The sequence below is a fragment of the Gorilla gorilla genome, chromosome X (genome assembly GCF_029281585.2).
Source record: "Gorilla gorilla gorilla isolate KB3781 chromosome X, NHGRI_mGorGor1-v2.1_pri, whole genome shotgun sequence".
Classification (NCBI taxonomy): Eukaryota; Metazoa; Chordata; class Mammalia; order Primates; family Hominidae; genus Gorilla; species Gorilla gorilla.
In genome coordinates, this window is record NC_073247.2 from 152,381,592 (window position 1) to 152,525,770 (window position 144,179).

Below are 144,179 nucleotides of genomic sequence, written 5' to 3' on the forward strand. Positions count from 1 at the left end.
TTTAGTTTTGTTTGCTCTTCACTGCAAGAGATAAGAGCCTCTTTGTAAGCTACTACCAAGGCCTTGTTGTTATCACACTTAGCCATTAACTGCTTGTTAGAGGCCCACAATCTCCCATTATCTCTCTTTAGCGCATATGTATAGCTTATCAGTAACCAGCCAACTCTTCTGTTTTTTTAGGCATTATTATACCCATATCTTGCAAATGCCTAAATCATCACACCTGCAACAGCATTTCCCTCCACTAGGACATTTTCCAGGTCAGCACTGGGGAAACCTGTAGCAATTGAGCCACCACCTTGTGCCCGTGTTCCATCTACTATGCAGGATGGTGTCCTCTTCCCTCATGGGCAGTGAGCGAGCCAGTCTAACATCCCCATTTTACTGCCTTTTTTCCACCCTCGTGCCACTCTTGGTACCGTTTGTGCTATTTCAGGTACCCAAGAAGCAGATGCCAAAATGGGATTAGACATGCAAGAGGGTTATTAGGGAAAATATCTATAAAGGAAAATGTGAAGGTTGCCAGAGAAGTGGGCAGAGCTGAAAGATCATGATGCAGGTTGACCGTTGTGAAGGAGCAAGAGAAGAAAGTTGAGTGGAAGAATCTGAGACTCAGTGCAAAGGATCCTTGAACCAAAGCCAGGTGTCAGAGGAGTCCTGCCTCTCCCAGGAATGACTTGCATTACTACCCCTGTCACAGTAGGTAGCTAGTCAGACATGAGCAGGGCAGGAGAGGGCTTCCCTATACCAGGAATGTCAGGTGAACATCAGGTGATGGTCAGGCAGTTGTTAAGCTGACTCTCTAAAATAATTATTGGTCGCAGCTGGCACCAGGGCAAGGCGGTCTCCCAATAGATAGAAAACGCCTGAAGCTGGTGATCAGCAGCTTCCCAATAAGATCTCAGGATTTGGGCAGTTGGGCTCAAGCATGTGCACTAAGAGGCAAAATGGCAAAGTTTATCTGGCATAAGACGTTCTTCTAAGAACATTCAACTGGTAAGGGAAGAATGCCTCAAGTGGGCATGTGTACACCTCCAGTAAACACACTGCTCATGCGGCCCCTCCCAAGTGCTGGCAGGCCACTGTGCATGCGGACAGCCCATTCCAAGGGAAGAATCAGGGGAGAAGATATGCAGACCCTGGAAGAATCCCAATGAATAAAACCCCAAGTCAAAGGTCAAGCCATGCACTTGATCTCTCAAGTCACCTGCTTGGCCCTCTTTCAAGTGTACTTCCTTTCACTGCTACTCCAAAGCTTTTTATTAAACTTTCACTCCTGCTGTAAAACTTGTCTCTGCCTTATGCCCCTTGGTCGAATTATTTCTTCTGAGGAGGCAAGAATTGAGGTTGCTGCAGATCCATATGGATTCATTGCTGGTAACATCCCTGCCTCATTCAGTTACTGTCTAGGAGCAGCTAATGAAAAGTGTGGCTTCAGTGCAAATACAGTGATAGATTTCAGAGCCCAGCCCAGCAGCTGTGTGAGTGAAATATATTCTCCGTAGTTTGAATGCTGAGAGGCACAGAAAAAAAGAGGAGATTTCATGGCTACCACAAGTATTCTTTATTTTCTTTTCTTTAATAGCTTTTCCAACTTCTCATTTTCACTTAATCTCTTCTTTTCCATACTGATCTTCCTTTTTTATTTTATTACCAGCATTTATACAAAATATGATTGAGCTAATAATTGTTGAGGAGTAAAAACAAGTACAAAAAGGCGAGATAAAAGTAGGGAAATATAAAAATATTAACAGTGGAATTTTGAGGGAATAAGATGTGCCAATTGTCTAAAAAGGATGTTGAAAATAGAATTTTACGCTCAACATCCCTAGTCACTAGAGAAATGTGAAACAAAACGAGAATGAGATACCATCTCACACCAGTCAGAGTGGCTATGACTGAAAAGTCAAAAACTAACAGATGCTGGTGAGGGTGTGGAAAAAAGGGAGCTTATACATTGCTGATGGGAATGTAAATTAATTCAGCCATTGTGGAAAGCAGTTTGGCGATTTCTCAAGGAACATAAAACACAACTACCATTCGACCCAACAATCCTATATACCCAAAGGAATATAAAATCCTATATACCCAAAGGAATACAAATTGTTCTACCATAAGGACACATGAATGTGTATGTTCATTGCAGCAATATTCACCATAGCAAAGACATGGAATCAACCTAAATGCACATCAACAGTAGACTGGATAAAGAAAATGTGGTGCATATACACCATGAAATACTATGCAGTCATAAAAGAGAACAAAATCATGTCCTTTTCAGCAACATGGATGAAGCTGGAGGCCATTATCCTAAGCAAACTAATGCAAGAACAGAAAATCAAATACCACACATTGTCACTTATAAGTGGGAGCTAAAAGTTGAATGCACATGGACACAAAGAAGGGAACAGTAGGCACTTACCAGAGCCTACTTGAGGGTGGAGGGTGAGAAGAGAGTGAGGCTCTAAGTATAATAAGTATAATAATTATAGTACCTATCAGGTACTATATGTATTACCTGGGTGATGAAATAATCTGTAGCCCAAACCCCTGTGACATGCAATTTACCTTTATAACAATTCTGCACATGTACCTCTGAAAAGCAAATGAAAGTTAGAAAAATAAAAATTGAATTTTAAAATTGGGGCTGCGCATGGTGGCTCATGCCTATAATCCCTGCATTTTGGGAGGCTGAGGCAAGAGAATTGCTTTAGGCCAAGAGTTCGAGACCAGCCTGGGCAGCAATACCTCATCTCTACAAAAAATAAAAATTAAAAATAAATAAATTCGATTTTCCACTTTCCTAAAAATTTATTAAGTGTATAAATAAGTTCTTAACTTATGCTAGAAACAATATAAATTTTTTATTTCCTATGGAGTATGACAAGGGCCATCTACTTCAGTAAACGTCTATTATCTCTTTGTCTCTTGGGCCTTTTATCCATGCCTTTGAATGATTTTCTGTGTATGTGTTCGATTGTCAAAGATATAACCTATGCATGCCCTAATTAATGTGTCTTAAAAGTGCACTTTGCTATTGAAATGTTTTCGCTTTAGATTTTCTGAAACAAGTATCCTGAAATATTAGAACTTTCAGAAGCAGGTTTATATGATCATACTTGTTGTACTCTTATTACTATTACATGCAGAATATTTTTTAATCACAGGCATGTCTCCAATATAGGGATATTTCACTGGGGATGAATGTTTTCCCTAATATTCTCTAATGTTTGTTCAAGGATACACTTAAGTGGGCTTGAATCATGTTTTTTATATCAGATTGAGGCAGTTGGCATGGGTGGAAGAGGTACCATCTGTGTTCTAACAGCAGGAAGAGCACCACATCAATGTGTATGTCTATCGGAAATGCTTTGTCTAAGAAAACAGTTTGTTCAGCGAACTCTGCTTTAGATGCTCGGAATTTCCCTGCAAAATGAAGCAAGCAACCAAATAAGCTGTCTCTGAGCATAACCTGATGAAAACTGCTTCATTTCTGTGGCTGTGGCCTTGATGTTAATCTTTATTACCTCTACCTCTAACTGCATTAAGTCCCATTTAGCTTTCTTGTAACCGGGGATCTGACAAATTGAACTGGTAGATTTCCTACCTGAGAAAAAGAACATTTCTAGTAGCTTTTTAATTTCTGTGGGCACAGTTTCGTCCTCCTAGCTAACTTCTCCCACTACTAATAATAGTATTTTAACATTTCGATACAGCTAATTGAGATCTTTTCTCAAACTGTTCCAGACAACTAGACATATTAACATATATGAATATAAGAATAAACTGTAACCGAGAACTATCATGTCTTAATTGTGTGACTATTTTATTGGAAAGCTATAAAACCATTTGCATGAGTCTCTTGTGAGTTGTGGTTAGAGGGAGAGAAAGGCAGAAATGGACCTTTAAACCATAATAGTCAGGTCTCAGATTTCTTTCTTTCTTTTTTTTTTTTTTTTTTTTTTGAGACAAAGTTATACTCTGTCGCCCAGGCTGGAGTGCAGTGGCCCAGTCTCAGCTCACCATAACCTCTGCCTCCTTGCTTCAAGCGATTCTCCTGCCTCAGCCTCCCAAGTAGCTGGGATTACAGGTGCCTGCCACCACACCTGGCAAATTTTTGTATTTTTAGTAGAGATGGGGTTTCACCATGTTTGTCCAGGCTGGTCTCAAACTCCCAACCTCAGGTGATCCGTCATCAAATTTCTGTGTTGATAAGTAAGAAAGGCATGTCTCTGATAATACCAAAGAGTGGATCATCCAACAGCTGTTTCTCTTTGATGTGAAAATGTATAATAGAAAATTTTACTTTTTCCTAACCTACTGACTTTCTTAATTCTCTTCGACTTATGTAATGAAAAGTAATTTTTTGACTTAGCTTATTTGTATTCAAAGAGCCAGAGATGAGAAGAGAGAGGGCACTTCAGAAGCATATTGGTTGCTTGGGAAGAATTTGGCTTGTACTAAACATTATTAAAGATGCTCAAGAAATTGGGTAAGCCAAATATGAAAACCATGAGAGATTACCTTAACTCAACTCTTTAATTGAGCAGTGAATCTTCAGAGGGATAGTCTATTTATTTTTAGATAATTACTTTGGAAACTTTATGCTTGTGTTGATATTTATATGTACTAATGAGATACACAAATAATTGCAGCTTTGACTAAATTGGATCAATGTAGATTTAGTTAACCCAGATATCTAAATAACCAAGCTAGGTAATCCAGAGACAAACATTCTAGTTATCTCTTCTCAGCAGCAAGATTCCTTTGATTTTTGTTTTCCATCTTATTTTGCCTACATTTGCTTATGACAAAGTAATCCTAAAATGGCTACCTGAAAATACGCTTACATGGCAATATACTCTCTCTCTCTCTCTTTTTTTTTTCCCCCTTTTTGAGACGGAGTCTCCCTCTGTCACCCAAGCTGGAATGCAATGGCGTGATCTCAGCTCACTGCAACCTCCACCTCCTGGGTTCCAGTGATTCTCCTGCCTCAGCTTCTCAAGTAGCTGAGATTACAGACATGCACCACCACACCTGGCTCCTTTTTTTGTACTTTTAGTAGAGACAGGGTTTCACCATGTTGGCCAGGCTGGTCTCAAACTCCTGACCTCAGGTGATCTGTCCACCTCGGCCTCCCAAAATGCTGGGATTACAGGTGTGAGCCACCACGCCCAGCCTATACTCCTTTTTTTAACTTAATTTTAGTAGAACAAATAAGTTTGTACTTCTTCAGACATTGATGCAGCCAACAGACACATGAAAAAATGCTCATCATCACTGGCCATCAGAGAAACGCAAATCAAAACCACAATGAGATACCATCTCACACCAGTTAGAATGGCGATCATTAAAAAGTCAGGAAACAACAGGTGCTGGAGAGGATGTGGAGAAATAGGAACACTTTTACGCTGTTGGTGGGACTGTAAACTACTTCAACCAATGTGCAAGACAGTGTGGCGATTCCTCAAGGATCTAGAACTAGAAATACCATTTGACCCAGCCATCCCATTACTGGGTATATACCCAAAGGATTATAAATCATTCTGCTATAAAGACACATGCACACGTATATTTATTGTGGCACTATTCACAATAGCAAAGACTTGGAACCAATAGAGATGTCCACCAATGATACATTGCATTAAGAAAATGTGGCACATATACACCATGGAATACTATGCAGCCATAAAAAAGGATGAGTTCATGTCCTTCGTAGGGACATGAATAAAGCTGGAAACCATCACTCTGAGCTAACTATCGCAAGGACAGAAAACCAAACACTGCATGTTCTCATTCATAGGTGAGAATTGAACAGTGAGAACACTTGGACACAGGGTGGGGAACATCACACACCAGGGCCTGTTGGGGGTCGGGGGAGGAGGGAGGGATAGCATTATGAGAAATACCTAATGTAAATGACGAGTTAATGGGTGCAGCACACCAACATGGCACATGTATACATATGTAACAAACTTGCACGTTGTGCACATGTACCTTAGAACTTAAGGTATAATAACAAAAAAATAAGTTTGTACTTCTTCAAACTGGTCATGATGTTATATATATGAATAAGAAGTATAAGAAACTTATGTGGGTCTTGTTCACAGTCTACCTTTTCTGCTAATAATATGATGATACTTTGTGGCTCACTCTGTCTCATATAATTTCAACGTGATAGTACCTTTTGAAACAAATTGAGCTTCACCACCAGCTTGATATGTGCAAACAGCGTGATCTATATGCAACAACAACAACAACAACTATAAATCATGCTGCTATAAAGACACATGCACACGTATGTTTATTGCGGCATTATTCACAATAGCAAAGACTTGGAACCAACCCAAATGTCCAACAATAATAGACTGGATTAAGAAAATGTGGCACATATACACCATGGAATACTATGCAGCCATAAAAAATGATGAGTTCATGTCCTTTGTAGGGACATGGATGAAATTGGAAACCATCATTCTCAGTAAACTATCGCAAGAACAAAAAACCAAACACTGCATATTCTCACTCATAGGTGGGAATTGAACAATGAGATCACATGGACACAGGAAGGGGAATATCACACTCTGGGGAATGTTGTGGGGTTGGGGAAGGGGGGAGGGATAGCATTGGGAGATATACCTAATGCTAGATGACAAGTTAGTGGGTGCAGTGCACCAGAATGGCACATGTATACATATGTAACTAACCTGCACAATGTGCACATGTACCCTAAAACTTAAAGTATAATAAAAAAAAAATGTAAAAAAAAAAATAAAAATAAAAAATAAAAAAAAAAAAAAAACAACAACAACAAAAACCTGATATTGTCACAGGCTGAGCTGATGAGGATAGGAGTCTAGGGCAAAAGAGAGGTAGTTGTCCTTCTCTGCTCTGTACTGCTAAGACTTCAACTGGAGTATGTTTCTTTTATGGCACTGTATTTCAGGTGGGATGTTGGGGTGATGGCCAGCAACTTAAACAGTGGCTTTCAAATTTTTGACCAAATACATTTGGCATCACAACCAAATATTTGTATTGGTGTGTGTGTAATTGAAAAGTTTTACAAAGCATATATTACATGCGATGCACCAAAATGTTTTCTATTCTCAGTTATATTAAGTTCTGATTTATTTTTGAAAAATTGATATCATGGTGCAACTCAGGAGTAAATCCCCACATTTTGAAAAACACTGATCTGAAACACTTATTTTACTATAATAATTTAGTGATTGTTATCATCATTATCAGCATTATTTGACAATAAATGAGACCTTAGTTGAGGTGTAGTTGGTTACTTAATGGATAATGTATGCTGTTTAGTATATACAGTCATTCGACGGGGATACGCTTGTGAGAAATGCATGAAGTGATTTCATTGTTATGTTAACATCATAATGTACTTATACAAACTTAGGTGGTATAGCCTACTACACACCTAGGCTATATGGTGTAGCCTATTGTTCCTAGGCTACACACCTGTATAGTGTGTGACTGTACTGAATACTGGAGGCAGTTGTAACATGATGATACATATTTGTGTATCTAAACATAAAAAAGGTACTGTAGGCTGGGTGATGTGGCTCATGCCTGTAATCCCAGTACTTTGGGAGGCCGAGGTGGGCAGATCACTTGAGGCCAGGGGTTGGAGACCAGACTGGCCAACCTAGTCAAACCCCATTTCTACTAAAAATACAAAAATTAGCCAGGCATGGTGGCGGGTGCCTGTAATCCCAGCTACTCGGGAGGCTGAGGCAGGAGAATCACTTGAATCCAGGAGGCAGAGTTTGCAGTGAACTGAGATGGCGCCACTGCACTCCAGCCTGGACAACAAAGTGAGGCTCCGTCTCAAAAAAAAAAAAAAAAAAAAAAAAAAGAAAGAAAGAAAGAAAGAAAAAGAAAAAGGTACTGTAAAAATATGTTATTATAATCTTATGGAATCACTGTTCTATATGTAGTCTGCCATTGACTGAAATGTCATTATATGATACATGACTGTACCTACATGTTGCTAAAAAACAATCATTCCATGTTTCAGGGAAATGCGGTGGCTGGCTATATATACAATTAAAATTACTTAAGGAAGGGGTTGTCTATGTGCAATCACTGCTAAAAATGAAGTCCCCATGATGATTTTATTTTAACTTTGTCTATCAGTAACATTTGTTAGTCCTACTGTTATTAGAAAATCAGATATACTGAAAGAAGATATATCACTTTAAATAAATATAGAAAGGAAACTAGATTGCACAGCCTTGTCTAAGCCAATACAAATTAAATTCCTGCTGAATGCCTGGCTCTCTTATTCCATCTGCCCTTGTCTCTAGTCAAAACACTTCTTTCCTGCCTCGTAGAATCTGAATTCTAATGACATTTGCAATCTATTTGGTTAAAAGACTAGTGGCCATACTTTTTTGATCAAATATACATTTATTGCCTCAATTTGTGTGGTACTGTAATGAAAAGGCATTATAGGACAATCGTAAATTAAATTTCATCAATCCATATTCCCAATATCCCATTTGATGTATCTTTTAGGTATAGCATATGCTATATCTTCATCCCTCTCAGTTGTAATTTCTGAGATAATATTTCCATTTTTCATTGTACCTGGAATAAAACAATAAAAAAGTTATAGTTGGCATAAATTAAAGTGCAAGAGGTGACATAAATATATTATTCATTCCTTAAATCTGTTAATTTGGGTTGGCTGTCATTAGCCCCACCCTTCGCCTTCCCTCTCATTCTGTGTCTTCATTGGTAAAGGATGAGCTAGCTTAGCCTACTAGAGCTGAAAAAAACCCTGAGGTGCATGACATCAAACAGAAAGAGAGAATGGCATGATAAAAATAACATGGGCTATACAAAGCAAATATACTAAAATGTTTAATTTCAGGATCTAGGTGATGGGTGTGTTGGTGTACAATTCTTTTAATTTTTCTGTATATTTAAAAATTGTCATTAAAAATGTTAGAAAAGGCTGGGTGTGATGGCTTACACCTGTAATCCTAGCACTTTGGGAGGCTGAGGCAGTCGGATCACTTGAGGTCAGGAGTTTGAAACCAGCCTGGCTAACATGGTGAAACCCCGTCTCTATTAAAAATACAAAAAATTAGCTGGGTGTGGTGGCGGGCACCTGTAATCCCAGCTACTCAGGAGTCTGAGGCAGGAGAATCGCTTGAACCTGGGAGGCGGAGGTTGCAGTGAGCCAAGATTGCGCCACTGCACTCCAGCCTGGGCAACAGAGCAAGACTCCATCTCAAAAAATAATGTTAGAAAAAATGTGGTTCAGGTAAGATTAGGACTGAGAATTAACTATGAAATGGCAATGTGGAGGTAATTGGAAATATTGGTAAGGAAAGTTTTGGTGGAGTTGTGAGAATACAAGCCTGGTTGGAATGTATTCAAGAGAAAAGAAGAGGAAAGGACCTGGAAACCGTGAGTTTTAGCAGCTGTTTTGAGGAGCTTTACTGTAAAGGGACAAGAAATTTACTGGGAATGGAGCAATAGCTGGAGAGAGCTGAGGGAGGAAGATGGGAGAAATGACAGCATGCTTTTATGCTAAAGGCAATGAACTAGTAGAGAGGTAAAAACATAATGATTCATGAAAGGAAAAGAATAATAGGAGGGATATCCTTGAGTTGGTGTTGGTGGACAAAATGTTGTGCATAGGTGGAGGGGTTGGCCTAAACATGTACAGTTCATCTATAACAACAGGAGGGAAGGCAGAGAATATGTACAGATGCAAGTCAAATGGAGTGATGGGAGTTTATGGAAGTTCCCTTTTGATTACTGTTGTGGGAAGTCAGGGACCCTGAATGGAGGGACCAGCTGGAGCTGCAGTGGAGGAACATAAATTGTGAAGATTTCATGGACATTTATCAGTTCCCAAATAATACTTTTATAATTTCTTATGCCTGTCTTTACTTTAATCTCTTAATCCTGTTATCTTCATAAGCTGAGGATATACATCACCTCAGGACCACTGTGATAATTGTGTTAATTGTACAAATTGATTGTACAACATGTGTGTTTGAACAATATGAAATCAGTGCACCTTGAAAAAGAACAGAATAATAGTGATTTTTAGGGAACAAGGGAAGACAACCATAAGGTCTGACTGCCTGTGGGGTCGGGCAAAAAGAGCCATATTTTTCTTCTCACAGAGAGCCTATAAATGGGTGTGCAAGTAGGGAAGATATTGTTAAATTCCTTTCTAGCAAGGAATATTACTACTAATACCCTGGGAAAGGAATGCATTCCTGGGGGGTGGTCTATAAACAGCCGCTCTGGGAATGTCTGTCTTGTGCAGTTGAGACAAGGACTGAGATACGCCCTGCAGTATCCTCAGGCTTACTAGGGTGGAGAAAAACGTTGCCCTGGTAAATTTGTGGTCAGACCAGTTCTCTGCTCTCAAACCCTCTTTTCTTTTGTTTAAGATGTTTATCAAGACAATACGTGCACCGCTGAACATAGACCCTCATCAGTGTTCTGCTTTTGCTCTTTGCCCTGTGATCTTTGTTAGACCCTTATTAGTAGTTCTGCTTTTTGCCCTTTGAAGCATGTGATCTTTGTACCTACTTCCTGTTCTTACACCCCCTCCCCTTTTGAAACCCTTAATAAAAATTTGCTGGTCTGAGACTTAGGTGGGCATCACAGTCCTACCAATATGTGATGTCACCCCCGGCGGCCCAGCTGTAAAATTCCCCTCTTTATACTGTCTCTCTTTATTTCTCAGCCGACCGACACTTATGGAAAATAGAAAGAACCTATGTTGAAATATTGGGGGTGGGTTCCCCCAGTAGATTACTTGTATTTTCTCAGTGAAAGAAGAAACAAGATCATCATCTCAGAGTGAGGCTGTGGGAAACTATGTTAAGGATTTGAGAAGAGAGGAAAATATATGAGATATTCTTCTAGGAAAATGGGAGTGTACATGGACTCAGGAAATTAAATAGTATAGATATATGTTTTTAAAGAAAAACATCCTAAGAGTTGAATTGCTGGGTAAAAAACTGTATACAGATTCCCTTCTTTTGATAGCTATTGACAAGTTACTGCTACAAAAATTATTTCTTTATATTGATAGATGTTGACAAATTACCTCTATAAAAATTATACTTATGGCCAGGCACGGTGGCTCACTCCTGTAATCCCAGCACTTTGGGAGGCCAAGGCGGGTGGATCACTTGAGGTCAGGAGCTCAAGATCAGCCTGGCAAACAAAATGAAACCCCGTCTCTACTAAAAATACAAAAACTAGCCAGACATGGTGACAGGTTCTTGTAATCCCAGCTACTTGGGAGTCTGAGGCAGGAGAGTCGCTTGAACCTGGAAAGCAGAGGTTGCAGTGAGCCGAGATTGTGCCACTGCACTCCAGCCTAGGTGACAGAGTGAGACTTTGTCTCAAAAAATATATAAAAAGATAAAAATTATACTCCTACAAATAATATACGAACTTACATTTCCCCATTACTGTTAGAGCACAGTATATTATCAAACATACTGACCTTTTTCAATATGATAGCTGAGAATCAGTGCTTCAGTTTACCTTTAGTTTGTGTATGTCTTATTATGCCTGAGATAAGCATCTTTTCATATGATTAAGAGTCAGAGGTTATAGATGAAAATTGGATTTTCTAGGGAACCACTTCTCAATCTGATGAGGTAAAGTATTCTATTTTCTGCCTCCATGACTAGACCTACACTGGTACCCAGAGCCCAGGATCACAGAAACTTTGGAGTCAAAAGTTCTTAGAAGAGGATTAAGAAGAGTTTTTAGATTTTGTCTAGGATCTCAAGAAACAAGTTAGTGTTAGAATAAGGACCACAATCCACAACTTCTGACATGTGGCCAGGATTCAAGCTCTGTGCTCGATGCTTGGGGAGGACAAAGATTTTGAAGCAGGCAAGTGATGAAACATTCATACCTGAACTTTAGAAAGATGAATAAACCCACGTGTTTTACAGTGAGCGAGAATGGATTAGGAGCAGTGGCTTGCTCATAGCAGGCATTTAGTAAACATATAAAAGAAAAAGAATAAGGGTCCAATCTAGGAAGAGAGAAACCTTGCAAGACACAGTTGTGTCCCACTGGCCCAAAGAACTCTGAATCAAGTAGCCTTATAGGGTTCCAGGAGAGAAAGCCAAGACAGAAGAAAAAAATGACAGAAGTGCTGCTCACAGTACTGCTGCATATGATTGCACAATTTGCATTGCACAAAGGTACCTGGTGGGTAAGAGCAGGCAGTAAGGCCTGGAATTAAGTCTGTATTGTGTTTGCTATGCCATGAGCCCACAGAGCTATGTAAGCCCACAGAGGGTTCTCATTCCTAATACGTCCCACAAGAAAGAGTGCTTTACTGATCTGTTAATCCAGAGAGGTGTCTTTTTCCAATCTATCTGTCGAGAGGCAGCACCTCTCTCTAATTTGCATAAATGTGCTCTATGTATGCTAGTGGTGGCCACACAGGTCCCTCTTGGAGTCATGTAGCACAATGCCCATGGCAATGGCTATGGTTCCCCACCCATCCTCCAGGTCTTCCACCTTCTGTACTGCTCCAGGAATTGTATAAAATGGCTGGATGCAGGGATCCCAGTTAGAAGGCTGTTGAGGGAAATCAAAGAGTAGACAAAGGATAGAGATAGATTTAGGAAGATAAGGAAATAATTTGGTATTATACAAGGATCCTATAATGTAGTTTTCAAATAGCAAAAATGCTAAATGCTAATAAACATAATGTAATGCATTCCAATGTTCATTAGAATAGTTTTGCTGCACTTGCAAAATTATGAGGGAATATTCATATTGAATGTTTATCATCAGTAATATGGAACATTAGCAATTGATTCAATTTGATTTCTGGTCTGCTCCTGTTATAGTATACATTGGGAAACATCTTCCTGGGTTGAGGACCCATCCCAAAAAAAAAAAAGAGGAAAAAATAGAAAGAAAATAAAAATTCTTATATTTTTGTTTTAATTATTTATATATTTTTGAGATAGAGTCTTGCTCTGTCGCCCCGGCTGGAGTGCAGTGGTGCGATCTCGGCTCACTGCAACCTCCACCTCCCGGGTTCATGGGATTCTCCTGCCTCAGCCTCCCAAGTAGCTGGGATTACAGGCGCCCACCACCACACCCAGCTAATTTTTGTATTTTTAGTAGAGACCCGGTTTCACCATGTTGGCCAGGCTGGTCTTGACCTCCATCTGCCTTGGCCTCTCAAAGTGCTGGGGTTCCAGGCGTGAGCCACTGCACCTGGCCCCAGAATAGAGTCTAGGAGCAGATCCTTTATACATGGAAATTCAGTATGTGATAAAGATTCCATTTAAAATAAGTGATGAAAGAATTCAGTAAATAGCAATTGGAGAATCAACATTATTTGGAAAACTTAATTAAAATCCTAACAGCATGCTACAGTGAATTCCAGATGAAGTAAAGATCTTAAAAAAAAAAAAAAACTTCATAATCGTGGGAAAGAATAAATATTCTGTCTATGTGCCAGGAGAAGTGCAGAACGAAGCGGGGAAAAGCCCCTTATAAAACCACCAGATCTCGTGAGAACTCAGTCACTATCATGAGAACAGCAGCACAGGGGTAATCGCCCCCATGATTCAATTACCTTCCACAGGATCCCTCCCACAACACGTGGGGATTATAGGAACTACAATTCAAGATGAGATTTTGGTTGGGACAGAGCCTAACCATATCATTCCACCCCTGATCCCTCCCAAATCTCATGTTCTTACATTTCAAAACACAATCATGCCTTCTCAACAGCCCCCCAAAGTCTTAACTTATTCCAGCATTAACGCAAAAATGCAAGTCCAAAGTCTCATCTAAGACAAGACAAGCCCCTTCTGCCTGTGAGCCTGTGAAATGAAAAGAAGGTTAGTTACTTTCTAGATAGAATGGGGGTACAGGAATTGGGTAAATACACCCATGCTAAATGGGAGAAATTGGCCAAAACAAAGAGGCTACAGGCCCCATGCAAGTCTGAAATCCAATAGGGCAGTCATTAAACCTTAAAGTTCCAAAATGACCTCCCTTGACTTCACGTCTCACATCCAGGTCATGCTGATGCAAGAGGTGGGCTCCCACTACCTTGGGGAGCTCCATGCCTGTGGCTTTGCAGGGTACAGCCCTACTTCTGGTACCAATTTACTATGTTAATTCATTTTCATGCTGCTTATAAAGACATATATGAGACTGGGTAATTTATAAAGGAAAGAGGTTTAATTAACTGACACTTCAGCATGGCTAGGGAGGCCTTAGGAAGCTTACAATAAGGGCAGAAGGGGAAGCAAACATGTCCTTCTTTACATGACAGCAGCAAGGAGAAATGCTGAGCAAAAGGGGGAAAAGCCCCATACAAAACCATCAGATCTCATGAGAACTCACTCACTATCATAAGAACAACATGGGGGGTAACTGCCCCCATGATTTAATTACCTTCCACTGGGTCCCTCCCATGACATGTGAGGATTATGAGAACTACAATTCAAGATGCGATTTGGGTGGGGACACAGACAAACCATATCAGTATGGGAGGGTGCAGAGCGAGCAGAAAGTCCTAGGCTCACCAGAACCAGGGAGGTGATTGAGAAACTGCCTCCTGACAGCCTCTTCCTAGATAGGGAAATGGGCAAGACATGGCTTTGTGACAACTCCTCACAAGACTTCCTATTTTGCTGTGCTTTTGAGAAGATCGAAGGGTATTCCACCAAGACTTCCATCAGACTGCGGTTGAGCCTCGCTTAGGTGGCCTATGTGGAGATATATAACATTGCCAGAGTTTCCTGACACCCTTTATCAGATTAAGGAAGTTTCTTGCTATACCTAATTTTCTTTGCTTTCTTTCTTTCTTCCTTTCTTTCTTTCTTTTTTTTTTTTTTTTTTTTTTTTTTTTTTGAGACGGAGTTTTGCTCCTGTTGTTGTTGCCCAGGCTGGAGTGCTGTGGCACGATCTTGGCTCACTGCAACCTCTGCTTCCGGGGTTCAAGCAATTCTCCTGCCTCAGCCTCCTCAGTAGCTGAGATTACAGGAGTACACAACCATGCCCAGCTAATTTTTTGTATTTTTAGTAGAGACGGGCTTTCATCATGTTGGCCAGGCTGGTCTCGAACTCCTGACCTCAGGTGATCCACCCGCCTTGGCCTCCTAAAGTGCAGGGATTACAGGCGTTAGCCACCATGCCCAGCCTGCTATACCTAATTTTTTAAGAGTTTTAACATGAATAAATATTGAATTTTATCAAATATCACTTTTTTCTTCTATTGACAGGAACATTTTTTTCTCATTGAAATTGCTGCTCTGTCTGAAATGCTCTCCTTCCTCCTCAACTTTTCTAAAATCCATTCATCTTTCAATATTCAACTTGGATTTTGCCTCTAGCCTGGAAGCCTTCTCAGATTTTTATTCCCCTCTTAGGTACCTCTTATCTGTCTCCTCCACAATCTTCACTATACCTCTATCAGAATATTTACTACACTGTATTATTTAATTTGTTTTATTTCTCTGTCTTGTCCAGTTAACTTTGAGCTCTTCAAAGCCAGGGGCTGTGTCTTATTCTTTTCTATATCCCTAATACAAGGATTGTCTTATAAGAATCATGCAACTAATGTTTGTACAATATATTTACTGCTCATTCGTTCAACAAATAGTTATTAATCATCCTGTGTTCTAGGATTTGTGAGTGAACATGACAAAAGAGGGGATGAATAAGCCTGTAGGTGGCAGTATTAGTGACAGCCACTGAGTAGAACTGGAGAAGGAAGAGGCTGACATGAAGATGACCGCCCTAAGTCTTTTAATTTCTTCTGTTCAGCATATTCCTGTTGGGGAATGAGGGGTAGGATTTGGACAGGTAGAGCTAGTATGTGGGAGCATGGAGCCAGAATTCCAACCCAAACCTGAGCCCCAAATCCATGTTCTTTATGACTTGATTCCTCTCTTGCCCTTAGGAATGATTGCACAGTTCTGGCTCTGAAATGCCATAAAGCAGACATCTCAATGAAGGTGAAAGACACTCATCCAGATGCATACATACTAAGCAAATCATCAACCACAGGTAATAACACATAACTGCCAATTTACCTTTTGTGAAGGCTGGCACTTTTCTAAGGAATGATTTTTTTAGAGATTACTTTCCTTTAGGTTACTTACCAGTTAATTGTGTGCCCCTGAGAATGTTATTTTAGTTTTGAAATGAAAGTTATTTCATTTTATTATTTTTACTTTTTTGAGATGGAGTCTCGCTCTGTCCCCCAGGCTGGAGTGCAATGGCGCCATCTCGGCTCACTGCAACCTCCACCTCCCAGGTTCAAGTGATTTTTCTGCCTCAGCCTCCCAAGTAGCTGGGACTACAGGTGCCCGCCACCATGCACGGCTAATTTTTGTATTTTTAGTAGAGATGAGGTTTCACTATGTTGGCCAGGCTGGTCTCGAACTCCTGACCTCAGGTGATCCACTTACCTCTGCCTCCCACAGTGCTAGGATTACAGGTGTGAGCCACCACGCCTGGCTGAAATGAAAGTTATTTTAAATTTGAGATGTCCATTAAAGGAAAACTTTAAAGGAACTGGAATTTGATGAAAGTTACCTCATAAAGTAATTGAAAGGACTAAAGATGAGAGAATGCACATGAAATAACTTAGCATAGTGACTGACACTAGGTAGGAACTGCAGAGATGTTTGCTTTAGTCAATTGTGCGCATTTTATTTGAGGTCCCCCTCCTGTGCGACTACACTCCGTTGCATGTCTTGTTTGATACATTATACCTAAGTATTTCATATATGAAGATGAAAGGAAGCAAGAATTAGTGGAAAGAATATGGTTTTGGAATGAAAACAGATCTCGGTTTGACTGCTGATTCTGTCATTTCTTGTGTGTCCTATGCAGGTCACTTACTTTCGCTTAGCTTCAGTTTCCCAATATGAAAAAATAGGGTGAGTAGGAATTACCTTGCATGGTTGTGATGAAGATTAAATGAGATAATGTCTATAAATTGTGATGTTTGACACATTATAGCATTATTAATATGGCACTGACATAGCAACCTTAGTTGTTATGTGCTTCGATTCTTTTTCAAATAATAAGGGGCTTCCCTTGTGTTCCTCAGTGGGCTGGAATTTAGTGTGTGGAATATATGGTCCGTGGACAAAGCTAACTGGTAAATATAGAGATCAAATCCTTGATGGATTATCTTTCATTGCCTCAAGAGCTGGCCAACCCAGATGTATTTTTGTCCTTCAAAAAACAGTAGTGAAGGGTGCAGTAGTGTTCAAGAAACATGAATTCTCCTTCAAAAAGCAATAAGATTTCTCTGTATTAATTTAGAACATTTTTACTTTTTTTTTTTTTTTTTTTGAGACAGAGTCTCACTCTGTCACCCAGGCTGGAGTGCAATGGTGCATGGTCTCGGCTCACTGCAATCTCCACCTCCCGGATTCAAGCGATTCTCCCACCTCAGCCTCCCGAGTAGCTGGGACTACAGACGCGTACCACTACACCCAGCTAATTTTTGTGTTTTTAGTAGAAACAGGGTTTCACTATGTTGGCCAGGCTGGTCTCAAACTCCTGACCTTGTGATTCGCCCGCCTTGGCCTCCCAAAGTGCTGGGATTACAGGCCATTTTTACTTTTCAAAACTGTTCATTGTATAAGTAAAAAATAGTAATTTGCAAGTGGGCACCTAAATTTGGTGTTCAAATGATGTGATTCAGACCAATCTTGCTGAAAACAATTAAAAATGCTAGACTATAGTTAACAGCAATATATAGTTTCAAATAGCTATGGGGATATTGGACATTCCCAACAGAAAGAAATGATAAATGTGTGAGATGATGCATATGCTAATTACCCTGATCTGATCACTATACGTTATATGTATTTAAGGACTATTATGTATCCCATGAATATGTACAATTATTATTTGTCAATTTAACAAAATTAAAAAGAAAAAAATATTTGCAATGTGCTTTTTTTTTTTTTTTTTTTTTGAGACAGAGTCTTGCTCTGTCACCCAGGCCGGAGTGCAGTGGCACAATCATAGCTCAGTGCAGTCTCGACCTCTCAGGCTCAAGCAGTTCTCCCACCTCAGCCTCCTTAGTGGCTGGGACTAGGTGCCACCTCACCTGGCTAATTTTTAAAATTTTTTTAGAGTCAGAGTTTTGCTATGTGACCCAGGATGGTCTTGAACTCCTGTGTTCCAGTGATCCTCCTACTTCGGGCTCCTAATGTGCTGGAATTACAGGCATGAGTGATTACGCCTGGCCTACCTTTTTGAAAGTATGGAAAAGTTGACTAGATAGTAAGGAGCTACAAGGCAAAATATCTAAGTGAAAGTGAGAACTTGAAAAGAAAAGGAAACACAAACTATCCTTGCACTGAGAATAGTTGTCAAACTCAGCTCCAGTTTTCATGGCCTTACAAAGCTTCAGTTTCAACTGAATTTGAGCTTCAGTTTTCATGGCCTTACAAAGTGATGGGGACAGAAGTCAAGCAAATCTCAACAATGTTTAAAGGATTGAAATAATGTAAAGTTTTTTTTTCTGATTACAATTCAATTAATCCAGAAACCAATAACAAAAGTGGAAACATTCTATGAATTTGGAAATTAAGAATTACATTTCTAGGCTGGGTGCGGCAGCTCACACCTGTAATCCCAGCACTTTGGGAGGCCGAGGCAGGCGGATCACGAGGTCAGGAGTTCAAGACCAGCCTGGTCAAGATGGTGAAACCCTGTCTCTACTACAAATACAAAAATTAGCCGGTCGCGGTGGCAGGCGCCTGTAATCCCAGCTACTTGGGCGGCTGAGGCAGGAGAATCACTTGAACCCGGGTGGCAGAAGTTGCAGTGAGCCAAGATCGTGCCACTGCACTCCTGCCTGGGCGATAGAGTGAGACTCCATTTAAAAAAAAAAAAAAAAGGAGCCTAAATGGATACAGACAGTTTATTACTAACACAGACGGCATAAACAAGAATATCATGGCGTCAGCTCCCCACATCCTTAGTTCCACAGGATTTCAGTGAACCAGAGGCTTCAGATGACAGATGGCATGAGCAGTGGGTTACTCTGTCATGGAAGAACTATTCCTATACTATGTCAAAGTGGTTCTATAGCCTGAAGTTGCACCATAAGAGAAGCAGCAAGATAGAAAATCCCATGCCTCAGCAGAATAAGGAAGGTGGATGAGAACTGTCTTTTGGCAGCCTCCCACAAGATAGGGAGACCGAAAGAAACAGTCCTCACAAGACCACTTATCATATCCCAGGGAGAATTACAGGCCACTTCGCCAAGATTTAGGTCAGCTTCCAGTTGAGCCTTGCCTATATAGCCTATGGAAAGATGCAAAAGATTATCAGGACATCTCAGCAGTGGCATTCCCCTACAATCAAGAACAAATACTGAAAATTAAGGGAAATACCTTTGAACTCTATTTATACACAATAATACAAAAATGTTTTATTTTATTTATGACAATAACATTATAGTAATATTTAATAGGTCATTTGTCAAATTCGGTATTATTAGAAATCCTTCAGATGCGGTAAATTAGCACTTTACCACTAGATGGCACATGACAAATACAGTTGTCCTGTGTATCTGTGGAGGATTGGTTCCAGAACCTCCCACGGTTACCGAAGTGTGCATATGTTCAAGTCTGATATAAAATGGCGTAGTGTCTGCCTATGTCCTACGGATTTCCTTCTGTATAATTTCAATGATCTCTAGATTACGTATTAGAGCTAAGATAATGTAAATGCCATGTAAATGGTTGTTACGTAGGCATAACTTGCTGATATCCCAGGTTCAGTTCAATATCCACACCATTGCAATAAAGCAAATATCACAGTAAAGCAAGTCACACAAATGTTTTGACTTCCCAGTGCATACAAAAGGTATGTTTACACTGTACCGTAGTCTATTAAATGTGCAATACTACTATGCCTAAAAAAAAGTACATACCGTAACTTAAAAAATACTTTATTGATAAAAATGCTAACAATCATCTGAGCCTTTAGCGAGACATAATCATTTTGCTGGTGGAAGGTGGGTCTTGCCTGATGTTGATTGCTGATGACTGATCAGGGTGGTGGTTACTGGAGGGTGATGTGGCTGTGGCAATATCTTAAAATAAGAACAACGAGGCCAGGTGCAGTGGCTTACATCTAAAATCCCAGCACTTTGGGAGGCCAAGGTGGGCAGATCGTTTGAGTTCAGGTGTTTGAGACCAGCCCGAGCAACGTGGTAAAACCCCATCTCTACAAAAAATACAAAAAGAATTAGCCAGGCGTGGTGGCACGCGCCTGTAGTCCCAACTACTCAGGAGGCTGAGGTTGGTGGATCTCTTGAGCCTAGGAGGTGGATGTTGCAGTGAGTGGAGATCATGCCACTGCACTCCAGGCTGGGTGACAGACGGAGACCCTTTCTCTGAAAATAAACAACAACAACAACAAAAAAAAAAACAATGAAGTTTGCCACATTTATTGGCTCCTCCTTTCACAAGAGATTTCTTTGTACAATGTGATGTTATTTGATCGATTTTACCCACAGCAAAACTTTTTTCATGGCTCATGCCTATAATCCAGCACTTTGGGAGGCCAAGGTAGGCGGATCATGAGGTCAGGAGTTCAAGACCAGCCTGGCCAATATGGTGAAACCCTGTCTCTACTGAAAATACAAAACTTAGCCGGGTGCAGTGGCGAGTGCCTGTAATCCCAGCTACTCAGGATGCTGAGGCAGGAGAATTGCTTGAATCCGGGAGGCGGAGGTTTCAGTGAGCCAAGATTGCGCCACTGCACTCCAGCCTGGGTGACAGAGCAAGATTCCATCTCGAAAAAAACAAACAAACAAACCAAAAAAACTTCTTTCAAAATTTGAGTCAATCCTCTGAAACCATGCTGCTGCTATATCAACTAAGTTTATGGAATATTTTAAATCCTTTGTAATAATGTCAATAATATTCACAGCATCTTCTCCAGGAGAAGATACTATCTCAAGAAACCACTTTCTTTACTCATCTGTAAGAAGCAACTCCTCATCCATTCAAGATTTATAATGAGATTGCAACAATTCAGTTACATCTTCAGGCTCTACTTCTAATTCTAGTTCTCTTGTTATTTCCACCACGTCTACAGGTAACTCCTCTACTGATGTATTGAGCCTCTCAAAGTTATTCATGAGGACTGGAATCAAGTTCTTCCAAATCCGTGTCAATATGTTGATATTCTCCTCCCATGAATCACATGAATCACAAATGTTCTCTTTTTTTTTTTTTTTTTTTTTTTTTTTGTGACTGAGTCTTGCTCTATCGCCCAGGCTGGAGTGCAGTGGCACGATCTTGGCTCACTGCAACCTCCGCCTTCCGGGTTCAAGCGATCCTTGTGCTTCAGGCTCCCAAGTAGCTGGGATTACAGGCGTGCACCACCATGCCCAGCTAATTTTTGTATTTTTTAATAGAAATGGGGTTTCACCATGTTGGCGGGGCTGGTCTCAAACTCCTGATCTCAATTGATCTGCCCGCCTCGGCCTCCCAAAGTGTTGGGATTACAGGCGTGAGCCACCGTGCCCAGCCACAAATGTTCTTAATAGCATGAATCACAAATGTTGATAATGGCTTCTAGAATGGTGATTTATTTCCAGAAGGTTTTCAATTGACTTTGCTCAGATCCATCGAAGGATAACTATCTATGGCATCTATAAACTTATGAAATTTATTTCTTAAATTATGAGACTTGAAAGTCAAAGTTACTTCTTGATCCATGGGCTGCAAAATGGATATTGTGTTAGCAGGCATGAACACAACATTCATCTCCTTGGACACCTTCATCAGAGCTCTTGGGTGGATAGGTGCATTGTCATTGAGCAGCAATATTTTGAAAAGAATCTTATTTTTTCTGAGCAGTGTGTTTCAATAGTCGGCTTAAAATATTCAGTAAACCATGCTGTAAATAGACGTGATGTCATCCAGGCTTTGTTTTTCCATTGACAGAGCACAGGCAGAGTGGATGTGGCATAATTCTTCAGAGCCTTAGGGTTATCAGAATGGTAAATGAGCATTGGCTTCAACTTAAAGTCACCAGCTGCATTAATCCCTAACAAGAGATCCAGTCTGTCATTTCAAGATTTGAAGCCAGGTATTGATTTATTCTCTCTATCTATTAAAGTCCCAGATGACATCTTCTTTTAATAGAAGGTTGTTACATCTACACTGAAAATCTGTTCTTCAGTGTAGCTACTTTCATCAATGATCTTAGCTAGATCTTCTGGATAACTTGCTACAGCTTCTCCATCAGCACTTGCTGCTTCACCTTGCACTTTTATGCTATAGAGACTGCTGCTTTCCTTAAACTTGTGAACCAACCTTTGCTACCTTCAAATTTTCCTTCTACAGCTTCCTCACCTCAGGAGACGAAGGCTAGGGCCTTCACAGAATTGAAGACAATTAGGGCCTTGCTCTGGATTAGGATTTGGCTTAAAGGAATATTGTGGCTAGTTTGATCTATCTGGACCACTCAAACTTTGCCTATATCAACAATACGGCTGTTTTGCTTTCTTATCTTTCGTGTATTGACTGGAGTAGCACTTTTAATTTCCTTCAAGAGTGTTTCCTTTGTATTCACTATTTGGCTGTTTGGTGCCAGAGCCCTTGCTCTCAGCCTGTCTCGGCTTTTCACATGCCCTTTTCACTAATCTTATTCATTTTTAGCTTTAGATTTAGAGTGAGAGATGTGGGAGGACTCTTTCACTCGAACATTTAAAGGTCATTGTTGGATTATTAATTGGCCTAATTTCATTATTGTTTTGTCTCAGGGAATAGGAAATCTAGAAGAGAGGGAGAGAGATGGGAAAACAGCAGGGTGGTAGAGCAGTCAGAACACACACAACATTGATCAATTAAGTTCCCCCCTTTATTTGTTTCTTTGAGATGGAGTCTCACTCTGTTGCCCAGGCTGGAGTGCAGTGGCACGATCTCAGCTCACTGCAACCTCTGCCTTCCGGGTTCAAGCAATTCTCCTGCCTCAGCCTTCTGAGTAGCTGAGATTATAGGCACGCACCACCATGCCCAGCTATTTTTTTTTTGTTTTTTTTTTGTATTTTAGTAGAGACGGGATTTCACCATGTTGGCCAGGCTGGTCTCGAACTCCTGACCCCATGATCTGTCCACCTTGGCCTCCCAAAGTGCTGGGTCCTGACCTCATGATCCGCCCGCCTCAGCCTCCCAAAGTGCTGGGATTACAGGTGTGAGCCACCGCACCTGGCCTAAGTTCCCCTTTTATATGGGCACAGTTTATGGCGCCCCCAAATAATTACAATAGTAACATCGAAGATCACTAATCACAGATCATCATAACAGATATAATGATAATGAAAAAGTTTGAAATATAGCAAGAATTACCAAAATGTGACAGAGACACCAAGTGAGCACATGTTGGAAAAATGGCACCAATAGCCTTGCTAGATGCAGAGTTGCCACAAACATTAAATTTGTAAAAAATGCAAGATTTACAAAGTGCAATAAAGTGATGTGTAACAAAATGAGGTATGTCTATATGGTATTATTTAGGGAATAATGACACAGAAAAAAAGTCTATACATGTCCAGTGCAGATGGATTTTTAAAAAATATTTTCAATTTTGAATTCACAGATGAAGAACTTGTGGATATGGGAGACCAGTTGTGTTCATCCTCCATCTGGTCAGTATGGAAAGAAGTTCTTTCTCTAACTTAGGAATTACAAACCTGATTATCATTAATTTCAAAATGTATATGAATTTTAACTTTAAATACAATTATTGTGCAATAATTCTTTTTCTGAAAGTATTTTCCTCTTTATTTTCTAAATTTACCTTTCAATAATTTTTTTCTTTTTCTTTCTTTTTTCTTTTTCTTTTTTGAGGTGAGGTCTCACTCTGTCACCCAGGCTGGAGTGCAGTGGCACGATCTCAGCTCACTGCAACCTCTGCCTCTCATGTTCAAGCGACTCTCCCACTTCAGCCTCCTCAATAGCTGGGATTACAGGCACGTGCCTGCCACCATGCCCAGCTAATTTTGTTGTTCTTTTGTTTTTGAGACAGAGTCTCGCTCTGTCGCCCAGTCTGGAGTGCAGTGGCTCGATCTTGGCTCACTGCAACCTCCGCCTCCTGGGTGCAAGCAATTCTCCTGTCTCAGCCTCCCAAGTAGCTGGGACTACAGGCGCACACCGCCACACCCAGCTAATTTTTGTATTTTTTAGTAGAGATGAGGTGTCACCATATCAGTCAGGCTGGTCTCGAACTCCTGACCTCAGGTCATGCACCTGCCTCAGCCTCCCAAAGTGCTGGAATTATCGGCGTAAGCCATCGTGCCTGGCCCTAATTTTTGTATTTTTAGTAGAGATGGAGTTTTACCATGTTGGCCAGACTGGTCTTGAACTCCTAACCTCAGGTGATCCGTCTGCCTCTGCCTCCCAAAGTGCTGGGATTACAGACATAAGCCACCGTGCCGGGCCATTAATTTTTTTTTTCATTTAAAATACTTCAAGCCTACAGAAAAGCTCAAAAAATAACACAGTGAACACCTGTGTATACTTGACCTAGATTTACCAATGATTAACCTATTGCTACATTGCATTTGGTAGTTGTATCTTTTTAATCTTCATTAATCTAGGATAGTTTCCCTGCCCTCCCACTTTTTAAAAATAGTTTGATGGTTCAGGCCAGCTGTCTTCTAGATTGTTCCACAATCTGGATTTAATGATTGATTCTTCAGATAAAATATTTTTGGCTAGTACTTAAATAGATGACGTGTAGCTTCCCATTTCATCACATCAAAAGGCACATTTCAGTTTGTGCTATTATTGGTGACATGAAGTTTAATCAGTTAAGGCAGGGGTATTCCAAATCACTGCATTGAAAATGCACATTTTTGTCTTTTATATTTAATTAGTAGCCTATGGGCAATACTTAAAAGTCCTGTGAATGTTCTCTTCCCCAGTGTTTTGCCTAATGGTTTTGGTATGCATTGACGATTCTTGCCTAAACCTGTTATTATACCGATGGTTTCTTTTCTTTTCTTCTTTTTTTTTTTTTTTTTTTTTTTTTTTGGAGACGGAGTCTCTCTCTGTCACCCAGGCTGGAGTGTAGTGGCGCGATCTCAGCTCACTGCAACCTCTGCCTCCAGAGTTCAAGCAATTCTCCTGCCTCAGCCTCCCGAGTAGCTGGGATTACAGGCACCTGCCACCATGACTAGCTAATTTTTGTATTTTTAGTAGAGACGAAGTTTCACCATGTTGGCCAGGCTGGTCTCGAACTCCTGACCTCAGGAGATCCACCTGTGTCGGCCTCCCAAAGTGCTGGGATTACAGGCAAAGTGCTGGGATTACAGGCATGAGCCACCGTGCCCGGCCTATACTGAAGGTTTCTAAATGGTCAGTTACAAATTCTGTCATTCCTTACAAATATATCTCCTTTTAGAAAAAAAGCAGTTTCTTTTCTTTTCTGTTATTCTTTTAGAACAAAGCAGTTACCCTCTCCATTACCACTTTTTTACTATCACTGTGGACTCACGGATTTTTTTATTCTATGTTTTATAGTCAACGACCATTATTATTCCTTTTGATGATCAAATTGTGCCAGAGTTAGCCAGTGAGAGCCCTTTCAAGCCATCTCCTGTGTCTTTTTGATGTGTTCTCATCATTCTTCAAGTGCTTTTTGGCTTATAATACAAGATACTTCAAGTTCACTTGTATTTTTCCTGCCCCATGTATAGCGTCAGCTATTTTTCCAGTAAACCTTGGTTTCTTTTAGTAGACATCAGTATTTAGAAACTAATACCTGGGCATTAGATGTACTCATTGCTGCTGGTGTGTCATATTAATTGCTACTGGAGTGTCATTGCCTCCTTTCTGTGGACAGACCTAGTAAGATTTGTCTTAGGAAATCATGAGTTCATACTAAAAATTCCGATTCAAATCCGTCACCAAAGGTTTCTTTAGGATTCTCTTCACTTTCTCAGATTCATATTTGTATCTCCTTTCTCCTATAGTGAGAACTCTGGTTCCAAAAATACCCCAAAAAATGCATTTACTCGTTTGTTCTAACCGTGCAAAATATACACACGTAGTGTGTGTGTGTGTGTGTGTGTATGTATGTATGTGTCATAGTTTTAGAATTTACTTCTCCAATAACATTACCAATAATACAGATTATATTTAAGTTTTCTGGTCGGAACCAAATGATGACGTTTGTTAAAAATACAGATTTCTGGGCTTGTCCCTAGCCTGCCAAAACAGAATACTTGGGAATAGGTCCCTTTAGTTCTCATTTTAAAAAATTAACACTCCAGGTGATTTAGAAGAACTCTGATGTTTGTGATTCAATGATGTGATGAGGAGCTTGAGCTTTAAGTAAGAAAGGTTGGTATCCTCGTTCTGTTACTTAGTCTTTTCAGGTTCTTCACCTGGTACTTAGAAAAGTGCCTGACCTATAATAAATACATAATAAAGGTACCGATCTTTTTTTATTATAAGGTACTGAACTGGATTGCCACATATTTCCTATCTGGCAGAAATTAAATTAGTTTTAAAAGCAGTTTATGTAATGATGTAATGTTGTAAAGTTGTTCTGAAGTGAATACATTTGTGAAAATAGAAGTAAAAATTTTCTAAAAGCTACACTGTAAAGATAAGTGTGCATGATCAGCTGAGATATACGAATATATGTTTGTATATTTTAACGTTATATATGCGTTTCTTTACTTCTTCCACCCATTGGGAGTCCAGTATTTTGGGGCAGATTATGTAACAACTCTAATGATAACGTTACCCAAAACTGATGAAAAAAAGAATAACTTCGACAAAATACTTCTATTTTGCAGCCTGTGCATATTATTACCTTATGAACTTTTAAAGGGAGGATGGACTATTTTTTATTCACTTTTATAATCCCTGTCCCCAGCACCATATTTTGACTGTGGTGTTACAGGAATACCTCATTTTGTTGCACGACACGTATTTGTGGAGTGAATGAATCGTTCTTTCTCTCTTTTTTATTGTAGGAAAAATATGTAACAAAAAATTTCCACTTGATTTTAACTGTACAGTTTGGTAGCATTGAGCACATTCATATTAGAACAGGGTTCTACTGACAGCATTGTACCAAGTGAGGGAACCAAAAAATTTTCTGCTTTTCATTGTGGAATGTCATTTGAATCAGAAATCTTCTGGGGACTTTGTTATTTGAATTTCTAACTTTCCTTATTACTTGCCTGGGAGAAAACACATATTGAACAACAAAATGGTAATGTTCATCCTCAGAGACTAGACCTTGTCAATGTTCTCTGATGCCTAGTAGGACCACTGCAGGAAAAAAAAAAGTTAATGAGACTGTTGCTAGGAGACGGGAGAGCCAAAAGCTCATAGTCTTGCAGGGGTTCCTCTGGAAATCAAGGCAACTTCAGTGTGTTTTGGATTAGAGGTTTAGCTATTAAAATCTGCCCTTTGAAGAGCATGCACATTTTAGCATACAATGTTTAGTATGATTTCATGTTTTTGGAGAATTTTTGAGGATAATCTCAAGGCATTTCATTTCTTTCCATAGGGATAATCCCTTTTTTTTTTCAGAGTACATCTCATTTCCAAGTGGCTGTTGCGCTGCTGTTTGCCCCCACTCCTTCAGTGCGACAGACAGCCTCAGAGCTGGTGGGGAGACAGCATGCCACTGGTAAGTAGCTGAGAAATATTTTGTAAAATAGATATCCAGACTAAGATTTTTAAAGCAAGCGACATGTTTTGATGGAATAGAATAATGCAAAATTGTGTAGGAATCTCTGATTCTAATCAGCAGCATTGGGAAATGGATTAATTAAATTCTAAATATTCCCTGGTCATTTTTCTAGTTTAAAGCTTGTTTCTTAAATGATGGAGTTGCTAGGAGGCAATATAGAAACTTTCCCCTTGTGATTCTTGTAAAATATTTCCTAAAATAAGATTTAATGAAGATGTTACTAAATTGGAGAATTGCTTTCAGAATTGTACCTCAGCTTTATGATATTTGTATTTGACGTGATGAAATGGGTTATGATTCAAGATGTTCTCAAACCTGGTTTATTTTCTCAGTGCTGGGAAAGCATAAGAAAAACATTACTTTGCAATGCAGAAAAGGATACGATGCCTCATTTTTTTAAATTAAGAAAGTCGTGTGACGGGATGTCTGTACTAGAGAGAAAATGAGGAAGAGGGCAGTTTGTAATAATGTTCAGATTGATTGCTTCATGTGAGATATGAAAGTGTATTCAATGAGAAACATTAAAATTTGACTTTAGGATGAAAAAATCATGAAAAAGTAATAATGAATATTACGATCGTGCTTTCATTGGAAAAAATTAATTTGTATTTTTGGACAGCGATTTATACAGTAAAGACAAGAGTGTTCTCGGTGCTTCTTTTTTTGAAAAGGGATGTGAGATGGATAGCAGAGATTCTTATCAACGAAGCTTTAATGTTTGTTTCTGAAACATTCCTGAAAACAGAGCTTTTGTAGCTCTGTTTCTGCAAGAAAAACGAAAAAAAAAAGTGAAGTGGTGGTTTATTCCTTTGAAATTCAAACTGGCCCTTGAACGTGAGGAAAAGAAAAATGATAGATAAATAGATTTCGTTTTTGAGTTAGATGACAAAGCAGCAGCAATCAAGGAGGAAAAATAAGAATGAAAAAGCTTAAAAGAAAGTCCTCAAGATGGGCCATTTTCCCAAGTTGAACATGTCTGCTGGTAGCATGTTTTGCAGATGGAAAGGGAGAGAACATACTGGAGGCAAAGGGAGGGGGTGTTGAACAGAGCACTGCGGCAAAGAGAGTGACTGACGCATCCAGGGACATGTGACCATTCTCTGGTGTAGCGAAGAAAATTTGCCAGGACTCCATCTTGTATAAGACATTCTATACATACTGACATGCAAATAATGCTATAATCTTTCTGTAGTACATAATGAGCTCGTTTTGCGTGATCCTCCACTGGTGTATATTGGTATTTTGTCTTTGCTTCTACGCCTTCCTCTCTGTGCTTCCAGTGCTTTTATACACTTACTAAAATATTAAAAATGATGTCTTCCCCTTTATTATAAAAATATCATAGTCATCGTAGTAAATTTTGAATAATTTAAAGATGACTATAAAAATTACCCATAATCCCGTAACTTAGAGATAATTACTATTAATCTTATTACTGTCAGTCTCTTTTCTCTGAATATATGCAAATAAATGCATAGAAATATATATTTTATACAAAATGAAGATCACATGTACATACAATTTTTAGCCTGTTTGATCCATTAAATATATATTGGGAGCAATTCCCCATATTTTAAAATATTCCACAAGAATGTGATGTTTTGTGGATGTATAATTTTCTGTCATATAGATGTCCCACTAAATGTCCGATTATTGAATGTTTATATGTGCATTATTTTTGCTGTTATAAATAACTGAAGGAATATCTTTCCATATAAATATCTGTGTGCTTTTCTGGTTTTTTCTCCCTAGGAAAAATTCGTAGACATGGAATTCCTGGATCAATTGGTATGAAACAGTTTAAGGTTTCTTCCCCCCAACACCTATCACCTAATTTATTTATTATATGTGGTATAAACATTATTTTCCAGCCATTGTTTTCCTATTAATTTTTACCATTTATGGTGGTGATTTTTTGATATTTTACAGTTTTACATGTTAGATTTCCATATCTGACCATTTTAAGTGTTGTGATTTTTTTCTTTCCTTTGATTAGTGTATTCACCTGTATTTTTTTCTAGTTATTTAATTGCTTCATTTTTTACAATTAACTCTTTAATCCACCTAGAATTCATTTTGATACATGGTATACAGTAGGATTTAATTTTTTTTCCCCCTAATAGGTCACCGATTGTTTCAGCATCACTTATTGAATAATCCAACGCAACAACTGTTCTTCCATTAGATAGGGTGTAGCTTTCCACAGGTCGGCCATTTTCTCTTTACCCAAGATGGTTACATTTTGCAATGGTACTCCTACCTTCCTGCAGCTTCTGACAGCATACTAGAGCACCATGTTTGTGCTTGTGCGTTTCAAAAATCCTAGGCACATGCAGATTAGGGCAGTATTTTAAACAGGATTTTTTTTTTTCATTTTAAATATGTTAAGTTTGTCACATTCTTGTTGCAAATTAAAATTAAGGAATCCAAATATATGAAACCACGGTTTCAGGTGTGCTATTCCTCTTAGGCACACCTGATATCCCAATTGTGTGTTAAAAAAAAAAAAAAATACCCCCGGGGTTAAAGTTCCTCCTTCAACCTCTTTTTTTTTTTTTTTTTTTACTCTTCAGATACTCAAAGAGTTAAAGTTGGCTCGACTCAGTTCTTTGAACTTTCTAGAATGATGTAAGAGGGAAATACAAGAAATGTATGAGGAGTAGAAGTAAATAATGTTTGCCAGCCTGTTGCTGGCCGTAGTCTCATGTAGGGATTTAAAGAAGCTAGGGTGAGTCCTAACCCATGCCACCACTGCCACTACCTCTTCTAGATAGGGACACACCCCAGTGAGCCACCTCTTTTCACTGCAGGTGTAAGCCTCAAGACATAAGGCAAGGAGTTTTTTAGTAGGAGATGGGTTAAATATTGCCCAGAGAAATCTGACAATTAAAATCACTTGCTACCTATTACCAACCCTCTCCCGGGCCCCCAACGAAGCTTTCTCTCTCTATTGACTTCTGCACCGGCCCTCTGGGGGGGGGGGGGGGAAAGGGCGGGGGGAGGATGGCGCGTGAGTGGGAGGCTGCCTTGCCTGCGGTTATTGCAAGGGGCTCCTTTGGCTCACAGCCTCAGTCCCAGTAGTTTCCTGACTTGCCGCATTAGACTGTGTTTTGTTTATGAGGAGGTTGGTTTCCCTGGCAATGGCAGCTCGCCAGTGCATGCGCATTTGCTCCACTGCAGTAGCAGAATGCGGCTGTGGGGCCAGGGGAGGGGTCCTGAGGGCCGCAGTGGCTGGAGTTATTTGGCAGACATGACGTCAGTTTTTCTGAGCTAAACTGCCATCGTTACTGTATAAGGAGCATTTTTTTTTTTTTTTAAATAAAGCTTGGAAGGCTTTTAGCCACTCCTTTTCTTTCCTCCCAAATTAACTGCTCTCTATATGCTCAGCAGTGACCACGAAGGCTTTCTAAGGTTTGAGGCCACCGATGCTCTCAGGGCCCCGAGGGGAATCATAATAGTATGAGAACAGGAAACAGACTGCCTGGTTTCAGACCTCGGCTGCTTGCTAGTTGCATGACTGTGGGACGGGTTACTTAAATCTCTTAGTTTCCTCAGATGTAAAATGGGGATGCTAACAGCATGTTTAGAACAGTGTCTGGCACATAGTAACCATTATGTAAGTGTTGTCTATTATTATTTGTAGATACTAAGGGGGACTTGCCTGGAAGCAGACTTGCGTCCGCAGTATACAAACTCACCCTTTAATGCACACACTGACCAGATAACACACACATTTACCCCCACAGCACCTAGACTCTTCTCACAGTACACACACTTGCCTTCCAGTACACAGACATATCCAAAGGCACACCGACAAGCACCACAGCAAAAAGATGTTCCCCAGAACACATGGACACCCCAATCCCCATATCATTAGACTCTCCCAGAGGCACAGACTCACCTAAGGCACACTGATGCACCCCGCATGACACAGACTTGCCCCCCCACAAGGACTCTACTATGACACACAGACAATCCCAACATCACACACTGTTCCCACATCACACGAACCCATTTTGGGAAACACACAGTATACAGACTTACCCCATAGAACACGGCTTCCCCGACAAGCACACATACTCTCAAGGCCAGTAGACTCACCCCACAGCACACAGACTTTCTCCAGAGTGTACAGCTTCTTCCCACAGCAAACAGACTCTCCCCAGGGCACACAGACACCCCTGACATCACATACTCTCACCACAGACCATAGACTCGTCCTAGAGCACAGGGACTCTCGCCAATGAAACAGACTTTCCCGAGAATAGACTCATGAGACAGCTTGAAGACCCGCATCATGACACAAAGACTCTCCCACAACAGACAGACTCACCCCATTGTGTACAGACAAGCACCATAGGCCACAGACCATCACCTCAGGACACAGACTTGCCCAGCACTACACAGACACTCTGCAGAGCACGTAGAGTCACCCCGCAAAGCACAGACTAAACCCATACTACAGAGACTCTCCCTATAGCTTTCAGACAAGTTTACCCCACCACAGAGACATGCAACGGTACATCTTATAACATATATCACTTCTTGATGCACACGATTGTGCCACAGCACACAAACTTGTCCTCCAGTGCACAAATTCATGTCACAAAAGACACACTCCCCACACAATACAAATACTTGCTCCAGCCGGGCGCGGTGGCTCACGCCTGTTATCCCAGCACTTTGGGAGGCCTAGGCAGGCGGATCACCTGACGTTGGGAGTTCGAGACCAGTCTCACCAACATGGAGAAACCCCGTCTCCACTAAAAATACAAAATTAGCTGGGCACGGTGGCGCATGCCTGTAATCTCAGCTACTCCGGAGGCTGAGGCAGGAGAATCACTTGAACCCAAGAGGCAGAGGTTGCAGTGAGCCAAGATTGTGCCACTGCACTCCAGCCTGGGCAACAAGGGGGAAACTTTGCCTCAAAAAAAAAAAAAACAACCCAGCAACAAAGACAAACAAAAAAAACAATTACTTGCTCCAGAGTTCACTCATTTGCCCTAAAATATCTAGACCTTACCCCAGAGTTACCACACAATGCATGCTGTGTCCCTGCATCACCAAAATACAACTCAAACTCCTCAGACACACTCTGATAAATAGACATACCTGACAATGTATAGCTTGGCATCATAGCAGGAAAAACTGGCTCTACAACAGATTTATTCTACAACAGACACACTCAGGCTGTAGAGACACCTAATCTTTCTTTAAGGTATTCAGACCCACCCTTTTGGGCACAGTCACAGATGTGATCCAGGATACCCTCACCCATCCCACAATACTGATGCAACCCACAGCGTACAAACACATCCCACAGCATAACACTCTAAGCCCACAGTGCTCAGAAATGTCAGGCACACATTTGCCATACAGATTTATTTCGCACACAAAAAACACAGCCAGGTGGGTGGCTCATGCCTGTAATCCCAGCACTTTGGGAGTCCGAGGCGGGCCGATCACAAGGTCAGGAGTTCAAGACCAGCCTGTCCAACATGGTGAAACCCCGTCTCTACTAAAAATACAAAAAAATTAGCCGGGCATGGTGGCACATGCTTGTAGTCCCAGCTACTCGGGAGGCTGAGGCAGGAGAATCACTTGAACCCGGGAGGTGGAGGTTGCAGTGAGCCAAGATCATGCCATTGCACTCCACCTTGGGCAACAGAGTGAGACTTCGTCTAAAAAAAAAAAAAGAAGAAACAAACAAACAAGAAAACAACAACAAAAAACACTTCTTATAGTGCCTATATAATGCAAACATGTATCCCAAAATATATGAAACTATTTGCTTTGTCACTCTTAGGTTTACCCCAAAGCACATAGACCATTTTCACTGCTCAAGCTGCTGCCTACAAAACAGGAGATGCCAAGCCATGCACAGAAATTCACCAAAATGCACAGATTCACCCATCAATATACATACTTGCCTCACAACTCACACAAACACCACCGAGCACTGAGACTCACCCTAAATGTACAGACAAGCCCTTCAGGGCACAGACTTACTCTGTAACATACTAAATCACATCCCCCATACTTAGATGTGCCTTATGATTCACAGTGATGCATGTAAACACATAGATTGCTTCCACAATGCACAGAATTGCATCATAACACAGACTTACTCTACAGTGCAAAACCGACAGTGCACATAAACATTTCCCAGTCGGGTAGACACACAACACACATATTACTCCTACAATGTAAAGATTTCCATCATGGTGGACAGACGTGCTTTTCCATGCTGTTGAGCTACAACTCTGGCCTACAACAACAGAAATACAGCTTGTGTAATAGTTACCAGCAAGGCCTCTAGACCCATACTAACTGGGTTTGAATCAAGGTCCCGTCCCTTGCTGATTGTATCACCTTGGGTAAGTATATTTCTTTGTTCTTTAGTTTGTGCAACTGTAAAACAAAGATAAGAGTAGTGCCTACTTCAAAGAGTTGTTGTGAGTAATAAATACGTTAAGATTTGTTAAGTGCTTAGTACAGTGCCTGGTACATAGTGACTATTAGAATTGTTAATTTATATTACAACCATCACTATCATTACTACCAAAACAAAAAAGGCCTACCCCAGATATCTAGAATCATCTGACAACAAGAAGACTCACCATATAATATATAGATTAGCCCTAGAACGTCTAGAAACACTCGACAGCACACAGACACCCCGCCATAGTACCCACATACCCTACAGACCAGAACCCTAACCAGATATCACTCACAACACACAGAATTGCATCACTAGTAACAAATTTGTGCACAGGCTTGCTCTATAACACATCCCACAATACCCAGCCTGGAAGCTAGGCTGTGTGTTGTACCCAGCCTCACCCCACAAGGCACAGGCCCACAACATACACACACACACACACAGACAGACACAGACACACACACATCCTAACCTCATAGATATGCCCTACATCATACAAACACACCCTATCACACATATTTTTGTTTCACAACATGTGGATACCCCTGCTCTTCACAAACATGTTCCTAAATACATGCTCCTAAAATTGGCAGCATCACATGATAATACAGAGCCCCCATTCCACAACATTTTTTTTTTTGAGACAGTGTCTCACTCTTGCCCAGGCTGGAGTGCAGTGGCGCAATCTCGGCTCACTGCAGCCTCCGTCTCCCAGGTTTAAGCAATTCTCCTGCCTCAGCCTCCCGAGTAGCTGGGAATACAGGTACGTCCATGCCTGGCTAATTTTTTTTGTATTTTTAGTAGAGACAGGGTTTCATCATGTTGGCCAGGATGGTCTTGATCTCCTGACCTCGTGATCCACCTGCCTCAGGCTCCCAAAGTGCTGGGATAACAGGGGTGAGCGACCGCCCCTGGCCACAACGCATTTTACACTTACCTCATGCTTGTCCCATAAAGAACTACATGCCCCACATCGCCTAAGTTGCCCATAAATCTGACTTACCGAACACCGCCACATGTATGACCAGGCCCCATACCACACAGATTTGCTCTGTAATACCTAGATAAGTCCTAACATGCAGAGATCACCCCCTAAACACAAAACCATCCCAACTGCACAGCGTCATATCACAACACACTCATCCCATAACATGCAGACTTGCACGAAAACACCCAGACTCCCACAAAGCAAACCCACGCCCACAATGCTAATACCACACAACGCCCAGACTGGCACAAGACAAAGACTAGCCTCAACTCATCTAGTCTCAACCCACATGATATAAAACTTGCTCTACAACGGTTAAAAGCTTATATTCAGGTCTCAGACTGTCTGAGTTCCAATCCCACATGCATCACTTACTAGTTGTGTGACCTCGGAAAGGTTTCTTGAACTCTCTGTGCCCCAGTTTTCTCAGCTACTTGTTAGGGATAATAATGTAATAGGGGTACTTATCTCTTATAGCTGTTAAGAGAAATAAATGGGCTGGGCATGGTGGGTCACACCTGTAATTCCAGCACTTTGGGAGGCCGGGACGGGTGGATTAGCTGAGGTCGGGAGTTCGAGACCAGCCTGACCAACATGGAGAAACCTCATCTTTACTAAAAATACAAAATTAGCCGGGTGTGGTGGCACACACCTGTAATCCCAGCTACTTGGGAGGCCGAGGCAGGAGAATCGCTTGAACCTGGGAGGCAGAGGTTGCAGTGAGCCAAGATCATGCCATTGCACTTCAGCCTGGGCAACAAGAGCGAAACTCCGTCTCAAAGAAAAAAAAAAGAGGAATAAATGAGTTAATGCCTATAAAGTGTTTAGAGCAATGCTTGGTAAAGAGTCAGTGTTATTGGTGTTACCTGATCAGGTTGTCATTGTTGTCATTACTCCACACGAAATTGGACCATAAAGGTAAGACTCAATCTAAAACAACTCGAATCAACCCACAACACATAGAATATCCCTCATAAAGCACAGAATTGCATCACAATGAATACTCTCACCACTCTTTTCCTATAACACCCATCCCATATTGACTGCACCTATTCTTTTATTTTATTTTTTTTTTTTGAGATGGAGTCTCGCTCTTGTTGCCCAGGTTGGAGTGCAGTGGCGTGATCTCAGCTCATTGCAACCTCCGCATCCTGGGTTCAAGCAATTCTCCTGCCTCAGCCTCCCCAGTAGCTGGGATTACAGGCGCCCTCCACCACGCCCAGCTAACTTTTGTATTTTTAGTAGAGACGGAGTTTTACCATGTTGGCCAGGCTGGTCTCAAACTCCTGACCTCAGGTGATCCACCCATCTCTGTCTCCCAAAGTGCTGGGATTACAGGCATGAGCCACCGAGCCCAGCCTGACTGTACCTATTCGGTAACGCCTAGAAGCATCTATCATATAGAGTTTCTGCATAACACCTAGACTTATCACACAACAGCTAGACACGCTACGATGCACAACATACCCAACAAACAAACTCATTCATGAAAAGACTCATCTCAGTTTAAGCAAATGCACTCTATCATACACATACGTGCTCTACAATACACATACTCACCCCAGAACACCACATTGGCTCCACAACACAAGGAACTCACTTCAAAATCTCTAGAAACAATCCACAAACCATAGACTTCTCCAATATGCAGAAGAGCATCACACCACATAAACTTGACTATAATTAACAGACAAGAAACCAGGACATGCGCCATAACACATACATTATTCCCATGACATAAATACTGGTCCAGCAAAATACTGTCTTGCCTGTACAACACTAAGATGTGCTTCATAAAATACAAACTTGTTTGACAACACAAATTAAAATATTTCAAAATGCACATATATACTCCATAACACACAGACTTGCTCTACAACACACCGACACACCCCATATCACCCAGACGTGACCCAAAACACACGGCAATACCCGATAAACAGTCACTCCTTTTTTTTTTTCTTTGAGATGGAATCTTACTCTGTTGCCCGGGCTGGAGTGCAGTGGCGTGATCTCAGATCACTGTGACCTCTGCCTCCCAGGTTCTAGCGATTCTTCTGCTGCAGCCTCCCCAGTAGCTGGGACTACAGGTGTGCACCATCATGCCCAGCTAATTTTTATATTTTTAGTAGATACTAGGTTTCATTTTGGCCAGGCTGGTCTCGAACTCCTGACCTCGGCTGATCCACCTGCCTCGGCCTCCCAAAGTGCTGGAATTATAGGCGTGAGCCACCACGCCTGGCCTCAGTCTCTCCGTTTAACACACAGACTGGCCACACAAAATAGCTTCTTCCTGCCACGACTTCCCTCACAGCAGCACATCCCACAAAGGATGGTCCACATACAGAGAAACACAATGTGCAGATACGTTCTGCAACACACAGCCTTCCTGGACAAGACCTAGACTCGCCCGGAAACACCCAGATCCATTTTACATCTTAAAGACTCACATCCCAGGCTAGGCGTGGTGGCTCACGGCTGTAATCTCCGCACTTTGGGAGGCCGAGGTAGGCGGATCACAAGGTTAGGAGTTTGAGACCAGCCTGGCCAACATGGTGAAACCCTGACTCTACTAAAAATACAAAAATTAGCCGGGCATGGTGGCGGGCACCTGTAATCCCAGTACTCAGGAGGTTGAGGCAGGAGAATCGCTTGAACCTGGGAGGTGGAGGTTGTGGTGAGCCAAGACCGCACCATTGCCCTCCAGCCTGGGCGACAGAGCAAGACTCCGTCTCAAAAAAAAAAAAAAACTCATATCCCAGATTAGTCTGCCAACCCATGGACATGCTCCACAATGCATGGATAGAACCACAATGCATGGACATGCCTTACAACACATGGAACTACACAGGCTCTACCTTTAACACACAAACTGTCTCCATAAAACACTTCCTTGTCTCTTCAAAACTTAGTTTAAAATCAGAAGAAATGCTGAAAAATACACATAGACTCAACAAGGCCTGGACATACCCCACTTCAACTAGCCTTGTCCTGTAACACTGAGACTCATCTGAAACATAGAGATACATTATGCCACACCTAGAATGGCCCCCCAGAACCCTGACTAGCTCCAGAACACCCAAATATGAGCCACAGTATATGGACATAACCCTACATATACAAATCCTTCCTACAACGTAACGACTAATCCCACAAAACACTTTCTTGCTCCATAACACCAACACTTACCTCCCTGTGCATAGAATCTCTGGACAATACAGACACTTCTTACAATTACAGATATGATTCACAATACTAAGACTTGCTGTAACACATGCCAACTTCTCCAAGCCACACAGAATCACAACATTGTATGTATTATCGGACATGTCCGTATATTTTGGGGACAACTGAACTTATCCCATGACACCCAGGCCTTCCCCAAAATACATGGACGTGTCCCATCATACATATAATTTCCAGACAACAAAGACTGGTCCTGAAAAATAGGTTTTTTATTTCATAACACCAACACTTAGCTGAGAGCACACAGAAGTGCTGAGCAAAACATGCATAAAACCCCACGATGCACAGGTATGCCCTACAACACCCAAAGTCACTTCATAACACACAATCTCACTGCAGCACACCAACCCAGGGACTTACTCTGAGACACTCAGACTAACACATCACATCCAGATATACCCCCACCTAACCCTAATTGCCCCATGTCACCAGACTTACGTTGCAATAGCCAGACTTGACCTGCAATAGTCTGATTTGTCCCATAACAACTAGACAAGACTCCACACAATACATACAAAGACCCCCAAAATGTTTGCTTGTCTCCACAACACTGACAGTTTCTTAAGAACACACACAGATGCTGGAAAATACACAACCAAGTCCTGCAGCACTAAGATATGCGCCTGTAATACCTAGATTTGCCACACAACACCCAGAATGTCCCTGCAAAACTCCAGAATGCACCACAACAAGAATACATGCCTTGCGACACCAGAGCACGCCTTACACCAGCAGTCCCCAACCTGTTTGGCACCAGGGACCACTTTTGTGGAAGACAGTTTTTCCACGGACTGGGGGTGAGGTGGGAGGGGTGGTTTTGGGATGAAACTGTTCTGCCTAAGATCATCAGGCATTAGATTCTCATAAGGAGTGCACAACCCTGATCCCTCTCATGCACGGTTCACAATAGGGTTCACACTCTTGTGAGAATCTAATGCTGTAGCTGATCTGACAGGAGGCAGAGCTCAGGTGGTAATGCTTGCTCACTCACTGCTCGCCTCCTGCTGTGTGGCCTGGTTCCTAGCAGGCCATGGAGTGGTACTGGTCCGTGGCCCAGGGGTTAGGGACCCCTGCCTTACACCACATGGCGTGCTCCATAATACACAAACCATCCTAATAACAGACTGACTCTATACTTACTTGCCTCAATAACATTAAGACACACCTTAGACCACATAGAAATGTTAGATAACATACAGAAAAAAACACATAAATAACAGACATGCCCTATAACACTTACACTCGCCTCATAGCACTCAGGTTCTCCTGTGACAGCTAGATTTACCCCCAAAATACCTAGACCTACCCCAAAGCACCCAGACATGCCCCACATAACCAGAAACATCACATATCACTCAAACACCTTCCAACAATCAGACTTGCCTGGCAACCCAGACTGTCCTACAATACACAGTAATGGCCCACAGCCAAGAGACTTCTCACAACTTACAGACTGGCCACAAAAAGCATCTTTTTGCTTTCACAACATCAAGACTTTCCACACAGCACATAGAAACAATGGACAAAGTTCAGAAAACCCCAGAGTGTAGTGGTATGCCTCATAACATCCAGAGTCACCCCGTAACACAGGACCTAGACTGGCCCGATAAGATAGAATTAATACCCACAATAAACAAACATGCCCTCTAATATATGAATTCATCACACAACACGCACACTGTCCCCACAAACACCTTTTTGGTGTCAAGAAGAAAAAGACTAGCTTCACAGAACAGAGAAATGCTGGACAGTGCACCTGCAGTTAAAAAAAAAAAAAAAAACCTCACAGACATAGCATTCATCACCCGAATCTGTTACATAGTAACAGGCATCATCTTATGACACACATATCTACCCCCCAGCACCAGAGTAGCTCCATAAAATACCTTCTTGCTTTTACAGTGCGAAGACTCGCCTCATAGCACAAGTCTGACATGCTGGAGAACACTCAGACAAAATCCTTAACATACATAAATATCACCCGGATTCACTCCACAACATGAAATCTAACCCCATGAAACCCATGACAGTCCACAAAACCAGACACGCCTTATATCACCCAGTCTAGCTTCACAACAGCCAGGCATAATGCAAACTCGCCCCCGCAGCTCATAAAAATACTCCACATCCAACAAACCTACCCCCAACACAGAAACTTGCCGGGCAAAACAAATGCAATGGCTCATGCCTGTAATCCCATCACTTTGGGAGGCTGAGGTGGGCGGATCACCTGAGGTGGGGAATTTGAAACCAGCCTGACCAACATGGAGAAACCCCGTCTCTACTAAAAATACAAAATTAGTCGGGCGTGGTTGCACACGCCTGTAATCCCAGCTACTCGGGAGGCTGAGGCAGGAGAATCGCTTGAACCCGGGAGGCAGAGGTTGCAGTGTTGTGCCATTATACTCCAGCCTGGGAAACAGAGGGAAACTCCATCTCAAAAAAAAGAAAAAAACTTCATGACACTCTCACACCAAGACTTGCTTCAGAGCACACACAAAAGATATAAAAGGATTGAAAACATACAGAACAACTTTGCAACGTGCAGATATACAGCAGTACTCACCTCAAATTACAGAAAGTCATACAACAAGATCCCTGCTGGTTCCATGATACACACATTCCATACGCAGACACAGACACATTCCATACACACACACACACATTCCATACACATGCACACACATACATTCCATACACACACATTCCATACACACACACATTCCATACACACAGACACATATTCGATACACATTCCAAACACACACATTGCATACACACACACATTCCATACACACACAACCACATTCCATACACACACTCCATACACACACATTCCACACATACACACACATTCCATACACACACACACATTCCATACACACACAAACACATTCCATACACACACACATTCCATACACATACACAGACACACATTCCATACACACACACATTCCATACAGACACACATTCCATAAACACACACACATTCCATACACACACATTCCATACACACACACATTCCATATACACACATTCCATACACACACAGACACACATTCCATACACACACACATTCCATGCACATACACAGACACACATTCCATACACACACAGACACACATTCCATAAGTGCACAGACATTCCATACACACAGACACATTCCATACACATACACAGACACACATTCCATACACACACACATTCCATACAGACACACATTCCATAAACACACACACATTCCATACACACACATTCCATACACACACACATTCCATATACACACATTCCATACACACACACATTCCATGCACATACACAGACACACATTCCATACACACACAGACACACATTCCATAAGTGCACAGACATTCCATACACACAGACACATTCCATACACATACACACATTCCACACACACACACACATTCAATACACACACAGAGGCATATTCCATACATACACACACACATCCCATACACACATTCCATACACACACAGAGACACATTCCATATACACACACACATTCCATACACAAACATTCCGTACACACACAAATTCCGTACACACACACATTGTTTACGCACACAGACACATTCCATACACATACAGAAACACATTCCATACACATACAGAAACACATTCCATACACACACACACATTCCGTACACACACACACATTCCATTCACACACACACATTCCATACACACACATTCCATACACAGAGACACATTCCATACACACACACACCCACACATTCCTTAAACACACAGACACATTCCATATCCATACAGAAACACATTCCACACACACACACATTCCATACACACACATTGTATACACACACACAAAAACACATACCATACACAGAGACACATTCCATACACACACATTCCATACACACACACATTCCATACACACATTCCATACACATACACAGACACATTCCATACACACACACACACACATTCCATACACATACACAGACACATTCTATACACACAGACACACATTGCATACACACATTCCATACACACACACAGACACATTCCATACACACACACATTCCATACACATAAACACACATTCCATACACGCACACACACCCATTCCATACACACAGACGGACATTCCATACACACACACATTCCATACACACAGACACATATTCGATACACACACACATTCCATGCACACACACTTTCCATACACACACACATTCCATACACAAACACACACATTCCATACACATACACAGAAACACATTCCATAAACACACACATTCCATACACATACACAGACACACATTCCATACACACACACACATTCCATACACACACACACAGACATATTCCATAATCATACACACATTCCATACACACACACACAGACATATTCCATAATCACACACACATTCCATACACATACACGGATACATTCCATACACACACACACATTCCATACACACACACAGACATTCCATACACATACACGGATACATTCCATACACACACATTCCATACACACAGACATTCCATACACACACAGACACATTCCACACACACACAAATTCCATACACAGACACACAGATTCCATTCACACACACACGTTCCATACACACACACATTCCATACACACACATATTCCATACACATACACACAAACACATACCATACACGGAGACACATTCCATACACAGACACATTCCATACACATACACACACATTCCATACACACACATTCCATACACATACGCAGACACATTCCATACACACACACAGACACACACATTCCATACACATACACAGACGCATTCCATACACACACACACATTCCGTACACACACATGCAGACACATTACACACACATTCTGTACACACAGAGACACATTCCATACACACGCACACACATTCCATACACACACACATTCCATACACACACACATATTCCATACAAACACATTCCATACACACGCACACAGACATATTCCATAATCACACATTCCATACACATACACAGACACATTCCATACACACACACACAGACACATTCCATACACACACATTCCATATACACACATTCCATACACACACAGACACATTCCACACACACACACATTCCATACACACATTCCATAAACACATGCACATTCCATACACATTCCATACACACGCAGACACACATTCCATACACACACACACACATATTCCATACCCACACACTGACACACATTCCATACACAGACACCCACATTCCATACACACACACACTCCATATACAGACACACATTCCATACACACACACACTCCATATGCACACACACATTCCATACACACACACATTCCATGCATACACACAGACACATCCCATACACATACACACATTCTATACACACACACATTCCATACACACACAGAGACATATTCCATACACACACATTGCATACACACACACATTCCATACACACACATTCCATAAACACACGCACATTCCATACACACACATTCCATACACATGCAGACACATATTCCATACTCCCACACACACATTCCATACCCATACACTGACACACATTCCATACGCAGACACACACACTGCATACACAGATACACATTCCATACACACACACATTCCATATGCACACACACATTCCATACACACACATTCCATACACACACACAGAGACATATTCCATACACACACACACTGCATACACACACACACATATTCCATACACACACACACATTCCATACACACACATTTCATACACACAGACACACATTCCATACACACACATTTCATACACACACAGACACACATTCCATACACAGACATATTCCATACACACACATTCCATATACACACACAGACATATTCCATAATCACACACAGATTCCATACACACACAGAGATACATTCCATGCACACACACACACATTCCATACACACGGGCATTCCATACACACACATTCCATACACAGACACACATTCCACACACACACACACACACACACACTCCATACACACACAGAGGCATATTCCATACATACACACAAACACACATTCCATACACAAACATTCCATATACACACACGTTCCTTACACACCACAGACACATTCCAGACACACCCAGACACATTCCACACACACATTCCATTCACAGACACACACACATTCCATACACACACATTCCATACAAACTCACACATTACATACACACACATTGCATACACACACACATTCCATACACCCACACATTCCATACACACATCCACACGTTCCATTCACATAAACACATTCCATACACACACATTCCATACACACACACATTCTATACACATACACACAAACACATACCATACAGGGAGACACATTCCATACACAGACACATTCCATACACAGACACATTCCATACACACAAACACATTCCATACACATACACATTCCATACACACAGACACACACACAAATTCCATACACATACATAGACACATTCCATACACACACACATTCTATACACACACACTTTCCACACACACACACATTCCATACGCATGCACATTCCATACACACACGCACGCACATTCCATACACACACGCACATTCCATACACACACACATTCCATACACCCACACATTCCACACACACACACAGACACATTCCAAACACACACATTCCATACACACACAGAGACACACATTCCATACACACACACACATTCCATACAGACACATTCCATACACACACACACATATTCCATAATCACACAAACATTCCATACACATACACAGATACATTCCATACACACACATATTCCATACACGCACACAGACATTCCATACACACACACATTCCATACACACATTCCACACACACACACACATTCCATACACATACACACATTCTATACACACACATATTCCATACACACACAGAGACATGGTCCATACACACACACACATTGCATACACACACACATATTCCACACACACACACACATTCCATACACACACACATTCCATACACAGAGACACACATTCCATACACAGAGGCATATTCCATACACACACATTCCATACACACAGACATATTCCATAATCACACACAGATTCCATACACACACACAGATACATTCCATGCACACACACACACATTCCATACACACGGGCATTCCATACACAGACATTCCATACACATACACAGACACACGTTCCATACACACACACATTCCATACACACACACACATTCCATACACATACACACATTCCACACACACACACTCCATACACACACAGAGACATATTCCATACATATACACACACATTCTGTACTCACACACATTCCATACACACAGACACATTCCATACACACACACACACACGCACATTCCTTAAACAAACACACAGACGCATTCCATATACATAGACACATTCCACACACACACATTCCATACACACGCACACATTCCATACACACACATTCTATACACATACACACACATTTCATACACAGAGACACATTCCATACACAGACACATTCCATACACACACACATTCCATGCACATAGACACATTCCATACACACACACAATTTCATACAATACACAGACACATTCCATACACACAGACACACATTCCATACACACACACACAGACACATTCCATAAACACACACATTCCATACACACACACACATTCCATACACATACACAGGTACGTTCCATATACACACACACATTCCATACACACACACACATTCCATACACACAGAGACACATTCCATGCACACACATTCCGTACACACACACACTCCATACACACACACATTCTGTACACACACACATTCCATACACACACAGACACATTCCATACACACACGCAGACACATTCCACAGACACACGCATTCCATACACACACAGAATCATTCCATACACACACATAGACACATTCCATACACACACAGACACATTCCATACACACACACATTCCATACACACAGACACACATTCGATACACACACATTCTATACATACACGGAGACATATTCCATACATACACACACACATCCCATACACACACACACATTCCATACACACAGAGACACATTCCATACACACGTTCGATACACAAACATTCCATACACACACATTCCATACACACACACATTGCTTACACACAGACACATTCCATACACATACAGAAACACATTCCACACACACACACATTCCATGCACACACACGTTCCGTACACAGACACACACACATTCCATTCACACACACACATTCCATACACAGACACATTCCATACACACACATTCCATACACATTCCATACACACACACATTCCAGAGACACATTCCATACACACACACACCCACACATTTCTTAATCACACAGACACATTCCGTATACATTCAGAAACACATTCCCTACACACACACATTTGATACACACACGCATTCCATACACACACACACATTGTATACACATGCACAGAATCACATACCATACACGGAGACAAATTCCATACACAGACACATTCCATACACAAACACACATTCCATGCACACACACATTACATACACATACACAGACACACTTCATACACACACACACACACATTCCATACACATACACAGATACATTCCATACACACACATTCCATACACACAGATATTCCATACACACACAGACACATTCCATACACACACATTTCATACACACACAGACACATTCCATACACACACAAACATTCCATACACACACAGACACATTCCATACTCACACACACATTCCATACACATACATACACATTCCTTACACACACACATTCCATACACACACAGACACATTCCATACACATACACACATTCCCGACACACACACATTCCATACACACAGACTTATTCCATACATACACACACACACACACACGCATTCCATACACACAGACACATTCCATACACACACACATTCCATACACACACGCATTCCATACACACAGACACACATTCCATACACACACACATTCCACACACACATTCCATACACATACAGAGATACATTCCATACACACAGACATTCCATACACACATGCAGACACATTCCAAACACACACAGATTCCATACACACACACACATTCCACACACACACACAGACACATTCCATATACACACACTGACACATTCCATACACACACACACATTCCATACACACACACAGACTCATTCTGTACACACACAGAGACACATTCTATACACACACGCAGACACATTCCACACACACACATTCCATACGCACACACAGACACATTCTATACACACAGACACATTCCATACACACACAGACACATTCCATATACACACACACATTCTGTATACACACACAGACTCATTCCATACACAGAGACACATTCCATACACACATACATACACACACACATACACAGATACACATTCCATGCACACACACACACGCACATTCCATACACACAGACACACATTCCATGCACACACACATTCCATACACACAGACACACATTCTATACACTTACACGCACACATTGCATACACATACATCCCAGACCAACACACACACATTCCATACACATACACACACATTGCATACACACACATTCCATACACATGCACACACATTCCATACACACACACATTCCTTACACACAGACACACATTTGATACACACATTCCAAACACACACACACACATTCCATACACACACACATTCCATACACACAGACACACATTCCATACACACATACATACACAGACACACATTCCATGCACACATACACACATTCCATACACACACATTCCATACACACACACATTCCATACACACACATTCCATACACACACCTTCCATACCAACAGACACACGCTCCATACACACACATTGCATACACATACACACACATTCCATACACACCCATTCCATACACATGCACAGTTACACATTCCATACACACACATTCCATACACAGACACACACCATACACACACACAGACACACATTCCATACACACGCACATTCCGTATGCACACACACACACATTCCATACACACACACACATTCGATACACTCATATATTCCATACACACACATTCCATACACTGACACATTCCATACACACACAGACACATTCCATACACATACACAGACACATTCTATACACACAGACACACATTCCATACACACACACATTCAGACACATTCCATACTCACACACACACTTTCCATACACATACACAGACACACATTCCATACACACACACACACACGCATTCCATACACATACACAGGCACACATTCCATACACACACACACACACACGCATTCCATACACATACACATTCCGTGCACACACACAGACACATTCCATACACATACACACATTCCACACACACACACAGACATTCCATACACACACAGAGACATATTCCATACATACACACACACACATTCCACACACACATTCCATACACACACACATTCCACACACACATTCCATACACACACACACTTCCATACACAGAGACACATTCCATACACGCACAGACACACATTCTGTACACACACACACACACATATTCCGTGTACACACACTTCCATACACACACAGAGACATGTTCCATGCACACACATTCCATACACACACAGACACATTCAGTACACACACACAGACACATTCCATATTCACACACACATTCCCTACATACACACACAGACACATTCTATACACACACACTCATTCCATACACACAGAGACACATTCCATACACACACGCAGACACATTCTGCACGCACACACATTCCATACACACACACAGACACATTCCATACACACACACATTCCATACACACACACACATTCCATATACACACATACATTCCGTATACACACACAGACTCATTCCATACACACACAGAGACACATTCCATACACACACTCAGACACATTCCACACACACACACATTCCATACACACACACAGAATCATTCCATACACACACACACATTTGATACACACACACATTCCATACACACACATTCCATACACACACGTTGCATACCAACACACACACACATTCCATACACATACACAGACACACATTCCATACACACACACACACACACTCCGTACACATGCACAGACACACATTCCATAATACACACACACATTCCATACACATACTCAGACACTCATTCCATACACACACACATTCTGTACACACACACAGTCACACATTCCATACACACACAGACACATTCCATATGCACAAACACATTCCATACACACACACACATATTCCATAAACACAAACACATTCCATACACACACACAGACTAATTCCATACACAGAGACGCATTCCATACACTCACGCAGACACATTCCACACACACACACAGACTCATTCCATACACACACATAGACACATTCCATACACACACAGACACATTCCATATGCATACGCAGGTATGTCCCCAAAGAAATAGATTGTCTCCATCATATGCACATTAACCCAACGAAATACTTTTGGAGCTCTGTAACACCCAAACTTGACTCACAACACACATAAACACTGAACCACACAAATGAAACCTACACTACCCAGACATACCCATTGTTTGAAGGCTTGCTGCAAAATACCCAGACTTACGCCATGATATACAGACTTGGCCCATTGACCTATACCTACCTTGAATCACAGGGACTGATAGAGCAACACTCAGATGTGGCCCACAACCACAGATATGCCCTACCAAACAACTTTTTGCCTTCATAACATGAAGGCTTACCTCACAGAACACAGAAAGGATGAACAACACAGACAAATCAGACAACACAGAAACACGTCCCATGACACCCAGACTTGCTGCACAGCATTCAGACTCACACTATGACACTCATACTCACTCAATAACACTGATTGCTTCACAACATACGCACATAGCCCAAAACACACAAACATCATCCACAACTAACAGACATGTCCTACAATACAGGGGCATGCCACACAATTCACAAACTTTTTCTACACTGCCAACACTTGTCTCACATAACATACACAAATAAAAAAACCACAAAGACGTGCCCCGTAGCACCCAGACTCGCTTCACTACTTTCAGACTTACCTTATTGCACACACACATACCTTATATCATACACATTTACCCTGCAATGCTCAGCCTGGCCACAGAATATATTTACATGTCCATGGCCCACAACACACGCACATGCCTTCCAACACATGGACACACCCAAAATACACAAACGTTTTACACGACATACACTGACCCCAAAGAATGGCATCATAATGCACAATTACAACCAACTCAGATCTACCCTACAGAACAAAGACTCACCTCCCATACTTATCACACAATTCCTAAATATACACCAAACACTTACACTCATCCCAAAATGCATAAACCCACCCCAGAACAGATGCAGCACAACACGTAGATTTGCCCTCACTTAGAATAAATTCACAGCTCACACCTGTCACCCAATGGCCAGACACACCTTACAATGTACAGACAACTCTTTCACAACGTAGACACTGCCTAAGCAATGCACAGAATTCCATAACATCACGAGCTCTTCCTACAATGGTGACTTACCTCACAGCACCCCAGATTGCATCAGAGCAGACACTCCACCCAAAATATACGGCTTCTTCCACACCTCCTGGATACACCTCACAATACAGAAACATGCCTTGTAAGATATAGACTTCTCAGAACCATGAAGTATTACATAAGAACTTATAAGCATTTCTCAAAACATATACTCCATAATTAATGGATAAACAACATCTGCTCACATTCTCAAACACAGACTTGCCTTCCTCCCCATCACCCGCTGCCAGCATAGTCTTGTGCAGCAGGTCTAAGATGTACTGCAGAAAACAGACTTGCCCCACTCTGTATGGAGTTCTACCCAACTTTCAAATTCATTCTACAATGCACAGACCTTCCCTCTTACCTATAGCATTATCCCACAACACAGAGACTTACCCACAAAGCAAATGATTACCTCAGAATGCACAGAGCCACCAGACATGCACCCAAACACACAGACATGTACCACAACACCAAGAAACACTCCACAACATGCATATGAGCCCACATTGGTGTCTCCATAACTTCCACAGTAACCACTCAACACCTAGACCAACTTACTACGTCATACATGCTCCATGACATAAGACTCCCAGCACAGCCCATGGAACCCCATCACAATGAACAATTATTATTTTTTTTTAAGATGGATTTTCGCTCTTGTTGCCCAGGCAGCGCAATGGCATGATCTCGGCTCACTGCAACCTCCGCCTCCTGGGTTCAAGCGATTTTCCTGTCTCAGCCTCCTGAGTAGCTGGGATTACAGGTGCCCGCCACTACGCCTGGCTAATTTTTGGTATTTTTAATAGAGACGGGGTTTCACCATGTTGGCCAGGCTGGTCTGGAACTCCTGACCTCAGGTGATCTGCCCACCTTGGCCTCCCAAAGTGCTGGGATTACAGGCGTGAGCCACCACGCCCGACTGTGAACAATTTTACCTCACAGTGCAAAAATTCACAAAATGCCAAGACTTACCCCACAGCTAATCCAATATTACCGTAACACCTAAAGTTGCCTGAAGAGTCAGTCATGTACCAGAGTACTACACATATTCCTCACAATGCCTACAGTGAACCTACAAGAAACTGACTTGCCCTGTATTGCTCATACTCACACCAGGACATGCCCTATAACCCACAGATAAGTTCCATAATGCAAAAATCTCCCTAACAATACACAGCCTCACTCTACAACAGACAATTACTCCACTATGAGAAGAAGAGAGCCCAAATATCCAGTCTTACCCATGAACTCACAGTCTTGCCACACCACATTAAGACATGTCTTACAGGCCAGGCGTGGTGGCTCACGCCTGTAATCCCAGCACCTTGGGAGGCCGAGGCGGGCAGATCACCTGACATTGGGAGTTCGAGATCAGCCTGACCAACATGGAGAAACCCCATCTCTACTAAAAATACAAAATTAACTGGGCATGGTGGCGCATGCCTGTAATCCCAGCTACTCGGGAGGCTGAGGCAGGAGACTCACTTAAACCTGGGAGGTGGAGGTTGCACTGAGCTGAGATCACGCCATTGCACTCCAGCCTGGGCAACAAGAGTGAAATTCTGTCTCAAAAAAAAAAAAAAAAAGAAAGAAAGAAAGAAAAAGACATGTTATCTTATAATGCACAAACTAACTCCACAGTACTTAGATACAACTTACAGCGGACACATGTACCCTATGACAGAAAGGTTTTCCTACAAACACAAAATTGCATTCTGATGCACAGATTTACCCCCAAATGCACAAAATCACTCTGCAATGCAAATGCCCCACAAAAAACCATGCGCCCCCCAACACCCAGAATTACCCCAGGACTCACAGACTTGCACCACAGGATCAAGACCTACCCCATATTGTACGGATACGCTCCTCACCAGGCATGCCTTTTACAATGCAGCCTCACCCCACGAGGTACCCTTGACTGAAACCCTAGATACGGCCTACAGTGTACTTACCCCCACAACAACATGGAAAACTCTCTAATGAAAGGTGCGTCCTCCAATGTACAAAATATCTTGCAAATTCATAGACATTCCCCACAGTCTCAGAATTGCCACATCATTTTCAGACTTTCTTCCAAATGCGGACTTACTCTAAAACACTTAGAATCAAATTAGACATACAGACTCAACCCATGTGAGATTCTCCCCACAGTGCACTAACATGCTCCACAACACTCAGACTCTCCTAGAACACACAGAATCTCATCACAACCTCACACCACCCCACAACGCCAATATGTGACCTACAAAACATAAAAATGTACGTGACAATTCACAACAAGCATCACAATGTACAGATTTGCCACACAACACTGAGACACACACCCTGTCATCCACCGACACATCCTATCACATGAAATCACCCCACAAAACAAGCCATCACACAACACAGAAACCCACAGTTCAAGACATGCTTAATTATAACTTGACATACCCCACAACACACAAAATTGCATTATAATACAGGCTGACCTTATAGCACACAGAGCGGTCCTATAGTATTATACAAACACAACCTTCGCCTGCACCCCAGAATTGCCTCTAACCGCCCACATTCTCTTTACAACACCAAGACACACCTCATATCACATCGAGAATCAGCCTGTATCATATAGTATTGCCCGAAAATGCACAGAATTGGACCGCAAGTTCCAGAAATGCCATACTAGGTGCAGACAGAGCCTCATTCCTGAGGGACTACCACCCTCAGAAAAAAAAACAAACCACAAACACATAGATTTCCTGTAAGGCAGAGACACACTATAAAATGCAAAGATTGCCCCATCACATGGAGATTTACTATAGCTGTCCAGAATCAACCCATAAAATATATAGTCTCACCTCATGACTTCAAGATATATCCCACAATATACAGAGTGTCATGTATAGACCACAACACCTGGACATGCCCTACAATGTGAGGACATGATCCACACTCTGTAGACTACCCGAGCACTGCATATAATTGAATCCAGAAAATCATAATCATAAAAGTCACAGCACCTAGAATCACTCCCACAAAGCATGCTCACCCCAAACCAGATGCCGATGACCAACTGGGTCCACGCTTTATAGAGATAGCCTATGGTAAAAAGGAATTTGAGGGGTAAAAAGGAATTTGAGGAGAAAAAAGAAAAAATATATAGAGATATATGACAATCCACAGCTTTCCCATGTGCCATTTATATATGCCTCTTCTTTTCTTTTTTCTTTTTTTTTTTTTTTTTTGTGAGACGGAGTCTTGCTCTGTCACCAGGCTGGAGTGCAGTGGCACGATCTCAGCTGACTGCAACCTCCGCCTCCCGGGTTCAAGCGATTCTCCTGCCTCAGCCTCCCCAGTAGCTGAGACTACAGGCACATGCCACCGTGCCCAACTAATTTTTGTATTTTTAGTAGAGACGGGGTTTCACCATGTTGGCCAAGATGGTCTCCATCTCTTGACCTAGTGATCCCCCCGCCTCGGTCTCCCAGTGCGCTGGGATTACAGGCATGAGACGCTGCACCCGGCCTTTATATATGTCTCTTTTAATGTAGAGAACAGCCTCGCAGTGAAGACATGTATCCCTCTTGGCACAGATCGGCACCACAAGAAACTCCCTCACAGGACCTACACTTCCCTATACTTTGAATAACCCACATACTTGATCATAACCCACTTTCCTATCAGAACGACTCATGCCACAACATAAAGGTCATTATTCCAAAACACATAGAACCAACTCCCAATGCAAAGAGACTTCCCTTGTAACAAAAAGATGTTCTCTGCCACACTCAGACTTACCTCACCTCACCAGACTTGACCCACAACATCTAGCCTTGCACCACTACACAGAGACATGTCATTTCACCGAGAAACTAGCCCCAGAACACTCAGGCTTGCCTCATGGTCGTTATATACTCATACCTTAGACTCATATCATGATGCAGAAGAGGCATATACAGGGAAAATGTAATCCACAATGCACATGCTCAGTCCACAACGCATAGACTTGCCCCATATTTCACAGCTAGCTCTCATAATTCCCAGACTTGTTACACAATACTCGGAAGGCCTTACAACACCTAGAAAAAGCAGCATGATAGGTATGCTCACTCTAGAACATTCAGATTCACTTCATAAGGGACAAACTCAATCAGTTACATTGAATACCCAACACCATATTGTTTGCTCCACAGAATATGAGGAGAGGGCCTACATGCTCACACAGAGCTTTGACAAGTGACTTCATTTCTTTCTTTCTTTTTTTTTTTTTTTTTTTGAGACAGAGTCTTGCTCTGCTGCCCAGGCTGGAGTGCAGTGGTGCAATCTCGGCTCACTGTAACCTCCATCTCCCAGATTCAAGCACTTCTCCTGCCTCAGCCTCCCAAGTAGCTGGGATTACAGGTGCGTGCCACCAGACCCGGCTAATTTTTTATATTTCTGGTAGAGATGGAGTTTCATCATATTGGCCAGGCTGGTCTCGAACTCCTGACCTGGTGATCCACCTGCCTTGGCCTCCCAAAGTGCTGGGATTACAGGCATTAGCTAGCGCGCCCAGCCAACTTCATTTCTTTGAGTCTGTTTACCTATTTGTAAACATGGATGCAATATTTACTTTTAGGCTATTCCAAGGATTAAATGAGATTAACTTCAAGAAATTAACTTCAGGAAAGAATCAAGGTTCAGAACATAGAATTTAGAGGCAGACTTGCCTGCTTCCAATCCTGGCTCTACCACTCCCTGGTGCTATTACCTGGGCACATTAGATATTGAAATGCTCTGTGGTAGAGCACAAGGAATATGAGTTTGGTGTCTGTCAGACCTGGTTTTGAATTCTGTCTCTGCCACTTACTGGCCATATGACCTTAGGCAAGGTACTTTAATTCACCAATCTTCAGCTCCTCACTTATAAATTGGGGATGATGGTGTTCCCTGCCTTCGAGGCTGTTGTAAGGATTAAATGATGCCTGGCATCTTAATCTAACAAGCAAGAATGTACAGGCACAGACACCGACTCACACCCAATGCGTGAGTATATGTATATTATGTACACATGGATACACAGACATGCAGAAGCTCACAGAGATGAATATTTGCAAGCAGTAAACATAAGGACAAAACATGTCCACATGGACACAGATGCCATCTTGTATGCCTGGACTCATGCAGAGATAAATACAGGTGAATACAGATACACAAACTTACATATGTACACCTAGACATGGCTACTGCCCCCAAACAAGACAGGATTTCACCCACTTAAATGATGACACACTCAAAACCCCCATTACAGGCAAGGTGTGGCAGTTCATGCCTGTAATCCCAGCACTTTGAGAGGCTGAGGCGGGTGGATCACCCGAGGTCAGGAGTTTGAGACCAGACAGGCCAACATGGTGAAACCCCATCTCCATTAAAAATTCAAAAATTAGCTGGGCGTGGTGGCAGGCGCCTGTAATCCCAGCTACTTGGGAGGCTGAGGCAGGAGAATCACTTGAACCCGGGAGGCAGAGGTTGCAGTGAGCCGAGATCAAGCCATTGCACTCCAGCCTGGGCAACGAGTGAAACTCCACCTCAAAAAACAACAACAAAAAACAAAAACAAAAAAAACCATTACAGGCCCATGCATAAAGAGCTCTATAAATGTACTTGCATATATAGACATTTAAATGCACAGGCAGATGTACACTCAGATGCCATGTATACCCACACAGAAATACCAAAGCAGACTACATCCTAAGCATGTAAGAGACATACACATGTATCTATAGATAATACCTACCTAAACACACTTTAGACATGCATATGTACATATAGACATCCACTGGCACACAAATGCACAGATGTACAGACTTGCACCCTCACGTGTCAACATACACACACATTGGCATGCACATATCCACACTGTTCTACAAATCTATGTTCGTGACATACAAGTCCTAAATGCACATTGAATATATGTATATACACGTATACATGTGCCAGTGTAGGTATATGGAGGCATTTATAGACTTAATCATGCCAGAAACAGAAACACAGATTTACACACGCACAGACATTAGAGACACATGCAATTTATACATATGAAAAGCAGAGACACCTAACCACGAAGAAGCACCTTTACAAAGGTGGCTATGACTTTTTTTTTTTTCTGAGACAGAGTCTTGCTCTGTCATCCAGGCTGGAGTGCAGTGGCGTGATCTCAGCTCACTGCAACCTCCACCTCCCAGGTTCAAGCAGTTCTCTGCCTCAGCCTCCTAAGTAGCTGGGATTACTGGCACCCACCACCACGCCTGGCTAATTTTTGTATTTTTAGTAGAGACGGGGTTTCACCATCTTAGCTAGGCTGGTCTCAAACTCCTGACCTCAGGTGATCCACCCGTCTTGGTCTCCCAAAGTGCTGGGATTACAGGTGTGAGCCACTGCGCCCAGCAGAGGCTGTGACTTTTAACGTGCCCTTGTCTTAGTCTCTTCAAGAGAGAATGAAAATTATCAAGCTCCTGCTAAATACGCTGTGTAAAAGTAGATGTGGACATTACCAGAAGGATCTCTAAAAGATTTTGAGTTCACATGTGAGTATGCACACACCTCACAAACCCACGTGCACATGCGCTTTCACGTGCACAGAATCAGAGATATAACATCACATGGAATCACAGAAATAGAAACATGTGCATAGCCACATATAGAAAGATACATGGACAGACACACACCCCACTGAAATGTCAAACTGTAATATTTAAATGCATGTGTATTGAAGTTAAAAAAAAAAACCTGCATTTTTATCCCAGCTCCATCACTTACTAGTTCAATGATTTGAGGTCATTTTCTTGCCTTCTCACCTGTAACATGAGAGTAATATTAGCACCTATCTTTTAGAGTTCTTTGAAGATGTAGTGAAATGAAGGGCTTAGCCCAGTGCTTAGAATGTCATAGATGTTGCTGCTATTGCTGTTATCTTTTGGTTTTGGTACAAAGTGCTTAGCTAGATAGGATTTCGTTTTTGTGGTCAAACTGCATGATTATATCGTAGAGATGTATTAATCACCTTTTTTTGTAAATGTATTAATAAAGAATGATTTATTAATGTAGTAATATAGATTACATCCACAAACAAGGTCATTTCTGAAATTCTCAGTGATGATAAGGGATTATTACTGTCTCTGGCAAATGGAAAGACCTGAAACAAATATTTCCTGCTAGTGTGGTTTGTTGTTGTTATTACTGTCGTTAGTATTCTTTTCCTCTTTTCAGGAGGAGATGGAAGATTGAGAGCAGAGTGCAAGAATGGGAAGAGGGCTTCGTGCCCTGTGCACATTTGCCACCTAGTGACCAAACTGAGTAAGTACCGTATTTGTGGATTGCTCAGAAACGTCCCTAAAACTTCACTCATTGCAAGGTTGTGTAACCACCCTGGTGAATAAGCACGTATACATCAAGTTACAGCGATTTCTGCTACATATGTAGAAATTTTTAAAAAGTCATAAAATAAAAAGAAATCTTTCTAACTTTTCCCCCTGCCGTCCCAAATTTCCCCGTGGAATTCATTGAGACCGTGTTCTATAGCAGTGATCTTCGTACTTTCTAATTATTTACCACCTGACATCATTTTGGAAAATGGTCTACTCCATCACACATCTTGAAGTGAACACCTGAAATTTCTTATCATAAATTTAAGTATTTGTAACATATTTCCAGCATATTATGAATACTCCGACTTTTAAATAAACTGGTTTCATCAAATTTTTACATGCAGTGAAATAAAAATACCATACCCATTTGATATTCATAATTGTTGATTTAAAAAAACATGAACAAGGTCTTCTTTAGCAGTCAGAAATTTTACATAATGTTTCTAACTCCTTGAACTTGCCATTCCATTCAACTTCCCTCACATAATGTATAATAATGAATATATTTTTAATATTTAAAGGCCCCTTATTGGTCATCTTACCATACATGCCTGCAAAAAGTATACAAGAATTGAAAAAAAATTTCCGTGACTCTATGCCTCAAAAGATTAAAATTTTTATCATAAATTTATTAGTAGTACACAATCAGAAGAACTTAAAATATTACACATTTGGTAAGTAATTAGTAAAATGAAAAGTAAAATTGGTTGGAAATACATCTCTTTTTTTTTTTTTTTTTTTTTTGAGACAGAGTCTTGCTCTGTCACCAAGGCTGGAGTGCAGTGGTGCAATTTCACCTCACTGTAACCGCCACCTTCCAGGTTCAAGCAATTCTCGTGCCTCAGCCTCCTGAGTAGCTGGGATTACAGGCACGCGCCACCACGCCCGGCTAATTTTTTTTGTATTTTTAGTAGAGACAGGGTTTCACCGTGTTGGCCAGGCTGGTCTCAAACTCTCGATCTCAGGTGATCCGCTCGCCTCAGCCTCCCAAAGTGCTGGGATTACAGGCATGAGCCACCCTGTCTGGCCAAAAATACATCTCTTAAGTGAATATGATTTTATTTTCCCCAAACTAATTTTTGAATCGGAGAATGACTCTTACTTATTTCTAACGAGCCAGACTTCAGTTCCTGTCCTTCATTTTTATAGATAAAAGAACTCAGAAAATTTTGTTCCCATTCATAATCATGTAGTGACCTGTCATCAAAAATAATTTTTAATGATTAAAAAAATTTTAACTAAATTTTTGATGTTTAACAGACAACTTGATTAGACCCATCTTTAATTCTGTGAAAGCAAAGAAACCCTCTGATTTACTAAAGGATTTGTTGTTCAGTCACTTTTTTCAGTTTCTGGGAAGTTTACTAAAATGGCTTTCCCCAAATTTATTACATAACTATTGTATCTGTTATGTTTTCATTTGAGGCATTATTTAAAATTCATTATACACATAAAAGGTTGTGAAAATCAAAGTACTTAGATCAATATGTCTTTGCCAATACAATAATTTTGATAAAATGGTATTTATTTATTTATTTATTTATTTATTTATTTATTTATTTATTGAGACAGAGTTTCGCTCTTGTTGCCCAGGCTGGAGTGCAATGGCGCAATCTCGGCTCACTGCAACCTCTGCCTTCCGGGTTCAAGCGATTCTCCTGCCTCAGCCTCCCAAGTAGCTGGGACTGCATGCATGTGCCACCACACCCAACTAATTTTTGTATATTTAGCAGAGACGGGGTTTTCCATGTTTGTCAGGCTGGTCTCGATCTCCCAACCTCAGATGATCTGCCTGCCTCGGCCTCCCAAAGTGCTGGGATTACAGGCGTGAGTCACCACGCCCAGCCTTTAATTTATTATATTCTATAAATATAAGAACTTGAGGCTACAGATTTGAATTAACAATTTTATAGGAAATATTCATAATATAATTTATTTGGCAAAGGCAGTATTCATATAAAAATAATCAACAAAATCAGATTTACTTTCAGAAAAAGTGACTTCATTTTTCAAGGAAAAAATATTAATATACGTTTTGAGGTGCATTATTAAAACCATGGATAAATCAATTATGGAGCACCTTGTTAAACAGATAACTAGCAAAGTAAATATCATATTAAAATAAATATGAGGCTTTTATCCACTTCAAAATAAATTAAGAAATTAAATAATAACTTTGTTTCTGATATATAATTTTAAATTAAACAATGTAGTAGTATGTGGTTACCATTATAAGTCATACATGAAACAAGGAATCTGAAGGTAGGCAGAATTTCTCATGTAAATATGTATGTATGTGTTTTTAGAACATTGGAGTTGAATTTCTTGGAATAATTGACTAAGAATAGCATATACATTTTTTTTCAAATCCATAAACTTCATTAGACCATAGAATTAAAGTGTTCTTTTTCTTTTCTTTTCTTTTTTTTTTTTTTTGAGACAGAGACTCGTTCTGTTGCCAGCCTGGAGTGCAGTGAGGTGATCTCGGCTCACTGCAACCTCCCCCTCCCAGGTTCAAGCGATTCTCCTGCCTCAGCCTCCCGAGTAGCTGGGATTACAGGCACCCTCCATCACGCCCAGCTAATTTTTGTATGTTTAGTAGAGACGGTGTTTCACCATGTTGGCCAGGATGGTCTCGATCTCCTGACCTCGTGATCCACCCACCTCGGCCTCCCAAAGTGCTGGCATTATAGGCGTGAGCCACTGTACTCGGCCTAGTATCAAACTTTTTAATGATATTTTATGAGTCTAAAAAATACTTGCTAAATATAAAACTAGCATATCATTTTATTTTTGATAATAGGAGGTAGAAAGTATAAAGGTTATTTATAAAATGAAATGAAGATTGATGCTTTTTTCTTTTTTCTTTTTCTTTTCTTTTCTTTTTTCTTTTTTTTTTTTTTGGAGTCAGAGTCTCACTCTTTTGCCCAGGCTGGAGTGCAGTGGTGCAATCTCGGCTCATTGCACCCTCTGCCTCCCGGATTCAAGTGAGTCTCGTGCCTCAGCCTCCTGAGTAGCTGTGATTATAGGTGCGAGCCACGATAGCTGGTTAATTTTTGTCTTTTTAGTAGAGGCAGGGTTTCACCATGTTGCCCAGGCTGGTCTCGAGCTCCTAGACTCAAGCAATCCATTTGCCTCGGCCTCCCAAAGTGCTGGCATTACAAGCTTTAGCCACCGCAGTCGGCTGAGGATTGATTTTAATTGGAAAAGATATTTTACGATACAGTCTGAGAAAACAGGTTCTAACAAGTTTAATACAATGATCACATAATTTCTGAAATAAATTACATAATTTCTTATTTAATTTTTAACTTTTTAAATAATTTTGATACATTTGTACATACTTATGAGGTACATGTGAAATTTTGTTACATGCCTAGAATTTGTAATGATCAAGTCAAGGTATTTAGGGTAGCTATCACCTGAGTATTTATCATTTCTCTGTGTTAGGTACATTTCAGCTCCTCTCGTCTAGCTATTCTGAAAAACACAATGCATTGTTGTTACCTATAGTCACCTTACTATGCTATCCAACACTGGAACTTATTCCTTCTATTTAACTGTGTGTTCGTATCAATTAATAAGCCTCTCTTCATCCCTCCCCTCCTGCCTATACAGCCTTCCCAGTCTCTGGTGTCTATTATTCTACTCTCTACCTCCATGAGATCAACTTTTTTAGCTCCCACATATGAGTGAGAATATGTACTGTTTGTCTTTTTGTGCCTGGTTTATTTTACTTAAGATAATGACTTCCAGTTCCATCCATGTTGCTGCAAATGATAGGATTTCATTCCTTTTTATGACCCAGTAGTATTCCATGGTTTATATGTACCATGTTTTCTTTATCCATTCATCTGTGGATGGACACTTAGGTTGATTCCATATCTTTGCTATTGTGAATAGTGCGGCAATAAACATGGGAGTGCATGTATCCCTTTGATATATTAATTTCTATTCCTTTAGGTAAATACCCAGTAGTGGTATTGCCAATTTCTATACATAAGTTTTACCAAAGTCTAAATATTTTTTAGTACTAGAATACAGTCCAATTATGTTGAAAAGAATCAGTGTCAGCAATATATACTGCAACTAGTTAGGAGATGCTCTTTTTTTCCCAGTTGATGACACACGTTTGTGATTAATGTTGAGAATAGATGGAAAATAATGCTTAATTTTAAGCATGTGGGAAAAAATGGTGTTCTTAGGTAGATTCATTTTAAGAGAGAATACACGTAAGAGTTGAGCACCTGAAAGTGGATTCATTGATACTGTTCCTACTCACGTACTTCTTGAAAAGAATTTGTGTAACAGTAGCCTAGTGTGAAGACCACTGTTCTGGTCTGTCTCCTGCAAGACTGTTCCAGAACAATATATTGTTGTAATTGTTGGAATAACCCATTTATTGTAGTTTATGTTCACAACCATGCAATGGAAGTAGTTGTCACTTTTGAATTTCTGCCAGATGCTTCTGTGAGTGATCATGTTTGAGCAAAATGTCCTGGAAGGGATGTTTTTGTTTTGTTGATAAATACATATTTTGACTAAACTTGTTTTGTCCAGTTTGGGAGCCACAATCACATGTGGCTATTTAACATTTAAAATGTGGCTAGTACAAACAGATATGCTGTAAGTATAAAATACATACTGGATTTCAAGGACAGGACACATAAATAAAGTATTCCACTAATATGTTAATTACATGTTGAAATACTATTTTGATGATATAGAATTAAATAGTACATTTCACTAAAATTCATTTTACCTGATTTTTAGACTTTTAAAAAATGTTGCAACATGAAAATTTAAAATTACTTGTGAAGCTCACATTGTATATATTATATGACAGTGCTGGTCTAAAGTTTATATTGGAAATCTCTCTAAGTTTCCCTAAAACCACTTCTATGGAAAAAATTGATTTTCCACTAACCTGGTTCAGTATATTGCTATTCTGATGTAACGTGTGCCTTTTACTAGTTTTTGGGTTTCCATATTGGGGGATTTTTAGTAGTAAGCAAGAAAAAGTTTAAAAAGTAATATTCCAGTAAGAATATTGGAAAAAACATCTATTGGTACCTAGACACTTTCCCATATGAACTTTGAAAGGCTTCTTGGTGGTTACATGTGAAGCTTTTCAGACTCTTCATAATTCCAGTGGTGGATAATGCATTCTATTGAAGACATGAAGTATTTAATCACATCTGATTTCTTTTTTTTTTCTTTTTGAGATGGAGTTTCGCTCTTGTTGCCCAGGCTGGAGTGCAATGGTATGATCTTGGATCACAGCAATTTCCGCCTCCCGGGTTCAAGCGATTCTCCTGCCTCAGTCTCCCTAGTAGCTGGGATTACAGGCATGCACCACCACGCCCGGCTAATTTTTTGTATTTTTAGTAGAGATGGGGTTTCTCCATGTTGGTCAGGCTAGTCTCGAATTCCCGACCTCAGGTGATCTGCCTGCCTTGGCCTCCCAAAGTGCTGGGATCACAGCTGTGAGCTGCCACCCCCATCCACATCTGAAACTTTTTTATGTAATTATTTTTATGTAACATTAAGAGAAAAATATACTTCCAGATAAACTATGATGTAATGCTTTCATATTCATAGAATTTTAATTTTATGCTTACTAATGAGCTCTTTTAGACTTATTTAGATATATATTTTTATTATGTATCATGATATAACAACAGCCGTGACCAAATTTGAGCATAAACAGACAATGTCTACCCCTATTCAACCACCTTCTGGCCCACAGTGACTGTAAAATTCCATTGATTATAAGATCCATTCTGATTTCAGTAATATGAAGTGTGATTAAAAAAAATATGCATCCTAGAATTGATTAAATACACCAAGTCATTTATCAAGAGAAAAGGATCATGGAGGGCAGAAAGTCAAACTGGAAGACATTGGCCTAATGAAAACACCTTTTCTATATATTATCGTATTTACAAAACTTAAAATGTGATTCTCTTTAAAATTTTATCAGAGTCCTCTTAAATAACATTTCATTATACATCTCATCATAATTGGTATTTCATGGTTTTCCTGGCATTCTGTTCTTTGTTTCCTGGTTTGGAAGTGGGAGGGCTAGGGAAGAATGGTGACATGTGGGGCCAGGGCTGGGACAGACCGGATCTCTCCAGACTGAAAAGGTCTAGTACCTCCATTGGGAGAACTGCTTAGCACTGTCTTGTGTGAAGCTATGACTTCAATGACTCTGTTTTTCTTCATAAGTAAGCTGACAGATGGAGTTCTCCTCGTCAAGGCTTAGTTTAGTCTTAACATAATCAGTATACCCTTTCTTGACTGAAGGGTCTAAGAAGGGAAGGAATGAAGATTGAGCAGCTTCTCTAGTTTTTGTTTTATATTATATTCGGGAGGTCAGCAGGATGCATCAAAATTTCACAGGAAGTACATTATCTCAAGAATCAATAACATAAAATCGAGATTTGTCAACCAGGAATTATGGCACATCCCTGGTTCTAATGATACTCTTGATGACATGAGATTTACAAGAAGTAACAAAGTGAATGTTTTTTTTTGCAACGAGAAGAATAAGAGAACCAATTACCTGTTTTCTCTCTTGTCCCTACAGTGAAACCTGACATTAAGACTTAGGTATTTCTTGAGGGTTTAGAAGCAAGGCCAACTTCATGAGCAAAAGGGGCTTTTGCACAGGGCCCCTTGCTTACAAAGGTTCCATACTTGGCTTAATGCTCTGCTGTCACTGTCTTGAAATTCTTAATAATTTTTGAAAAAGGGGCCCCACATTTTCATTTTGCACTAGGCCCCACCAATTATGTAGCTGATTCCATTCAAAAGGAGATACTTGCCAGTGAACAATTAACTGAAGATGCAAAATAAAATTAGAAGCATTCCTAATGTGCACTGAATTCTTGCTGTCAGCTCATAACATAGGATTCATAAGCTATTATTGCTGCTATTGTGTTGTTAGGAATCATAGTTGTAGAACAGGGGTAGTTAGTACGACTCAACAGTACCTTATATTGACTCCTTATTTTTCCATGATACAACCTGGGGCATCTTCTGTGTTTCTAGTTTCTCATCTATAAAATGTCTGTGACATTACACTTGCCCTGCTTAACCCCAGATAAGGCAATTGTTAGAATCAAATTGAAATTCCAGTGAAAGTACATTGTGACCTGCAACAGTTGAAACAGTAAAGGTTGAAACAGACGTAAAAGATGATTTATTCATCTCTAGAGCTTGGAGCCTGGGTGGCAAGCACCAGCCAGGGGCTCTAGGGATCTGAATTAGACTCAGTAGTGAGGCTGCTCTGACCCATGAATATTCCGGTAAATATTCCAGTGGGTACTAGAGCCAGGAAATCATGCCTTTGAAATTTCAAGAGTCCAACCAGGGCATCCCACTGTTGTCAAAAGGGCTGGGTTGAGGCACCTGGATGCAAATTGCAGAAATGCAAATAGGGTTAGAGGGTTTGGAAGAGAGAAGAGGAAGTGCAGCTTGAAGAGATCCTCTGAGCCACTGGGGCATGGTCACAAGCACTTGTCTTGGACACCAAGATGAAGGAGGGAATGGCCAAGGGTGCCCGCCATCTCAGACTAACAGAAGTTTTCCTGTTACCCAGAAGAGAATTGTATTCAGAGCTGCCATTACCTGAGTAAGGAAATGACTCTTTTGTCTCTATTGTATGAGGGAACTCATTTTCTTGGTTGTAAAGGGGAATAGCTCATAATAGAGACCTTGGGGAAGTCAGGAAATACCAGATGGCTCCAAATGCAAGAATGCCTATAGATGATTGCCTTCTGTAGTACATCCTGAGGGTCTTAAACAATTACAGCATCTTGCTATGAAATGCAATGGACAGAGGTGAAAGTAGCAGTTCAGATGAGGCCACAGAAAATGCCAGTTGAAAGATGATTTGCAAATAATCTTGGCAATGCTTTTTCTCACTGATGGGAGATGGCGAACAACAGTTTGCTTTATTTCACACTGTCCCTTCAGCATTGCTGGCAAAATGGGCAGTGTGCTCCTCCCTGTCTCTCAGCTCTGATCAGTCCCAGGGAATCAACTTAATTTAACCTCACTGCATCTTTGTAGGGAGCTTCTAATCTATCTTTACAGTAAATAGACTGAATATATTGGTTACATCTTACCTAAAGAAAGCTTTCCCAGGGGCACTTTGTTTTGCAAAAGTTTATTGGAAAATTTTTGTGTAAGTTGGATTATGGTTAAAATTATTGAGTGGAGCTTATTAAAAGGTTTTGTGCTGAATATCTTGAAAAACCACCAATTGCACCTAATATATATTTTTTAATATGTAGGGCTCTTAGCTTGATTAGTGTAGGCTACACTCTTGGGATTTCTATGAGAGAGGAAGGTCAAAATCTTCAAGTAAGTGACTTTCCTATTGGCAAAGTGAGGATTATTAATTCATGGTTAATTTGAGCTTTGCTCTTAGATTTGTACATTGAATCCAGGGTACTCAAAAGCGGACAGAAACACTTTTATTTTTCCTGCATCCCCCCAGGTAGATCCAAGTAGACAACTTTTTAACTTTCCTTTTTCTGTACTATATTTTGCCCTGCTGAAATGTGGTCTCTTTTGCAAGTACATAAAAAAAATCAAACTACTTAAATCCCCTAAAGAGAGAGTATGCATAGGCAGTGATTCTATATCCTGAGATTTGTTCATATTCATGTAGGCAGAAAATTCTGGCACGACAACAAGGTATCCCTCTAAAATACGTATATGGAAAGCAATTAGTGTTGACTTTGAGCTGACAAAACACTCGGTGAATAGCAGAAAGAATATTTCTTGGTAAGGCCTTATGGTAGAAGGTGATAGAGACAGAGAGAGAGAGAGAGAGAGAGAGAGAAAGGAAGGAAGGAAGGAAGGAAGGAAAGGAAAGGAAAAGGGAAAGGGAAAGGGAAAAGAAAAGAAAGTGGCCAGGCGCGTATTGGCTCACACCTGTAATCCCGGCACTTTGGGAGGCCAAGGAGAGCGGATCTTCAGAGATCAGGAGTTCGAGACCAGGCTAGCCAACATGGTGAAACCCCGTCTCTACTAAAAATACAAAAATTAGCTGGGCACAGTGGCGGGCACCTGTAATTCCAGCTATTCGGGAGGCTGAGGCAGGAGAATTGCTTGAACCCAGGAGACAGAGGTTGCAATGAGCCAAGATCACACCATTGCACTCCAGCCTGGGCGACAGAGCAAAACGCCGTCTCAAAAAAAAAAAAAAAAGAAATAGAGATTTATATCTGGTAAAATGTCAGGTATTTGTTATTAGGTCATTTTGATTAGACAGGGACACACAGATGAGAGATGGAGAAGTAACAGGAAGTTTTGACAAACTTCGACACTTGGAATCAGGGCTGAAGGATGATAGCCACAAGCTTATCAGCTTCTGCAGTAAGAGAGTTTTTTTATGTTTATTCTGCTTTAATTGCACAGTAGTGAGAAAATCCCTTTCTACCCTGAATAGTAATGCATTTCACTTGTCCAACTTTATATTACCCAATATGAGTTGCGTGTGAATTTTTACAAAAAAAAAAAGGTAAAGACAGCCTTCCCAACTAATGATACAGTTACAAGACATTAAAATATTTGCACAGAGAAAGCAAGAAAATCTTTATTATGGGGCTTGCACAGAGTCTAGTTAATCTGGCAGTATTCATGTACCATATTGTGAAGATACAAGCACGTGACCCTGCGAGCAGTTACATCAATAGTCATTTTGAAGGATTTTTGCTGTTAGGTACAGGGAAGCCTTCCCCAAAAGAAAGTCGAGAGGCTTTCCCTCCAACTCCTCCTCTTGACCTTGGAGTTGCTAAAATTTTTAGGTGTTGCTACTGACTGTGTAGACCTGGGAATATCAGAAATTGCTGAAATTGTTTCTTGTACGTGCAGAAAGGATAGGAATGTAGTATTTTAGGAGTGAGCATTCATGAAAAGGCTGTTTCCTGGCTAAAATGATACAGTATATTTGGTTGCATATTTCTGTTCGGAAATGAGGAAGAGGGGTTTATTGCGTTGTGTCAGAATGCAAGGGGAAGGTAGGTAGGAGTATTTGCATCATTTTGATTTTTTTGCACCTGAGTTTGTACACTAGGTTCAGGCTGCCGGAAGGGCTGCAAACCTGCCAAACCAATAGCAAAGAGCCAACTTCTGATCTGTTATTGGTTCAGATCAGAGACTTCCAGCTGCTTCACAACTTGGCTTGGGGAGGATGAGTCACAATCTAGATCAGTTAGGGAGATAGGAGGTAAAGATGTGGTTGGACATCTGCATTTGTGGTAAAGAGAGCTTGAGCATTACTTCTAAACCTGGGCATTTTGAGAGGCTTTCATCACAGAGGAGCCCACAGAGGGGAGTTGATTGCTGTGCAGAGGTCTTGGTTCAAGCATAAAGATGCTTGTATGTGAGAAGCTGGTAGTGGGAAACATTCTCTGGAGGGCTTTGTGAGCTAGATGGATGAGTGTCATCTGTGCAGGTGCCTATAGGTAAATTAGGTCAAGCCCAGCTCTAGTTTGGATTAGAGCTTTTTTTTTTTTTTTTTTTTTTGGTGGGGCGGAGGAGATGGAGTCTCGCTTTGTCACCCAGGCTGGAGGGTAGTGGTGCGATCTTGGCTCACTGCAACCTCTGCCTCCCGGGTTCAAGCGATTCTTCTGCCTCAGCCTCCCTAGTAGCTGGGACTACAGATGCACACCACCATGCCCAGCTAATTTTTGTATTTTCAGTAGAGACCGGGTTTCACCATATTGGCCAGGCTGGTCTCGAACTCCTGACCTTGTGATCCACCCCCCTCCCCCCGGCCTCCCAAAGTGTTGGGATTACAGGCATGAGCCACTGCATCCGGCTGGACCAGAGCTTTTTTAAGCTACCTGCAGCATTGTCTAAAATCCCTGCTGTGTTCCCAGACCAACCAAGAGAGGCCACACCTGTCAGTGAAGGTAGGTTGAAAGCTAAGCCATGACCTCACTTATGATACAGGAAAAATTTCCAGTGCTTCCCCTAGACCCCAGTTGAGACCGAGGACAAGACAAGGGAAGGTGATGATATAGTCTTAGAGTTGCAAACAACCCTTAAAGGCCATTTAGTGTAATCCCTATATCTCAGTTTTGAAATTCCCAATAAAATATCTCTCCTACCTCTGCTTGAACATCTCCAGTACTGGGGAGCTTGGTGTTTTCTAAGGTAGCCCATTCAGTCTCTGGCCATATTCATTAGATAACTCTTCCTCACATTGAACTGAAATCTGCCTCCTTTGATAGAGGTTCTGATCTCTTGGGCAAGTCACCTCCTGCTGATATATGACCCTTTTGATACTTGAAGACAGCACCTATGTTTCATTTAACTCTTTGCTTAGCTAAGTTTTTCTCAATCCTCATTTGACAATTTTGAGGCTTCTGTTATCCATGATTTTTCCTCTCAACAGTCCATAGGCCAGGGTACCAAAGTCTGACATAGCATTCCTGGTGAGTCTGACCATTCATTCCCTAAGCTGAACATCATTTCTCTATTGACCACATGACATGGTCAGATTGCATTGTCGATTCAGCCGTAGTTTCCAGACAGTCTAAACCCAGCTGGAAGATGCCCCAGTGCTGCTTCACTAAGAACTACAGGGATAGCCAGTGCTTCCAACCAAAAGTATTTCACTACTGAATGTAGGTCCTGGTGACACAGAAAGTAATAAAGTGGAGGGTAGAAAGTTATCTGGTAATATTTTTTGTTGATAACTTTAGTGTCTATTTTTCTTCTATATATTATCCCTAGTTTATCCACTGGTCATTTCATATGCTGCCTGGGACCAGGCCCAAGAAAATATGGAAAAATGAAACTTACATAAGATTGAGGAATTTTATTAGTCATATACACTGCTCACAATAAATCAGGAGTGAACCTGAAACTGCCTTTCTCTCTTCACGCCTCCCTCCCCAGCCACAGTGTTAGGAATGAATGACACTGCCTGCAAATAGAGGAAAAGAGAACTTGGTCACTTAAAAATATAGCATTCTAATTTTTTCTTCCACTAGGTTAGAAAATATTTATTTGATTAACAAACTGTAGTTGTATATATTTATGGGGTACCATGTGATGTTTTGATATATGTTGACATTGTGGAATGATTAACTCAAACTGACAAATCCATTACCTCACATACTTAATCTTTTTCGTGTTGAAAACATTTAAAATCTACTCTTTTAACTACTTAACTTTTTGTGGTGAAACATTTAAAATATACAATGCATAATTATTTATTACAGTCACCATTCTGTGAAATAGATCACTAAAGCTTATTCCTCCTGTCTAACTGAAACTTTGTATCCTTTGATCAACATCTCCCCTTCCCCCGTTCCTCTAGATTTTAACTAAGTTTGTTCACTACATGCGCTAAAAAGTGTGATATATTCTTTATCTAATTAACTAAATAATAATCCCCAGTAGAATGTAAAGAAAATGTGATTTGGCAGATTTATGCTTCATATAGTTGGATGAGAGAGGGATCCAGTGTAAAGTTACATTTTGAGAATATTCACATTCCTGATGGATTTGTACAAGTAGCACACATCACAATGATCACTCACTTAGAATCATGTAATCAACACTTCATACAAGGGCTAAACTAAAACTTATAAGATAGGTGACAGCTACTAATGTATTTATGGAGGCAACAGAACAAACTATTTGGTATTAGAAATGTGTTGAGTAAAAAGAGCCGTGTGCTTGCTGGGAGCAACTAATGAAGAGTTTGCTTACATTGTCCCATATTTATGATTAGGTGTTCTATCACCCTCCCACTCCACCCTTGACATTTACTATATTTACTGTTCTAACTCCCTTCCTGAGACTGGAGCTCCTGCAGTATCTACCTTACAAACTGCATTTCGTCACACACACTGACTCACTCCAAAGCCAGTTTCAAATATGGTTCCTTCTTTTGGCCCTAAGATTTGAAAGACAGGGCATGTAAGTTTCTAAAGCACAACTGAATCCATCTTAACAAGGAAAGGTAAATACATTTTCCCTGCAGTTTCAAAATTTTCCACAATACATGCATAGGAGTTTTCTTAGTAGGAAAAATAATAAATGCAACAAAAACTTTGTTGTATTTGGAAGTGTTCTGAAAAAACATTTAGGTATGGGGTAAGATGGGCTGGAATTTGCATTTTTTTCAAAGTTTGGAAATCTCTGAACTGATGAATAAAGAATTACATCGGGCTGGGCACGGTGGCTCATGCCTGTAATCCCAGCACTTTGGGAGGCCAAGGCGGGTGGATTTCCTGAGGTCAGGAGCTCGAGACCAGCCTGGCCAACATGGTGAAACCCTGTCTCTACTAAAAATACAAAAATTAGCCGGGCATGGTGGCTGGAGCCTGTAATCCCGGCTACTCGGGAGATTGAGGCAGGAGAATCGCTTGAACCCGGGAGAAGGAGGTTGCAGTGAGCTGAGATGGCGCCATTGCACTCCAGCCTGGGCGGGAAGAGCAAAACTCCATCCAAAAAAAAAAGGAATTACATTGGCCTTCACTGAATTCTGGCCTGGCTTTTCATGCAGAACAGTACAGGCATTGTAAACATGTGAAGCCAGGTGTACTGGCTTTGATTTTTGTTTTCCTCCAGCTGGCAGTGGGCTACGATGGCTGTGCCCAACTATCTTCACTAAGAGTTGCCTTATTTTGAAGATGTGGAATTAGCTATGGAAAGCAAAATTCCTCTGGCTGTGCCTTTGGTGCCTTGACCTGTTTGGCCACATCCCATCCCTGCCCTGGACTCTTCTCTCCTCTTTGTCCAACAGTTTTTTTCTGAGACAGAGTTTCACTCTTGTCGCCCAGGCTGAAGTGCAATGGTGTGATCTCGGCTCACTGCAACCTCCGCCTCCTGGGTTCAAGTGATTCTCCTGTCTCAGCCTCCTGAGTAGCTGGGCTTACAGGCATGTGCCACCATGCCCAGCTAATTTTTGTATTTTTAGTAGAGACGGGGTTTCGCCATGTTGGCCAGGCTGGTCTCGAGCTCCTGACCTCAGGTGATCTGCCCGCCTCAGCCTCTCAAAGTGCTGGGATTACAGGTGTAAGCCACCATGCCTGGCCTATCCAACAGTTTCTAAGGACCAGAGTAGACAGTGGATGACAACATCTTATGCAGTTAAAGGGGCATTTCATGATCCTTTACAGATAAACTGGGATAGAAGAATATAAAATATTAACTTCCACCCCAAAAGAAGCCACCTCATTTTTGTTTTAATGAAAGTTTGTTAAAGTGATGAGGTTACAAATTAATATAAATGTTTGGGAAAATATGCTTCTTGTTTAGAGAAAGTGGGACCATAAACCAGCAAAAGTATTTCACTGAATTTCACTTTAATGGCTGCAGGTGAACACTTGATCTGAGAGTGGTACAGATCTCTTTGTCTTTCTATTCACCCTCTTTCTCTTCCCTCAACCTAATCAGTTAAAGGTCAGCTCTCTGACATAATTGCAATCCATTTTATTCAGCCAATGAAACATCTTATTATTGAGTGCCAGATAAGTACCCCATTGCTATCTACCATCAAACAGGAAGTCAGAAAATAAATTCAACATCTAACTCCACTATTAACTAGTTGGGTGATCTTTATCTCATTGCCAGTTTTCTCCTTTTTAAAATGGGAAGAACAACAATATTTGCTGTGGCTTCTTCACAGGGTTATTGTGAGGGCAAGTGAGAAAATAGGCATAAACACACATTATAAAATAAAAAATATATATTATATATGATATATTTTATATATGATATATATGATATATTTTATATATTATATATTTTATATATGATAGATATATTTTATATATGTGATATATATAAAATATATATAAAAATATGATATATATAAAATAAAATAATATATATTTTATAAACTAAAATATATATTTATATATTGTGAAGTATTATAATTGTTAATTGTAATAATAAGTATAAATAACTTTTTAGATGTGGAAGACAATATTGCATTTAATATTAGTGGCATTTATTGGTCCAGTGAAATTATTACAACTGTAGATTTTAGTGCATACTTCTGATTCTCAGATAAAATTTGCAGACATGTTTTGATGTACTTTATAAAGATAAGAGTAATTCAGCTGAATTAGACTCTAGCTTTTTCTTACAACTGGTCACCTTTCATGAGTGTAAAAACAGCTGGTTTATCCAATTCTGAAATACCTTTTAGGTGACAACCCTATAACATTTCATATGTGAGGCAGTTGTCTAGATGTTACATTCCAGATATCTATAGTTTAAAGAATATAAAACTTTTTAACATTAGGAATTTGCCAAAAACATTCTGTAATCATCCTGAGTAACAGGGATGGGAAAGTTTTTGTGATACATTTTATTTTCTCTAATCTTGAAGTTAAACTAATTGGTCCAATTTTTAAAATAGTGAATAACAAAGACTGGAGGAGCCAGAATAGAGGAGCAATTTGAGGCTCAGTGAACTGCCCAGATATCAAGGAAGAAGGAGGCACACAGTATGCAGATTCTCCAGGGGAGAAGACTTAGAGTCTCTACAAATTATAAGAAGTAGGGGAGGAGGAAAGACAGTGATGGAAGGAGGAAGAGAAGTAATGTTTGTAGGTAACTACTTGACAAGTATTTTAAGTTTTGCAGTTTTAATTTAGTTTAGTTTAATTGAATTTTTGAGACAGGGTCTTGCTGTGTCTCCTAAGCTGGGGTACAATGGCACAGTCAAGGCTCACTGCAGCCTTGACCTCCTGGACTCAAGTGATTTTCCCACCTTAGCTGCCTGAGTAGCTGGGACCACAGGCTCCCGTCACCTTGCCTGGCTAATTTTAAACATTTTTTGAAAAGTTTTTTGTAGAGACGAGGTCTCCCTATGTTGCCCAGGCTGGTCTCAAACTCCTGGGTGCAAGTGATCCTTCTGCTTTCGCCTCCTCAAAGTGTTGGTATTACAGGTGTGAGACACCATGCCTGGCCAAGTTTGGAAGTTTCAAAAACATGTTCTACAAGTCCATCAATGAATGAATAGATAAAGAAAATCTGGTATATATACACAATAGAATACAATTCAGCCATAAAAAAGAAAATCTTGTCATTTGGGACAACATGGATGAACCTGGAGAACATTATGTTAAATAAAATAAACCAGACATAGAAGATAAATACTGTTTTGTCTTCATATGTGGAGTGTAAAAAAAGTTGAACTCATGGGAGCAGAGAGTAGAATGATGTTTGCCAGGGGCTGGGGTAAGGAGGAGGGTACCTGGGGAGACGTTTGTCAAAGGATCCAGAATTTCAGTTAGACAGGAGGAATAAGTTCAAGAGATCTATTGTACAACATGGTGAATGTGGTGAATAACAATATATTGTATTCTTGAAAATTGTCAAGAGTAGATTTTAAGTGTTGTCACCACAAAAATAACTATGTGAGGTAATACATATGTTAATTAGTTAACATATGTAATATATAATACATACTAAATGTATTACATGTTAAAATGTAATACATTTCACACTGTATACATGTTTCAATAAAGCATCATATACACAATAAATATATGCCATTTTTGGTCAACTAAAAATAAGTTAATTTTTAAAAACTATGTCTATTGATAGAGGACTGTTTTTTATTTCAATAGCTTTTGGGGTACAGGTGGTTTTTGGTTACATGGATAAGTTATTTGGTGGTGATTTCTGAGAGTTTGGTGCATCCGTCACCTGAGCAGTATACACTGTACCTAATATGTAGTCTTTTATTGCTCACTCTCCACACATCCTTTCCCGGTGAGTCTCCAAAGTCCATTATATCATTCTTATGCCTTTGCATCCTCATAGCTCAGCTCCCACTTATTAGTGGGAACGTACAATATTTGGTTTTCCATTCCTGAGTTACTTCACTTAGAATAATGGCCTCCAGCTGCATCCAAGTTTCTGCAAAAGACATTATTTCATTGTTTTTGTGGCTGAGTAGTATTCCATGGTGCATATATACCACATGTTCTTTATGCATTCATTGGTTGATGAAGACTTAGATTGGTTTCATATTTTTGCAATTGTGAATTGTACTGCTATTAATATAAATGTCTGTGCATGTGTCTCTTTGTATAATTGCTTATTTTGTTTTGGGTAAATGCCCAGTTGTGGGATTGTTGGATCAAATGGAAGTTCTACTTTCAGTTCTTTAAGGAATCTCAATACCGTTTTCCATAGTGGTAATACTAGTTTACATTCCCACCAGCAGTGTGAAAGTTCTCCCTTTTTATCACATCCATGCCAACATCTTTTTTTGTTTGTTTTTTAATTATGGCCATTTTTGCAGAAGTAAGGTGGTATTTCATGGTGGTTTTAATTTGCGTTTCCCTGATAATTGGTGATGTTGAGCATTTTTTCATATGTTTGTTGGCTGTTTGTATATCCGATAGAGGACTATTTAATCTGGGAAATAATCACCATGAGACCAAAGCAAGATGCATATGATATAAAATAAGACTTCATAACCTAAACCGATCTGCCAGTGGGAAGAATACATTTTGAAGAGGCTTCAGTGTCTTTCCATGGCTGGATCAACAATCTGCTGAGGCAGAATTTCAGAGGAAACAAGAATAGTTTTGTAGTCAATGCAGGGTATTAAGGGCTTCCTAAAGAGATTAAATGAAAACCTTATTGTAGTCCACTACTACTTTATTAATGTAGCAGGCATATTTTGCTTTTCAAATTTTTCATTTAATCTTGTATTTGTGAATATTACTAAATGTCTTGGGATTAAGGACTTTTAAAGAGCCTTGTTTACAAAGCCCGTTATTCAGTTCCCTGCAGCAACTCAGAAAGGAGTCTATATATCTACCTACAGGCCTCCTTATTACATAGAAGTTTAAAAAAGGAAAAGGAGAGCTGGAAGTTTTAGGAGGAACTTGGCCAAAAGGAAGAGAGATGTTTGCAATCGCTCCTTCACCTTTGCCACAACCATTTTCATATCCCTCTCCCTTGATCCCTTGGTGATGATTATCTTAGGGACAGGACATAGTAGTAGCTCCCCCTAGCTCTGGCTTCTTCCAGTTCTTTAGGCTTTTCTCCCACTCTGTCTGCCACTGCCTTTGCCTGTGGTGCTGCTTTTCCTCAATTGGGCTGTTTAAAACCCATCCCATCTGTTAAAGCTCATCTCAAATGCATCCCTGTCATCCCTTCCACCACGAGCAAGAAACAAATTTTTCAGCAATCTCTGCTATTTCCACGTCTGAATAGTCAGTAGCGACATCACAAAATCCTATCAACTCCAAGGTCTAGAGGAGGAGGGAGAGGGAACAAAGCCCCTAGATGTTTTGTGAGGAAGGGCCTGTCTGTCTCTAACATCAACAATACTTCACTTGTCTATTGGGTCCAATCACCAGGCACAGTCATTTGCTTATATCTTCACAATGTGGTACATGAATATGGCCAGGTTAACTGGGCTCTGTGCAAGCCCCATAGTAAAGATTCCCTGGCTTTCTCTGTGTGAATAGCTTGTAAAAGTATCATTGATTATGAGGCTGTTTTTCACTTTCTTTGTAAAAAACTTAAGCCCAAATCATATCAGGTAATGTAAACTTGGACAAGCAAGAATGCATTTCCAACCACCAGGCATAGTCATTTGCTTATATCTTCACAATGTGGTACATGAATATGGCCAGGTTAACTGGGCTCTGCAAGCCCCATAGTAAAGATTTCCTAGCTTTCTCTGTATGAATAGCTTGTAAAAGTATCACTGATTATGAGGCTGTTTTTCACTTTTTTTGTAAAAAACTCATGCCCAAATCATATCAGGTAATGTAAAGTTGGACAAGCAAGAATGTATTACTTTTCTAGGGGAATGGAAATTTTCTCACCACTGTGCAATTAAAGCAGAATAAAGAGAAAACACTCTTGCTTCAGAAACTGGTAAGACCTTAGCTTTCATTCTTAGTCCTGATTTCAAGTATTTGAGTTTGTCAAAACTGCCTGTCACTTGTCCTTCCCTCATCTGTGTGTCCTTTTCTCATATACCTCTACTCAAAATGATATAATAACAAATTATGCAGATATACAGCTGTAAAAATATGTGATATATCCCATAATATTGCACAATTCATGTCTGTGAGCACAAAGATGGTGTCATTTGTGTCAGCTGTTTCTATGTTCCCTCTACATGCACCTAAGCATCTTAAGGGTGGAAGTTGTATCTTCTTTATGTCCCATAAAGGGCCTAGCACAGTGCCTTCTATAGAGATGCTCAGCCAATGAATGAATGCATGAAGAATAGAATCAGTATATATGTGTTGGTATGTATCCGTGTGTTGGTTATTTGCACAGTTATGTGGTGTAACAGTGACAAGCCACAGACAAGCCAACATTGAGTGGACCAGAACTGTCTCCAGGTTAACACCAACACAAATCACCGAGGAGAGTAATTAAAAGAACAAAGAAGGACCCAAACACACTGACCCACATCTCTCTCTAGTACACATAATTGCATGTTAGAGAAGCACATGTTTATTGTTACTAAGTACCTCTCTTTTTAAAAAGGCTTTTTTGTTACCACACACTCCTGAATGTCAGGCAGGTGGCGATTAATATTTAAGTGACCTTTGCCGATTCTCATTTCCTCAAAAAACGGATGAGAGACTGAAGAGGTTGTATAACCAACCAGTGGCCTGTGACACCCCAAATAGCCTTTTGTTTAACACCAAGTCTGTTAATGAAGCATCTGATTGCTCCTACCAGATGTGTGGATTGTTCCAGAAATCAATGACTACATTCAACTGGGAGCCTCCTGAGTTCATTCGGCCCTTTAGCCATCTCATGCTTAGTGTGCTGAAATTGATGGTTGAGGAGGCATCAAATAAGCTGTCTACATCAAATAAGCCTGCTACAACCAGAAAAAAATCCCAACAAAGTAAGAATTAGTTATTTTAATTATTTAACATAAAATGTAAAGTTTCTGATATATTTGGCTAGATGATATGATTAAATTGCTGATAACATAATTTTGTTTGTTACATACATAAATAGAAAAGGAAGATCAGTTTCTTTGTTGTTTTCAGGATTAAATACTTTTTCGAAAATTAAGAAAAGGGAAAATTAGGACAGATGCCACCTTTTCAACTACCAGTCTCTTTCAGGATAGTGAGAGCAGACTAAGATTCCAGAGTCTGTACTAATTAGAGTCTATGCTACTAATTATCGGTATAATTTGGGATAAGCCTTCCACTCTTGGGCCTCAATTACCTTGTTAGTAGATCAAGACATTGGACCAAATATCTATGGGCACTTTCAGCTTTGAGTGTTTGTAACTTCGTGAAACATCTTCGCCTTTATTTTTTTATACAGGGCCATGTTGGAGTGATAACCAATAGGGAAGTAAGAGCCATATACTTTTGGGGGGTATGTCTTTGAGCATAATCTCATGGTGGAAGAGTGCCTTAGCTTCTAGAGCTGTGTTGTCTAGTACCGAGGATGTGCTATATATGTAAAATACGTACCACATTTCCAAGACTTCTTCTGAAAATTTTATAAAATATCCTGTTATTTTTTATCTTTATTATATGCGGAAATGATAACATTTTGTATATGTTTCGTTATATGAAATACGTTATAAAAATAATTTACCTGTTACTTTTCACTTTTTAAAATATGCTATTCCAAATATTGAAAATTATACCCATGGCGCCTATATTTCTTTTCTTTTCTTTCTTTCTTTTTTTTTTTTTTTTTTTTGAGGTGGAGTCTTGCTCTGTCTCCCAGGCTGAAGTGCAGTGGCATGATCTCGGCTCACTGCAACCTCTGCCTCCCAGGTTCAAGCAGTTCTCCTGCCTCAGCCTGCCGAGTAGCTGGTATTACAGGTGCACGCCACCACGCCCGGCTAATTTTTGTATTTTTAGTAGAGATGGGGTTTCACCATGTTGGCCAGGATGGTCTCGATCTCTTGATCTTGTGATCTGCCCATCTTGGCCTCCCGAAGTGCTGGGATTACAAGCGTGGGCCACCGCGTCCGGCTAGCTCCTATATTTCTATCGGACAATCCTGGTCTAGACAGTTATTCCTGTTATATTTGACCTGAGTTCCAGTTCAAAAACCTCCCAAGGTTGAAACCATCCAAACTAGTGGCACTTAGTCTTGGATGCACACTGGAATCACATTGGCGTATTATGAAAAATAATGATCCCTTCCTCCCTATGGTTCTAATTAAACTGACTCATAGTGACCTTTCTTATGTGCTCTGAATTTTTTCCATAAGGCCATGGGTGGTGTAATCATAAAAAAAAAGACTTTGTTATATGAATGCCAGAAACTTGTGTACATCCAAATTGGACAGCTACTGGATTAAGGGGGCATGAATCACTGAAGCAGGCTTAGCCCTGACTCTTAACCAGTCTCAAGGGCAAAACTGTTTCTCTCTTCAGTACTCAAAAATCTAGCAAACAGACATGAAATCGTACCTTGAATTAATTCTGTCTTAGCTGCTGCTTCTTGTTTGAGTTTCTGAAAATCAGCTTATTATACTGCATCTTGTCTCCCAGGGAGATACTTGACATTGCTTGGTCTGTTTTCAGAGGGGAAAATGGAGCTCAAGGAGTGTGGCTATCTCCTAGGTAAAGAAAATTTCTTCCAGCAGATTTTTTTTTTCTACTGGGGGATTTTTTTGGACTCCTAATATATTGAAGGAAGTAAAAGTAGACAATGTGGCTTGATAGAAATTGGACGGACCTCTAACATGGAGCAAGCAGCCATCGATTTCATGTTGATTTCTGATAGCATAGGCTGTTTTTTTTTAGCCTCACCCTCAAATTTTGGGGTTTGCCCTCACTGAAGTCTGCCATCCCTATATGCTCATAAGATCTATAGTTAGTTGTGGTTGGGCCCTAGATATGGGCCTTAGGTAAGAAGGGAAGCTGCTCCTTTCCTTTCCTAGTTGTCCTCTTGATTCTCAGAGCCGTAGGTACTTGCCCAACTTCTATGGTTGACTAAAATCGGAGTCCCGGTAATAAATTTAGAACAGATTTTCAAAATAACTAAAAACCTAGGCTTTTAAATCAGACTCTATTGAATTGTATCCTGTGATCCTGGTAAGTCACAGAACTTCCTGACACTACAGGTGCTTGAAAAAGAGGTGCTGAGCTATTGTGATCATGAATGTCCATATTTGATGCCATCTTTAGTGGTGGTAATACCTTGGCAAGGTATAGAGAGTTGATAAAAGCTCCAGTAAATAATCCTGTGTGTCCACAGTGCCTTAAAACTCTACCAATCCTCTGCCCAAGGTTTTTGATCAAATACTACTTCCCTGAGTGAAAGATTAAGTTAAAGGTGTATTCGTTGTTTGAATGGCTTTTGGAGTGGCTCTGCCACTTACTAGCTATATGGCCTTGGGTAAGTAACTTAACTTCTCTGAGCTCCACTTGTAAAATAGGAATCATAATATCCACTGCATAGTTTTGTGAAGCTTTCATGAGTTGCTCTACCTATTTTTCACACCTTGCACAGTGATGCCTCCAGAACAGAAGCTAAAGAAATGTTTGTAGAATGAATAGATGAATTTATGAATATTAATCTTGTGAAAGTATATGCTTACAGAATTGCCCTCTGTTTGGGTCAGTCTAAAGGTACCAGAGTTTAATTTGGTAGCTAATTGTCAAAGCCTAATTAGTTTCTCTATCAAATACTTAGACTCAGCATATCTCCATTCCCCTGGCATTTTCATAAAATAGAGGCTAGACATTGATGGGAAGCTGGGAAAAGCACCTTCTACCACAGTACACATTTTGCAGAGATAGAGATATTTTAGGGGGTCAGATTGTCCCTAAATGTGAAAGATAAATGAGGGTAAGTTCTAGTCAAATATAAATAAATTTTACTAAATAAGGAGTCATTAAAATGGACAAGTACATATTGGATCAGTATTTAAATATTATTGAGACATGTACATGTAGGTGCTTGAAAAAAAAGAATTCTCTGAACTACTTATATAAAGCCCTGCCCAAAATAGAACAATAAGTAACTAGGGCCTAACTTTTTTAGAACAGCTGTAAGAGGATAGTACTATTAAGTCATCAAAGAGACATTACATGGAGCCATGGATTTAGATTATTTTTTGTGTCAGGTAAAGTTTGAAAAGATAAAATCACTGTTTGTTTTTTAGGACAGATTTTCTGCAAGTCCATTGTCATACTATAGTCATAACCTAAATCACATTTGAATGAAACTTTGAAATGAATGAAACTGGAAACCTCTTGTACTTAGGTAGTTGTGGCTACAGTGAATAAAAATGACATGCTTTGCGGTTATGTAAAGTGTAGAAAGACTCAAGATCGAATGCCAATTAATAAAGCCAAGTCACCTGCACAGCTTCATTTTATTATTTTTTAATCTCATAAATTATTTTCTCTTGGCATCTCCATCCTAGAAGCTCTATGGAATAGGGGAAGGGAGCAGGAACTTGCAAGTGTATCGGGATGGAGTGAGAAAGAGAAAAGTAGATACAACCAGAGTAAGGAGGCTGGATGTACAGCCAGTCCAGAAGGTGCTATGGTGAGCTGGTTCACAGAGTCATTTGGGGCTTTACCCTAGCCCACATGCATAGGCAAACATAAAAACATATGCATTCACAATGTCATTATTTTCAATTTAGTTAACAGCTTTTCTAATCAACATGGTGTTTCATAGCAATTAACTGTAATTACAAATCCAAGAAACATTTTTTTTTTCTGGGTAATTACTTTCCTGATTCTTGTTCCATCATTTTCATTTAATTCTGAAAAAAATTTAACTGCCATTTTGACAAGTGTTTAGTGTTTTTAAACTGATTGTGTATACCCTATTACATAAGTACTTTATGCATACATTTCTACACACTTTTCCCCAATCCAAAAATGTCTATAAATGTTTGCAGCGACTCCCTATCTGGAGGCTGGTTGCACACTTACTCTCATGCCTATGATTGCTTGGAAGGGACTGTCACCACTGCCAAGGAAGAACGTTTTTGACAATAGAACTGCCAATTAATCAGTGGCAGACAAGAGAAGAATTGGCTCCATATTTTCTGATGGCGACTGGCCACTTGGCAGCCGGCCACCAAGTGAGTTATTGATCCATTGGAACTCAGCCTACTTGGATTGCCATGATGGGGTTTCTGTCAGCAGGTTATTACAACCGTGCGCCTTGAGGAGATGAAAAAAATTTAAAAAGACAAACTTAACAGGTTTAAACTATCTAAAGTGAACTATATGATAGGCATTGGCAAGCTGAATGGCAAAAATACTGACCACTTGGATTTAGATGTATTGAATGAGTCTCTGAAATTCAATTAACTGGCCCAGATGGCAGCTGAAATTCTGTTTGTGGTGAGGAGGGGGAAGATTAAACAGTACTGATACTTGCAATGAGTTCTTAATTAGAAGGGCAGAATAGACGGAGGGACACCAAAGAGATAGGATCAAGCTCCAGTTCAGATGCTTATGAGCTGTGTGACTTCTGTTTGTATAATTCTTTTTGTTTTGTTTTTTGAGACAGAGTCTCCCTCTGTCACCCAGGCTGTGGTGCAGAGGCGCAATCTCGGCTCACTGCAACCTCCGCCTCCTGGGTTCAAGCGATTCTCCTGTCTCAGCCTCCCAAGTAGCTGGGATTACAGACAAGCACCACCACGTCCAGCTAATTTTTGTATTTTTAGTAGAGACAGGGTTTCACCATATGGGCCAGGCTAGTCTCGAACTCCTGACCTCAAGAGATCCACCCATCTCGGCCTCCCAAAGTGCTGGGATTACAGGCGTGAGACACCACATCCAGCCTCTTTGTATATGTTTTTTAGCGGGATAAATTATATCGTGTGTCAAAACATCTAGGACTGTACTTGACACTGAGTTGGTTCTCTGAAATCTCATTTCTCTTTTTTGCTATAAATCTTAGGGTTGTGTTATCTTATAAAGAACCGAGTTTTGAGGATCATTTCATTCTCAGAAAATTTATTTTTATTTATTCATGATGGCATAGGAATGACTAATTATTAACCTGTAGACCTATGTCTTTTTTATGAACTTTTAAAACCTTTCTACCATTGTGCTATAATATAAGCATTTTAACCTATTATTTATCTTACCAGGTGCTAAGATAATGACCAGGTGCTGTAATTATTTTATTTTAAAATTATCAATTATTTTATTTTCAATGATTTAAAATTGTGATGTGAAAGGAATACTAGAATTGGAATACAATTGCACTGGCCAATAAATGCAGATTTTTCTAGAATATGTTCAGCTATTGTGTAAAAATGATGTATGAAAGCTACATTTTCCTTTTTTTTTTTTTTTTGACAGAGTTTTGCTCTTGTCTCCCAGGCTAGAGTGCAATAGCATGATCTCAGCTCACTGCAGCCTCCACCTCCCAGGTTCAAGCGATTCTCCTGCCCCAGCATCCTGAGTAGCAGGGATTACAGGTGCCCGCCACCATGCCTGGCTAATTTTTGTTTTTATTTTTAGTAGAGACGGGGTTTCGCCGTGTTGGCCAGGCTGGTCTCGAACTCCTGACCTCAGGTGATCCACCCGCCTTGGCCTCCCAAAGTGCTGGGATTACAGGCGTGAGCCACCATGCCTGGCCGAAAGTTATATTTTCCTTATAGGTTTTTATCCCTTTGTTCTATTCTCTCGGAAGACGTTGATATTTGCTCTCCTAATTTCTACCGTGGCAAGGCAAAGAACAATGAATTACCTCTAATGGTGCTACTGACAGTGACAACTGATGGCTGCTTGTCTGTATTGGTGTGAATGATAAGCCTGGTAGCTCACAGCCATTCTATCACACACAACTCACCTCAGCCTAGATGGCTGATTTCTCCATGGCTCAGCCTTCTTTCATTTATTTTATTTTATTTTTCTTTTCTTTTCTTTTTTTTTTTTTTTTTTTTTTTTTTTTTTTTGAGATAGAGTTTTGCTGTTGTTGCCCAGGCTGGAGTGCAATGGCATGATCTCGGCTCACTGCAACCTCTGCGTCCCGGGTTCAAGTGATTCTCCTGCCTCAGCCTCCCGAATAGCTGGGATTACAGGCATGTGCCACCATGCCCAGTTAATTTTGTATTTTTTTTTTTTTTAAAGTAGAGATGGGGTTTCTCCATGTTGGTTAGGCTGGTCTCGAACTCCTGACCTCAGGTGATCTGCCCACCTCGGCCTCCCAGAGTGCTGGGATTACAGGCATGAGCCATCACCCCAGGCCTCTTTTCTTTCTTTCTTTCTTTCTTTTTTTTAAAAGAGATGGACTCTCACTCTGTTGCCCAGGCTGGTGTGCAGTGGCTCAATCATAGCTCACTGCAGCTGCCAACTCCTGGGCGTAAGTCATTCTCCCGCCTCAGCCTCCAGAAAAGCTGGGACTACAGGCACGCAGCACCATGCCTAGCTAATTAAATTTTTTTTGTTGTTTACAGGTTGGGTTTCACTATGTTGCCCAGGCTGGTCTCAAACTCCTGGACTCAAGTGATCTTCCTGCCTCCCTCCCAAGTCACTGGGATTGCAGTTGCAAGTCATCATGTTTGGCTCATGTATTCTTTGGGAACACCTACGAGCCCAGCATTAAGGGGCTCACTCATTGTGACAAATAATTCATTCAGAAAGTATTTATTGAGTCTATTTACTGGACCAGAGACTCTGCTAGGTGACAGGACTGTGGAGATACCCCTAAGACATAGCTCCAACCATAGGGTGCTTATCGTCTAACAAGGGAGCTAAGACCTGTCTGTAGATAACTCTAAAACAAAATAACCCCAGTGTCACAAAGAAGAAAAAAATTGCTCTTGGAGTTGAGAGAAGGAAGGAAGTTGGGGAAATTCAGGAAAGGCTTGACTCTTTTTTTCATTCATTCAACATACACAGGAGAATGAGACTATACTAAGCTGGTAATACAAAGACAAAACACTATTTGATCTCAAGGAGTTTATCCTCTAGGGAAGGCAGATACTCAGACTAGTAACAGCATCCTGGGATAAGGTTAAGTGTTATGGACAACTGAGGTAAGAACAAAGTGATGTGGGTGCCTGGGGATTGCTCTCTTTAAGGAAAACAAGGAAGGAGTCATGGTCTAAGCACTCATTGAACTGGGTTTTCTTCGGTGAGCATATAGTCTAGTGAATGTGACTGCCGCGCCCATGAATAATTCCAATACTAGGTAGAAAATGCCGAGTGCCCTACAAGAAACTCAGACATAGGGCTATAAAGTAGGTTCAGAGGTGAGTGTGTTTCCTTCTAGCTGGGGTCTCAGATAAGGATTTACCAAATAGATCAGGTTGGAGGTGAGCTTTAAAAGCTAAGCAGAAGTTCAACAGGGAAAGGAGTGAGGGATGTGGTAAAACAGAAGAAATAGCTTGAATAGGCCGGGCGCGGTGGCTCACGCTTGTAATCCCAGCACTTTGGGAGGCCGAGGCGGGTGGATCACCTGAGGACAGGAGTTCAAGACCAGCCTTACCAACATGGAGAAACCCCGTCTCTACTAAAAATACAACGATTAGCTGGGCATGGTGGCATGCGCCTGTAATCCCAGCTACTTGGGAGGCTGAGGCAGGAGAATCACTTGAACCCGGGAGGCAGAGGTTGCAGTGAGCAACCTATATATTATATATATATTTATCTGGTCCTCAACAGCTAAAAATGGCCTAGCCAGAATGTTGGCAGCCAAGGCAAGTTGGGCAACCAATACAATGTCATGTCCGAGCTAGAGAGTTTCAAAGAGCTCCTCCATGTATGATATAAATCACATCAGGAGAGCTCGCAAACAGTAAGGTTCACCTGTGGTTACACTTAAGGCTGTTCATAAAGTCTAGCAATAAAACTCTTTCTTTTCCATGTACCAGGTGTCTTAGTTTTCACACTCCCACCACAACTTGAAATGTTTAATATGAAAGTGTGACTATCTGCAAGTAACACTAAAATATTGTCACAGGAGGCTTGTTCACAAGAAATAGGCACAGCCTGGGAACAATGATCTGCAAAGCTCTGGAACCTGCTTTTGTTTGCATTTACCCTCCTTGTAGTTTTGGACACACTCAAGTACAGCTGCATTTGGCAGCTGGTCCATGATTTGGTCTATTCTCACTGTGTCCAAAACTGCAGACTCTGCAGATGAATGTCAGTGTAAACATGACTCTTTCTGATGGGTTGCCCTAACCTTTGGTTCATTTAATCTGGTACTTGGTCATCACTAAGCACAAAGGCTGCTGTTACAAGACAGAGACATCTTAGTGAGTACTGGAAACACCCACAAATCTTCCCTCTCAAATGAGCTTTAGCACGTGAGCTCTGAGGTCCCTTTGCAGATTCACAAGCAGCTGGAAGTTTCTGAGACACTGAACAATTAAAATGGACCTCTTCTTGAGAACTCTGTGGCTTACACTGTCAAAGCTCTAAGCAAACGTTGTTTTGTAGGCTCAAAAGTTGGAACTCATACTGAATTGGAAAAATTATTGTATGTCTTAATCAGAAAAGGATTTAGGGTAGCTAGTAGCAGGCGTTCTGCCAGGAGTCTCACAGCCCTCCAAGGTTTAAACCTTAAGTATCTTCTTCCCAATTTATGTGTCTTGCATCATAAAATGGGTCTAAGATAACAACATGTTTAGATAAACATTAATTAAACCTTTAGCTAAAAAAGTTGTTTGCCTCCTTAGAATATTTGTTGGAGAGGGGATGTTTTGGATGGGTCCTGTTTGTTTAAAAAGACTACCCAAGGGAGTTTCCCAAAATAAATGTCCTTGTGGCAGAGACTCAAAATCATTCATAGAATGGAACTGGAAATGTAGAAATGAGAGAGCCCAAATTCAGAGGTGTTAGGTTCAGCAAACAGAGCATGACGTTTGGTTCGAGCCCACCTGTAGGACCTTGAGTAAGCCAATGTTTACACTCAGTTTCTGCATCTGAAAAAATATGGCAAAGAAGATGTGCTTACATCACAGAATTGTGGTGAGGGAGGATTAACTAAAATACTATACTTTGGGAAATAGTTTGTAAATTTCAAAGTGCCATTAAAATGTAATGAACTACTATTATAATCATCACTGTCTGAGGTCCTACAGCTTATAGCCACCTCGTCAGTTTTTCGAAAAGAAATAGAGAGAGAGAGAGAGAGAGAGAGAGAGAGAGAGAGAGGGAAGAGAGAGAGAAAGCACTCTTATCTTTCCCCACTAGATGGCAGGCGAGCCACTTGGTAAAGTACTGATTGACTTAGGACTCTAGAAACCACAGCAGTATTTTGGTTTGTGAAGCAGCGTAGCAATGGACAAAGGGTGAATTAGAAGTCATGAAAAGCAGAGACAGCCTGTATCCCATCGGTTTGCAGTTTACCAGCATTTCGTGTGTATGAAAACATGGTCTTTTTCTTTTGGCTGTGAGAAAAAGGATAGCTAAACAAATAATTTATCTAAGAAGGAAAATGTTGAGCCCACTCAATTACAGCTAACAGACTTAACGATTATTTGTAACACCACTTTATAGGTAATGTCTTCATCTATATCAGGGATTGACAAACTGCTTCTGTAACAGTAAATATTTCTGGCTGTGCGGGTTATATGGCTTATGTTGAAACTATTCAGCTTTGCCACTGTAGCAGAAAAGCAGCTTGAGACAATATGAAAATAAGTCGGCATGAATAGGTTACTATAAACTTTTATTTATGGACACCGAATTTTGAAATTCACATAACTTACACTTGTCACAAAATATTCTTCTTTTGATTTTTTTTTGAGCACTAAAAAATGTAAACATTATTTTTAGGTGAAAGATCGTACAAAAAATGACCATAGGCGTGATTTGACTGGCAAGCAGTAGTTTGCAGATCCCTGGGCTAATGTTAAAGACTTCTTAGCTATCAGATTGGCAGTCTCCTCAATCTATATATTTATAACTCTCATAACACATATTTCAATGTGGTTAGTATATTTTTTGCATGTATAAATTACTAAAAATCCATGTGATATTTTTGCCTACGTCTGTTATTGTCTTGTTTGTTAAAGGCTATAGACAAAAAAATTCAAGTAGTAGGCCGGGCGCGGTGGCTCACGCCTGTAATCCCAGCATTTTGGGAGGCCAAGGCGGGCAGATCACCTAAGGTCAGGAGTTCGAAACCAGCCTGGCCAACATGGTGAAACCCCGTCTCTATTAAAACAAAAAAATACAAATATTAGCCGGGCATAGTGGCGGGTGTCTGTAATCTCAGCTACTTAGGAGGCTGAGGCAGGAGAATCGCTTGAACCCAGGAGGCAGAGGTTGCGGTGAGCCGAGATTGTGCCACTGCACTCCAGCCTGGGTGACAGAGGGAGACTCTGTCTCAAAAAAAAAAAAAAAAAAATTTCTAGTAGTTGGTGCATTGTTCTTGGGTTTGTCAGAAAGAAAGCACACAGTTAAATGTGAATTTCAGTTAAAAAACTAAAAACAAAAGGGATTCACTGCTTTCTCTGAGATTCAATTTTAACTGGGTGAACTAAATTGCTAAGTCTGATATTTGTTCTTGTACTGACCGATCCTCATTTATTAAGGCCTTAATAAATGAAGTTGAAGATCTGAAGACAAGACTTCTCCAGTAAAATATGTCTTTGGGGAATTGGGAGAAATATAGATCTTCACTGGCTTGGTTGTTTTCCGTGCACTTTAACGCATTAAAACAACTGTATGGCATTAACAGCTGTTTTTCACATCCATTTTCTAGAAGAACAAATTCTGAGCTGCCAGTCTCAGTTGAACAAGCCATTTAAAATGCTTTGTAAGAATCTCAGAGTAACCTGTGGACAAGCACTTGCCATTTTATGTTGCGAAGGGTTTCAGAGAAATTTGAGGTCTTATAAAGGAATTGAGTAGGAACAGCAAATAAAATCCTCCCAGGCTGGTGTTCTGTGAAACTGAGCTTCCTTCGGGCCGTTTCACAACAGAAACTCCTCTGAAAGCTTTTTTATACCCCTTGATGGAGGTGTCAAGCGTGCACAGGCAGCAATTCGTAGGGCCTGCTTTAGAGAGGTTTCTTTTTGTGTGTATCTGTTAGGATTCCCTACTGGTATTAAATATTAACCCACATTTAATTTGCTTGGTGACTTTTCACGACAGATATTGAATGTTAAATACTCTCCAAATCGGATGTTTTTTCCAGTTTTAAGATTTGACGCCCTTATGATCGAATCCATCCACGACTTTTACAGTTATTGAATAACCAACAGACCCTTGGAGGGTCTCTTACCGCTCTGGACTTGAGTTGGTTAATCCCGCTGCAGAGACGGAGTGGGGCGGGGGCGGGGTGGGGGTGGGGGAGGTGGTGAGTGGTGTAACTGAGGAAGAGTCCCTGGCATACTGCAACTAGGTCAGAAGTGACAGCATTCAGCCCTCCCCTCCTTAGGGAGTGGGGTAAGGGGGCGACCCCGCCCAGTGCAGAGGGTGGCGAGTCAGGAGCCGACGAATGCTGGAGAGGCCATCCGCAGGGGCAGGTCTCTCCAGAGAGCAGCCGGGTGACAACGTGGCACGGAACCGCACTGCATCGGAGTAGGCACACTGCAAAGACGAGACGAATCCTCCCCAGAGAGGGGAGGCGGTTAAGGAGAGGAGATTGCGTGGCCCGGAGCAGCCAGACCCGGTAAGCCGACTCCTTCCCGTATTCCGCTTTAACCAAGCTGGTTTCCCTGGCGGCCCCACAAATTCCCTGAGCGGAGCGTCTTCGCTGGCTCACAGCCAGCCAGCCAGCCAGCCAGCCAGAGCCCACCTCTGCGACCTCCTCCTCCTTCCCATCCTGAGGGCTTCTGCCTCGGCTCCCGGCTTCCTCCTCCGGGCTATCTTTTACCCCTTCGGTAGCTGGAAAATCGCCCTCACTCAATCACCATGGTCGTAAATAGGGCAAAACGAGCAAGCCACTTGCCTCGGGTGCAAAATTTAAGGCGGCACCAAGATACTCAGTAATCAAGATAAAAATGTTCATGCAATCTCTAAAATTCAAAGTTATAGCCAAAATTCCGAAAGAAGCTAGATAAGAAATATTAAATAAGGGCAAGCTCAGACCTTGCACTTGAACGACTTAGCCTCACTTGCCTCACCCTAATCCTCGGCGCAGCTAATCAACTCTGAAGTGATTCCCTCCTCTCCGTGGTGCCACGTAGTAGACCTCCGGCTTTCGTTGTGTATACGCCTTCCTGGTTGTGTGGGAAGGGGCAGGGACTGAGCCTCAAGTAGCGCAGCCCAGTGCTTTGTTCACCGAGGCCCTGGGGTCAACGTGGATTTTGGAGTAGCCCAAAGCTGAGAGCTTATGCAGCCGCCCCAAGTTGCAAAGCTTTGCATTGGAACCGCCCGATCCCCACAGAAGCAAAGTTCGAGGGGAAACTGCACTCCCTTAATTAGTATTTAGGAACCCCTTCAATAATTGAATTGAGTATAAAATCTTTAAAGTAACTACAAATAGCAGGGAACGGCTTTTGGAATTATTTTTCTAGAAGAGGGATGCCTCTATGCTTAGAGATTCCTTGTTCCTCTCTAGCTTGCCATGTGTATTTGGTGGTATGGCAGTTCAGTCTGAAGTGGCAATGACACAAGCACCTTTAATGAGGATCACACTCAATAACTTAGGAAGCACCATTTACCTCTCCTAGGAAGTGACTAGACACTGTTAGGTGCTGGCTAAAAGGGGTTTTCAATTCTTACCATCCCCTAGAGCCATTTTATGCTGATCTTGAATTGTTTGCTGCTATTACGGTTAAGGGAGGCGACAAGGGGGACAAGTAGCTCCGGAGTAGGGGATGGCCTGGTTTTATTTATAAATGCTTCTTTTTGTCTTATGCGGGCCAGTGAAAAATGAGGTAAGAGGAAGATCTGTAAAAGATCTGGAGAAGATCAGGAAACTATTGTTCAAATCCGTGTGCCTTTTCTTAAAATCTTTTGAGGTTTTGGGCTTGACCAGCTCTTCAAAAGGAAGAAAAGGGCACATGTGATCCCTGACCTGCTAAACAGAGTTTGCTTCCCTTGAGGAGGTATCAAGCCAAATTCTACTTAACCTGGAATGGGGAAAAGGTGGGCAGAACGGTCATTGTCGGCATCGCCAAACGGGGGTCACGGCAGATCCCCTTAGCTGTTGCATTTCTTATAGGCCTGGTTTAGCTGTTCCACGCTGTAGCCAGCAGAGGGCACTGTTGCTACATAGAATCTTTTTTGACTGTTTTTGGTGGTGAATTTTCAGAGCTATTTAAAAAACTTCCATCCAGTAAGAAGTGTGAACGATTTTCCATGAAATTTTAATGTGAAAAATAGATTATTATTAAAAACTGATGGATGTCTATTTGGTTGTTAACCCATTGAACTATAGAAAGAGAGTGAAGATGTTTCATAACAATCAAAGATTAAAATAGCAAGAACAAAAAATAAATGTGATAATAAATATCAGCATCATATCCCTCAGTTGTTTCGAACATAAGTAGTTAGGGCTTTTGCTCATAGGGATGATATTTAAATTTTCAAATGAAGAAAGTTGATTTGTGAATTTATATTACTCATTTGGAAGAATGAAAACTGGGATATGCATGGTCATGTGATCTTATAATGTACAATTCAGTTTTCTACATAGAAGTCTCCAGTAAAATATGCTTCTACGTGCAGTGGGAATTTAAAAATTAAAAATGTAAAAGATGTATAATTAATTATCATAAATGAAATAACAAAGAAAGAATGTGTATGATTCTGAGTAGGATTAGAATTGAAATCTGTTCGTTATGTTTAGGTAATATTTGTAGAAATTTAATGGAAGAGTTGTATCGATACTCATTTATTTCTTACAGTTTTGATAGGAATATGTGGAACAAAAAGAAAATTCATATTGCAGAAACTTAGACTCACATTTTGTGTTAGAACCTATGAGCTACTCTGGGTGTTTTATTTTAAGATGGTTTTTGCTCATTGTTATGCTACAGGTATTATCATACATCTTTTCTAAAGGTGGAGGCCTTCTTTTTTATTTAACCAGAAGTTTCTTGTGTTAGGATGATTTTGAGCAGTTAAGAATTGCAAGAAAAAATCTTAACATCATTACTTTCGAGTGCATTGTAATGGTTGAGTGTGTCGTCTAGAGCAAGATTGCATAGCTGTACATTTTGGGCTTTCCTGCTTAATAAATGTGTGACCTCAGACAGATTATGTAACTTGTCTGAGCTTCAATTTCCTCATCTATAAAATAATAATAATAATGCCTAACACATAGGGTTGTATTAAATATTAAGTGAGTTAATATATGTAAAGCAGCCAGAACAGTGCCCGGCCCAGAAAAATTCACTTTATTAGTGTTATTTACCTATTATTTTTTTCCATTTTTGTTAATAATATTTTTAATTTGAACATGATGCATTAATTTCCCCTTAGTTTATTGTTTAGCTCTAGAGCTGCTTAGATTCATTTGCATATAATATTGCTTATTTAATTTTAAAGAAGTGGTTCTATGCACATTTAGTAACTTACGCCTCTTAAACATTGGCTATGCAAGAGAATTCTTGAATAATTTCATGAAGCAGTCTTTGTCTCTTACTCAGAGTAGAATATTTTGAAGACATCTTTTCTCTGAAGTTTTTAGACAAGCTATAAACTAGTTTGTATTAGTCAGAGTTCTCCAGAGAGACAGAACCAATGGGATAGCTAGCTAGCTAGATAGATAGAGGAGAGGGGATTTATTAGAGGAATTTGTTCATGTGGTTATGGAGGATGAGAAGGCCAAGACTGAGGGACTGACAATTGGCGAGGGCTTTCTTGCTGTGTCATCCCATGGCAAAGGAGAGAGAGGCCAAACTTGCCCTTTTGTAAGGAATCCATTCCCATGAAAATGGCATTAATCTATTCATGACGGTGGAGCCTAACCACCTCTTAAAGATCTCACCTCTTAATACTGTTACAGTGGCAATTACGTTTCAACATGAGTTTTGGAGGAGACAGACATTCAAACCATAACGCAGCTCCATGACAGAATTTTCACATGCTCCAGAATGTGAATGACAGCTACTCATTTTAAGGGAAAACAGCTTAGTTTAGTGTAAAAAACATGGATATTGGAGTCTGGAGCTTGGACGCTAGCTGTGTGACTTTCAACATGCCACATGTCATCTTTGAGCTTTTGCTTTTTCAAATACAAGGATGTTGTAAGGCCAAAATATGATCAGGTTGTAAAGGGTTTGCCACATACTGAGTGCTCACATCAAAACATTAGTTCCATTTCCTTGACCTTACACCCTTTCTCCTTTGATAATGCTTCATTCAAGGGTAGATCGAAGACCTCAGGACCAAGGAGGAAATGAAATGTTAAGAAGATTTGACTGTAACAAAAGGGTTAGTGTTAACACATCCATTCTGTACCTATACAATAGAAGTGCAATAGTAATCTTAGAAGCTGTGAAAGAGCACTGCTGCTTCCTCTCTCTGGGCCTCTGAATTAATCAATGATGTAATATATATAACACATATTATATATACTATATTATATATTTATTATATATAAATATATATTTATTACATAATATATATACTATATATTTATTATATATAATAAATATATATTTAATTAATATATAATTAATTAAATAGATAACATATTTATTATATGTAATAAAATATATATATTTGTATAGGTATAGATTAGTGTATATATTAGTATATATATTTGTATATATTATATATATATTTGTACTAATATACATACACAAATACATATTAATATAGGACCTAGTTACCACCTCTAAGGCTTCATGTCTTTCTGATGGTCATATAATGGAATAAATGGGACTGGAGTTGGATGATGAGATTCCATAGGTAGAAAGGAAAGAGGGAGCATTCCAACTAGAAGGAATGGTGTGAGGAGAGGTACAAATGTGATTTTGGTCAGGAGCCAATAAGTAAACTAGTCTTTCCAGAGAACCTTTCTTGGGGCAGGTGCCTTGTAGTGCCCACAAATGCAGGAAGCAAGAATTAGGACAAGGTCACCGATGGTCAGTTCAGAAGGCTTATTGAGTAAGCACAACACAGCAGAGGTACTGTTTGGGGAATAAAAAGCTGGTGGCTATGAGGGTGGACTTGGTTATAGCAAAGTTAGTCAGGAAACTATTTTAACAGTCTGGGGCCAGATCATGGAGGGCCTCATAGGCCCCAATTACTCCTTCATCTACATTTGCTTCAGCTTTTACATCTTTCTAGACCAGTCCTGTTGTTTTACAGATGTCTTCCAATTCAGTCTTAGATTCTGTCTTCTATTTGCAAGTGGCAATTCTAAAATCCCATTTGATTTCCATAGCATCTAATAAAATTCGGTTTTTTCTCCACCCCCCCATGAAAGCAAATTTTCCACACATTTTGTATGCCGAAACCTAGTAACAAGGAAGAATAGGTCAGATTAATCCTAAATATCTGCTGTTTTATTCATTGCAAACATAAACCCTTTCGTTAATATCAAGACAGCTAAACAACTCCACCTCATCTAAGAAATCTAGCATCTGAAGCCCTTTATGATTTGCCTCAACAAATCCTTTACAGTTTTATTTTTACTGCCCACTTCAGCCGTCCTTTGTTTCAGCTTCATCCCTCATCTAATTCCATGCGTACCCAGCAATTTCGTGCCTCCGCCTTTGTCCCTTCCACCTGCTTGCCTTCTCCTCCACACCCTAAAAATTCTACCCATTCTTCAAGGTCCCATTCAAATGCTACTCCTTTTGAGAGCATTGCATGCTGGTCTTACTTTCTGTACTATAAACATTTATGCTATAAAATGAGGACCTATTCTATTCCAGTTACCGTCAAGGCATTCCCAAATGATTAAAACACAGGGAAACAGATGGCACTATAGTGAAATATCCTAAGTGCTGTAATCAGAGTAGGCATTGGAGGAAGTCTCTGAGAGTTTCCATCATCAATTCAAAGCCAGCAGGAGGGATCAGGGAAAGCTTCCTGGAAGAGGTGGCATCAGAGGCGTTTGAACCAGAGTGACTCCATCTTGAGTAGGGGCTGGGTAAAATAAGGCTGAGACCTACTGGGCTGCATTCCCAGGAGGTTAAGGCATTCTTAATCACAGGATGAGATAGGAGGTCAGCACAAGATACAGGTCACAAAGACCTTGCTGATAAAACAGCATGTGGTAAAGAAGCCGGCCAGAACTCACCAAAACCAATATGGCGATGAAAGTGACCTCTGGTCGTCCTCACTGCTCATTGTATGCTAATTATAATGCCCACCAAGCACCTGGATTTAAAAATTGGTAACTATTTAGCCAGGTGTGGTGGCTCACGCCTATAATCACAGCTACTCCGGAGGCTGAGGCAGTTGCAGTGAGCCAAGATCACGCCACTGCACTCCAGCCTGGGCGACGGAGTGAGACTCCATCTCAAAACAACAACATAAAAATTGTTAACATTTTTCCATAAAATAAATTACTGATAACATTGTATATCTATTTGCTTCAGTTCCTCCCTCGACAAAACATATATTTATTTATATTACCACAGTTCCATTACTGCACACAGTAGAATCAACAGCAGTGGCCGAATGTCATCTAACAGCCTACTCATGCTCCGATTCCCTCAGTTCTTCCAAAACTATGAGTGACTATTTATTTATTAATTATTAGTGAAGCGTTATCAGAAGATCTGAGATCCGAGAACTTGGTACTGTTTTTCAGTTGCTATGAGTCGTAGTATGGATTGGTAGACGAACAAAACTTAAGACAACAAAATAGATAGTAATTATTTATTTGAAAACATTTTCCTCTCGAAGCTACGCTAACCCAAAGAAACTGCGGGATCAACTAAGATCAGCTTGAGGACTCAACCTGGTTACCCAGGAGTTATGGCACTACCAGAAACTCTCAGGCTCTAGAGAGAAAAAAGACCACTGGGAGAGAACTCCAGACACTTGTGGATGGATAGTCAGTTGTTTATTCCAACACCATTTTTTGAGTAGTCCATCCTTTCCTTAATGTTCTGAAATACTACCAGACAACTGTAAAAATATTAAAAATGAATAAGTGAACATATTTGTATTATCTTATTGGGGGAAAGACTTTTCAAAGCAAGGCAGAAACAGTTGACTACATAAATACTTGAAGCAACTTTATGGCAAAAGACAAAAGCAATAAAATTCGAAAGTAAATGACATGCTTGGAAAAAATATTTGCAATATAGAGAGGATTAAAAATAAGTTCTCTAAAATGTTAACAGTACCTATAAATCAGTAAGAAAAAAATATAACGTGGAGAAAGGATAAGAACAAGTATTTAAAGAGGAAAGGTGATTAAAGAAATCAATTAAAACAAAAATTAGATACCTTGTTATTTACCTTCTAATTGATACAAGTCACAAATGTTGATTATGTGTCATGCTGGTAAGTACATGAGAGGAAAGAACTCTCATTTGCTTTTAGCATACAAATTGGTACAACCTTTGTAAGGGCAATTTGGCATATATATACACACACACACACATATATATATATATAATTTTTTTTTTTTTTTTTTTTTGAGACGGAATCTTACTCTGTCACCCAGGCTGGAGTGCAGTGGTGTGATCTCGGCTCACTGCAACCTCTGCCCCCTGGGTTCAAGTGATTCTCCTGCCTCAGCCTCCCAAGTAGCTGGGATTATAGGCATGTGCCACCATGCCCAGCTAATTTTTTGCATTTTTAGTAGAGACGGGGTTTCACCACATTGGCCAGGCTGGTCTCAAACTCCTGACCTCATGATCCCCCTGTCTCAGCCACCCAAAGTGCCGGGATTACAGGCGTGAGCCACCATGCCCGGCCCTGGCATATATTTTTATTACTCCAAATTTATAAGCTACTCATTTAGATTGCCTCTGTTCCTGACCTCATTTCCTATTTTTATGTTTGCTTTTTCCTAGATGGTGTGCTTCTCACCTCAGCCTGATAGCCTGACCTTGACTCCTGAGTTCCACGATCGCTTCACAACTGCAAGTCACCATCATACAAAATTTGAGTTTCCCTAAGTCCGCGCCTTTGAGAGCTTTGGAACGATATGCAAGTTCAAGTCACCATCCTGTTTCTTGCTACCTCCTGTGAGAAGACCACCATTTGGGTTACTTGTTTCTACTCTTGTTCTTCTGCTTGTTATTGTTGCCTCTGCAGCCATTGATCACACACGTGTTGTCATACAAAAACTGGTTAGCCTTTTTATTTGTCTTGTGAATTTTATCATTTGGTTCTTAAGTATTACAAATTAATATTGTGTACTCTCATTGATATACAACTTTCAGTCATTGTAAATATGCGTGAGTTAGGGTGAGAATGGCATGCAAGCAAAAGAACAAGGAGAGGGATGATAGAGATGCAAGAAGAGTAAAGAGGGCAAGAAAGTTTATGTTAATAGCGAACACAATGAAAGTTCTTTAAATGCTTGATAATGGTGAAAGCAACACTTCCTAGGGCATATTTTTGGTGTTAATGAACCTACACATCATACAATAAAGAAAATTGAGAAAGCAGTTGGGGCCAGTGAATCGGGGGCACACAAGAATCATTGAGAAAATCATACACAACTCAAAATGCCACAATAGGGAAAATATAAAGAGATTTGCACTTGTGGCTTCTAAAACAGAGAAGGTTGAATAGGTCTCTTTCTGTGTGTAAAATCTGCCAGTGAGCATCACAAAAATGCAAATTTAAATTTCAATCTGGATGGAAAGTTATAAAATTCATTGCAAGTAATGGGTGGTTGGGTAGGTTTAAGAAATGCCAGGTGGGTGGATCACTTGAGGTCTGGAGTTTGCAACTAGCCTGGCCAACATGGTGAAACCTTGTCTCTACTAAAAATACAAAAATTAGCCAGGCATGGTGGCGGGTGCCTGTAATCTCAGCTACTCAGGAGGCTGAGGCAGGAGAATCACTTGAACCTAGGAGGCAGAGGTTGCAGTGAGCTGAGATCGTGCCATTGTACTCCAGCCTGGGTGACGAGAGCAAAGCTCTGTCTCAAAAAAAGAAAAGAAGAGAAGAGAAAAGAGAAGAGAAGAAAGAAGAGAAGAGAAGCAAAGCTGTGGCCTGTAATGAAAAGAAGTGGAGAAGTGACTGTCAGAGGAAGCAGATTAAGGAGCTGCCAGAGAGTATCCTGAATACCTGAAGAAGACAATTGAGGACAATGGCAATTTGCCTGAGCAGGTTGTCAGTGCTGCTGAAACTCTGGAAGCAAATGCCTACTTGCACATCTATTGCAAAGCATGAGAAAAGGACCAGAGGCTTCAAGCCTGGAAAAGACAAACTCAAAGTTCTGCTTTGTTCCAGTGTGTTCTGATTAAACCCATGTTGCTTTACAGATTCCAAAATTGTTACCTTCTTTAAAGGGAAAGCCAGAAACACTTTTCTGTCTACATGAAGGGAAACCATGAAATATGGATCACTGAGAAACTCTTTTTGAACTGGTCTTTGAAGTGTTTTGTTCTGAGGTTAAATAACATTTAAATGAAAAAAAAATCTTGACTTCACAGTGTTGTGATTCTGGACACTGCTCCTACAGACAAAAATGCAGTCATAAATGCTGTTCCTTGTGTTCAAGTCATCTCCATTACCCCCAGTACGACTCCACTCCTTCAACTCATGCATCTGAGAGTGCTAGTGATGTACTATGCTCTGCATATATTTTGACTACCTGAAGATCTTATCAGAGACACCAGAACTTTACCATGAAAGTGGCTTGGCAACATTTCTCCATTTGTAATGCTTTAACAGGTGTAGAAGAATCAGTGAGACAAATAAAACAATCAACACTTAATGAAGTCTGGCAGAAATTTTGGAATGAGGTTGTGACTGATTCGGAAGGTTTCCTTCCAGTGGTAGAAGAAATTGAAAATATTGTAACATCTGCAAACCACTTGAATAGTGAAGGCCTTGAAGACATTGAGTTAAGTGACATTACTGAATTGTTAGACTCTCACCTTCAAAAGATAGTTGAGAAATATTTTGGAGATGTGATCACATCACAAGGCAATAAAAGAAGCCAGCATAGGTTAACATCCAGAACTCTAAGAATGTTCAAGTATCTACTCCACAAATGAAATTGTCACAATGATTCAAGAGAAAGAGATCCTTTGGTGGGCTACATATTGACTTTCAGGTAAGGCTTAGATGATTACTTACAATCCTATAAAGCAGTAGTAATAAACCTCCAAACAAACACCGATAAGTATTTTCTCTCTGCTTACTTGACAGGGGAGAAGAGGTTGACATTAGGCCATGTCATTCAAACCCGTTCTGCAAACAGGAAAACAGGAAGTAGAAACGCCGCACACAGATAGTTAAACCTTGGGATTCAGACTCTGATGGCTCTGATGATATGGTGATTTGTGTGCTGGGGATGAAAGAGGAGCAGAAGACTGAGCTTACATCTCTTCAGACGAAATGCAATTTTCTCTATTCTTTCCCTGTTACTATTGTTACGACCAAGCATTTTCATTGATGCATTATCATCTTCATCTTGAGATCACAAAGGAAGTTAATTGCCTGATAGCCACTCTTGTTAATATAAAATATCAATGACATTTATTTTATTGTTTTAGTTTGGTGAACAAACTAATTGTCTAGGCTTTCATAATACTCATGTCCCTGCCTCATTTTTTCCTAAAAGGTCTTAAATTCCTCCAACACGGATACTCTGAGAGTTTCAGGAACTCAACTATAGCATTTAAGGAGTGGGCTGCTACTGTACTTGGCTGGATAATTTGATTTTGTACTCCTGAAATTTGTTTTAATTCTGATTAAGCCTAACTTGCCGTCTCACCAGAAAGGATTAGTTTGGTATAAGTTAAATTAATTTCTTTTCCAGCAATTGTATATGTCAGCTATTGGCTGATCCTGAAAAGCAGTATATTTATGTTAAATTTCCAGATTTCCTTTGGTAGCTAATCAAGGAGGAACAGCTGCTAGAGTTCATTTTCATAGATTCTTTCTGTTCTCATATCTGGCCTCCTCAGTGATTTGAAGAATTGAATATCCTCCAAAAAATGGATATTATTACTTCCTGTTCTCTGATAGTGATGGAGACTTCATTCTCAGATTGTTTTTAAATTCCTTTCATAATTCCATATATTTACTTCATTCGATTCAATTGTGTTACAAAAGTTATTGTCATGGTTGTTTTAATTTTGGATGTTTGGAATTTTCCAGGCAGATTTAACAGAGGAAAAAAAAAATCACAAAGCCAGAGATATGATGCTGTTATCTTGTTCTAAGAATTTTGGGCAAAGGCATAGGCTGAACCTGCCTGTTCTTTTGGCTGCTTGTACACATTCCCAACTGATGTCCATTTTGAACTCAGTTGGACAGTTATTCTGGGGAATAGAGAGGAAGTCCAAATAACATCGCTGTTGTTTCTGTTTTAATTGCTGTTTGTGCCGGATTCAGAGCACTGGCCTCATCATTATATCTGATAATGATGCACAGAAAACCTGAATAGAGAAAAGAAGAAAGATAATTCATTGGCATGTGCTTGCCAAAAAGAGACTTTATATAACTTGAGAAAGCATAAAGACAACCTGGAATGAGGAAATGTATGTACAGTAATGAAAAAAAAAATGCTTTAAACAGCTGTGTCAAAACCTGACATCAGAGAGTAAATTGAATTTGGTTTTGTAGGAAGCAGGAATCAAGCCCACTCAAACGTGAAATTTGGCATGAGGGAGTCCAGTAACTTTCTCCTCAGTCTGTGAACTATATGTGAGTTTGATATTTTGAAGGAAAAGGAAAAAAAAAAGTTTAAAAGGGCTTCTGCACAGCAAATGAAACTAGCATCAGAATGAACAGGCAACCTAAAGAATGGGAGAAAAATTTTGCAATCTACCCATCTGACAAAGGTCTAATATCCAGAATCTGCAAGGAACTTCAACAAATTTACAAGAAAAAACAACCCCATCAAAAAGTGGGCAAATGATATGAACAGACACTTCTCAAAAGAAGACACTTACGCAGCCAACAAACATGAAAAAAAGCTCATCATCACTGATCATTAGAGAAATGCCAATCAAAACCACAATGAGAGCCAGACTGGGATCCGGTGCGGAGAGCCCCTCATCCTGGAAAATGGGCCTCGGCCAGAAAGGCAGCCACCCCCTCGCCCATCATGCATAACACGTTCGTGAAGAACCTGGCGCTAAACCATTCCTAGGCAACCTGTTTCTGGGTCAGGGTTTCGTGAGTAGCAGAGCAGATTCCTCGTCGCCATCTATTGAAAGTGAGCCCTCCACACAAGGGTTTGTCTGCCTGCGTGCTCAGAGGGCCGTTGGACCCGCGCGTCCGGCGCTGTCCCTCTTCCTTCCTTCCTCCCGCCACCCGCCGGGGTCCTCGTTACCCCAGCCCGCGCGTGACCACCCACTCCGGGGGTGTCGCGCGCTGGCCTGTCCGCATCCGCCGCGCGTTAGGCCAGTCAGGATGGCGATTATTAAAAAGTCAGGAAAGGATAGATGCTGGAGAGGATGTGGAGAATAGGAACGTTTTTACACTGTTGGTGGGAGTGTAAATTAGTTTAACCACTGTGGAAGACAGTGTGGCGATTCCTCAAGGATCTAGAACCAGAAATACCATTTGACCCAGAGATCCCATTACTAGGTATATACCCAAAAGATTATAGATTATTCTATTATAAAGACACATGCACACGTATGTTTGTTGCAGCACTATTTACAATAGCAAAGACTTGGAACCAACCCGAATGCCCATCAATGATAGACTGGATAAAGAAAATGTGGCACATATACAACATGGAATACACTGCAGCCATAAAAAAGAATTGAGATCATGCCCTTTGTGGGTACATGGATGAAGCTGGAAGCCATCATTCTCAGCAAACTAACACAGGAACAGAGAACCAAACACCACATGTTCTTACTCATAAATGGGAGTTGAACAATGAGAACACATGGACACTGGGAGGGGAACAACACACACAGGGGCCTGTTGGGGGGTGGCGGGCAAGGGGAGGGAGAGCATTAGGACAAATACCTAATGCATACGGGGCTTAAAACCTAGATGAAGGGTTGATGGGTGCAGCGAACCACCATGGCACATGTATACCTATGTAACAAACCTGCACATTCTGCACATGTATCTTGGAACTTAAAGTAAAATCATAATTTTAAAAAGGGCTTGCTTGCATGGTTATGGTTGAGACTACAGATATTCTTCAACATGCTCAAATGAGGAAGATGAGGGTTGAAAACCCATTGTAGGATGCTGTGGATCTAGCGATTCTCCACAGTTCCAGGAGAGCTTACGCTCTTGATCTAAACCACAGTTGTTCTCAACACTGACTGTGTATCAGAGTAATGATAGAAAGCGTTGAAAAATATAGATTTCCAGGAACTGCACAAAGACCTGCTGAATCAGGGATAGGGCCAGAATCTGTATATTTCAAAATTTCCTTCAGCGTTTCTTTATATAGCCATGGTTTTCAAACTGCCGCTCTAAAGCTAGGGAAAATTATGATAGAAAATATAAATGGTAGTGGGCCCAGGAACTAGGAAACCTTGCTTCAAAGTGTTTGTTCTGCCACTAGTTCAATGAATGGTCTTATTCAAGTCGCTCCTGCCTTTGTCTTTCAAATGAGAGAATAAGACCACTTGGTGTCTAAAGTCTTTCTATCTCTGACATTACCTTGAGAGAAAGGTGCATCAACCACAATGGTTGATTTTGAGAATATCTAAACTTTTTCATAGAGACCAAAGTAAATAGGAGTATTATTGCATTGTGTAATTGTGCTCATGGTTCAAGTTTTACCATGTTTTAGTCCCTCCCAGAAAAGGAAGTAGGGCATAATGCCATAGAAACAAGGCAAATATAAACACCAACTCTCTGAAAGGAAAGAGAAGAAGTACCTACTGGGAGTTTCTTTTTCTATGATAATTGTTTTTATTTCCCCTCTGGGTTATAGGTTTTGGGAAAAATAATGCACAGATATTGTGTGTAAAATGCTAATATTTTGTATCTATTGTTTCCATAAACCAAAACAGAGAACTCTGTATGGTGAATGCTTTAAGTTTTCATAGGTCATTTGCTTCTTCTTAGTCACATCTACAGGTAAATATTTTTAAATCAATGATCTTTTCCTCAGTATAATCAGTGGTTCTATATGACTTTAAAGACTGAGCTGTTTTGGCTGGGCGTGGTGGCTCATGCCTGTAATCCCAGCACTTTGGGAGGCCGAGGTGGGCAGATCACGAGGTCAAGAGATCGAGACCATCCTGGCCAACATGGTGAAACCCCATCTCTACTAAAAATATAAAAATTAGCTGGGCGTGGTGGTGCATGCCTGTAACTCCAGCTACTCGTAAGTCTGAGGCAGGAGAATCACTTGAACCTGGGAGGCGGAGGTTGCAGTGAGCCAAGATCGCGCCACTGCACTCCAGCCTGGCAACAGGATGAGACTCTGTCTAAACAAACAAACAAACAAACAAAAGAACTGTTTTGATAATTTTACCATTTATTGAGATTACTACCTTGTCCATTTTTTTATTTATTTTGACCAGAATTAGAGAAATAAAAGGTTAAATTGAATTGCATCAACTAGGAACTCTTAATATAAATAATAAAATGAGAAATGAGAAACTGACTATTATATGATCTTAGTTGTCATAGAAATACTTTGACTTTGGCTTGATGTATGGAAACATTTATCTAGGGCCCAGGTCATTTGAAATAAAATATTGAGATAAATCTAATTATTGTTTAAGACAATATCCAGTTAAAACAACCTAAGAAGTATCACTGATGAGAGTCAAAGAACATTTTACTGTGGTTGAGTTGAACAAGTCAGCAAAACTTGTAGGAGGATGAGAAAGTTTGATATACGCTAAAGGTAGAAATAGAAGTTAATGACAACACTGCCATGTAAATGGGTGTTTTTTTCTTCTTTAAGAAAAGTCCCCCAAATATCAAAGCTGAGGTTTCTTTTAGTATGTTTTATGCACAGTTTGCGTGGAGAGAATCTGTTGTCAAATGGCTTGGGTAAATTCTTGAGCTCAGTATTACAAAGTGCATGGAAATTTCGTTCTTTATAGACATGTTTAACCACTGTGGCAAAAAGAAAAAAAAGGAGGGGTGGGGAGAAAGGGCAGCCCAGGCTGATGAAATGTGAAGAATATGTTAGGAAACTTGTATTACATTTAAAAAGAACTTTTTGTTTAAAATCTTTTAAGTTCAAAATGCAGAGAAAGCTCTTTAAATTACACATTTGGATTACATAGCTTCTACTACCCGAATGCTAATAAAGGGTTTTGACAGTACATATAGTCTAAAAGCTTGCGTGAACAAGGTTTATGATGTGAAATGCATTGATTACTGAACTTTACATAGTATTATTACCTTTTAATGGCCTTTGATGTCAGTGTGTTATGGTTGCTTAAGAATTCAGAAATATGATGTACTATGAACAGAGTGTATATATTACTGGGAACTATAAAATCAAATAGAAAATAGATGAAAGAATTAGTATCATTAGCATAAATAACAAATATTGAGAAATTAAGTATGAATCTATTGTGTTTGAGACACTGCATTTCATCTTTCTTGCATTGCTACGTAAAGCCAAAGATATAATTAACTCATCTTTGCAAACACCTAGAATTGGTTCTTGACTACTTGGCAGTGGTATGGTGAGTGTCACAATGTTAAGAAAATGGGACTTAAAGTGAGAGCTTTGCCACTGACTTCTTGTCTGCTCTGGGCTGGGGGCACCCTCTTTTTGGGTGAGTGGTGCTTAGTCCTGGCAGTACAACCCCTGGGTTATTGGGTTGTGGAGAATCAGCACAGAGGCAAGGTTTTGTAATCACACGGATCTGCTTTCAAATCCTGCCTCTACCAATTACCAGCTGTGTGACTGTGGGCATATTTCTTAACCATTCCAGACTTCAGTTTCTGATCTGTAAAATGCAGTCAAAATACCTGCATTATAGGATTGCTATAAGATTATATGAAATGCTTAGTACAGTGCCTGGCACATAGTAAGCGCTCAATAAATTGTTGTGATTATTATTATTATTATGACATGAATAAGCATTATGCAACCAGAATATGAGAGTTTGCACCTATCTTTGCAAAATTTTCACACTTTGATACTTAATTTCCCTCAAATTAAGGTATGCATGATGGTTTTAAGATGAGAGAAGGAAGTTTAAAAATGAGTTTTAGTATTTCTTTTTGTTTGCTGATGAGGGATACATGATACAATAATTTCCTTGTCTGTAAGTTACTCCCTGATCTGCAGTGATTCTTTATGCTATAATGTGGTTATCATTACTGACATTTATTTGTGTAGTGACTAGAGGTAATCTCAGTTTTGGACATGGATGTGTTCTTATTCTCTAGAAAATAATCCATCCACTTGTTTCCACTTTAAAGAAAATTAGGTAACTGTGATATAGGGGTAAAGATAAAGCTAAATAGGACCTGCTTTGCTTGACCACCAAAATATTAGCTCAGCTGCCTTTTGAGAGAATTTGTGTAAGTCTACGTAATCTTACTAGGCAAGGAAAATTCCTCACAGCTGGCTTCTGAACTTCTTTGAATTTCATGTATTCTATGATGGCATTCAAGAAGTTTAAAATAGTGTTATTCAGAATCCTAAGTATTCATCATAACTGATGCTGTGTCTGCTGAGTGACAGAAACGTCACTGCCTTAATTCTAGCCCCCACTACCACTTACCTGCATAACTGTATTAGCCTCACATCCCAACCCTTGGAGTATTAGGTGTTCTACTGTATATATCTAGTAGTCTTTGCTATTCAGCACCTTGCTGCTCAACTGGCTTTCCTTATGTACGGTTCTGATTCCAACACCTCCTTGTTCATAGACGTTTAATAACCACCCATTGTCTATATATTCCACTACTTGATCTTTAAATCACGCATGGCCTAGTTCCAGTGTACTTTCCCAGTTTCGTATGCCAGAGTTCTCTTTCATGTAATATATGTGATAGTTCCTGACTTCCTCAGCCTTATCTAAGTACTAAGGGCCTTCAGCGCATAGCTCAAGTCTAATCCCTGAAGCTTGTCACTTAAGGTCTTTGTCACTTAAGAAATTACATGTATTACCTGAAGCCAGGGTGCCTGAGAAGAGCCTACCAAGCTATAATCTTTTTCCTGTTCCCCTCCATATATGTCCAGTCTGTAGGGGTGGGTTTCTTCTCTAATTTACTTAAGCTTCCAGCCTATTTAATTAAATTAGGACGTCCTCATTGATCCTCAGCCCTATTGGTTGGGCCCCTGAATGCAACCCATTTAATTTTGGCTCTGAATACAAGGCTCCCTGTTTGGGCGATTGTCCAAACAATTGCCTAGAGATCTAAATTCTTAGGTTCTTGCCAGTTTCATCTCCTATCATTACAGCACATGATATTGTTATTTACCATTCGGCTTCAATTTTCTCTGCTTGTTCTCTGTGAGAACAAGTTCTCTTGTTCTCTGCTTGTTCTCATATGTGAACGCTAGCCTGGAATGTACTTAACTTTACCATATCCTTGATTTGGCGTTAGAGCAGGGCATAGCAAACTAAGGCCCTTGGGCCAAATGCAGCCCAACCATCTTTTTTAAGTAAAGTTTTAATGCAGCACAGCCATCCCCATTCATTTACTTACTGTCTGTGACTGCACTACAATGGGAGAGTTGAGTAGTTGCAACAGAGACAATGTAACCTGTAAAGACTTAAATATTTACTTCTGAACCTTTACAGAAAATGTTTGTTGATCCCTGATCTAAAGGCAAGCAGTTCTCTCGACCTAGATACTGCTTATTCTTTGATAATTTCCCATTCCCATCTTGTTAACCAATAAGGCCAGTTCATTGAGACTGTGAAGATAGCTTCCAACCCATTCAAACTATTTGCTTTTTCTTGAATTTCCCTGCCTTCTCTTTCTCACCTTCCTAGAATGCTATTTCCTTGTGTTTTGCTTTTTAGCAGAAGAGATGAAATAGTATTAAAGGCTATAAGAGTAGTCTCATGATGTCTTTTAATTTAATATCTAGGCCCTAATACAAAACTCTCTGAATATTGCTACTGTCTTTCAGCACGACTTTCCAATACCATTAAGATTAAGCCTTTCTGTTCCTCAGTTTCTCTAACTCAAGTCTTCTAAGCTCCACAGCTTCCAACATCTTTAATTACCAGATCTTCCCAATATTATAACATCCGTGCGTTCCAGTCCCTGTCCTGCAGCATCTCCAATGCCCTTGTTTTCTAAACTTCCCAGTATTCAAGTCATTAAAAATTTAGGTCTTCTAATATCTCCAACAACCCATCTTCAAAGTCCAGGTCTTGTCTTTCAGAATCCAGAGTTCTAAATTACAAGTCTTCCATGGTCCTAATCCTCCAATGTCTGCTATATACAGGTCTTCTAGAGGCTATGTATTTCATAGTGTTTAAGTCTAGATTCTTCAGTGTCTTCCAGCACTTACATCATTCAGTTTTTACATTTTTAAATGTCTCCTACATTCTAGTTTTACAGTGTATTTTTATCGCCAATTCCTCCAATGCCCAAGTCTTTAAATACCTGCAAGAACTTTCAGGTACATCAATATCCTCAATGTCTGAATGAATAGACCTCTTAATATCCTGGTCTCATATTGTCCAGGCTGCCAGTATTCTTGACATCCAGCATCTTTAAAATTTAATTCTTCCAAACTGTCTTTTGACATAAATATGTCAATATCCATGCTTATCAATGTCTCCCAATATCCAGGGCTTCTCATTTTAGGATTTATAAATGTCTACATCTGCTGTTGTTTATATCTGCCAGTATTTAGGAGTTCCAAGGTACAGGACTTACAATATCTCTAATTTCCAGAGATTTCAGTGTCTATGACTTCCAATATTCAATATCCCAATGTTCAGGGCCTCCAGAAATATCGATGTCCAGAGTAACCAATGTCTTCAAAATCCAAGGCTTGCAATGTCTCCAATATCCTGTGCTTACAATGTTTCCAATGTCCAGGGTTTCCGATGGCGCCAGTGTCAAGGTCTTCCAACAACTCCGGGTCTTCCAGCGACTTCAAGTCTTCCAATAATCTCAAGGTCTTCCAGATAATCCTGAGCTTCCAGAAAATCCACATCTTCCAGACAATCCACGTCTTCCGGACAATCCATGTCTTCCAAGAAGCTCCAAGTCTTCCAGTAAATCAAGTCTTCCAGCAAATCCAGTCTTCCAGCAATTATAGGTCTTCCACCAAATCGAGATCTTCCAGGAAAATCCACGTCTTCCAGGAAATCCATGTCTTCCAATAATTTCAAGGTCTTCCATCAAATACAGATCTTCCAGCTAATCCATGTCTTCCAGAAAAATCTGTGTCTTCCACCAAATCCAAGTCTTCCAGTAAATCTAGTTCTTCCAGAAAAATCTAGATCTTCCAGTCAATCAGTGTCTTCCAGAAAGAAATCCAGGTCTTCCAGTCAATCAGTGTCTTCCAGAAAGAAATCCAGGTCTTCCAGTCAGTCAGTGTCTTCCAGAAATATCTATGTCTTCCACCAAATCCAGGTCTTCCAGTCAATCCACATCTTCCGGAAAAAATCCAGGTCTTCCAGCCAATATATGTCTTCCTGAAGATCCACGTCTTCCAGAAAATCCATGTCTTCCAGAAAATCCATGTCTTCCAGTAACCTCCCAGTCTTCCAGAAAATCCACGTCTTCCCAACAATCCAGGTCTTCTGGATAATTTGGGTCTTCCTGAAAATCTACGTCTTCCAAAAAAGCCATGTCTTCCAGAAAATCCACATCTTCCAATGGCCTCCAGGTCTTCCAGACTATCCATGTCTTCCAGAAAATCCTTGTCTTCCCTCAAATCTATAGCTTCCAAAAAATCCAGGTCTTCCAGGAAATCTGTGTCTTCCAGCAAGTCCACGTCTTCCAACAAAGCCATGTCTTCCAGACTATCCACGTCTTCCAGAAAATCCTTGTCTTCCCTCAAATCCATAGCTTCCGAAAAATCCAGGTCTTCCAGGAAATCCGTGTCTTCCAGCAAATCCACGTCTTCCAACAAAGCCATGTCTTCCATCAAATTAATGTCTTCCAGCCTACTTGTGTCTTCCAACAAAGGTACGTCTTCCAACAAAGGTACGTCTTCCAACAAAGGTACGTCTTCCAGAAAATCCATGTCTTCCAACCAAGCCATGTCTTCCAGAAAATCCACGTCTTCCAGAAAATATATGTCTTCCAACTACGCTACGTCTTCCAACAAATCCATGTCTTCCTATATCTCCAGGTCTTCCAGCATCTCCAGGGCTTCCAGCATCTGCACGTCTTCCAACATCTCCACGTCTTCCAGCATCTCTGTGTCTTCCAGCATCTTCATGTCTTCCAACAACTACCCAGTCTTCCATCAACTGGCTCAATATCCATGTCTTCCAACGTCTCCAGTGTGCTGATCTTCTGACATTCAGGTCTTCCAGTGTCTGCAATATCCAGGTATTCTAACATGTTCTATAGTCCAGATCTTCCAACCTTTCCCTAGGTCCAGGCCTTTTCAAATCTAGGCTTCCCCTGTCTGAGCCTTCCCATATTAAAATCACTCTACAGAAAAATCTTCCAACTCAACTATTTCTGCTTCTAGTTGAATTAGCTTCAAAAACATTTAATGGGACATTCCTCCTTATAGACCAGATCTTATGAACCAACAGTACTGCAGTTTGTGTTTTTTACTATTAGGAAATGTGTGTTTAATCTCTACAACTTTTAAAAATAATGTCCATAATAAAACTTCTGCAGAATAAACAGGACTGCTGCAATAAATTTTACTACTTCACTAGTGCTTACGGTTTTTATACAGTTGACTATGTTTAGGTCTAAGTGAAATTTTTATTTAATGAGAAAAATTCCTGTTTAAGACTGCTATTTTAGGTAAAGTTAACATGTAGAGTATTATTTGTCCATTTTAAATGATATTAATTTTTATCATTGGTCTTACATGACCAAAGAATAATAATAATATAATAATAATAATAATAATAATAACAACAACACTTAACATAGCATTTGCTACATCCAGGCACTGTTCTCAGATCCTTACATGCATTAACTCATTTAATCTATTTAATCTTCACAACAACCCATTGAAGCTAGGTACCATCATTATCCCTATTTTACAGATGAGGAAACTGGCACACAGAGGTGAAGTAAATTTTGTCCACAGGACACAACTACTAAATAATGGAGCCAGATTTAAACCCGGCTAGCCTGTTGTGAGAGTCCATGATTGTAACCACTATGCTATAATATCTGCTGTTTAAAATCATGATAGAATGATGTGATCCAAAGGTTGATTGCTTCCACATTTTGTGTAGAATATTATACAATCCCGTATACAAATGGTCTCGCTTGATCCTGTCACTGCCAGGGTCTGTTTGTATGCACAGCTTTTATTCCCCAACCAGCTACTACCATTCCCTTGGACCTGTATATGGAAGTAGGTGCAAACACTTTCTGATACCATTTTCAGTTTTGGCAGGAAGAATATAAGGAAACACTGAGTTCAATTACCCTTTGCTTCAGAATCATATTCATAGCTCCATGCTTCGAGTACTGGTGCTTGGAATTTAACTCTTCTATCTATTTGAATCCCCTTTTACTGACTTTTGTCCACTTTGCACCTTACTATGTGGAGCACTTACCATTAGTTTGTTTCTAACCTCCAGCATCTACCTGCTTCAAATATCGCAACCTCCTGGGTTCCTGGCCACTGCCTTGTATCCGACTAATGGTAGCTGCAACTCCTTAAATCCCAGCATGCTGATCTAGAGAACCAAGTAGTTGGTTCTCTAAGTCTCAGCTCCCACCAGGTGCCTTCAGCAATGTTGCTACCCATGCTTCTGGCTGGCATGAAAAGCATGAAAACCACATAATTAAATTTTTACAGTTAGGCAGGGACTCTCTAAAGATTTAAAATCGTCTATATGATAACAAAAAGGAACAATAATAATGCCAATTAAAATAGAAATACCTTCTGAATGTCTAATGATTTATACTTCACAAAGTGCTGTCACCTCATTCATTCATTCATTCATTCAACAAATATTTATTGAGCGCTAACTGTATGCCAGGCATGTTTTGATAAAGCTTAAAATCATCTGTGGGAAACAACATACAGATAATTGGAAAATTATTTATCAATTGTTAAGGCCATGAAGAAAAAGTAACTGAGAGTCTGGAAAATCAAGGAAAGCATTCCTAAAGAAGTAATATTTATTGTGACTCTGAAGAATCTATATTCTCATTTGGTTCTCACAATATAGCCTTGTGACTTAAATAAAACAGATTTTTTGTATATCAGTTTTACTAATCTGAGTGCTAACAATAGCCATGGGATCCAGCTGTTTTGACCTCTTTATTTTCCCTGCTACTCATTTTGCCTTAAAATATATATGAAGTACTATTTGAAAATTTATATCAAGGGATATAAAAATGTACTTTTTGGTTTAGTATATTCCACTTCAAGGAATCTGTCCAAGGAAATTATCTAAAATGTGGATAATTCACACACAAAGATACTCCTCACATAGTTATTTGGTATAGTGAAAAACAGAAAAACCTTAGTCTAACATTAAGGGAATGATTAAGTAAATGTGCCATGTACCTATAATGGAATATTCTTCCATTAAAATGCTATGGCATATTCATTTTATAAGTTAAGTGAAAAATCAGCATACAAGGTTACATAAAGTGTGATGGCAACTATTTTAAAATATATAATCAGTGACAAATGACTAGAAGTAAATGTATTGGGGACTGTAATTATTACTGGATGGGTTGGATTATGTATGATTTTATTTTCTTCTATATATTCTTTTATTTTTAAGTTCTTACAATGTACAGGTATTTTCTATTCAGGAAAAATAAACAATTGTGCACAAAACTATTCATCTTTTTTCTTGTACATGGAATCAAGTTTTACTGTTGGAAACACTTCAAAATATATGTTAGCAAAGTGAAAAAAAACAAATTCTCAAATAATTTCAGTATCTAGAGATAATCACTGTAAGGATTTTCGTGTATGCTCTTGTAGACACTTTTACTGGCATATTTTCTTGTACAAAATGTAATCATACTGCAATTTAACCTATTTCTTTCTTACACTTAATAAATTGTGAACAACTTTCTATGTCAGTAACTGTGCAGCTATGTAATAATTTTAATATATAATTTACTTACTCCATCTCCTATTGGTGAGCATTAAGTTCCTTCCAATTTTCTTGTATTATAAAAACTTCTGTGATCAGCACATACTTTATGTAAGCTGTGAAGAACACAAACTGTGTCATTCTACGTGGTGTTCCTGTACATATTTGTGTGCAGATGTGTTTGGGTATTACTTAGGATAAATTTCTAAAAGGAGAGTTGCTGAGCCAAACAAGACCATGTGCATCATAATGTTTATCACAGCAAAAAAATTACAAGCAATCATGTGTCTAACAGTTGGGGTGGTTAGAATATTATATTGTAACTATCTAATGGAATACTGTGCGGTCATTTAAATTTATACCATGGAAGAATATTTACCAAAATGGGAATATGTTCATAAGGTATCATCAGTGAGAGAAATAGGTCACAAAAATATGTATAATGTTCATGTTTCATAGAAGGAAAACTAAATACCTTCAGGAAAATAACTAGAAGATACACACTAAAATGTTAGTAGTAAAAGTCCCAAAAAGAAAATGGATAAATCATGGTATATTTCACATAAAATATTATATAGTCATGATATGAATGTTCTACAGCTACACATAACAATATGGGTAGATTTTACTTCTAGAATATTAAGATATCAAGTCTCAAAAGACTACATATAGTAGGATATCCTTTTTATATTATTCAAAAACAAGTAAAACTAAGCACTATATTATTTAGGGCTACATACACATAGCATACAAATAATTTATTAAAAAGCAAAAAAAAATTTAAAAATTGAAGATGATGGTCACTGGGGTTGAGGAAAGAGGGTCAGAATATGGGAGGACAATGTACATGAATTCATATTATGGTTAATATTCTAGTACTCGTGTGTTGGGTAGTGGTTGGTGTCATTATGTAATTGAAATCCCATTATTGATTATTTAATAATTTTATGATTATTATTAACATTAAATAGAAAGGCAAGTTAATGAGTAAAAATAAAAGAGGGCCTTGCATGAATCAATGAGACACTGTGCACAATCTAAGGATTATTAATCCCTTTCTGTACATTTGTCTTTCATTATTTTTTAAAGTAATTTATCTGTGGGTAGTAAGACTACATGGGATTTTTATTCTCTTTTGGTTCTTTATTCTCAAAATGTTCTATTTTGAACATGTGTTATTTTCAAAATTAAAATATATTTAAGCTTTATGTTAATGTGTTTTTATTGATATAGGAAAATACAATATTATATTTATTGAAAAACAAGCTCAAAATTACATAGCACATGATCCAAAATATGTTGAAAATACATAACAGGGAGTGAAAAGAAAAGTGTTGATATGTTAACAATAGTTGCTTCTGTGTAGTCAGATTTCAAATCACTTTTTTTCTGTTTCCATATATACACATATATACGCATATATGTATATTCCATATATACACATATATACGCATATGTGTATATTCCATATACACACACGTGTGTGTATATCCCATATACACTCATGTGTGTGTATATCCCATATATACACTCATGTGTGTGTATATCCCATATATACACTCATGTGTGTGTATATCCCATATATACACTCATGTGTGTGTATATCCCATATATACACGCATTTGTGTGTATATTCCATATATACACATATATATGTATCTATATTCCATATATACATATATGTACATATATGTATATGTGTGTATATATGTACACATATGTACATATATGTATATGTGTGTATATATGTACACATATGTACATATATGTATATGTGTGTATATATGTACACATATGTACATATATGTATATGTGTATATATGTACACATATGTATATATGTGTATATATGTACACATATGTACATATATGTATATGTGTGTATATATGTACACATATGTACATATATGTATGTGTGTGTATATATGTACACATATGTACATATATGTATATGTGTGTATATATGTACACATATGTACATATATGTATGTATGTGTATATATGTACACATATGTACATATATGTATGTATGTGTATATATGTACACATATGTACATATATGTATGTGTATATATGTGTGTGTGTGTTTTATAGGGTGGGCTTATTTTTTGTTATGAAAGTAATATATGTTTATAGTAAAAAGTAAAAAAAAGCAGTAGTGTATGAAGTAAAAAGTGAAAATATCCTTCTCCTAATCCTATCTCCCAGAGATAGCCATGACTCTTTGTTTTGCTACCTTCCTCATACTTTTTTTTATTTACTTGAATGTATTCTCATGTGTTTTAGAAAATGAAAATACGTAACAGGGAGTGAAAAGAAAAGTGTTGATATGTTATTAACATTAAATGTTATAATAATAGAATAATAATATTATTATTAACATTAAATTAACATCCTGTACATATATTCTACAACTTGCTTTTTTCCTGCTCTGTAGAAAGTCATTTTATAAAACAGCTACAGAAAATTTCAGAGTAGGGTGTACTATATTATTTATTCAATTCTTTCCACATTAGATCTTTAGGTTGTTAACAGTTTGTAGCTATTATAGATAATGCTACATAAAGCATCTTTACAATCTATTATTTATTCAATTCTTTCCACATGATAGATCCTTTGGTTGTTAACAGTTTGTTGCTAATATAGATAATGATATATAAAGCATCTTTACAATTTTTTGCACTTTTACAAGGATTTTAAAGAGCTAGTACCTGAGAAATAAAATTTCTGGATCAACATGTTTGAGCTAAATTGCCCTCCTGGCATGCTGAATGCTATTATTTTTGACTTTTGTCAATATTTTGGATGGAAAATCTAATCTCATTCCTTTAAATTATTTTTCTCTAATAATTTGTAAAGTTAAGAAAATTTTCATACATTTACTAGCTATTTTTATTTCTTCTGTAAGAAATTGCTTGTTTGTATCCTTTACCTATTCTTTTGTTGTGTCATTTCTCTTTTTTTATTATTAATTTGTAGATCTCTGGATATTGGAGCTGATATCCTTTTGTCTGGTGTATATTGCAAATGTTTATCATTTGTCTTTTAAATTTATTTATGGTGCTATTTACCATAAAGAAGATTTAATTATGTAAATAGACAAACATTTTAATCTTTTATAATTTCTTGTTTTTGTTTCATATTTAGATAGGCTTCTGCACTCCCAAGATTATAAAAGTATTCTCCTATATATTCTTCTAATCAAAAAATATACTTTTTGAGATATGGTCTTTCTGTGTTGTCCACACTGGTCTTGAACTCTCGGGCCAAAGAGATCTTCTTGCCTCAGCCTCCCGAGTAGCTGGGACTACAGGTGTGGGCCAGTGTGCCTGGTTCTTCCAATATTTTGTACGTTCTTATCGCTTAATACTCTATGTAGAATTGGCTTTTCTTTTATAAGTGTTTCCATGGTACAGAGTAGGAATCTGAGCTTATTTTTTTCAGAAGAGAGAGTCCGTTTATTCAACTTACTTATTCAATTGAATTATTTCCATACTGATTTGGAATTCTCTTTTTATCATGAACTATATGGGTTTTTTTTTGTTTCTTTTCTGTTCAACTGATAATATTTCTCTAGTACTGAGCTAGTACCTCACTGCTTTAATTACTGTAGCATTATGTTTTGACATATGATGGGACTGCTTCCCCTACATTATTTTTTTTTTCCAAATTTTTCGCTATTCTTGTGCATCCCATTTTTCCAGATTAATTTTAAAATTAACTCATGAATGCCCATAAAAAATTAATCCCTTGGAAATGCTTCAGACCTTTTGAGTAACATGTCAAGAACTGCCATCTTTATGATAGTGGGTTTTGCGTCTAGTAACGAGGGATCTGTCTCAATTTATTTAAATTTACTGTAGTCTCCATTTAGATATTAAAAGAATTGTTAGGCTTGTTTATAGTTTTAATTCCTCTTACGTGAATGATATTGCATTTTAAAAATTCATTATCATTAGTGCATAGAAAAGCTATTTAATATTTATCTTGTATCCAGGTATCATATTGAACTCTATTCCTAGCTCTAACAGTAGTTTTTATTTTAATTTGATTATCTTGATTTCTTAGATACACAATCATGCCGTTTGTAAATAATAAAACTTTTGTCTTTTCCTTGCTAATGTTTGTATCTATTTTTTTTTCTTTTAGCACATTGGTAAAGGCTTTATAACTTCCAGGACAATGCAGATTGATGTTGGTTAATAAAGAGCAGGCAACCTTCTGTTTTTGGCTCTAATAGAAATGCCTCATTGTTTAAATATTATAATTGCCATTGTTTCTGATAAATGCCCCTTTTCAAGTTATGGAAATGCCCTTCTGTTCTTGATTGACTTATAATTTTATCAGGGATGGATACAGAATGTTATCAAGATGCCTTTTCTGGCATCTGACAAGCTGATATCAAGGTGATGATACGGTTATTCTCTTTAACCCATTAATGTAGTTAATTACATAATGTTGAGCTATTCTTAGATTCCTGGAATAAAACTGATTTGGTAGTGGTGTTTTGGTATGTCATTATTTTATTTAGGATATAAAACTCTATATTAACAAATGCCTATAGAAGTGCCCTATTACTTCTTTCACATCATGACACCCTGGGGTAAATAGACAAGATTGCTCAGGGCAAAGGCAACTTGGCTTCACAGGATCTGCCTGGTTGACCCAACGTCTTAGGAGATAAAGATTACAGTACACATACAACCCATTCGCAGGACACCAGTGTGCTGAGGTACACTTGTTGGGAAACTCTTATTTATTGTTTTCCTTTCTGCGATACCCCTTTCCTGATTTGATATTAGGATTATGATATTTTTGTGAATAAAGATTTTTCTTTTTCCACAATGTAAATAACTTAGACACAAGCTGTTCCTTAAACAATTGGTAACACCAATATAACTGTTTTGTCCTAGTACATGCTTGGGGCCTAGAAATTTAAATCTTTACATTTCTTGTATGATTACTTTATCCAAGATTTTCTCCTCTTCTGGAGTCAATTTTGTCAAAACTGTCCATTTCATCTGGATTTTCAAATGTATTGATTGGAAATTACACATAATATTTCCTAATGTGCCTTAATTTGCATATATGTGGCTATATGCTTTTTTGTTTTCTCTGGTAGGACTTTCCTTAGATTTGTATATTTTATTTTCAGTTATCTATTTTTTTAAAATACCAAGTGTTTTCAAATATCACTTTCTGCTTTTGTAAATTCCTTCTTTTTACATTCTTTAGTTCTGTTTGATCTCTTTCTAGATGCTCTAGGTAATGTTTAGTTTACTTTTAATTCTTTCTTTCTGTTTAGTGCATTTAAGTTAGAAAATTTCCTCTAAATACATGTTTGATTGTATCCCATAGTTTTCAGCATTTTCATGTTTGTTTGTTTGTTTTTTTGTCACCTCATATTTAAAGCTTTGTTTTCCTGTTTAATCCAAGAGTTATTTAGAAGTGTATATATTTCAGTGTGGTTAGGTTTTAGTTGATGTTTTGCTTCCTATCCCTTTTTCCCTTAATTACTACTTATACTATCTCATGGATGGAGAATGTTTCTTGCATGAGTTATACCTCTTGGAATATTTTCTTTGTATTCTAGATGAAATTTTTATAAATATTCCATGAACAATTGGAGAAAATATATATTTTTTGTTGGGGTAAATATTATATCAATCATGCTTCTACAAATTAAGTCAAATTAGTTCATTGTTATTCAAATTTTCTATTTTTGTCTGATTTATCTAAATTTTCTAATAAAAATATATAAAATGTCTTACTTCATGGTTTTATTACAGTCTCCTATTTCTAACTTTTTTGGCTTGACATATTTGAAATTGCTTTTCAGGGTATTTTTTTATGATTATCTTATTGGATTGTATTAGTTCACAATGTATATTAATTCAAAAAGATACCTTCCTTGATTCATTTAATGATTTTTGTTTTGACTCTTCTATGCTACCTCTACTTTATTTTTGTTACCATTTGCCTACTATATTCATACCAGTATTTTCAGCTTTTCTCTGCTGTTTTGGTTTGGGTATATCTTTTCAAGACTGCATGTGATGAGTTTTTTTACTCGATCTCGCAATGTCTGCCTTAATATTTCACAATTAAACCTTTCGTATTTATTATAATTTGGTAATATTCATTAATTTTCCTGTCTTTTTAAAGTCTTGATAGATTTGTCAAAGTATATGTACTTTTTCCTATGCTGGTTTAGAAGTTCGAAATATCACTTCTAATAGTGATTATGCTCAAATAGGTACATATATACATACATATTTATTTTTTACTTTATATACTTTTGTGCAATTGGAACTTTTGAAGTATGTAATATTTTTGTAATGAAAAAAGAGGAAAGAAACATCTGCTTTTTAATGTGTCTAGTATTTGTTCCTTTGTCACCAATCTCATTCCCCTTGCTTGGGCTATCGTCATCCAAATTTTAGGTCCTTCCACAAATCTCTCAGTCTCCCACTACTGCCCATCCTGTTTATTGCTACCAGATTAATCTCTTTAAATATCATTTTTTCATATCACTCAAAAACATACAATTCAAGTTTCATCATTAAATCTAAACATCCACATGTGCCCTCCAAGTGCCCATGACCTTCCCTACATAATCATCTTTGTTCTCTACTTGCCCATGGGTTATCTACTCTAGTCAGACTGGTTTTCTCACTACCACATGCATCAGTATCTGTTCCCTCCTTTACTTTCATTTATGTTGTTCTCTAAACTTTTTCTGTTTTCTCAGAGTCCTACCCAACCATACCTATCTCAGAAGATTTGTTATTCTGTTCCAATAGTTTTCCATCAGGGAACGCCTACATCTTCAGGAAGGAGAAATAGTCTGGTTACAAAACTGTGGGAACAAACTTTATTTTTGACCCTGAAACCTTCAAACATTTTATTTTGATTGAAAAGAGACATTTTGACCATATATTAAAATTATTTATTAGGTTGGTGCAAAAGTAATTTAATTGTGGTTTTTGCTATTAAAAGAAATGGCAAAAATCACAATTACTTTTTCACCAAACTAATAACTTTGAGATTGATATTAACCCCTCACCCCAAACCAGAATTTCCCTTACGCTTCTACCTTAGTAGCAGTGTTGGTCACCATCACCTCAATTTAAATATTTTCCCCAGTTTATGCACTTTTTGAATCCCCCCTACCAGAGGAAAGTCAATCTTTCACTTCTTTGAGAGCTGGTTTGACCATGCTAGCATTTATTTCATGATCTTGAGCTCCTCTGGAAGTTTCTATCAGTTTCTCCAGGACTGAGATTCCAACAGGGCCTTTGCTTTCATTTCAGTCAGTGTGGCCCTTCCTGTCCTGGAATGAAACTAGGAATGGGGCCCAAGAACTGTAGGCACTGAAAAAATGTACATTTTCTTACTGGTATCACGAATTAATCAGCTTTCTATGCTGCTTCTACCCAACAAGATGAAGTCTTTAGCATACTTTGTATTTTCAATACTTTCACTTCTTCCCCTAACACCTCCTTCAGATGACTCTGCCTGCAAAGTTCCTAATAGAGAGAACAGCTGCAAGCAATACTATCCTCGCGAGGTGGAGCTCTTTTGGAACAAAAAAGCTGAATTCTTGCTGAATCACTGACCTTTTTCTAGATTTTAAAATAATCTTGTTTGTTTACACTATGCATTTTTATTTTAGGACCTTTACTTAATTTTCTTAGTTTTAAAAATTTACTTAGTTTTCTTAATTTCATAGCCACATTAACAGTAATTATTGAGACAATATGTTTTCCTTGTGACCACTCTGAGCACTAAGTCGTCTCCCTTATTGCATGTATTAGTTCGTTTTAACACTGCTGATAAAGACATACCCGAGACTGGGTAATTTATAAAGAAAGAAAGGTTTAATGGTCTCACAGTTTCATGTAGCTGGGGAGGCCTCACAATCATGGTGGAAGGCAAAAGGCACTTCTTATGTGGTGGCGGCAAGAGAGAATGAGAACCAAGCGAAAGGGGTTTCCCCTTATAAAACCATCAGATCTCATGAGACTTGTTCACTATTACAAGAACAGTATGGGGGAACCACCCTCATGATTCAATTATCTCCCAAAGGGTCCTTCCCACAACACATGGGAATTAAGGGAGCTACAATTCAAGATGATATCTGGGTGGGGAAGCCAAACCATATCATTCTGCCCCTGCCCTCCACCCAAATCTCATGTCTACACATTTCAAAACAAATCATGCCTTCCCAACAGTCCCCCATAGTCTTAAATCATTTTGGCATTAACTCAAAAGTCCACAGTTCAACGTCTCATCCCATACAAGTCAAGTCCCTTCTGCTGATAAGCCTGTAAAATCAGAAGCAGGTTAGTTACTTCCTAGGTACAATGGGGGTACAGGCAATGGATAAATACACCCATTCCTAATGGGAGAAATGAGCCAAGACGAAGGGGCTAAAGGCCCCATGCAAGTCTGAAATCAAGTAGGGCAGTCAAATCTTAAAGCTCCAGAATGATCTCCTTTGACTCTATGTCTCACAACCAGGTCACACTGATGTAAGAGGTGGGTTTTCATGGTCTTGGACAGCTCTACTCCTGTGGCTTTGCCTGGTACAGCCTCCCTCCTGGCTGCTTTCACAGGCTGGTGTTGAGTGTCTACAGCTTTTCCAGGCACACAGTGAAAGCTGTTGGTGGATCTATCATTCTGGAGTCTGGAGGACAGTGGCCCTCTTCTCACAGCTTCACTAGGCAGTGCCCCACGGGGGACTCAGTGCGGGCTTGAACCCCACATTTTCCTTCACCATTGCCCTAGCAGAAGTTTTCTGTGAGGGCCTTGCCCCTGCAGCAAAATTCTGCCTGGACATCCAGGAGTTTCCATATATCCTCCGAAATCTAGACGGAGGTTCCCAGACCTCAATTCTTGACTTCTGGGCACCTGCAGGCTTAATGCCATGTGGAAGCTGCCAAGGCTTTGGGCTGGCACCCTCTGAAGCCACAGCCCGAGCTGTACCTTGGCCTTTTTTAGTCACAGCTAAAGCAGCTGGGTCACCAGGCATCAAGGCCCTAGGCTGCACACAGCAAGGGGGCCCTGGACCCAGCCCACGAAACCATTTTTTCCTCCTAGGACTCTGGGCCTGTGATGGGACTGGTTACTGCAAAGGTCTCTCACATGCCCTGGAGACATTTTCCCCATTGTCTTGGTGATTAACATTTGGCTACTTGTTACTTATGCAAATTTCTGCAGCCAGCTTGAATTTCTCCCCAGAAAATGGGCTTTTCTTTTCTATTGCATCATCAGGCTGCAAATTTTCTGAATTTTTATGCTCTGTTTCCATTTTAAAACTGAATGCCCTTAACAGCACACAAGTCACATCCTGAATGCTTTGCTGCTTAGAAATTTATTCTGCCAGGCACCCTAAATCATCTCCTGCAAGTTCAAAATTCCACAATCTCTAGGGCAGGGGCAAAATTCTGCCAGTCTCTTTGCTAAAACATAGCAAGAGTCACCTTTGCTACAGTTTCCAACAAGTTCCTCATCTCTATCTGAGACCACCTCAGTCTGGATTTCATTGTATATATCAATCATTATCAGCATTTTGGTCAAAGCCATTCATCAAGTCTCTAGGAAGTTCCAAACTTTCCCACATTTTCCTGTCTTCTTCTGAGCCCTGGAAAATGTTCCAACTTCTGCGTGTTACCCAGTTCCAAATTTGCTTCCACATTTTTGGGTATCTTTACCACAGCACCTCACTCTACTAGTATCAGTTTGCTGTATTAGTCTGTTTTCATGCTAGTGATAAAAATATACTCGAGACTGGGTAATTTGTAAAGAAAAGGAGGTTTAATGAACTCACAGTTCCACGTGGCTGAGGAGGCCTCACAGTCATAGTGGAAGGTAAAAGGCACTTCTTACATGGAAGTATGAGAACCAAGCAAAAGGGGTTTCCCCTTATAAATCCATCAGATCTTGTGAGACTTATTCACTATCACGAGAACAGTATGTGGGAAACCATCCCCATGATTCAATTATCTCCTGCCGGGTCCCTCCCCCAACATGTGGGAATTATGGGAGCTACGATTTAAGGTTGGATTTGGGTGGGCACAAAGCCAAACTATATCATTGCATACATTTCTAGTTTTTGGTGACTGAAGCATATACTTTTTTCCTGAATGGTGGTATAAAGTCTGAGTTTTTCATTGCTCAACAAACCTTCTCTTCAGTACCTAGGATTCCTGGGGAAGTGTAGCTGCAAATGTCCACACAGGATGGGATTCTGACACATTTAAACTCACTGTTGTACCATCACCTCTTTATATGTGGTATTATGTCATTCAGAAAGAACTTGCACAATATATATGGTTTTATTTTCACTCATTCTCACCATCAAAAAGGTTCTGCCCTCATTAACAATGTGAATACCCAAGTGCCCATGCAATATCTGCCCCCATGTTCCCAGTAGCCGAGAAAGTACACAGATCTGAGTTAATATCTAGACTCAGATGGACCTGATAAAAATTTGTCTGAGGATCGTAATCATACATGCATTTTCCACAGCACAGCCCCGACCCTTGGTAGATTTTGATATCTAGCTACAATGGTTTATACTGGTGCCCCAATCTAACGACATATTATATAAAACTTGTTTCTTGCTTACTTCATGTTGTCCTCTTAAGCATTACCATGGACTTTTGGCCTTTCGTAGACCACTGATTCCAGGTGATCATAATCACCTTTTTAAAGTTCAAATTTTCACAGACTAGTGGGCACAATTTTAAGCTGGCTCCTATGTCACAACTTCCAGACATCTTTGAAAGTCATCTTGCTTCCTCACAAGAACAGGAGGCTTCCAGCCCATTTTAAAGTATGCAACTTTCTAAGGATTCCAGTTTGGTTTTAGAAAAAAAAAAAGACCAAATTCAGTATGCTGGGAGTTGAAATTATTTCACATGAGTGCTTAAGGTGGAACAGGGTAAAATGGAGGCTACTATCCACTTTCACAGTGGATCAAAAGTATTATTTTTTTTAAAAACACATCACAATTTCACATTGTTGCTGTTAAGTCATTGTTTCTTTTTTACCTGGTTTAATGTGAGTTTATTAATTCAATCTTTCATTTGCATTTTTGTGCTACCAGTTTTTCTCCTTTTCCATTGTCTTTATTTTACCATGTTATGTGTTATAAAACCATACCATGTATTCAAATTACAGTGTTGTTCTCCTCACTCACATTTAGCAACCTCCATTTTTTTCTCATTTTTTTTCTCTAATAGCTTATGTTTCTTAAAAGTGGTCACAATTTGGGTAGCAGTAGACCATCTCCGTTATGATCACTCAGACTCCAGCTATAGCCAAAGAAAAATCCGTATCTTCCTCTAGGGAATACAAAAACATAAATAGGTGAAAAAATCATACTTTATCTAAAAGTTCCCTTTGTTGATTTAGTTTGAAGTTAACTCACATTTTTTTAATTGCATGCAGGCTGCTTTAATGTTGAACGCCAATTTCTTTTAAACGTCTTTAGATAAATGCAGCTATTTATTATCTCATTGAGGTACCAGCTTATCTTTGCAAATGGCAATTTAAAATACTAGAAATCTAGCCACATTCATGTCACAAATTGTCAGACATTAAAATTTTATCCAGAAATTTCAAGTGGGATTATTTGTGTACATGAGTATAATTCACAGTATTATTTATCATAAGCACCAACTCACAAAACTTAAGATAAAATTCTTATCTTAAAATTTAAGATAAGAAACTTCAATTTCAATTTTATGTTCATGTCACATTCATTACTGTCTTGGTCCATTCAGACTGCTATAGCAAAATACCATATACTCGGTGGCTTATAAACAACAGAAACTTATTTCTCATGGTTCTGGAGACTGGGGAGTCCAAGATTAAGGCAGTTTCAGTGCCTGGTGAGGGCCCACTTTCTGGTTCATAGATGGCACCTTCTGGCTGTTTCCTCACATGGTATAAAAGTTAAGGCATCTCTCTGAGGCCCCTTTTAGGAGGGCACTAATCCCACACATTAGGGCTCTGTCCTGATATTCTAATCACCTTTCAAGAGGCCCTATGTCTGAATATCATCACATTGGTGATTATGTTTCAACATGCAAATTTTGTGGGGGACATAAACATTCAGAACATAGTACTTACCCTCCTTTTATAATCCTTCCCCTCCTCTTACCAATCTGGGTATTGGTATATTTTACAGGGTTTCTTATAAAAGCAAGGACAAAACAACCATTTAAAATTTTAGTGTAAAGATAAACTGTTTTTCATGGCTTAAGTTATGTCATCTGTATAAACCCTATTTTGAGTTTCTGGGTAACTTAATGGTCACTGCAGAAAAGAAATACTGTGCACTTTCTTCTAGGTTACTTGGTTGCTAGGACCCGTATTACCTCCCTATTTCAGTATAACAAACCACTTCAAATTTCATGGCTTAAATTAATAACCCTGGAGGGAGGAACCAAGATGGCTGAATAAGAACAGCTCCGGTCTACAGCTCCCAGCGTGAGCGACGCAGAAGACGGGTGATTTCTGCATTTCCATCTGAGGTACCGGGTTCATCTCACTAGGGAGCGCCAGACAGTGGGCGCAGGTCAGTGGGTGCGTGCACCGTGCGCGAGCCGAAGCAGGGCGAGGCATTGCCTCACTTGGGAAGCGCAAGGGGTCAGGGAGTTCCCTTTCTGAGTCAAAGAAAGGGGTGACGGACAGCACCTGGAAAACCGGGTCACTCCCACCCCAATACTGCGCTTTTCCGATGGGCTTAAAACACGGCGCACCACGAGAGTATATCCCGCACCTGGCTCGGAGGGTCCTACGCCCACGGAGTCTCGCTGATTGCTAGCACAGCAGTCTGAGATCAAACTGCAAGGCGGCAGCGAGGCTGGGGGAGGGGCGCCCGCCATTGCCCAGGCTTGCTTAGGTAAACAAAACAGCCGGGAAGCTCCAACTGGGTGGAGCCCACCACAGCTCAAGGAGGCCTGCCTGCCTCTGTAGGCTCCACCTCTGGGGGCAGGGCACAGACAAACAAAAACACAGCAGTAACCTCTGCAGACTTAAATGTCCCTGTCTGACAGCTTTGAAGAGAGCAGTGGTTTTCCCAGCACGCAGCTGGAGATCTGAGAACGGGCAGACTGCCTCCTCAAGTGGGTCCCTGACCCCTGACCCCCGGGCAGCCTAACCGGGAGGCACCCCCTAGCAGGGGCACACTGACACCTCACAACGGCAGGGTATTCCAACAGACCTGCAGCTGAGGGTCCTCTCTGTTAGAAGGAAAACTAACAAACAGAAAGGACATCCACACCAAAAACCCATCTGTACCTCACCATCATCAAAGACCAAAAGTAGATAAAACCACAAAGATGGGGAAAAAACAGAACAGAAAAACTGGAAACTCTAAAAAGCAGAGCGCCTCTCCTCCTCCAAAGGAACGCAGTTCCTCACCAGCAACGGAACAAAGCTGGATGGAGAATGACTTTGACGAGCTGAGAGAAGAAGGCTTCAGACGACCAAATTACTCTGAGCTACGGGAGGACATTCAAACTAAAGGCAAAGAAGTTGAAAACTTTGAAAAAAATTTAGAAGAATGTATAACTAGAATAACCAATACAGAGAAGTGCTTAAAGGAGCTGATGGAGCTGAAAACCAAGGCTCGAGAACTACGTGAAGAATGCAGAAGCCTCAGGAGCCAATGCGATCAACTGGAAGAAAGGTTATCACAAATGGAAGATGAAATGAATGAAATGAAGCGAGAAAGGAAGTTTAGAGAAAAAAGAATAAAAAGAAATGAGCAAAGCCTCCAAGAAATATGGGATTATGTGAAAAGACCAAATCTACGTCTGATTGGTGTACCTGAAAGTGATGGGGAGAATGGAACCAAGTTGGAAAACACTCTGCAGGATATTATCCAGGAGAACTTCCCCAATCTAGCAAGGCATGCCAATGTTCAGATTCAGGAAATACAGAGAATGCCCAAAGATACTCCTCGAGAAGAGCAACTCCAAGACACATAATTGTCAGATTCACCAAAGTTGAAATGAAGGAAAAAATGTCAAGGGCAGCCAGAGAGAAAGGTCGGGTTACCCTCAAAGGGAAGCCCATCAGACTAACAGCGGATCTCTCGGCAGAAACCGTACAAGCCAGAAGAGAGTGGGGGCCAATATTCAACATTCTTAAAGAAAAGAATTTTCAACCCAGAATTTCATATCCAGCCAAACTAAGCTTCATAAGTGAAGGAGAAATAAAATCCTTTACAGACAAGCAAATGCTGAGAGATTTTGTCACCACCAGGCCTGCCTTACAAGAGCTCCTGAAGGAAGCACTAAACATGGAAAGGAACAACCGGTACCAGCCACTGCAAAATCATGCCAAAATGTAAACACCATCGAGACTAGGAAGAAACTGCATCAACTAATGAGCAAAATAACCAGCTAACATCATAATGACAGGATCAAATTCACACATAACAATATTAACTTTAAATGTAAATGGACTACATGCTCCAATTAAAAGACACAGACTGGCAAATTGGATAAAGAGTCAAGACCCATCAGTGTGCTGTATTCAGGAAACCCATCTCACGTGCAGAGACACACATAGGCTCAAAATAAAAGGATGGAGGAAGATCTACCAAGCCAGTGGAAAACAAAAAAAGGCAGGGGTTGCAATCCTAGTCTCTGATAAAACAGACTTTAAACCAACAAAGATCAAAAGAGACAAAGCAGGCCATTACATAATGGTAAAGGGATCAATTCAACAAGAAGAGCTAACTATCCTAAATATATATGCACCCAATACAGGAGCACCAAGATTCATAAAGCAAGTCCTGAGTGACCTACAAAGAGACTTAGACTCCCACACATTAATAATGGGAGACTTTAACACCCCACTGTCAACATTAGACAGATCAACGAGACAGAAAGTCAACAAGGATACCCAGGAATTGAACTCAGCTCTGCACCAAGCGGACCTAATAGACATCTACAGAACTCTCCACCCCAAATCAACAGAATATACATTTTTTTCAGCACCACACCACACCTATTCCAAAATTGACCACAAACTGGGAAGTAAAGCTCTCCTCAGCAAATGTAAAAGAACAGAAATTATAACAAACTATCTCTCAGACCACAGTGCAATCAAACTAGAACTCAGGATTAAGAATCTCACGCAAAACTGCTCAACTACATGGAAACTGAACAACCTGCTCCTGAATGACTACTGGGTACATAACGAAATGAAGGCAGAAATAAAGATGTTCTTTGAAACCAACGAGAACAAAGACACAACATACCAGAATCTCTGGGATGCATTCAAAGCAGTGTGTAGAGGGAAATTTATAGCACTAAATGCCCACAAGAGAAAGCAGGAAAGATCCAAAATTGACACCCTAACATCACAGTTAAAAGAACTAGAAAAGCAAGAGCAAACACATTCAAAAGCTAGCAGAATGCAAGAAATAACTAAAATCAGAGCAGAACTGAAGGAAATAGAAACACAAAAAACCCTTCAAAAAATTAATGAATCCAGGAGCTGGTTTTTTGAAAGGATCAACAAAATTGATAGACCGCTAGCAAGACTAATAAAGAAAAAAAGAGAGAAGAATCAAATATACGCAATAAAAAATGATAAAGGGGATATCACCACCGATCCCACAGAAATACAAACTACCATCAGAGAATACTACAAACACCTCTACGCAAATAAACTAGAAAATCTAGAAGAAATGGATAAATTTCTGGACACATACACTCTCCCAAGACTAAACCAGGAAGAAGTTGAATCTCTGAATAGACCAATAACAGGATCTGAAATTGTGGCAATAATCAATAACTTACCAACCAAAAAGAGTCCAGGACCAGATGGATTCACAGCCGAATTCTACCAGAGGTACAAGGAGGAACTGCTACCATTCCTTCTGAAACTATTCCAATCAACAGAAAAAGAGGGATTCCTCCCTAACTCATTTTATGAGGCCAGCATCATTCTGATACCAAAGCCTGGCAGAGACACAACAAAAAAAGAGAATTTTAGACCAATATCCTTGATGAACATTGATGCAAAAATCTTCAATAAAATACTGGCAAAACGAATCCAGCAGCACATCAAAAAGCTTATCCACCATGATCAAGTGGGCTTCATCCCTGGGATGCAAGGCTCGTTGAATATACGCAAATCAATAAATGTAATCCACCATATAAACAGAGCCAAAGACAAAAACCACATGATTATCTCAATAGATGCAGAAAAAGCCTTTGACAAAATTCAACAACCTTTCATGCTAAAAACTCTCAATAAATTAGGTATTGATGGGACATATTTCAAAATAATAAGAGCTATCTATGACAAACCCACAGCCAATATCATACTGAATGGGCAAAAACTGGAAGCATTCCCTTTGAAAACTGGCACAAGACAGGGATGCCCTCTCTCACCACTTCTATTCAACATAGTGTTGGAAGTTCTGGCCAGGGCAATTAGGCAGGAGAAGGAAATAAAGGGTATTCAATTAGGAAAAGAGGAAGTCAAATTGTCCCTGTTTGCAGATGACATGATTGTATATCTAGAAAACCCCATTGTCTCAGCCCAAAATCTCCTTAAGCTGATAAGCAACTTCAGCAAAGTCTCAGGATACAAAATCAATGTACAAAAATCAAAAGCATTCTTATACACCAACAACAGACAAACAGAGAGCCAAATCATGAGTGAACTCCTATTCACAATTGCTTCAAAGAGAATAAAATACCTAGGAATCCAACTTACAAGGGATGTGAAGGACCTCTTCAAGGAGAACTACAAACCACTACTAAAGGAAATAAAAGAGGATACAAACAAATGGAAGAACATTCCATGCTCATGGGTAGGAAGAATCAATATCATGAAAATGGCCATACTGCCCAAGGTAATTTACAGATTCAATGCCATCCCCATCAAGCTACCAATGACTTTCTTCACAGAATTGGAAAAAACTACTTTAAAGTTCATATGGAACCAAAAAAGAGCCCGCATCGCCACGTCAATCCTAAGCCAAAAGAACAAAGCTGGAGGCATCACACTACCTGACTTCAAACTATACTACAAGGCTACAGTAACCAAAACAGCATGGTACTGGTACCAAAACAGAGATATAGATCAATGGAACAGAACAGAGCCCTCAGAAATAACACCGCATATCTACAACTATCTTATCTTTGACAAACCTGAGAAAAACAAGCAATGGGGAAAGATTCCCTATTTAATAAATGGTGCTGGGAAAACTGGCTAGCCATATGTAGAAAGCTGAAACTGGATCCCTTCCTTACACCTTATACAAAAATCAATTCAAGATGGATTAAAGACTTAAACGTTAGACCTAAAACCATAAAAACCCTAGAAAAAAACCTAGGCATTACCATTCGGGACATAGGCATGGGCAAGGACTTCATGTCTAAAACACCAAAAGCAATGGCAACAAAAGCCAAACTTGACAAATGGGATCTAATTAAACTAAAGAGCTTCTGCACAGCAAAAGAAACTACCATCAGAGTGAACAGGCAACCTACAAAATGGGAGAAAATTTTCGCAACCTACTCATCTGACAAAGGGCTAATATCCAGAATCTACAATGAACTCAAACAAATTTACAAGAAAAAAACAAACAACCCCATCAAAAAGTGGGCAAAGGACATGAACAGACACTTCTCAAAAGAAGACATTTATGCAGCCAAAAAACACATGAAAAAATGCTCATCATCACTGGCCATCAGAGAAATGCAAATCAAAACCACAATGAGATACCATCTCACACCAGTTAGAATAGCGATCATTAAAAAGTCAGGAAACAACAGGTGCTGGAGAGGATGTGGAGAAATAGGAACACTTTTACACTGTTGGTGGGACTGTAAACTAGTTCAACCATTGTGGAAGTCAGTGTGGCGATTCCTCAGGGATCTAGAACTGGAAATACCATTTGACCCAGCCATCCCATTACTGGGTATATACCCAAAGGACTATAAATCATGCTGCTATAAAGACACCTGCACACGTATGTTTATTGCGGCATTATTCACGATAGCAAAGACTTGGAACCAACCCAAATGTCCAACAATGATAGACTGGATTAAGAAAATGTGGCACATATACACCATGGAATACTATGCAGCCATAAAAAATGATGAGTTCATGTCCTTTGTAGGGACATGGATGAAATTGGAAATCATCATTCTCAGTAAACTATCGCAAGAACAAAAAACCAAACACCGCATATTCTCACTTATAGGTGGGAATTGAACAATGAGATCACGTGGACACAGGAAGGGGAATATCACACTCTGGGAACTGTTGTGGGGTGGGGGGAGGGGGGAAGGATAGCATCGGGAGATATACCTAATGCTAGATGACGAGTTAGTGGGTGCAGCGCACCAGCATGGCACATGTATACATATGTAACTAACCTGCACAATGTGCACATGTACCCTAAAACTTAAAGTATGATAAAAATATATATATATATAAAATAAATAAAAATAAAGTTTAAAAATCTGAAAAAAAAATAAAAATAAAAGCTGAACCCCAGAAAAAAAAAAAAAGAAAAATTTTGCTTGGCTCTCCCTTGTAGTTAAAGATAAACCTCTGTGCTTCTCAGAAAACAAAGCTGCTGAAATCCTAGCTTGTAAGTCAAATAATAAGACACAATGACTTTCTGACCTGAATGATAATTTCAGCACACCTAATTAGATCAAGTACATAGCATCTTAGATAATTGAAATGAAACTTCAAATGATAAGCAGTTGAATTTCAGCAAAATTTTGAAGAAAATTATATAAATTTTTCTATAAAGAAAAGAACTAAATTCCATCTTTAAATAGTCTCCTTTTATAGCAACATAGGATTAGGGTGAGATAGTGAATGAAAAAGCAAAAATAAGTGATGGTGCTAGTTTTAAAAGTCAGCATGTTATTGGAATATACAAACAGTTGTATAATTTCTAGAAGCCACAACATAATTTTTTCTAGAAATAAAAGTGACCTCTTGGCTACTGGGCTGGCCTTTCTGGAGGCAAAAACTGGAAAAAAAATTAATAACCCTTTATTTTTGCTCATGAGTCTATGAGTCATCTTTTTCTCATCTTGGCTAGACTATGTGTCAGCAGTCACCTGTGGGTAAGGTAGGAAGGAAGCTCTGTTGATCTTGGTTGGGTTGTCTTACATATTTGGGAGTGTGCTGGAATAGCCAGGCTCCCATCCACATGGTTTTTCTTCCTCCAGCAGGCTAGTGCAGACTTGTTTTCATGGCATGGCAGAGTTTCAAGAGGGAAAGCAGAAGCGTACAATGCCTCTTGAGGCCTGTAGATGGAAATGGCATGCCATCACTTCTGCCACATTCGGTTGACCAAAGCAAGCCACAATGCCATCCCAGATTCAAGGTGTGGGGAAGTAAACTCCACCCTTTATTCTGGAGAACTGCAAAGTCACTTTGCAACAGGTGTGAATATAGGGAGTCTATTAATAATGACCATCACCGCAGTTAATCTACCACAGTTTACCTTCTGCCCCCAATTAACCTCATCAACCCACATGCAAAATACACGCTCCCCTATGAAGAAGTGCATCTGCCCTCCACACACTGGACATACAATGGTGTGGCAGACATGAGGCAGCCACAGTAAATTCTCTCATACCAAAAGAAGAATGAAAGGCACACAGCAGTCACTGATCTATAACAACTATAAAATTTCAGAAGAATGCCAAGGGGCAAGGTATGTCCTTGATTACAGTCTGGTTCTAATGACTGTAAGAGGCACCACGGTTTATCGTTCTCCACGGATCTTGACTCTGCCTTCTAAGAATATCTCAGATATTCTTTCTCTTCTTCTATTCTGGGCCATTGGCAAAGGATATGTTGGAAGATATGCTCTTTGACCAACTTTCTTAGTGTGCTTTCTGTTCATAGAAAGTTGGAGCCCAAGAATCCATTTGCATTGTGAATTATTTAGTCCCTTTTAGTCTAGATTGGCAGCACTTTTACCAGCACAGACCCTCAAAATTTTGTGGGTTTTCTATGAATCTGAATCTACTTCATTGGACAAAAGCCATACCTAAAAATCTTTTAGAGACCAGCATTATCTCCACATGTAATCCCATCTACTTTAAGCATATCAGTCTGCTGTGGGCCAACACCAGACACCACTTAAATTCTTTCAGAGATATTATCAAAGTGTCTTACAGTTATAACTTTGATTATATCTTTATAAAGAGATCATGTCTTTCTGGCAATGCCTTTATTTGATGTTTTACTGGATTGAGGGGTTGGAGAAAAAAAAGGTTTATGTTTCAACTTAGTAAGTTCTGGCTCTTCTGTGCTCCCTCTAAATTCAGCTTACAAACTGTCCAGGTCTTTCTTTACCTCATGTTGTTCTTGCTGTACCTTGTCACACACAGCTACGGGTAACCAAGTGATATTTTCAGTGTTCTGTGTGGAGACTTCCTTAGCCTCAGTTTCAATTTGCCTTAGATTAGGGTTTCAGTTGCCTTTGCCTTTCTAGGCCTTGATTTTCTGTGAAGTTTCTCATGTTAGTCTATAATTTCTCCTTCCTCACTGCTCTCCTCTTCAATGTACACATAACTTTAAACCTGAGAAGTAGACTTGGGCTGCTATTCACATGATATTAGTTGACTTCCTCTCCCATCTTTGATTGCCTTTTTCACAATAGGCTTTGTTTAAAAGCCAGTTTGTAATACCTTTTGGGAAATTTCCCCAAACCTGAAAACATTTTACTCTTTTCCTTTCATGATCTCTTAACATTCATTTTTATAAAAAGAAAGGCAGAATGCTTTTCACCATGCTACTGCCACCTACCCACCTGTGCGCTTGGCTTAGTAGCCACAGAAGCCAAGGTTTCAAGTGAACATTTTAACATGACATTGAAGGCAAAGGGGAAAAATTCTCCCTAAGATTTCTAGCAATGAAATGAACGTCTGCGAAAAATTGTTGTTGTTTTTTTTTTCTGGGTGTCTTGTCTTTTTTATCTCAACCAGGTACTGACCAGCACAATCACCTTATTAAACAAATAAAGTCTGAAACACAGTAGTTGGTTGTTTAATGCTTTAGTTGAATTATCTCAATATCATTTGAACTTGGTACTGTTATTTTTCCATTTAGAAACTATCTTCTGTAGAAAACTTTTTCTGAAATATTTTTCTGTGAATTAAAAAAGAAAACGAAATTTGTTTTTAACATACTTGCACAAATCGCAGTACGCCAGGGCCATAGTTCTCTTTCAGATTTTTTTCCTTTCATTTTTAGTTGACATGTAATAATTGTATATGTATATGGGATACAGAATGATATTTTGAGATATATATATACAATGTGCAATAATCAAATCAGAGTAATATATCCATCACCTCAAAAATTCATTATTTCTTTGAGTTGAGAATGTTCAAGAATCTTCTCTTTTAGATTTTTGAAAATATACAATAAATTATTGTTAACCATAGTCACCCTACAGTGCTATAGAACACCAGAACCTAGTCTTCCTATCCAGCTGTAAGTTTTTATCTGTTAACTACCCTCTCCCCTCACCTTCAGATTGTCTTTGTAAAAATCAATTACCTTTTATATGTTAAAGCAGCGTATTTGCAGTTTTAAAAAATATAGACTTTAATTTTTTTCCCTTTTTTTTTTTTTTTTTTTTGAGATGGAGCCTCGCCGTGTCACCCAGGCTGGAGTGCAGTGGTGCGATCTCGGCTCACTGCAAGCTCTGCCTCCCGGGTTCACGCCATTCTCCTTCTCCTGCCTCAGCCTCCTGGGTAGCTGGGACTACAGGTGCCCGCCACCACGCCCAGCTAATTTTTTGTATTTTTAGTAGAGACAGGGTTTCACCGTGTTAGCCAGGATGGTCTCAATCTCCTGACCTCATGATCCGCCCGCCTCGGCCTCCAAAGTGCTGGGATTACAGGCATGAGCCACACGTCTGGCCTTTTTTTCCTTTGAATTAAAGCATTTATTGGCTCTTCTCTCATTCTGTCTTTCCTTTAAATCCTCCAACTTCTTTAATTATCTTTTGGATCCAACTGATTCCAGTTAAGGAAAGAGTTGATGAATTCTACTATTTTATAGTCCCTCTCCCCAAGGAAAATTCCACAGTAATCTAGCAGTCTCTTGCCTTAGGCTATTGAGTTTTCACACGGTTAACCTCCTATCACAATTTTTTTAACAATTTATTTATTTATTTATTTATTTAATTATACTTTAGGTTCTAGGGTACATGTGCACAACGTGCAGGTTTGTTACATATGTATACATGTGCCGTGTTGGCTTGCTGCACCCATTAACTCGTCATTTACATTAGGTATTTCTCATAATGCTATCCCTCCCCCAGCCCCCCACACCCCAACAGGCCCCAGTGTGTGATGTTCCCCACCCTGTGTCCAAGTGTTCTCATTGTTCAATTCCCACCTATGAGTGAGAACATGCGGTGTTTGGTTTTCTGTCCTTGCGATAGTTTGCTCAGAATGATGGTTTCCAGCTTCATCCATGTCCCTACAGAGGAAATGAACTCATCATTTTTTATGACTGCATAGTATTCCATGGTGTTTATGTGCCACATTTTCTTAATCCAGTCTATCCTTGATGGACATTTGGGTTGGTTCCAAGTCTTTGCTATTGTGAATAGTGCCGCAATAAACATATGTTTCCTATCACAATTTTTAATTTTATTATTTCTTTCATTTCCTTGCCAACCATTTTTATCTCAACCAGCTACCAACCAGCAGTTACGTTATTCCTAAAAAAAAAAAAAAAATCATGTCTGAAACACGGTAGTTGGTTGTTTGATGCTGTGGTCGAATTGTCTCAAGATCATTTCAGTTTGCCATTGTTCCCAATTTCTTCCCAAATCTGATGGTGGTTGTGGTGTGTTTATTTAGGCTAGTCCCATTTCTAATATTAACTACAGTATTTCAGAGAGTTATGAAGTGGTGGAAAGAGAGACCACATAGAAAATCACTCATGCACACCCACACAGGTACACATGCACCTGGTAGGACTTGATATTGCCCTGATTGGTTTATGTAAGAATTCAGAATAATATTGGAAGCAAGGTAAATATCAAAACTGGGGACATATGCAGCCAATATCCTACCAGCTTCCATTGGCGCCCAGAGTCCCTTTCAGGGGTACAGCTGCCATTGACATTGTTCATACAGAAAAGAATCATGACAGACATGAGAAGCTCCAGTGTTCCTGAATTGTCTTCCTATCATTCAGAAGAATTATGTCACTATTCAGGAACAGTATTGTTACAGACTGAATTGTGTCCCCTCAAAATTTCTAAAGACCTAAACCCGCAGTACCTCCGAATGTGGTTGTATTTGGAGACAGGACCTTTAAAGGGGCAATTGAGTTAAAATGAGGCCATTAGAATAAGCTCTAATCCAATCTGACTGGTGTCTTCAAAAGAACAAATTAGGATATACGGAGAGACACCAGGGATGTAAACATGCACACAGAGGAAAGTCCATGTGAAAACACAGCTAAAAGAAGGTCATCTGCAAACCAAGGAGAGAGGCCTCAGAAGAAACCAAACTTGCCGACAGGAGGTTCAGACTTGTAGCCTCCAGAATTGTGAGAAAATACATTTCTGTTATTTAAGCTACCCAGTCTACTGAAGTTTGTTATGACAGCCCAAGCAAACAAATACAAGTATACAAAATTAATCAATGAGTTTTCATTGAAGAGACTATTTTCAAATAAAATCCCCATGTTACCGGAAATTGTCTCTGCCCCTACGTGATAGCTTTCTGTTATATCCAAAATTTGTTTTCTTTCAGAATGGTATTTGGGACTCAAAATCCTTCGATTTCATAATTCCATAAACACTATCCCAATGTCTATTAGCAGTCCCCATTGTGAGTGGAGAATTCAATACCAGGTAATAGTTCTAACCTTTTATTCTGCTCTTTGATTTCTTACATGATTTTCTCTTTATAATTTACAAAGCATGGGCATCTGTTAACTTTTGTTGTGTAAGAAACCACATGAAAACTTTGTGGCTTAATAAAGGAGTAACAGAAGATGCGCTTCCCTGCCTGAAGACTATTACTGTGAAAAAAAATGCTGAAAAAATGACTCACTATGATATATTGCTGCAAGGCCGAAATTATTCCCCTTTGACTATTCACACCCTTTTGCAATGTGACTGAAGTCCCTCTTAGTGAAAGTGAAATTTATATCCCCACCACTTGAATCTGAATTGCCCTTATGACTTGCTTTGGCTAATAAAATGTAGTGGAAGTGACATCATGCTAGTTCCAAGCTATGTCTTGAGAGACCTTGCATGCTTCTGTACTTGCTGTGACTACTATATAAACGAGCCCAGCCCAGTCTGCTGGTGGGTGAAAAGTCAAGTGGAGCAGACATGAGCCATTACATCTGAGGCCTTCCTAGCACCCAGCTGACCTACCAGGTGATCACAGGCACATGAGCGATCCCAGCTAAGATCAACACATTTACCCAGCTGAGCTCAAAGCAAAATGCCAACCCACAGACTTGAAGGAGCTAAAGGAAGTAATTCTGTGGATAGGCAATGGAAGAGAAGAGTATTCCAGGCAAAGGCCTTAAGTTGAGAACATGTCTGCCATTTCTGAAGAACAGCAAGGAGGACAGTTTGGCTGGAGGTGAGTAAGTGATAAAGGGAGAGGCAGGGGATATATCAGCAGGAAGAAAATGGTAGATTGTAAAAATGGCCATGCATTTTTCCCATTTCTGCATGTTTGCCCCTGCAACATGATATTGCAGATACTCCCATCAAGAAGTAGACTCCTCCATTTCCTTTTCGTTATCCATTTTTCCTTTTCTTTCTTTCTTTACCCATGTATTAGTCCATTCTCACACTGCTAATAAAGACATACCTGAGACTGGGTAATTTATAAAGAAAAGACGTTGAGTTGACTCACAGTTTCAAAGGACTGTGGAGGCCTCAGGAAACCTACAATCATGGTGGAAGGGGAAGCAAACACGTCCCATCTTCACATGATGGCAGGAAGGAGAAGTGCTGAGCAAAAGGGGAAAAAGCCCCTTATAAAGCCATCAAATCTCATGAGAACTCACCATCAGGAGAACAAAATGAGGGTAACCACCCACATAATTAAATTACCTCCCACTGGGTCCCTCCAATGACATGTGGGGATTATGGGAACTACAACTCAAGGTGAGATTTGAGTGGGGACACAGAGCTAAACCATATCATTCTGCCACCAGCCCTTCCCAAGTCTTATGTCCTCACATTTCAAAACACACTCATGCCCTTCCAACAGTCCCACAAAGTCTTAATTCATTTCAGCATTAACTCAAATGACCAAGTCCAAAGTGTCATCTGAGACAAGGCAAGTCCCTTCCACCTAGGAGCCTGTAAAATCAAATGCAAGTTAGTTACTTCCTAGATACAATGGTGGTATAGACATTGGGTAAATACACCTATTCCAAATGGGAGAAATTGGTCAAAACAAAGGGGTTACAGGCCCCATGCAAGTCCGAAATCCATTAGGGCAGTCATTAAGTCTTAAAAGTTCCAAAATGATCTCCTTTGACTCCATGTCCTACATCCAGGGCATGTTGATGCAAGAGGTGGGCTTCCATGGCCTTAGAAAGCTCTGCCCATGTGGCTTTGCAGGGTACAGCTCCCCTCCTGGCTGTTTTCACAAGCTGGCATTGAGTGTCTGCAGCTTTTCCAGGAACATGGTGCAAGCTATCAGTGGATCTACCATTCTGGGGTCTGGAGGACAGTGGCCCTTTTCTCACAGCTCCACCAGGAAGTACCCCAGTGGGGACTCTGTGTGGGGGCTGTGACCCCACATTTTCCTACTGCACTGACCTAGCAGAGGTTCTCCATGAGGGCTCTACCCCTGCAGAAAACTTCTGCCTGGATATACAAGAATTTTCACACATCCTCTGAAATCTAGGCAGAGGATCCTAAACCTCAATTCTTGACTTCTATGCACCCACAGGTTCAACACCATGTGTAACCTGCCAAGGCTTGGGGCTTGCACCCTCTGAAGTAATGACCTGAGCTGTACGTTGACCCCTTTTAGCAATAGCTGGGACACAGGGCACCAAGTCTTGAGACTGCATAAAGCTGCAAGGCCCTGGGCTCAGCCCATGAAACCATTTTCTCCTTCTAGGCCTCTCGACCTGTGATGGGAGGGGATGATGCTATGAAGATCTCTGACATGCCCTGGAGACATTTTTCCCATTGTCTTGGTGATTAACATTTGACTCCTCATTACTTTTCCAAATTTCTGTAGCCAGCTTGAATTTCTCTTCAGAAAATGGATTTTCTTTTCTATTGCATCATCAGACTGCAAATTTTTCACACTTTTATGCTCTGCTTCCCATTTAAACATAAGTTCCAATTCCAAATCATATCTTTGTGAATACATAAAACTGAATGCTTTTAACAGCACCCAAGTTACATCTTGAATGCTTTGGTGTTTGGAAATTTCTTCCATCAGATACCCTAAATTATTTCTCTCAAGGTCAAAGTTCCACAGATCTCTAGGGCAGGGGCAAAATGCTGTCAGTCTCCTTGCTAAAGCATAACAAGAGTCAGCTTCGCTCCAGTTCCCAAAAAGCTCCTCATCTCCATCTGAAACCAACTCAACCTGGACTTCATTGTCCATATCACTATCAGCATTTTGGTCAAAGCCATCCAACAAGTCTCTAGGAAGTTCCAAGCTTTCTTATATCTTCCTGTTTTCTAAGCCCTCCAAGTCTCTAGGAAGTTTCAAAATTTCCCACATTTTCCTGTCTTTTTCTGAGCCCTCCAAGCTGTTCCAACCTCTGTCTGTTACTCAGTTACATAGTTGCTTCCACAGTTTTGGGTATCCTTATAACAGCATTCCACTATACTGATTTCAATTCACTGTATTAGTCCATTCTCAGGCTTCTAATAAAGACATACCCAAGACTGGGTAATTTATAAAGAAAAGAGGTTGAATAGACTCACAGTTCCACAGGGCTGGGGTGGCCTCAGGAAACTTAAAATCATGGCAGAAGGAGAAGCAAGGATGTCCTTTTTCATATAGTGGCAGGAAGGAGATGTGCAGAGCAAAAGTGGGAAAAGCCTCTTATAAAACCAGCAGATCTTGTGAGAACTCACTATCAGGAGAACAACATGAGGGTAACCACACCCATGATTAAATTACCTCCTACCGGGTTCCTCCCACAACACGTGGAGATTATGGGAACTAAAATTCAAGGTGAGATTTGAGAGGGGACACAGAGCCAAACCATACCAACCCATTGTCTTTTTTTGTTGTTTATCATTTAGAATTCCTATAAGACAGACATTGACTCACTTATCTTTCAGTTGTCCTCTTCTGAGTTGTTCATGTTAATCATCGATGACCATAACATAAGTACTACTCCTGTTGTTTCTCACTCTAGATCACATATTAATAATATCAAGTTGTCTATTTGAGAAACAATTCAATAGAAAATCAGTCCTTGTAATTTGGTGTACTGTAATTTGTAGTATCTGACCTTGTGATTTTTAAAAAAGAGGCTCCTGTTTAAGCACTGCTTGATTTCTGACTCTTTGGCATCTTAATGCTTGTAGCAGGGCTTTCCTGATTAGCAATCATAGAGGCCTCTTGCTGAACCTCAGATACAGCTGCATTGCAGCATATTTTTAGGAATGTTTCCCTCCTGACTCTCAAAGTAAATCTCATGGATCTTACATAGTTTGTATTTTGGGTTACACTATTCTAAATATACTTTACAAATTTGGTAAAAATGCATCCAGTCATTGTCATATGATACTGATATGTATTGGTAAACAATTCAACACAGTATTATTTATAATTTTTAAAAATTGAAAACCTAATAAAAACCTTTTGGCATATTATATAGTACATATTCTGACATTTGTGTAGTGGAAGGATACAACATTATACCATATGAATTTTCCTTTTTTTTTGAGACAGAGTCTTGCCCTGTTGCTCAGGATGGAGCAGTGCAATTGCATGATTTAGGCCCACTGCAACTTCGACCTCCCAGGTTTAAGTGATTCTTGTGCCTCAACCTCTCTAGTAGCTGGGAGTACAGGCCTGCACCACCATGACCAGCTATTTTTTTTTTTTAAGTAGAGATGGGATTTCACCATGTTGGCCAGACTGGTCTTGAACTCCTGGCCTCAAGTGATCCACCCTCCTCAGCCTCCCAAAGTGCTGGGATTACAGATGTGAGCCACCAAGCCTGGCCTTATACTCTTTGAATTTTCTAACCACATGTGTGACATTTTTAAAATGCAACTCAGGTTAACTGATAGTGGCATTATGAGGATCTTTTGTTCCCTCCCTTTTACATAGTTAATTGAAATAAAACAAACGAAACATTATTTAAAAAGCAAAGTATGCATTATTAGCTCAATATAGAAAAAATGGGAGAAAATATGCCAAAATGTTATTGGTGATTATTTCTGGATTATGGATGGTTTTTATTTTTTGTTTCAATAGTTTTTCTGGTACTGGTAGTTTTAGGTTACATTGAAAATTTCTTTAGTGGTAATTTATGAAATTTTAGTGCACTTGTCACCTGAACAGTGTACATTGTACCCAATATGTAGTCTTTTATCACTCACCCACCCCAGCCTTTCCTGCAGTCACCAAAGTCCATTATATTATTCTTATGCCTTTGCATCCTCATTGCTTATCTTCCACTTATAAGTGAGAACGTACAATATTTGGTTTTCCATTCCTGAGTTATTTCACTTAGAATAATGGCCTCCAGCTGCATCCAAGTTGCTACAAAAGACATTATTTCATTCTTTTTATGGCTGAGTAGTATTCCATGCTGTATATATATCACATTTTCTTTATGTACTCATTGGTCGATGGACACTTAGGTTGATTCGATATCTTTGCAGTTGCAAATTGTGCTGCTATAAACATGGGTGTGCATGAGTCTTTTTTATGTAATGACTTCTTTTCCTTTGGGTATATACCCAGTAGTGGGATTGCTGAATTGAATGGTAGTTCTACTTTTAGCTCTTTAAGGAATCTCCATACTCTTTTCAACAGTGGTTGTACCACTTTATATTCCCACCAGCACTGTAAAAGTGTTCCCTTTTCACCACATCCACACCAACATCTATTATTTTTTAATATTTAATTTATGGCCATTCTTACAAAAGTAAAGCGATATTTCATTGTGGTTTTAATTAGCATTTCTTTGATGATTAATGATGTGCATTTTTTCATATGTTTGTTGGCTGTTTGTATATCTTCTTTTGAGAAATGTCTATTCATGTTCGTATTAGTCCATTCTCTCATTGCTATAAAGAACTACCAAAAGCTGGGTAATTTATGAAGAAGAGAGGTTTAATTGACTCACATTTATGCGGGCTGTACAGAAAGCATGGCTGGGGAAGCCTCAGGAAACTTACAATCATGGCAGAAGGCAAAAGGGAAGCAGGCACATCTTCACATGGTGGAGTAGGAGAGAGAGAAAGAATGAAGGGGGAAGTGCTACAGACTTTCAAACAACCAGGTTTCATGAGAACTCACTCATTTTCATGAGAACAGCAAGGGTAAAATTTTCCCCCATGATCCAACGGTCTCCCACCAGGTCCCTCCCACAACACTGGGGATTACAATTTAACAAGAGATTTGGGTGGGGACACAGAGCCAAACCCTATCAATGTTCTCTGCCCACTTTTTGATGGGATTATTTCTTATATTCTGGCTGATTTATTTGAGTTCCTTGTAGATTCTGGATACTAGTCCTTTGTCAGATGCATAGTTTGTGAATATTTTCTTCCATTCTGTGGTTTGTCTGTTTGCTGATTATTTCTTTTGCTGTGCTGAAGCTTTTCAGTTTAATTATGTCCCATTTATTTATTTTTGTTCTTTTGCATTTGCTTTTGGGGTCTTAGGCATAAATTTTTTTGCCTAAGCCAATACCCAGACAAGTTTCTCCAATGTTATCTTCTAGAATTTTCATAGTTTCAGGCCTTAAATTTAAGTCTTTGATCCATGTTGAGTTGAGTTTTGTACAAGGTGAGAGATGGGAATCGAGTTTCTGTCTTCTACATATAAGTTTCCTGTTTTCCCAGCACCATTTATTGAATAGGGTTTCCATTCCCTAATTCATGTTTTTGTATGCTTTGTTGAAGATCAGTTGGATGTAAGTGTTTGGCTTCATTTCTGAGTTCTCTATTCTGTTCCATTGGTCTACATGCCTATTTTTATAGCAGTACCATGCTTTTTTGGTTACTATAACCTTGTAGTATAATTTGAAGTCACATAATGTTATGCCTCCAGATTTTTTTTTTCTTAGTATTGCTTCGGCTATGTGGGCTTTTTTTTTTGGTTCCATATGAATTTTAGGATTGTTTTTCTAGTTCTGTGAAGAATGATGATACTATTTTTATGGGAATTGCATTGAATATGTAGATTGCTTTTGGCAGTATGGCCATTTTCACAGTATTGATTCTACCCATCTATAAGCATGGGATATGGTTCCATTTGTTTGTGTCATCTATGATTTCTTTTATCAGTGTTTTGTAGTTTTTCTTGTAGAGATCTTATACTTTCTTGGTTAAGTATTTTCCTAATTATTATTTTTCAGCTGTTGTAAAAGGGATTGAGTTCTTGATTTGATTTTCATCTTGGTTCTCATTGGAGTATAGCAGTGCTACTAATTTATGTACATTGATTTTGTATCCTGAGACTTTGCTGAATTCATTTATGAGATCTAAGAGCTTTTTGGATGAGTCTTTAGGGTTTTCTAGGTATGTGATCATATCATTAGTGAACAGCAACGGTTTGACTTCCTCTTATCCAATTTGGATGCCCTTTATTTCTCTCTCTTGTCTGATTGCTCTGGCTAGAACTTCCAGTACTATGTTGAATAGAAGTGGTGAAAGTGGACATCCTTGTTTTGTTCCAATTCTCAGAGGGAATGCTTTTAACTTTTCTCCATTTAGTATGATGTTGGCTGTGGGTTTGTCACAGATTTCTCTTATTACTTTGAGGTAAGCCTCTTCTATGCCTATTTTGAGATTTTTTTTCCAGAAAGGGATGCTGGATTTTATAAAATGCTTTCTCTGCTTCTATTGAAATAACTATATGATTTTTGTTTTAATTGTTTATGTGATATAACACATTTATTGACTTGTGTATATTAAACTATCCCTGCATCACTGGGATGGAGCACACTTGATCATGATGTATTATCTGTTTGATGTGCTGTTGGATTTGGTTAGCTAGTATTGTGTGGAGGAGTTTTGCATCTATGTTCATCAGAGATATTGGTTTGTAGTTTCTTTTTTTGTTATGTCCTTTCCAGGTTTTGGTATTAGGGTTATACTGGCTTCATAGAATGATTTAGGAAGTATTCTGTCTTTCTCTAACTTTTGGAATAGTTTCAGTATGACTGGTACCATTTCTTCTTTGAACGTCTGGGAGAATTCAGCTGTGAATCCATCTGGACTTTTTTTGGCATTTTAAGATTACTGATTCAATTTTGCTGCTTGTTATTGGTCTGTTAAGGCTTTCTATTTCTTCCTGATTTAATGTAGGAGGATTGTAAAATTCCAGAAATTTATCCATTTCCTCTAG

The 144,179-nt window shown here is 39.7% G+C and overlaps 1 protein-coding gene and 1 long non-coding RNA gene across 2 annotated transcripts; one reads left to right on the forward strand and one right to left on the reverse strand.

Moving 5' to 3' along the window:
• The first annotated feature begins 27,658 nt into the window (after positions 1 to 27,658).
• On the forward strand, positions 27,659 to 79,179 carry LOC109024765 (uncharacterized). The gene is made up of 6 exons (XR_008675742.2): positions 27,659 to 27,702; positions 29,518 to 29,553; positions 31,409 to 34,142; positions 58,331 to 58,417; positions 77,314 to 77,385; positions 78,208 to 79,179. It is a non-coding gene; the product is annotated as an uncharacterized lncRNA (long non-coding RNA).
• Positions 79,180 to 108,928: 29,749 nt separating this feature from the next.
• On the reverse strand, positions 108,929 to 109,732 carry LOC101133083 (cerebellar degeneration related 1). Its single transcript, XM_004064956.5, is given in 3 exon segments — positions 108,929 to 109,078; positions 109,080 to 109,205; positions 109,207 to 109,732. Coding segments are annotated over 3 exon segments (654 nt in total). The 5' UTR covers positions 109,588 to 109,732; the 3' UTR covers positions 108,929 to 108,931.
• Positions 109,733 to 144,179: the final 34,447 nt, after the last annotated feature.